Source organism: Gracilinanus agilis, chromosome 4, assembly GCF_016433145.1.
Source record: "Gracilinanus agilis isolate LMUSP501 chromosome 4, AgileGrace, whole genome shotgun sequence".
Taxonomy (NCBI): domain Eukaryota; kingdom Metazoa; phylum Chordata; class Mammalia; order Didelphimorphia; family Didelphidae; genus Gracilinanus; species Gracilinanus agilis.
The window spans coordinates 127,918,597-128,033,009 of record NC_058133.1 but is presented as its reverse complement, the minus strand read 5'-3'; the positions used below and the strand labels follow the sequence as shown (position 1 = coordinate 128,033,009).

General features: G+C 34.9%; 1 protein-coding gene across 1 annotated transcript; it reads left to right on the top strand.

The window, feature by feature from the left end:
* Nucleotides 1–2,592: 2,592 nt before the first annotated feature.
* EPRS1 (glutamyl-prolyl-tRNA synthetase 1) lies at nt 2,593–70,128 on the top strand. Its single transcript, XM_044671837.1, has 32 exons — nt 2,593–2,638; nt 8,420–8,504; nt 14,940–15,039; nt 16,152–16,308; nt 18,106–18,245; nt 18,425–18,519; nt 19,763–19,889; nt 21,458–21,650; nt 22,098–22,269; nt 23,585–23,818; nt 24,954–25,038; nt 25,263–25,322; nt 28,727–28,837; nt 31,611–31,747; nt 32,952–33,159; nt 34,199–34,311; nt 36,619–36,736; nt 37,546–37,902; nt 42,734–42,967; nt 43,795–44,057; nt 45,962–46,013; nt 46,713–46,922; nt 48,870–48,942; nt 50,723–50,802; nt 51,014–51,115; nt 51,923–52,078; nt 52,694–52,891; nt 53,281–53,454; nt 60,317–60,477; nt 61,453–61,531; nt 67,991–68,055; nt 69,770–70,128. Exons 1-32 carry the CDS (start codon nt 2,593–2,595, stop codon nt 69,918–69,920), a joined length of 4,536 nt encoding a protein of 1,511 aa, XP_044527772.1. The 3' UTR covers nt 69,921–70,128.
* Nucleotides 70,129–114,413: the final 44,285 nt, after the last annotated feature.

Genomic DNA, 114,413 nt, shown 5'->3' with positions numbered 1-114,413 from the left:
TGTCACAAACAGAAGAACCCAGCTGAACTCACTGAGCTCTCTTTTAAAGAGGCTTCTTATTCGTCACTTCCTGTGCCTTCTTCTTAGTATGTGTATACAATCACAAGAGACTCTTTTATTAGGACTGCCCAGGAGAGTCAGTAAATTTTGATTTGTCACTCACAGACCTCCCAACTTGTGAGTTAAGTGGAGATATTTTCACCTTTGGTGATTAAATCTAAAGTTGGGCAGGATAGATTTAATCTCATCATACTTGTTGAACTTATTATATGTAAGTATTCCAAATGGTTTGGTTTGATCTGATTTTTTTTTTTTTGGTAAAGTTTCTAGGATTTTAAGGACCTTTAAGGAGACCTTAATTGCCTACTATGTGCAAGATACTTTAATAGTTGTTGGGTATACAAAGACAAAAATGAAACAGTGCCAGCCCTGCTGGAGGCTACATTCTGCTTTGTGACACAACATTTGAACAATTCAGTAAATATGAGATAATGTGAGGTCAAGAATACTAAACATTTGGGGAAAAAAAAAGAATGCTAAACATTTGGGAGTGAGGGGAGAGGAAAAATATGGAGGCAGCATCTGAGTTGAGCCTTGAAAGAAGATATGAAGTCTAAGATGCCAAAATGGAGTGCCACCAGCACCAGACAGAAGAACTGTTGCAGAGAGATAGTAAGGTAGCAATAATAAAAATAATAGCTAGTATTTACAAAGTGCTTTAAGGTTTACAAGGGGTTTTATTTATATCACTTCATTTAATCATCACAACAAAACAGAGGTGGAGGTGTAGCTGCTATTACTCATATTTTTGAGATAATAGGCTAAAAAGAGGTCAAGTCAGGTCTGAGTCAGTCAATTAGCACATAAGTCCCTATGATGTGCTTGGCACTGTGCTAAGTACCAAGGATACAAAAAGAGGCAAAAGACAGTCCCTGCCCTCAAAGAGCTTATAATCTAATGAAGAAGACAACATGCAAACAAGTATATACAAACATGTTATGTACATATTAAATTGGCATACACCAGCATTAAAGAAGATTAGGAAAGGCTTCTTACTTTTATCTGAGACTCAGAAGAAACTGGGGAAAATGAAAGGTAGAGATGAGGGAGAAAGTTTGGGCATGGGGAACAGCCAATGAAAATATTCTGAGTATTGAAGAATGTCACTGGATTGCAGAGTAGGAGTGTAGAATATAATACTAATGTGAAGGTAGGAAGGACCTAGGTTATGCAGGATTTTAGAAGCCAAACAGGATGCTGTATTTGATCTTGGAGACTATAGGAGTCAGTGGAGCTCACTGAATGGGGAATGGCATAATCAGACATAGTTTGGGAAAATCAGTTTAACAGTAGATTGAGGAATGGACTAGAGTGGGGAAGAGTTGAATCAGAGAGACCCACCTACACCCGGCACGAGATGTCGAGGGTCTGCATCAGGGTGGTGGCAGTAATCCGGAGAGTATAAGAGAGTTGTTATTTAGGTAGAAGCAAACAATAGATTGGATGTGGACTAGGCTGGTAAAGAGTAAATAAAGAAGGAAGACAACTAATCACTGGGTTTGGTTGATGGGATAATCAATGGTAATAACAATGACAATGAGGGAGAAGGTAGGAATAGGGCATAAGAAGCCCTTTGGCCTTTAGCAATTAAAAGGTTATTTGTAATCTTGGAGAGTGCAGTTTCAGTGAAGTAATGGGCTGATTACTAGGAATTGAGAAGTGAGTAGGCTGTAACGCAGGGGAAGCAGCTTTTCTAGTTTGTTTTTTAAAGGCAGCAGGGATAGATAGGATAGAGGGAAGAGGAGGATCAAGAGAAAAGAGAGCTAGAACTGGACTGATAGGAAGACCAGAGTTCAAATGCGGCTTCTGACAATTACTGGTTGTGCGGGGCATTTATTAGCTGGGTAACTGGGCAAGTCCCTGAACTTTTCTGTCCCTTCGTTTGTCAAATAAGGATAATAATAGTAGTTTGTTGTGAGGATCAAACGAGTTAACACATGCAAATTGCTTTGCAAAACCCTAAAGTTATTACTTAAAACTCTGTTTGCCAGTTTCCTCAGGTGTAAAATGATTCTAATTAGAGCGACTATCTCCCAGAGTTGTGGAGCGGAATGAGATCTTTGTAAACTTTTTTTGTAAACCATAAAGCACCATAAAGAAACTATAATTATTCATAATCATAATCAACGAGCATGAGAAGGCAGCAGGGAAGAGGACAGTGACAAACGTAGACTGAAGAAACAGAGGTGAGATGATCCAGAAGACTGGTAGGGACAAGATCAAGGGCACCATCAGAGAGAAGGGAAGGAACGCTTAAACAAGGCCCGCACCCTCCGAGGTGCCTCTTTTGGAGGAGGACCTGTGAGCGCAGCAGAGGCTGTATGGGAAAAGTCCCGGAAGTGCCCGAGACTGTTTGGCCGCGGTACAGGAAGTTCCTGCGGGAGTGGGGGGAAATGGGGAGGTGAAATTGGGTGTGTCCAGCTGAGCCGGGAGGAGGAGCCTTGGCTGTGGCGGCGTGGACACGTCTCATCCTCCGGGCTCCCACGCGTCCTTTCTGAGAGGCCAGCTGTATTGAAGGACTGACTGGTAGAGATGGCGGCGCTGAGTCTGACTGTGAATCCCGGAGACCCTCCCCTCGGTAAGCCGCCCACAGGCCTTGTCCCTGGGGCTCAGCCCTCTAAGGGCGGGTGTTCTTTGGCCTGAGGACCTGAAACCCTCCGGAATGCTTTTATTCTTAGCCCCTAGCACCTTTCCCCTCACTACGCTAGGCCTGGGTCCCTGGTTTTTCCTTTGGGACCCGGTTGCGCTGGGTCAGGAGGAGTCCTGACCCAGCTCTCAGACCTTGAGAACACGTGGTTTGGCTCCTTTCTGGCTCCTCATCCCTGAAAGTAGTTTCCTTTGCTTACTGGGTTCTCTTCGCGATGCTATTTAAAATGGCTCTTAAGCGAGGATGGGAGTGACTGGACCAACTCAGCTTGTGAAATGACACGTTGTGGGGTTTAATTACTCGTGCTTTTCTTAACGCATCTCCTTTCAAGCCATGTCTCCTATGTGCTGGGCACTGTACTAAACACTGGGGATATAAAGAAAGGGAGAAAACTTAAAAAAACAAAACAATCAGAACCTGTTCTCAAGGAATTCTCACTTTAATTGTAGAGCACAAACTTTAGTACAGATAGCTATATAATAGCTAATTTGGGGTTAATCAACAAGAAAGGCCTTAGTATTAAGAATAGGAAAAGGCTTCATTTAGAAGGTGGGATTTTAATTGGCTTCTGAAGGAAGACTGGAAACAGAGCTGACAAAAGATTGGTGCCTTACATAGTAATAGGAAAGTTAGTAAAAGGAGAGATAAGGTAATAAGGAAAAAGAAATTAAACTTTGAACATGTCGAGTCTAATTTGTCTGTGGGATATACAGTTGAGATGTTCAGTAAATATTTGGGAGATTTGAGACTGAAGGTCACAAGAGATGAGAGCTGGATATATAGATCTGAGAATATTTTGCATAGAATTGACAGTTGAATCTGTCTGAACAGGTTAAATCACCAAGTGAATAGGGAGTTGAAGACTGAGAACAGAGGTTTGGGGGACAGTACAATTAGTAGAGGACACTTAGATGAAGATCCAGTAAATGAGGTTGAAGAGTAGTCAGCTGGGTGGAAGGACCAGGAGATCTTGAAAATATGCTGAGAAGAGAATATCAAGGAGAATAAGGTGATAGACTCTCTCAGAGGCTTCAGAGAGGTCAAGAAGAATGAGGTCCCAAAAAAGGCCATAGATTTGACAGTTATGAAATCACTGGTAACTTTGGAGAGAGTGGTTTCACTTAAATAATAAAGTCTAAAGCCAAATTGCAGAGTTGAGAAGAGGAAGGGAAATGGTGTCATTGACTGTTGACAGCCTTTTCAAGCTTAACCATGAGAGGGAGGAGGGTTATAAAATGATGTGATGATAGCCTGATCAAGTGAGGTTATTTTGAGGAGTCTAGGTATATTTGTAGGCAGTAGGAAAGCAACAGTAGCCAGAAAGAGATTGAAAGTTAATGAGATGAAATAATAAAAGGAGCAGACTGCTTTAGAAGATAGAATGGGGTCCTCTCCTTCCCCCCAAATAAAATACTGTATTGCCCCACATTTCTCCTACTCATATTTTAGACTCAATGCTGTACTGACCCTGGGAAATGGGATTCAGGCTGGTGATTTATGTGGCTGTTAGAATGTCAGGTGACAGATCTATTGCAATTAATGGGTACTCCAGGCATATTGCAGAAAAGAGGTGCATTTGCTTCTTTTTTTATACTGCAAAAGTAGTAAGGTTCTGATCTGATACCTCCTTGCTTTGTTTTCGGTTTGTGCCAAATTCAATATTATATTTCAAAAATGGATAATGATCTTTTAAAGATTAACAAGAATAAGAGTTATGGTTTAATGGAAATTGTATCAAAATATTGTTGTCATTTTTCTGAGTTTGCAATGGCACATCTTCCCTCCCTACTCTAAATTTTGTATTTGTTGGGCTGATGAAATATACATATTATCCAAATCAGTTTTAACAAGGTTAACTCTTACTGGGGCTAAATTTTTTCAAAATCTCAATATATTTATATTGCTAATAAATCTCATGTGGATGTAATAACAATATTTTGAATAGTAGTACCAATAAATAAAGACTTCATTTAAGTAAATTGTACTCTGGAAGAAATAGCATATTGAATAGTGAGCAAGATAAGAGCCTTATCTTCAAATCTTAATTACATTTTGGGCAGAGATTCTGAAGGATTTTTGTTGCCTGACTTTTTGGGTTTTTGATTTATAATTATTCAATTTCTTTTTCCAATTGTTTTAATTAATTTAATTGAATCAAGGAAATTTTTCCTTTCATTTATTTATTGGTTAATAAATGTTGGAAATATAGATTGGACTATTTATTTTTCCATATCATTCCAACTTTGCTCTGTGCTTAATTGTGCAAAGTGGCTGGAAATTAATTTAATATGAAGTGTTGCTAGGATTGTATGAAAAAATGCCTGAAGAGAATTACTGTCTTCAATGCAATTTAAGGAAAAATTCTCTGAAATTAAATATTTCCAGACTATTAGTGGATAGTATTAAAAATGTACTTTAATTAGTCAAACCTCTGAATACAGCCTCTTTAAATGAGTAAGTAGTTTTACAGCTTTGATGTCTGACTAATATTGCAAACTATTAAAAGTAACATGTTGGTATACATTTCAACATTTAATATACTTTGACAAATTAAATGCTTTGATCTCCCTCATAAGTGCCTTATAAGGTCCAGCCAATGTCTGTTTAGTGAATAGTAATAGAGTAACACACACACACACACACACATATATATATATATATATATATACACACACACACATATATATAGTTGTTAGCTTAAGAGGTATTTGATCAAATGCATCATATCATCAGAAAACTAGAGCTGAAAAAATCTCAGAGGCTATCTTGTGTAACTTCTTCATACAACTTAGGAAACTGAGGCCCAGGGAAGCTAAGGGAAATTATCCAAGGTCCTACATCAGAAGTCAAATAAGAGTGGAAGTCAGGTTCCACAATCTTTCGATTGTATTATGTTATACAGAAGTTTTGAATTTTTTCATCAAAGGACCAGGCTTTGCTAATTATAAGCTTTGTTGATTTTGTATAAGTAATGCCACCATTCTGATCATCTTGTTTCCTTACCTGCAAAAATACAGGATTGAACTTTTAGGTTACTTCCAGCTCTAAATCCTGTCACCCAAATCTTCCCATATTATTCTTCATGGTTGTCATTCTCCTTGTAGTTCAATATTCATTACATTCATATACCATTTTTAAGTTGTTAAACATGTTTCCAGATACATAATTTCCAGAGGGTTTTGCCATTTTAAATATCTTTGCATAGCTGCACATCTTTTTCCCCTGCCAATAATAGCTGTAAGGTATACTCCTAGTCAATCACCCAAAATAATTTTTAATATATAATTCCATATTGCTTTACAGAAATGTTGGATTTCACAGCTCTACCATTGGTAAACTAATGTTCCTTTCTCCACAAACTAGCTAGTATTAGATTTTATCATTCAGGTTCATGAGGCTAATGGATCTTTGAAAGATGGCACAGGGGACAAGAGTGGGGGTCTCAGAGTCAGGAAGACTTGAATTCATATTTGGCCACAGACCCTGTCTGTGGGTCCCTGGGCAAGTCCCTTTCTTTTCCTCCCTTAACACTCTTCTTCTGACTTGGAAGTGATACTAAGAATTGGTTCCAGGGCAGATAAGCCATAAAGACTAGGTAATTGGAGTCAAGTGACTTGACTGATAACACAGCTAAGAAGTGTCCTAGGTCAGATTTGAACCCAGGTCCTCTCTCCAGACCTTGTTCTTTATCTACTGTGTTACCTAGCTGTTCCATGAGCAAATCTCTTAACTTTTCTTTGCCTCAATTTCCTCAAATGTAAAATGGGGACAGATAATAATGACACCTTCCATGTTTGTTGTTATGTGGATAAAATGAGATAATATTTGCAAAACTCTTAGCAGAGTGCCTGGTTTGGAGTAGGTATTAAGTGTAAGCTGTTATTATTATTATTATTTTCAAAATTGGAAAGAACATTGTTCACATGTTTTAATGATCAAAAACTCCAATAAAAACTACTGAATTTTAATTAGTAGTGATTTAGGTACTTCTTTGATTATTAGGAATTTTTAATATTTTCTCATGGGATTAGTGATAATTTATGCTTGTTTTGTGTCAGTGGGAGCTCTTTGGGTTTCAGATGCCATAGTCAATTGAGGGCATGCCTGAAGAGTCAGAAATGACTTGGGTTCCTCCTTTGATACATACTAGCTACGTGACCTTAGAAACATTCATTCCCTCAAAGACTCCAGAAATTCAGAACATTTATAGATCTGCGTTAGTGGTGAGAGGTTCCCTACGCCTTTGAAATCACAAGAATAACAGCAACAAAGGAAATCACAGTTTAAAACATTTTAAAAATGTAATTAATTAATTTGGAATATTTTTTCCATGGTTACATGATTCATTCTTTCCCTACCCTTCTCCCTTCCCTTCTGGAGCCAAGGAGCAATTCCACTGGGTTTTACATGTTCAATATAGGTTCAAAACCTATTTCCATATTATTACTATTTGCAAGAGTGGTCATTTAAAGTCAACATCCCCCAATCTTATCCCCATTGAACCATGTGATCAATCATATATGTTTTTCTTCTGTGTTTCTACTCTCACAGTTCTTTCTCTGGATGTGGATATCATTCTTTCTCATAAGTCCCTTAGAATTGTCTTAGATCATTGCATTGCTGCTAGTAGAGAAATCCAATACATTCGAATGTGCCATGGTGTACACATAGTCTCTGTGTACAATGTTCTCCTGGTTCTGCTTCTTTCTCTCTGCATTATTTCCTGGAGATCTTTCCAGTTCACATGGAACTCCTCCAGTTTATTATTCCTTTTAGCACAATAGTATTCCATCACCAGCATATACCACAGTTTGTTCAGCCATTCCCCAATTGATGAACACCCCCTTGTTTTCCAGTTTTTTTGCCACCACAAAGAGCATGGCTATGAATATTTTTGTACAAGTAGGAAATCATTTTTGAAGAAAAACAAAATCTTTTGAAATGTGTTAGCTGGTTTTGATCACACACCTAATTGGGCCTCAAACCTCTTTCCTCAATGCCAACTTTAAGGCAGTCTACTAATTTATGGACCCATGAGTACACATAGGATCAATCTTTTTATCAATATTGGTTAGCTAGTGCTGATTCCACTGCCTTTTAAATTTTTTTAAATTTTTATTTGGGGTCCTAAATTTTAAAGATGAAAGGAACTTCAAGGTCATAATAGACCAGCCTCTTCATTGAACATTTGAAGTCGCTGAGGTAGTAAGTGACAAGAGTCAGGAGTTGAAACTAAATCCTCTGACTCAAAATCTAGCACTTTCCACTGTACTACATTTTTTCCTGTAGCTGTCATGTTGTAATTTTTAATAGCACTGAGATAATATACAGGTCTTCCATTTCTAAAACTATTGATTCTAGGGGAAGTTAGGTCTATGAGAATTCAAGAGATGTTTTTCTAAGGGGCAGTTGACTACATTAACCAATTTAAGAGATATAGGAGTAGGTTACAGTGTTTCATGATGTTGCATTCTAGAGGAAGAAAGTTAACTTTACTATTAAGTGCCTTCCTGGAAGCAAATGGCCCTGACTGAGCCATTGTGTGATATTTATCTTTCCTTTAAGACAAAAGACTTATAGTTCTTTTAATGAAAGAATTTCCTGTTTGCAGAATACATTTGTTTAGAGAACCTTTCAATCCAGGTCTTGTGATTCAGACAATAAATGTGATCTAATATGAAAAGACATCAAATTTTCCTCCATTGTTTTTAGGAGCTTTATTGACAGTGGAACATGTTAAAGAAAACATCAAAATTTTGGTTGAAGAAGGGAAAGAGAACATCCTTCGAGTTTCTGAGTAAGTAACTTACACTTCTGTCCTTATTACTTGAATTAGTATATTTTACATGTTAACATTTGAATTAGGTATGTGAATTAAAAATACTTCAAGTATTTTTATATGCTTGAATATCTGCTGCATGTTTGTTAGAGAAGTTATTTCTAAGTAATACAATTACAATAACAAGTGAGAATATGTTGGGATATTATTCTTCAGCTTACCCTTTTAAACCTTCTTTTACATTCATAAAACTCATTCTTCACTGCCTCATTTAATTATAGCATATGATGACGGATTCAAGTTCATGTATTCAACATAATATAATGAGATTTTTTTTCATCATCTCTCCTGTGAAAATATTTTATTCATTATCAATTTTAGGTAAGATTTGGGTGTCTTTAATTTGGAGATCACAGCATCAAAAACAATTACATATTAATATATATTGCTTTGTTTTATACAGATTCAGTAGATGTGATTCCTAACTTCTCTGAACCAAGTTATGAAAATGGAGAGATTGAGGATATAAAGACAAATATATAAACAGTATACATTTTCATTCCCATTATAATTAAGCAGGAAACTTCCCAAAGCCTCAATATAGAATTTCAGGAAATTGTGATTTGTGAGCTCCATAGTTAGTATTCTTATTTTCATATTTCTAATGAATTGCCTAGCTTTCAAAACATTTTGTACTAGTCACTTCTTTATACTCAGTATTGATTTTTGTTGCTGCTGTATAGACATTTTTAAATAATACTAAATCTTTCAGTGCTCTCAGCATGTTTATACTTCTAGAGCAGAGTCAATTTCTTTAAGGCTTATTATGTGCATCCATCCTTTTTTTTTTTAATCCTTATCTTCCATCTTTGAATCAGTATTGTGTATTGGTTCCAAGGCAGAAGAGCAAATAAGGGATATAGGTAGTGGGGTTTAAGTGGCTTACCTAGGATCTCTTGTCACTAGGCCCGGCCCTCAATCCATTAAGCCAGTGATGGGCAAACTATGACTCACGGGCCAGATTGGGGGTGGGGGAGCTGAAATGTTCTGTCTGGCCGCTGGACGATATTCCTAATCTGACAAATAAAATGAGGATGATACAGTACAATGAAACTTCGAAAGAGTTGCCTTAGAAACAGACTGACAGACGAGCATTTCCTTTCCTTTGGCCCACTCTTTAAAAAGTTTGCTCATCACTGAATTAAGCCATATAACTGCCCCCATATAGCCATACTTATAAAGTTTACTCAAAGATTCTCATCTCCTAACTTCTGGTATGCCACAAATTCACAACTACAATGTCTTTTTTTTTCCTCTCCCTCAACTGTCAGTACCATTTAATTTTAAATTTTAACATTTTAATTTTTTGATCATCATTTAAATTATTTTCTTTGTGACATTAATGACATATTGATTTAAAATTTTCAGCACATCTTGCATGTTTTATCCGATTTGAATCTAGTGAGATGTATATTGTGGACATTATTTTTTCCATTTTATTTTTTTTTTAATAATTTTTTTTTTATTTTAAACCCTTAACTTCTGTGTATTGACTTATAGGGGGAATTGTAAAACTGAAATTTGGGAAACGCCATTTAAAAGTATATATATATTTTCTATGGACACGTGGGAACTATCAAACTACATTTCCCATGGTCCAACGGGTTTCCGGTTCCGGTTCTTTGGGCGTGGGGACGTCTGTGTCACCACGCAGGGAACAGTTTAAAATGAGAGGAAATCCGAAAGTAAAGTCCTTTCAGCTTTTTAGCTCTTTAGCTACTGAGCGCATGGAGGTAACAATTTTGGCTAGGCGGCAGTTTTGAATTCTTACAAGCACGTGGTCTAATGACTTTATCTATCAGCATGGCTTTAATTAAAATACTAATTTATATTATTATAGCAGCCTTTATCATTTTTTATCTTAATAATTATAGCAACCACGAAGGGATTTTAACTAACACAGAAGAGTGGTAAGGGTGGGCAATGGGGGTCAAGTGACTTGCCCAGGGTCACACAGCTGGGAAGTGGCTGAGGCCAGGTTTGAACCTAGGACCTCCAGTCTCTAGGCCTGGCTCTCAATCCACTGAGCTACCCAGCTGCCCCTTTTTTCCATTTTAAAAGATGGAAGAAACTGAGTTCTTAAGACATCAGGTGACGTAACTAGTGACTATCTTGGGGATTTTTAATCCAGGTCTCCCTGACTCCATGTCTAGCACCCCCTTTACTGCTTTTTGACTTAACTTTTTTTTTTAAAACCCTTTCCTTCCATCCTACAGTCAATATTATGTATTGGCTCCAGGGCAGAAGAGGTTGTAAGGGCTAGGCAATGGGGGTTAAGTGACATAGCTAGGAAGTGTTTGAGGCCAGATTTGAACCTAGGACCTCCCGTCTCTAGGCCTGACTCTCATCCACTGAGCTACCCAGCTGCCCCCCTTAACTTAACTTTTTGACCTTCAGCAAACTTCCCAGTGAGAAAACTACTCTAAACCACATCATGTGAGTACAGATTACTGTTGATAATGAGTCTGTAATAGCTTTATAATGGAAAGTGAGAGCATTACTTTGACATTCAACACCATCCCATTATGTAATGGCTACATAAAATTGATTTCTTGTAACAGTAGAACATTTTAAAATGGGAAATGAAATTTAAGAAACATCAGCTAAATCTGTGTCCCTATTCATGACTTGGGGTAAATAGATTTCATAACACCAAAAAACTAAACTTATTTATTTAGATACCATCTGAAAAATCATTTGTGGTGTTTCAAATTTGATGGTGCTACAGTTATTGGTTAAAATAGTTCTTAAATTGACTTTCAAGAATCCATTTTTGCTGGGAGAGTCCCTTGTATGATTTGTTTTTAAAATCTGGCAAACTTTTCAGTTTTCTGAGAGGGTAGACATGTTTTTAAACCTTGCATTTTGGGTAGTCTGATGGAAACCACAGAACATTTATACCTTATATTTACTTGTTATTTTAAGAGTTCAAAATCCTTATGTTGGTTTGTAAATTATAACCTAATTAAGGATTTGTACTGAGTAGACTCTTGCAAAGTACTACTTGAAATAGTATAATTCATTTGTTATGTATGTGAATTATTAGTTTGCAGTAGACTTTAAAAATACTTCCCTAGAAATGAGAAGATTTAAAAAAAAATTTTAATTTTGACATAAAACATAAGTCCTAGAAAACCCCTTTACAAAGGATTTTTCTAGTAAAACAGCAAAAACAAAGTGTTGATTATTTGCAGAAAATAGGGTTGCATTCTTTAACTTAGGGAAGATGATAATAATGTTTTCCTGTTGTATTTGAGCAGTGTTCATTGCCTTTCTGTTTGTTTATTTACATTGTTGCAGTCACTCTATAATATTTGTCTGAGCTTCATTTTGCATTACATTGTATCTTGTGTTTTTCTGCAGTCTTAATATTTATTGTTCATTATGACTGAACAATATTTTATTTTATGCATGTGCCTTAATTTATCAAACCATTTCCCAGTTGCTAACACATATTTTGTTTTCAACATTTTGTGATCCCAAATAATGCTGCTGTGAATATTTTTCCCCTTCATATAAGGGTCTTTTCTTGTTAGTAATATTTTTGGGATTCAGTTCCAGTAATAAGATCATTGCATCAAAAAGAAGGAGCCATATCGTGTAAAACTAATTGTTAAACTGAGCTGCTTTTAGTTTGTTTTTGAGACACAAAGGAACCGTAGAAGATTTATGAGCTGTTGAATGACATGGTCAGAACTGGTATTAAGGCAGTGATCTTAAAATCTATTTTGAGAATTGATTGCAGAGAAGAGAGATTGTAAGCAGGAAGACATAATAGGATGCTTTGACAATAGTTTAGATGAGATATAATAAGGGCCTGAACTTATGCAGTAGCTTTGTAAACAGAGGGAAAATGTCAGGATCAGTAAGAGAGGTGTTAACCTAGAATTAATAAGACTTTGCAATTGGATTTGGAAATTGGGGGAGAGTGAAGAGTCAAGGATGTTAAACCTAAATGATTAAAAGAATGATGATAATCTCCATCAAAATAGGGAGTTTGCAGGAGGGAAGGAATTTGGGGAAGGCAAAATTCTGTTTTAAACATATTGAGTAGGGCATGACTTTAATATATCCAAATGGGGATTTTCAAGAGGCACTTGTTGATGTGGGACCAGTCCTCAGAAGCAAGACGAGAACTGAAATCATAAACTTGGGAGTCATGTGCATCGAGTGATAATTAAGGCCGGGGGAGCAAATGAGATCACTGAGAGTGCAGAGGGAAGGGAAGAAGTTCTAGGACAGAGCCCTTGGAAACACCAAATGAATCATGGATGATGATCTACAAAAGTGATTTTCCCAAAGCATAAGTCTGATCATGTCACTCTTCTAATTAATAAATCTTTGTGACTTCTTTTTAAATACTTGTTTTGGCAATTGAAGCTTTTAACAACTTGATTCCAACCCACAGTTCACCCTTTATGTTACCGTTCCTCTGTAGTTTAGCCAAACTGACTGTCTTGCTGTTTGTCTCATACAACAATTCATCTCCCATCTCTGTCCTTTGTAATAGCTATTCCCTGTGACTGAAATGTACTCCCTGCTTACTTGTATACCTTTGAGTCCCAGTTCAAGCCCTACTACTGTAGTTCTCCAACTACTAGTCTAATAACCTTGTTAGAGAAGGAAATGAGGTTATCCTGGCATTGCTTATTTTAATGTAGCTTGATTAAAAGGGGTCATCTCCTTTTTAATAGTGGTTTGTAATTTATTGCATTTCATTATGATTATTAAATAACAAATTTCAGTGTATGAAATTATATATGAAATTACAAAGTGTATTATGTACAGATTGGGACTTTTAAAAGAATATATTATTGAGGCAGACATGATTGGGGATGTAGACTTTGAAACTACCACACCAATGCAACTATCAACAATTTGGAAATAGGTTTTGATCAATGACACATGATAAAACCAGTGGAAATGTGCGTTGGCCATGCGGGGGGCGGGGGGTGAAGGGGAAAATAGGAACGTGAATCATGTAACCATGTTAAAAACGAATATTAATAAATGTTTAAAAATAAAAAAAAGAATATATTAAATTTAACAAATGAGTAACAAGACCACCCCACATTTTCTAATATTTTTCATTATATCCTTTTATTTCTTTTAACCCATTTTCTTTATTCATGTTCACAAACCTCTCCTTTAATAATATGTTTTAGAGCGAGATAGGCAAACTGTGGCCCAGAGACCAAAAACAGCCTATAATTAACAGCTAACTTCAAAAATTCTGACAGAAATTAGTGTCCTGTAGTTTGAAATTTCTACATTCTTGCCATTAAAAAAATCCAGACATCTACCCACCAACAGACCTGGAGCATTTTTCTTTCTTTTTTTTTTCCCTGTAATTTCCCAGAGATAATAAGTCTCTCTTATTCAAAACAACCAACCAACCAAACTGGAAAAAGACTGCTTCTACAATTTTACCAATATATATACTTTTACTATTATTGTCCTTGGATAAAAATACTGCCCATTATCAAGGCAGTTCAGCTAAATGGTATGTGATGGATAGAGAGAGCTCTACCTGGAGTTGGAAAGATCTGAATTTAAATTTATCCTCTGACATTTACTAGGTGTGTGATCCTGGACCAGTCACTTATCCTCAGTTTTTTCAACTGTAAAGTGGAGAGGATATTAACATTTGCTTCCCAGGGCTCTTTAGATCAAGTAAAATGTTATTTGTAAAGCTATGTAAATGCTAGATAACATCATCATTATTATTATAAGGCTAGCATCTTCTCTTCAGTTTCCAGTTTTGGAGGTTGTCTAGATCAGAAGTGTTTTAAACTCACTACAAGCTGCCTGCAAAACTGGAGCTCAACCAGATTAAAATGTAATTGGGAAATGTTGTGGTTTTCTAAATCATGTAGCCTGCAGGAATCCCTTTCTATTTGAGTTTGACATCAGTGTTCTATGGCACTGAAAAGGTAAATAACTCGCTCAGAGTCACAGCTAGTATTTGTCACGGGTGGAACTTCATCTCAGATTTCTCTGGTTTTGTGACTGTTTCCCTATTACTGTAGCACTCTGCTTCTCATAATACACACATACCTATTTTTCAACACATACTTACATAAAAATCAGTTTCCTAGATTTAAGAAACTGTTAGCTGAGAGATTGGGTTAAATACCTGGAGCCACCCAAATAGATACAGATATGATCATTAGAGTTATGAGTTTGTGTTGGCCCACTAATGCACATTACAAAGACTTTATTCATTTAGTTGAGCATTTCAGAACTAAATAGCTACAGGATGACTGAGGTTGAAGATGAGCAAAACAATTCTGCTAATTCAGTTTTTACCTTACTAATTGTTCACATAACAAGTTTTCTAGTTGACCATAGCCAAATAACTGGAACGACATTGTTTTCCTCCTTGTATTTTAGCAATGTTACGTTCACTGATGTGAATTCCATAATTCGCTACTTGGCTAGAGTTGCAACTTCAGCTGGGTTATATGGCTGTAACCTGATGGAGCGCACTGAAGTAAGTCATCAACTATCTTTTCTAGTTTTTTTCATTGTCTTGCATTTCCACTATTTGAAGATTTCATTTTTCCTGCCCTTTGCTTATGTAGCATTTTTATGGTTAGGATCTTAACTCCTAGAATGCTGAATTTGTGACTGCTTTCTTATTTCCTTTTCTTCCCACCCCTGCCCTCTCAGTGGATTTTCTCTTGCTTTCTTTCCCTATTATTTCCTATTTCTCTAAAAAATTCATTTTGTTGATGACTTTTGTCTTTGCATTATATTCATTCATCACCCTTCTTTATAGATTTAACTTTTTGTTATAAAGAAGAATTACAAACATCTCATCTGAGATACAGTATTCTGTTCTAATAGTAGAGAGTTCAAGAAGAGAAGATTTGGAAGATCTTTAGAGAATAGGATAGAGTTCAAATAGGGAGGAATAAAAGAATTGTCTTGTTTCAGTGACAGTCCAGTTTAGATAACAGATTTGTAGTGGACTATGTCCAAATGGTTATTTGATATTTAATACCTTTAAAAAGTTTCTAAGTGGAAAATTAGTTTTAAAGTAACAAGAATATTCTATATTGTAAGAAAGCATTTGGTATAAATTCAGCATAAAAACTTTTTGAATTCTGTAGGTATTCAGAAAGTTACTGAACTTGATGCCCCAGTTATTGATAAAAGATTTTATGACTTTTGGATTTAACTATTCCTTGCTCTTCTCTTTCCACCTTCCTCTCCCCATTTACTATTGTGGTGAACTTTTAAGATCAGATCATTTTAAAGTTCTATGGATTTTCCATACCTTTATACAGTAAGGATTTTGTTAAGTTTCTGTAAGTTTTTTTATGTAGAATTGTTTTGTATAAAATTGTTTTGCAATGACAACTTAATTATTATGCCATTTAAAGCAAGAAGAGGGAGTTGATCTTTTTGTGATCCTTCTTGTAATAAGTCTGATATTTAGTAAGCAACACTATTGTGATTTCTTTAGATAAAGAGACTTTAGCTCAAAATCCTTAGTGTCCTGCCTTTCTTAGCTGGACTTTATCTGTGATGGTTTAGGTGAATTATAAATGTTGGAATGTCACTCAACCTCATTTCTTCTTTTTTTTTTCTTTCCCCCAGATTGACCATTGGTTGGAATTTAGTGCTACAAAATTATCTTCTTGTACACTGTTTACTACCGCAATCAGTGAGCTCAATCACTGTCTGTCGCTGAGAACATACTTAGTTGGAAACTCATTGAGCTTAGCAGACCTGTGTGTTTGGGCCACACTAAAAGGTATTTCTGGCCTTTTTTTTTTAAAAAGCACTTTTAATTTGCAGATACTAATAGCAATGCTATTAGTTAATTATTTCTTCCCAGATTTTAAATTCATTGTTACAGGGAAATTTAATGTAGGAGAATTTTGAGTCATATAATTTCCACTTTAGTGACAAGAATCCTACTCTCTAAAATGTTTTTGTAGATTAGATTGCTTTGAAAATGAAGACTGCATTAATACTCATTATAAAAAATATTATGCTGTTTTTCTATGTAATCATTCCAAGTTTTTCTAGACCACTTGCTTAATGAGTCTCAAGCTATAATTTCATCAGACAAAATTTTGTTTGAAGAAGTGACTTACAGAGTGACTTTATTATTATTGCACTATTAACACAGCATATACAATCCTCAGCTTATTAATGCCTGACTTTTATACACATGCGTGCACCCCAGAGGGAGACCACCACAATATCACACCAAAACAGCTCTAATCAGAAGAGTCTTAATTCCAGTCAGCTTGCAGTCTAATTAGAGTACTATTTTGTGTGTGTGAGAGACATATAAATAGCTTCTCCAATGGGGTCCTCACTTTTCCAGGTGGTTTTATATATGTACTCTCATTTCTTCCCTCCTGCTTTTCTCTTTACTCCCCACTTTCAGATCAATAAATAGATGAAAAACAAAGTGGTAAATAACTAACTCCTGTTGATTGAGGTGTTAATTGTGCTATCTCCCTGATTCAGATAAGTCTTAAAGTTTTTAATGTTCTTGACTATTCAGATGTACAATGAAATCTCCACATGCTTTCTATCTACCATGGAATAAATACACAGAAGAGAATGAGCCAGTACATAAAGAAAAATATGAGTAAAAGGAAAGTGACTTTGAGGTGACCTAGATTATTCTGGTGGAACCCTGACTTTTACAAAGTCCTACCAAGAAGGAAGGCCCTTCAACATGGAATCAAAGACCAGTTTAGGAATGAGTGGAGACACTTAAGAACAAGTTGGTCAATGAAAGCCAGACCAACTCATAGATGACTAACTCCTAAATCATAAAAAGTTGACAGTCTGCATAGAGAGAGCACCTGCATTGACAGCATCACAGACCCTCAAAGTCTTGAAAAACCTATTTGCCTTTACTTTTACTGAATGTGCGTTAGTATTGCCATGCTGGCTGGGGAGTGGGAGGAGTACATGCAGAATGACTCTTCTTTTGGCATGATGGAAACTTTGAATAAAGTTATTCATATCTGAGAAAAAGATTTGAGATTATTAGTAAGTTGTTTAGAAGACATTAAAGAAAAGATATGTTTAATACAATCTTTTGGTATTTAATTTTTGCATCAATATTGATGAAATTTGATAGCCTTCAAATTATTTATAGTCATTTCAGCAAGTTTTCATTAAGTGCCTACTCTGTGCTGGGTGATAGGGAATACAAATACAAAGAATAAGGTAGCCTGTTCTTGCAAAGAACTTGTAATTTGATGAGGGAGAGAGGCAGAAACTCTCTTACCCCGTTCTCAGAACTCTGGTGTGTTGGCATGGTTTCATGCTGTGAGGACCTTACAGGATGAAGAAAGAATTAAACTGGACTAATATACATGTTGCTAGACTTTTAACTTTCCTGAGTTATACATATTTTATAGAGATAGGAAAATATCACAGTATCTTAAGAGTCTAGAGTTTACAATCCATTAGAGAAGTATCATTTCATTGATTTAGCTTCCTTGAACTGAACCATTTTAGAAACTTCAGCTTTTGAAGTTGCAAGGCTAGTAAATTGTTGAAAATGTTTGTTTGTTGACAGGAAATAATAAATGGCAGGAGCAGTTGAAAGACAATGTGACCCCACTTCATGTAAAGCGCTGGTTTGGCTTTCTTGAAGCCCAACATGCCTTTCAGTCAGTTGGTACAAAGTGGAATATTACTACACCAAAAATCAGAGTGGTAAGCAGAATTGTAAAAGAAGGCATTGTAAGGAAGATTTTAAGTGATGTTAAGCATGATTATTTTGTATTTGTTGCATATAATCTTTACTTAGAGAATTTTATGCTTCTCAGATTTTGGCAGCTTTATTAGTTGAGTGGACAAAACTTCTAACTCCGTTAGTGTTGATTTGTTTTAAGGCAACTGAGAAGAAACAAGATATTGGAAAATTTGTTGAGCTTCCGGGTGCAGAGATGGGCAAAGTTGTGGTCAGATTCCCTCCTGAGGCCAGTGGGTAAGATAATGTCTTTAAGAATTATTTGAATGATTAAGATTGAATAAGCTTAGTTAGCATAGTTTAAAAAAAATTATCCACTATAGTTTAGTGTATGTAAAAATTATATTAATTAATATTTGTTAAATTAAGATAGCCTAGAGCAGTGATTCCCAAAGAGGGTGCTACTGTCCCCTGGTGGGTGCTGCAGCGATCCAGGGGGGCAGTGATTGCCACTGGTGCATTTATCTTTCCTATTAATTGCTATTAAAATTAAAAAAAATTAATTTCTGGGGGGCTAAGTAATATATTTTCTGGAAAGGGGGTGGTAGGCCAAATAAGTTTGGGAACCACTGGCCTAAAGGTATTAATAGATAAGTAGTTCATTTTAAAAATTTGCACATTTTCACTTGGATAAAGAAAAAAGAGAGGGGGACATTATTCAGGAGACTTAAAAAACACTAGTGTTGGAAAGCTGGAAATAAAAAACTGTCTTCATTTTGAACTTTGATTGCAAAACTTTTCTAGTATAAATAAAGGTTTTGTCCATTTGATACTTTGTCTTCCATGATTCATTCTCTCTCTGCTGCCCATCAAAATGTCATTTCTAGTATAATGTTGTTAGTCATGCTTACCTGTACTCAGATATAGCCACATTATCAAGATGAATGAGAGAAATGAATAAATGACTAAGACTATGTTGTCCATTTGTAACTAAAATTCCTAGTAGGAAAAATATTTTTTCATTTACATTACTTCTTTGTTCCATGTTTCCTTGTTATGGTCAGTTTCCAAGAAGTAAAGAACAGATCAAATAATGCTTTTTTGCTTTCCAAGACAAGACAGGGAAGATAAGCAGCAAAATAGGCAGCCTTTGCCATTACCACCAAATTATATTTGCATGCAATATTAGGTAGTAGGGAGAGTTAATATGTTAGCACTATTCTTCCAACTTTAAAAAAATTACTGTTTCTTATTAATTTATAATTCCATCAATTCCATACTATTTACATTCCAGTCACCTCTTAATAAGAAAATACATGTGGAATTTAAAAGTTGCATGTATTTAATTTACTGTTATAATCTTTAATCCTGTTGATGTTAGTTTTGTGTGTGTATAAAACAGCAGCATTACCTTTTATTAAAATGAGTACAATATAAATAGACCATCTTTTAGAAAAAAATTATTTCAAAGGGAAATGCAGATTTGAAGTAATTTTAAAAAGCATGTTAATGAAGTTTCTTTGTGAAATATTTGTTTTAGTTACTTACATATTGGACATGCAAAAGCTGCTCTTCTAAATCAGCACTACCAGGTTAACTTTAAAGGGAAACTAATCATGAGATTTGATGACACAAATCCAGAAAAAGAAAAGGAAGATTTTGAAAAGGTAACTTAAGAATATAGATAACTTGTTATTGTTTATTAAAATTAGACATGCCTTGGTGCTTCATTCATGTTTTTTTTTTTTAAACCCTGCTTGTAGAAGAGTGGTAAGGTCTAGGCAATGGGGGTTAAGTGACTTGCCCAGGGTCACACAGCTAGGAAGTGTGTGAAGTCACATTTGAACCTAGGACCTTCTGTTTGTAGGCCTGGCTCTCCATCCACTGAGCTACCCAGCTGCCCCCTTCATTCGTGTTTTTTAATGATAAGTGCACCCTTTTATCATTTTATTTCCTGCATAATACATATCTCAAGTCCAGATGAAAGAATAATGAATTTCAGTACAGATAGCTTATTTTTTCTATTTCTCTATAAGCTTCTTGTATTTTATGCTAAGAACTTGTAAAAATAGAATTTGTGCTATTTTTATATCATATACACTTTTTTGCTTTTATTGGCAAGTTGCATTAAACAACAAAACCCTAAAGAACGAGGTGATATCAGTGTGGAAGTTTCTCAATATCCTTATGTCATCTTCATTTAGAAGTATCATATCATCATGGAGGAGAGAGGTGAACTCATCTGTGTCAGTTGTTCAGAGTAATTAGTAATTTCTATTCTGAGATCATCTCTTTGTCAAAAGGAAATGGGGATTGAGTGCCAGGCCTAGAGACGGGAGGTCGTAGGTTCAAATCTGACCTCAGACACTTCCCAGATGTGTGGCCCTGGGCAAGTCACTTGACCCCCATTGCCTACCCTTACCACTCTTCTGCCTTGGAGCCAATACTCAGTATTGACTCCAAGATGGAAGGTAAAGGTTTAAAAACAAAAAAAAAGGAAATGGGTTGGGTAATACAACAAAAATCTACCTTTTTTTTTTCTCACAATCTTTGTTTTCTCCTTTCTCTTCTCTCACACATTGGGAATTAAGAGAATGGAATTTATCTTATAACTTGATTTTCTGCCAAGTCCTTCTATTTCTGGAGTCTGGAGACCTGAGTTCAAATCTTGCCTTATTTACCTGTGTGACCTTGGTGAAATTACTTTTCTGCACTGGGACTCAATTTTCTCATATCTAAATTGATAATAGAGTTAGACTAGGGCAGCTAGGTGGATCAGTGGTTTGAGAACCAGGCCAAGAGTTGGAAGGTTGTAGGTTCAAATTTGACCTCAGTCACTTCCTTGCTGTGTGTGTCCCTGGGCAAGTAACTTAATCCCTATTGCCTAGCCCTTTACTGCTTTTTTGCCTTAGAACCAGTACATAATATTGATTCTAATATGGAAGGTAAGGGTTTAAAAAAAAAAAGAGTTAAACTAAATGACCTTCTAGTGCAATGATCTTTTGGAATAGTATATATTACTGCACTCTGATTTATTCAGGTTATGGAACAGAACTCAAAACATATCTCTTATGGCTTCTGTCCTCTTTTTGGATAGTTTTTATATTTGTGGAAAAGTTGTATCAATGCTTGACAAGTCCAGGGAATTCATTTAAAAGTGATAGTATCCATGCTTCTGTTTGTTTTGCTGGACTAATAATATTAAACTGATGTTTGTTGGGGTTTCACATTTCAGGTTATCTTGGAGGATGTTGCCATGCTTCATATCAAGCCAGATCAGTTTACTTACACATCTGATCATTTTGAAACAATAATGAAATATGCTGAGAAACTTATTCATGAAGGAAAGGCCTATGTAGATGATACCCCTGCAGAAGAAATGAAAGCAGAACGTGAACAGAGGACAGAATCTAAACATAGGAAAAATTGTAAGATATATTTTGGCCTTTGGATTTCTAGTTGATTTTATATTAGTGAAATGTACCAGTCTTCTCTTTTGTTAAAAATGGTTATGCTACCAGGAATGTATTCAGTTTATTCAAATGTATTCATTTCCTCATCATGCCTGAATAGCTTACTGCCTGTGTGACCCTAGGGAAGCCTCTTTCCCTTCTTGAGCCTCAAAATGATTTCTGAGGTCTCTCAGCTCTGTGTGTATGGTCCCCTGGTGCTAAAAAGAAAAAACAAAAACAAAAACATTTCTTAGTGTCAGAGATATTGAAACAGTTTATTTTCATATTGATGTGATTTATATAAGGTTTATGGACTCTTTCCTTTTTAAAAAAACCATGAAATATACTGTATAGTATATAAATAGAAATTTAAACCATATTAATAATGCTTTGGCTGAACTGTAGTGCATTTTTATTCACTAGCTATTGAGAAGAATTTACAAATGTGGGAAGAAATGAAAAAAGGAACCCCATTTGGTCAGACCTGCTGTTTAAGAGCAAAAATTGACATGAGTAGTAATAATGGATGCATGAGGGACCCAACTCTCTACCGTTGCAAAATTCAACCACACCCACGAACTGGAAGTACTTACAAGTAAGTTCATTCTTTTCATTCTCAGAGAATTTCCTTATGCCTTTGTCCCTTTCCTATAAAGTACCACCCAGATACCTGTAATGAATTATTTTTATGTATCGTTTAGTTTGTATTTCCTGGTGGAAAAACCCCAAATTTCTCCACTTATTACTGAATGAAATTAAGACTCTTCACTAAAAATCTTGATTTTTCTGATTTTCTGTTTGATTTACAAAAGTAAAGTTGAGGAATAAAAGATTAAAAAATGAATAATATATATAGACTGGTTAATTTTCCATTTCTCTTTACTTTTAAGTAAGGAAATTTCTAAGATGCTTAATATGGATCCCTTGGCTATGAAAATTGTAAAAAGTTGAATTGAAATTAAACTGGACTGAATTTGATTTTTAGAAATCCAAAAGGGAGTTAATTTTAATTTTTCCCTCTCCCTCATTCCCTCTGTCTAGTCATTTAAGTCTTACCAAGTCTTCTTGAATCCTATTTTAGGTCCTTATAATCTCTTGCCTGGAGTATTGCAATAACAATATTTGTCTTAAATGGGTTAGTTTATTATAGAAGAATGATGTGTAAATGTCCGTTTTATTGTCACAAATGGTTGTTGGGTAGAGTTATTTGCTTTATTTTAGTTTTGTAGAAGTACTTTTAGAAAACTTATAAAATTATGTTCATATTCTATTTTGGTTATAATAGTCTGTGATTGGTTACTATGAAACAGTATTTTAAAAGTTTTAATAGAGTACAAATTAAAACCATTTGGGAAGGGATTTTATTTTAAAAGAATTTTCCAAAAAAGTATATAGATACAATTTTTAAAGGATCTAATTACTGATTTTATCTGTCCTATTTTTTAATCATTTTGTGTCAGGATGAAACATTTGAACATTCTATATATATATATGCTAATGAAATCACTTAATATCTTTAATCATAACAAAGATGAATTGCTTGGGATAGCAGTTACTAGATGACTTCAATGACTAAATTTCCTTAAATGATTATAACTTGACACCCCTGGTCATTGCATATTTCAGTCCTACATATTACATCAAGGAGCAAAAGTACTAACTAATTACTATATAGACTTTCCTAAGTGAGAAGAAATCCTCAAGTTCATTTTCCTGCTGAATATTTTGAATAAGTTGAATTTGTTTACTTAAAAATAGATCAGTTTTGAGCAAAGTTGGCCTGGGTTCCTGGGAAATCAGTAAATTAAGTTTGTTTGCTCATTTAATTACTATTATTATTGTTCCATCTTGAATAAACATGTCAAGGATGTCTTTCAATGACTGAAAAAACATTCTTTTTTTTTCCCTAGCATTTATCCTACATATGATTTTGCCTGCCCCATAGTTGATAGCATTGAAGGTGTTACACATGCTCTGAGGACAACAGAATACCATGACAGAGATGAACAATTTTATTGGATTATTGAAGCATTGGGCATAAGGAGACCATATATTTGGGAATATAGCCGTCTAAATTTAAATAATACCGTGTTGTCTAAAAGAAAACTCACGTGGTTTGTCAATGAAGGACTAGTTGATGGATGGTATGTTTTATGTTATCCAGAAATGTTGCATGTGAAATCATATAGTTTATCAGTCATATACATTTATGATTTCTATATCAAAGAAGTCTTTTTTAAAAGTATTTTTATTGTCATATTTTGTTTTTACAGTACTTATTTTCTACTCCAAAGAACTATTTATGACAAAAAATAATTAAAAAGAAGGAAAAAAAATTTTTACAGAGAAACTTTGCATTTGTAAGCAAATAGAAGTGAAAATTACTATACAAAGTATATATGTCACTTAAGCTTTTTAAATCAAACTTATCTGTAAAATAAGAGATAATACTTTATACTCTCATAAGGTTATGAGGAAGACACTTTTTCTTCTAAATACTAAGCTATTGCAATTATTAAAGGCAATAATAAATGCAGTTGCCTTAAATTTGATCTGTTCAAGATGATTGCTGTGTATGTCATCTTAGAGTGATGATTCATTCTTGGTGTGTTGTTAATATAGATAGTATATCATAAATTAGTTAGGACAGACTGGTAGATATTCATATATTGTGAGAAGCACATATCCATGTACGTTAATGAAACTGCTGTTAACTCTTCTGTGGAAAATATTGAGTACCCACTAAACTCCCTCTGCCCCCAGTCCAAGGTGGTTTAGTTATTCTTACTCTGAGGTCTATATTAGAACAAGTCTTGAATGTTTTTCATTACTCAGTATAATGATGCTTATTCTTTATTAAAGCACAGTCCTTCCAACTAATACTATTCATTCTAGAAGTGATGACAATACAGCTAATTTAATTTGCTAGAATTTATAGAAATAGTGTAATATAGTAAAAGGAACAGTAGATTGGGAATTAAAAGACCTAAGTTCTAATCTCAGGTCTGCCACTTAATAATTATATGACCACTAGTGATTAACCTTTCTGGACTGTTTTCCTTATCTGAAATGAAGTTGAACTAGATAATCTCAGAGTCCTCTTTAATTTAAATTCCATGATTCTGCTGCTTCGGCCTCATGAGTACCATACTCCACTCTAATATGGTAACTGGCCCAGACTTAAAGTATAATGCAAGATGTGTGACTCCATGCCCATGTATGTTCTGTCTCTTTATATACAGAAGTTCCTGAACAATTGATACTTTATTCATTTTCCAGGGATGACCCAAGGTTTCCCACAGTTCGTGGTGTCCTGAGAAGAGGGATGACAGTTGAGGGTCTCAAACAGTTTATTGCTGCCCAAGTGAGTTGCATTAGTTTCTTTTTCTTCTGTACCGAAGTAAGGCTATTAAGCTACAGATATATTTTACTAATATGTATTTACTTTTTGATCTTGTCTTTTCCCTGTATAATGCAAAGTTAGGATTAAAACATGAAAATTAGCGAGTTAGAGTTTTAATTCATTGCCAGTTGGCTTTTGAAGAACATTTCCATTTCGTTCAAATGTTTTAATTTTTGTTTTCCTAGGGCTCTTCACGGTCAGTTGTTAACATGGAATGGGATAAAATTTGGTCATTTAACAAAAAGGTGTGTGTTCATTTCAATTCTGTTTTTCATTTCTTTGTACCTTATTCTTGAATAATGTAATAAATATGAAATTCACTGGATGGCTTGTAAAAAGAAGTCATAAAAGTTGATTGCATCATTTTGCACACCTTCAGGAAAATGGAATATTTCCCTTTTTCTAACATACTAGCACTAAACATATTAACTTATAAAAAACACCGTAAGGTAATTGTTCTTGCTGTGATTCTTATGAACATTCTGCATTTCATTTTTCTGCTTTCAAGCTGCGAGCTATCTGTAAGAAGGTATTACTTAATGCTTTTGTTTGCCTTAGCACATAGCTTTCAGCACCATAAACATGTAATCTGAGATGCCATTATGCTGCTTTGTAGCACAATCACATTTATATAGAAAGGAAAACAGGTGCATTATGTATATCCAGTGAAAATGCATTATTCCTTTTTTTTAAGTTTTGTCCTCCAGTATTTTTAGTTTCAAAGGGAAGATCTAATAATTACATTAACTACTTTTCCCTTTTGTGGTGAGAGGACATAGGATTTTTCAATTTGCATATTTCATTATATTTCATTGATTTTAGTCATTCTTTAATTTCATTTCTTGTGCCTTACTATATACTGTATTCATTTTGATGTTTCTCAGCCGAATGTCTAATAAGGAATATTGCATCTTGACATGGTTCATTATTAATTGGCAGCAGATTGCTTGGACACTATAATAAGGCGAATCCTTGTAGAATGCCAATTTAAGCTATGGTTTCTGTGATTGTGCGTGTTCTGTAAACATTTTTTCTTTTTTTTGGATTGCTGCTTGATTTTGCTGATGCCTTGCCCCATTTGAAAAGTAGTTGCTTGTCTCGCATGTGTTGTATTTTTTTCCTTTTGTATTTGGTCAGTAGAGCACATCAAGGAATTATCAATTGGTTCTTTCTGTTGCTGCAGTTATGAATAATAGAAAAAAATTTAAATCAAGATAAATGTTAGCATATTTTTATTAAAAAATTAATAGTTATTTGGACTCAGTAATCCACAAGTATCATTCTTATGTATCATTCATGATTTCAAGTTTAGAATGGTGGTGAAGCCAGAATCATTCTGAACATCTTGTGTGCAAGGCAACAGCTTTATACTGCCCTCATTGGTGTCTTTCTTCTCTGTATCTTCTTATGATGAAACTCTCAGAAACCTCCTTCCATAGTCTTTGTTTTCATAGAACATGTTAGAATTCATAAGTAAAGAAACTTGCTCTCAAACTAAAACTTAATGAAGGAACTGTGGGCTAAATTTAACTATAGGGGATTACAGTAAGCATTATATGTGGATGACAGTTCACCAGCCAGCTGCCTTAGTGACTTCAGATAAAACTAAACCAATTAAGTTACAGGCATATTTGGAGAGAGACAGCTAAAACTAGGTTGTAACAAAAAAGAAAAAGTACACCATTATTGAATCTAAAATGAAAATAATTTTTTTTATAAATCTGAATTTTTATCTTCACCTAACTATTATAGTAACAACAATATGAATAATTAGTAATATTAATGGACAATTTACTTTAAAGTTTTATGTATAGTATCTCCTTTGACTTCCTTGTGAAGTACCTTACTGCAGGTATATTTTACAGTTCCCAATTTACAGATAAGAAATCTGAGTTTCATAGATGTTCAGTGATTTGCTTATGATTACACAACTTGTACATACTAGGTTTTCTTAACTCCAGATCTAGTACTGCATCTCCTCTTCTCTTCTAGTATGCAGTTCTTTCCCAGTCATGTAGAGAAGCTTGAATTATGTAAAATATATTGCTCTTGACATTGAAAAAACATTTAAGAAAGACCTATTTTTTATGTTATTCTTGAGAAAGTTTTAAATTATTTAACATTGAGTTCTGAGTTCTTTCAAAATAGAAAGTGTCACAACTCTGAAATAATTCTAAAATACTAATATTTTATCAGTTCATCAATCCCTAAAATTTTATGTACTATTTTATTAAAATAGAACAGCTTTTCCCCTTTTCACATATTAAGTCTTTAATAAATGGGTTTTCTTTTTATTATTAGCCCACAAAGATATAAAGATTTTGTTATCTAGAGACAGGTTATTTTCTTTCACATTATTATTGATATATTGCCTACTGTTTAATTAGTCAACAAAAACTAATTTTCTTTTTTACTCTGACATTTTTTTTTACAATGAGGTTATACTTTTTCTTCCCTAGAAAAGGTATAAATTATATGTAAAGAGGGATCATACTGTCTGTTTCTGTCATGGAGTTGTGAGCAAGAAAATGAAGAGTGAAGCTGTAAACTTTCTGAACTATGTTTTCTTATAAATGTTTAAAATCCCAGACCCACTTATATTCAAAAGTAAATTAAAATGTACCTACAAAAATATGGATACATTTCTTGAATTTCCCATTATTTTGGGTTACCTGTACCATTCCATTATATATATTCTCCATCCATAGAATTGGATTTGATTAATGTAGATAGTCATAAATAAACCCTACCATAATACCTGTTGTAACATTGTTACATGTATATAACATTTCTAAGGAACTGATTGACTTGTGTGATGTTTCATATTACCTGTTTTTGAGCAACCCTTTTAACAATAAGCAGGATATGTCTATATCCTCAAGTTGTTTTCCCTCTGTGTTTTTTGTATCCCTCAAATGCTGTTGTGTTTTTCCTGGAAAATTTTTAACAGATCTGTGAAGTAAGAAAAAAATACTGTCCCTAAAATGTAGAAAACCCATGAAGTAGTTTAAAGATGGAGTAGGTTTAGAGCATACCTAGTATGTCTGCTAAAAGTAATCTGCAATTTATTGGTTTTTAGTGTTATTGAGATTGCCTTATTATAGTGACCTAATGCTGTTCTGCTTTTAAATATTATATATTGCCTAATGATTTGTTTAAAATGAGAAAAAAAATCACAAAATATGTATATTTCTTTAAAATGGACTTTACTCGGTCACCCACTTTCTACTATCACCCTCACCACTCCCCTGTAGTCTACTGACAGATTAAGGATAGTTACATATAGGGTAAAAATGTAAACTTATAAGCAACATTCATTTTCTGGTGCCTAATAGGAAGACTCATATATTGATATTTGAAGTGTACTGTTTCAGATCCTATCTACTCTTTTTTTTTTTTGCCTGCCAAGTAGTTTTTCCTTAAAAGAGAATTTAAACTTTTGTGACCTTAACTTAGATTTTCCTCATTTGTTTGGCATTTACCTGTCAGAGAAGAGTTAGCAGGTAAATAACAGTATATAAGTGCAGTAACAAAGAAAACCAGTTAATATTCCTGTGTTATAACTTTTGATTTGTGTCACATTTTGTTTTTGACTAGAGGATTTTTAGCATAAATTGTTTATTCATTACTCTTTTATTAATTTTTGAAGGTTATAGACCCTGTGGCTCCTCGATATATTGCTTTACTACAGAAGGAAGTAATCACTGTGAATATACCTGAAGCTCAGGAAGAAATGAAAGAAGTGGCTAAACATCCAAAGGTCCCACTATGATTTTATCAGTGTTTTTTTTCTTAGGAAAATGGTTACAGTTTAGAAAGAAGGCATTGTGCTTACCATACCGATAATAACTGGTGGGAAATACTTTGTGGCCAGCATAATTTCTTTGGTTTGATGATAAACTAATCAGTAATTTTTTGTATATATTCCACTAATCTTAATGCGAGGGGAACAAATCCTTCTGAGGAAACATTGAATGTTTTGACCATAAATGAATACTATTAAACCACTTCCTAAAAATAAACCTGTTAGAAAAAATTTATTTCTTCATTTGCAAACAGATGTGGGCCAGACTTTATGACTTCTAAGATTTCTTCCCCCTCTTAAAATTTTATAATTCTCAGACCTAATACTAGTTAGTACCTCTTTCTTCCATTTCTAAACCTTTCATCTTAAAACCTTTGCCTTTTTTCTAAAGCTATAAAATAGGAGTTCTTAACTTGGGATCCATTAAAAAAGTTTTTTTTCATTTCCATAATACTGGTTTTCTTTGGAATATTAAGTATTTTATTTTATGTATTTAGAAACATTCTAAAAAGGGATCAGTAGGTTTCACCAAATTGTCAAAGTTGAGTCCATGACAAAAGAAGGTTAAAAAAAACCCTTGTTACCAAAAAAAAAAAAAAATCCTTATTCATAGAACATCCTCATTCCTAAGCAGTTCGATAATTTTATCTATGTACCTCCTATGCTAGGAGTCATTCTGATAGTTCACAGAATTTAGAGCTGGAAGTGACCTCAGCAATCATTACTCCTACTCTCATTTTACAGATGAGAAAAAGCCCAAAGGGATCACATAGATATAGGAAGAAGCAGAGTTGGCAAATCATTAAGATTTAGGTCCTCAGAAGGGATACCTTACTAATTAGGTGATACCCTTGTTCTTTTTAAATCATAAAATTGAAATGTTCCACCATCTAGACCAACACTTGTATTGAATGATATTAAAGATCCCTTTCTACTCTAAATCTCCTATCCTGTGGCTTTTGCCTTTTAGTGTTCCAAAGAAGGAAACTTATGGATACAGATCCACAAGGCATCTGTAGAATAATGTATTGTCATCATGATTTGACTCTATTTAGGTAGCTCTTAATGATCTGTTCTACTTCAAGAGTAAGATTTGATGCCTTAACTGAAATTGGAAGCATCCTTAATTGTGGTTGTGACTATTCTCGATAGCAGGCTCCTTGCCAGCCACCCAGGCCATACCCCTATTTCTGGCTACCCAACCAGGCACCATGATAGTTTTGTTCAGTGGTATTTCTGTGGCCACACAGTGACTTAGAAAACCACAAATTGATGTTATCCATGTTATATTTTAACATTTCGCAATTACATTTTAATCTGCTCTGGGCTACACTCTGGGGGTTTTGCAAGCAGCAAGTGTGACTTGGTTTATTAGCACATAACCATAGCCTCTTGAGTAGTATCATTGGACCATTATTCTTAAAGCAAGAGTAGTTCTCAGCTTGAAATACCAAGTATCCAAACTTTACTTGTCAGAACTTAATAAAAATAATAACAGTAAAATTAAGTTAACGTGGAGCAAAAGACTGTCAGAAAATGTAAGAGCATCATATATTTGACTTTACATGGCTTTTTTATCATTACTTAAAAAAATGTTTTTGTCTTCTGCTTTTATATCTCTTTCTTCTCCAAATGTATCCCATATTTCCTTCTTCCCAGAGAGCCAATCCCTGTAACAAATACATAAAGAGAAAAAAAGGAAAAAGAAAAAATTGGTGTTCAGCCAATCCTTCACCTGGGTCTGAGTCTATGCAATGTTCTGTAACCATGACCTCTCAAACCCTTTAAATAAGGGAACAGGGTACATTTCCTCATAAGCTAAGCTTGGTCATTATAATTACATAACATTCATTTTTGTTTTCTTTTTTTGTCCCTTTCATTTGTAATATCATTACTTTTTTAAAGTGTAGATTTTCAGGCAAAAAGTGAATTTTATTTACTTGGTTTTTTGCCCCTCCTGAGGATGCTACTATGGAGTGTGTGTTGCTGGATATTAGTAACACTTGTCTTGTTGTGATTGCAGCAACCTAATTGACTTTCTCCACATTTGCCAATTTTTTTTGTTCTTTTTTTTTTTTAAACCCTTAACTTCTGTGTATTGGCTCCTTGGTGGAAGAGTGGTAAGGGTGGGCAATGGGGGTCAAGTGACTTGCCCAGGGTCACACAGCTGGGAAGTGTCTGAGGCTGGATTTGAACCTAGGACCTCCTGTCTCTAGGCCTGACTCTCAATCCACTGAGCTACCCAGCTGCCCCCCATTTGCCAAGTTTTTAAGATTATATTATGATGTCCTAATGTAAAATCTTGATCTGAAAATGCAGAATTTTCTTAGATCACTGTGTTCCTATTATCCTTGAAAATTGTGTTGAAAGGCATGCCACACTTTTCTAGTAAGATTATCTTACCTTTAAGTACTGCTCTCACTGTCACACACTTATGGCCTCAACTTTTTCTCTTCTGTGACAGCAACAGTAAAGCTTATGTGGAAGAGGGAAGGAAGCACTTGGTTGACCCTGGTAATGAGGGATTGATTACTTTTAACATGTTTATTTAAACCACTCAAAAAATAGTATGTAGAGAACAAATTTTATTTCATAAGCATATGAGATATCATGTTATTACTTCATAAACAGATACATATATGTACATAATGTATGTAGTATATAGATTCAGATTTTTATCAGTATAATCTGTTATAGAGATGCTTTTTTTTTTTTTCTCATGCCATAGAATGTTGATGTAGGCCTGAAGCCTGTGTGGTATGGCCCCAGAGTGCTCATTGAAGGTGCTGATGCAGAGACTTTATCAGAGGGTGAAATCGTAACATTTATAAACTGGGGCAACATTATCATCACTAAAATACACAAGTAAGCAGTTGGGTTTTGTTCTTGTAATTTTTTTTTAAATTTATTTATTTATTTTGAAACCCTTGTACTTCGGTGTATTGTCTCATAGATGGAAGATTGGTAAGGGTGGGCAATGGGGGTCAAGTGACTTGCCCACGGTCACACAGCTAGAAAGTGTCTGAGGCTGGATTTGAACCTAGGACCTCCTGTCTCTAGGCCTGACACTCACTCCACGGAGCTACCTAGCTGCCCCCTGTTCTTGTAATTTTAAGACATTTCTGAACAGTTACTGCTTGCATGTCCAGCCAGTACAGTTTATCTGTTACTTCTTCCCAGATATGTGGATTGTTAAATGTAGGAGTTAGTTTGTTTTTTGTTCATGTGCCAGTTTCACACCTGGTATCATAGTTGTATTTAAATGGAATTATTAATTGTTCAAAATCAACGAAGATGTCCTAATGACTTAGTGCCCTTTTTTATGACCCAGCTCTAATTCTTTTTTTTTTTTTTAACCCTTAACTTCTGTGTATTGGCTCCTAGGTGGAAGAGTGGTAAGGGTGGGCAATGGGGGTCAAGTGACTCGCCCAGGGTCATGCAGCTGGGAAGTGTCTGAGGCCAGATTTGAACATAGGACCTCCCGTCTCTAGGCCTGACTCTCAATTCACTGACCTGCCCAGCTGCTCCCCAGCTCTAATTCTTGAATGCAGTTACAAATTTGATCTTTCCAATATTTTGAAGAGGTGACATTTTTTATACTAAGTGCTAGTTTCTTTGCTTTAAAATGGTTTATGACCATATTGCTTCCTGTAGTAAGTACTCTATGTAAGTTTGGCTTTAGATTTATTAAATGTAAGGAAGAATTCCCACCCAGGATAACTAGGACCATTGGAAGGAAGATTTCAGCAGATAGGCCCCTCTTAATAGATTGTAGAGAATACTCAGGCTTCTGAAAAGGGTTGGATCAAATCCAAGAGTTCTTTTTCTGAGAGTCCATTCTTCTATATACTTATCTATAAATTGAGTTTTGTTTATAATCTTAAATCTGCGTTTGTGCTTATAATTACATGCAAATTTCAGGTAATCCTGATGTATTTTTGTGGGCAGCTTATTAATAATTCATATGTTAAACTTTGTAATTCGAAATGTCTGAAACTTTTTAATTCACTGAGTTTAAGATAAACATTACGGAGTTTCGATTCAAAATTTTTTTCTAATTTATGTTTAGGAATTCAAATGGAAAAATTGAATCCCTAGATGGAAAATTGAACTTGGAGAATAAGGACTACAAGAAGACCACCAAGATCACCTGGCTTGCAGAAACTACAAATTCTCCTCTTATTCCAACAGTGTGTGTCACTTATGAGCATCTGATTACTAAGCCAGTTCTTGGAAAAGATGAAGATTTCAAACAATACATCAACAAGAATAGCAAGGTCATTTAGAGTAAAACAATTTTGATTTGGGAATTGCTGCTACTTACACTTTTCTTTGGATGGGTTTATTTTTTAAAATGCTATCAGTTGTACTTCAGCCATTAGTACAAATGTCACGTTAAAGTGTAGATTTGATAGTTGATAGATTTTTAGCAATTGATTTCAGTGATTCCAGTCTGTAATTAGGACTCCAGAAAAGGCTGTATTTCTTTGCCAGTGTTCCATTAGCTGGAAATTAAAAATCATCACCACCTATTCATCATAAACCACTATTAAACTTTTTCTTGTTAGAAGTGTAAAAGTAAAAATTGGTCTGTAATTCTTCTCAGTTATCACAGTGAAGAAAATATTGCTCTGTCCTCTCACATTAATGAAATAACCTTTTTGGAAGCAGAAGCTTTATATGTCTTGAAGGAATTTCATTCTCTCCTATTATTAAGAAATATTATATAGTAAATATTCTCATTGATTTTGTATTCCAAAAAATGCCATAAGAATTAGGTCATACAGTTACTTGAAAGGTTTTTAAACTTTTTGTTTTATATTCACTTTCTAGAGGAGGTGATTCATTTTTTTTCTAAGAAAATCAGTGCCTATGTTTAAATTCTGTTAAGGCTAATCACTATTTTTTTTAAACCCTTGCTTTCCATCTTAGAATCATTACTCTGTATGAGTAAGGTAGAAGCGCAGTAAGGGCTAGGTAATGGAGGTTAAAGGACTTAGTCACACAGCTGGGAAGTATCTAAGGACAAATTTGAACCCAAGACCTCCTGTTTCTAGGCCTGGCTCTTAATCCACTGAGTCACCTAGCTGCCTCTGTCTCTTTAGAAATGCCAAGTGCTTAAAGATGGGAGGGGGGCAGTGGTATCATAAACTTTAAACGTTTTATTTTTCAGGTTATGTTAAAGCCATAGGAATTTTATGAGATAACAAAAGTTTCTCAGATGCTGTAATCATTTATTATATTTAAATGTATTCTTGTAACCTTTCACATGCTCAGATTTTGAGAAAATATTTTTCCTTTAAATCATCTTTATAGCAAGAAGAAGTTATGTTAGGGGATCCCTGCCTTAAGGATTTAAAGAAAGGAGATATAATACAACTTCAGAGAAGAGGATTTTTTATTTGTGATCAACCCTATGAACCTTTTAGGTAAGCAAATATCCTTGATTATTAGAATGAAGAATGTACATTTTCTTTTTTCCTTAAGGTAATATCTTGAATATCTTTCAATTTGGTAATCATCTAGTAAGTAACAACTGACTTCAAAATTCTAAACTTGCATTTTAGAAAAGCACATTTTAAATCTAATATTAACTTTAAATGAGCTTTATATAGTGTTCAGATTTTTGAAATGTCTTTATTTTGAATGAAAATTACGGTCCTCTTGTGAAGTTCCCTCTTAAGTTTTTACTTAAGTTCTTGTAGAGAAATGTTTGCAGGTTAGTACTAAATGTGTATTTAGAAGAACATTAAAAAATGAATAGCAGTTACATTTCATTGTGTGAGTATTAGAATTTATGTATGATATGCAGCATTTTTCTAAAATTCTTAATGATTTTCTTTGTTCTTATTTATCAGGAAGTCAAAGTTGTTCCTTAAAGTACATTTAATCATTTTCAGTGACTGATATGGAACATTTTAAAGACATAATATACTATTGGGCAAAAAAAAAAAATCAGTTTTTATTATCATAATAGTTGGAATACAATGCCTCCTTTTATGCATCTTTTGTCCTTTTAATCCTTGCCTTTATTTTAAAGTCTTATTTATCAGCTGATAAAGCACCAATAATTTAAAATTTGGTGATGATCCAGAGAATAGAAATGATATGCTGCTCAAAATTTTTAACATTCGTTTTTTTTCCCTGGCTCCCCTTTCCTTATACTTTGTTTTTGTTTTTGTTTTTTAAAAATTTATAATTATTTATTAAATGATTTAAAAAACAGGTTAGTAAAAGAAAAGGCCTCTAGCCACATGAGGCAGGCAAATACTTATGCATGCCCACACATCCATCTCATTCTCAGTTCCCAGCAAAAAAAAAAAAAAAAGCTTTCCTTATAATTTCACAGCTCTTAAGGTGGAGTTCTCACTCTGCCTCTAAGCCCCCATCCTGTGTGAACACCTACCATTTCTCCTGATGAAGAAGGTTTGGCTATTTCAGTCATAGTCTTATGTCACTGATAACTATCTATCAAGGGTAATTGAACTAGCAGTACTATCATTACAGGCCAAAGGTTTATTGGGAGAAACAAGTCCTTCAGATGAGATGAATAATTAAGAAGGGTTTAAATGGTGACAGACAAAGAAGATGGTGTTAAAATTATTTGATGTTGGTGAAAAATAATGAATGGCTTAAGATTTGGGGATCAGCACTTGGTACTGATCAGAACTGTTGTGGGAAAATTATGTGGCAAAATGAGGGTCACAGGTGTGCTGCTAGAATTTCTGATGGAATATATTTAGACTGTAAACATTTTTATTCTGTCCCTGTATAGCATAGTACTGCTAGTGTCATAACAAAGTTTAAATAAATATTTTAGCAGTTTTGTATTATTATTAAAGTTTTTTTTCAATAATAATGAAAAATTGAATATAAACAAAAAAGTAGATGTGAATGTACTTATGAATTGGTCTTTTTTTACCTTTAAAATTTTTTTTTCAAGTAACAGATTTTTCTTTTTATTAATCTGTCCATCTGTTTCAGTTCTGTTAAGCAAAAAAAAAAAAACAAAAATAAAATTTTGATACATATATTATTTAAAAAACAGATTCTCATGAGAACTTTATCTGAAAATGATCTCTTGCAAAATTTGAAATTTTATCTGTCAGGAGATGAGTAGCATATTTAATCATCATTCTTTTAGTCTCATATTTTATTATTATGTACTGAGTTCTAAAGTCTCTCAAAATTGATTCTTTATATAGAAATTGTTCTCATTACTTACTTCACCCTGTATCATTTTATAAAATTCTTTGTTTCTTTTTAAATTGTTCAAGCATATATGGCACAAAATAATATTCAGTCACATTTATATACTACAGTTTGGTTAGCCATTCTCCACTAGATGTACCTTTAGTTTATAATTTTTGGCTAATAACAAAAAATAGCTATGAGAAATATTTTTGTGCATGGGTTCTTTTTTCTTTAGTTTCTTTGAGGATGAACACTCAATACTGGTGTAATTGGGCCAAACAAACATAAGCAATTTAGTAACTGTAGATCCTTTAAAGTTGAAAAATTGTGAATACAGTAATAAAGTAATCTGCATATTTGGGGAGACCTTTGGGAGACTTCAGAAATCACGAATGTATTCAAATGAACTATTGTAGACTGAATTAAAAAAAAAAGATTACTTTTTTGTCTCTTTTAAAAATATATATTTAGATTTTTCTTTCTAATTTGTATTCAAGTAATTTCATTATGTTTTCCCCCTAACTGTCCACTCTTTATTTTAGCCCATATAGTTGCAGAGAAGCCCCATGCATTTTGATATACATTCCTGATGGCCATACAAAAGAAATGCCAACATCTGGCTCAAAGGAAAAGACTAAATCAGAAACAACAAAAAATGAGGTAAATATATTGTTTTTTATGCATATGTTTGTAATTAGCAAGGATTGTTTAGTTCTTTAAATTTCCTTAATTAGACAACTAATTTAACTATCATGAGCTTTATGAGCTTTAGATTTCCATTCTTAAATATAGTTAAGTTAAAGTTTACAATAGAAAATATTTTTACTAGTTTAAAAAATTAAATTTAATATAGAAATGTAGAAATAAATGTGTTTTTAAAAGAACTAAATAGAAAAAAAAGCATTTCTTGTTGCTATATACCAAAATTTATGACATAAAGCCCTGTGATTTCCTTTCTAGGAGACATATTTTTAAATGAAAAGTGCTATTGATATTTTTCTTCTTCAGGATATGTTTGCTGAAAATTGATAAATAATTCTCTCATGGTAGTCTTTTTATTCCCACTATTCCCCGTGTATGTAATTTAAAACATTTTAAATGAGGGTACCATATTATTTCCTTGCAAATGCCCAACCTACAAAACAAAAACAAAACCCTCAAAACCATTTTTGGATGGAAAATTTGCATTTATATGTGATAAAGATGTGTTTTTGTATTTTAAACCCTTACTTTGTCTTAGTAATAACTAAGATAAAAGGACAAGAGCTAAGCAAATAGGGGTTAAGTAACTTGCTCTAGGCCACAACTAAGAAGTATCTGAAGCCAGATTTGAACCCAGGTTCTCCCAACTCCAGGCCTAACTCTCCATCCACTGTGCCACCCTACTTGCCCCCAATAAGGATGAAAATTCATCATCTATATTCCACATGTACTTCATTTTTAATTTTTGTTTTCTGTTTTTTTTTAAGATAACTACTTCAAAAGAAAAGCCTGCAACCCCTATACATAAGGACCTTGCCACCCCAGAGAATGCTTTGACCCTTTACAATAGAGTGTCTGCTCAGGGAGATGTGGTGCGAGAATTAAAAGCAAAGAAAGCGGCGAAGGAAGATGTAGATGTAGCTGTAAAGCAACTTCTGGCTTTGAAAGCTGAATATAAAGAGCTCACTGGCCTGGAATACAAACCTGGGAATCCTCCAACTTCAGTACAAAAGGATTCCTCCATGTTAGAAAATTCCACTATTTTAGACAGTAAATCACTTTATGATCAAGTTGCCACACAAGGAGAAATAGTTCGTCAACTCAAAACTGAAAAGGCCTCAAAGGTAAGCTTAAAATAAGGTGAATTAAGACATTAATCTCTTTAACCATCACATAATTTAAGGCTGTCTAGCTTAATGTTTAGAAATTTCTTTTCTTGCAATTTGTTGCACATTATTATAAAGACTTTTAAAAAATTGCTTTGGCTTGGGGGTATGTAGGTCTTAAACTCTAAAATTACCACATTTCTGACAGCAGCCAATAAATATCTAGACATCATTGTTTATAAACTATATTTCAAGGAATGATACTTCTTGGGAATCCTAGTCCTTTGGCATCAGGCCAGCTTTTCCAAATATTCAGGATACGTTTTGAAGGCATATTTAACCTTTCCAAATATGGTCATAGATTTTCATTCATATGGTTTTATTAGCTATTTTGTTTTCTGAAAATCTTGTATTTTGTATGATTTTCTTAAGGATAAAATAGGTTCTGTTGGGCTGATCAAAGTTCAACATAAGGAGGTTGTTTCAGGATATAACTTTCCTTATGTGTACTTTGTTTTTCTTCTTTTTCCTCCCTCCCTTTTCTGCTTTGGGATCATATAAGTGATGCTATAGAAGAGTTTTTAACTATAAAAATAGAGTATAAAGATAAGACAGGTCAAGTATACAAACTCCAGATATCCACCTTCAGTTTCTTCTTTTAGTCAGCCTTCTTTTGCTCCAGCTTTCTCCTCTTATTCCATGCAGAACTATTTATAATAAATTAGTATAACAAGGTGAGGTAGTAGGCAGAAAAGATTACAAAAGTGTAATAAATGGTATTGAGCCCCAAGATACTACTCCTTTAAGCAAAAATTGCAGTTAAATTTTACATGCTAAGTTTTTATGTTATGGTTTGATTGGAAGAAAAAGTAAATTTCACTTTAAGTAGACATTTTCATTAGTTTAAATTCTAATTAGTGTTATGAAAAAATAATAGTGCTTAAAGTTTAAGTGAATTTTTTTTAAAATTTTTTATTTTATAGGCAATGGGGGTCAAGTGACTTGCCCAAGGTCACATAGCTGGGAAGTGTCTGAGGTCAGATTTGAACGTAGGACCTCCCGTCTCTAGGCCTGGCTCTCAATCCACTGAACCACCCAACTGCCCTTAAGTGAAATTTTAAAAGATAGATTATTTATATGCAAAGAATTAAGAAGCCCATTGACATTTCAGAGATATTTTTTAGGTCTTGTGAAATCAGTAATTTTTATTCATTATTTTTGTAAATATCAATTTTGCTGCTATTTAAATAACTAAATTAAAAAATTTAGTTGCGGGGGCAGCTGGGTAGCTCAGTGGATTGAGAGCCAGGCCTAGAGACGGGAGGTCCTAGGTTCAAATCTGGCCTCAGACACTTCCCAGCTGTGTGACCCTGGGCAAGTCACTTGACCCCCATTGCCTACCCTTACCACTCTTCCACCTATAAGTCAATACACAGAAGTTAAGGGTTTAAAATAAAATTAAAAAAAAAAAATTTAGTTGCTTTGTGTATAAAGTCCATTTTCTTTTCCTTTTCAACCCCAAATGAGCCTGGTCCTTTGCCTTCTCTGTTACATCATTTTAATTTACAAATTCTTCCTTTTTTATCTATTGTCTAAATGTTTCCTCCAAAATTTCATTTGAACAAAACGTAAAAACTTTACCACATGACTAATATTACCTTTCTAGAAAACTGCAGTGTTCTAGCTGATTAACATGGGCGAAGCTTTTTCTTTTTTAGTGGTTAAAAATATTTTTTGTTCCAAAGGAAATTTGGAGTGTGCAAAATTTTTTAATTTTTAAATGCTTTTTATTTTCAATCCAAGAAAACCCCTTTTTTCAGTTTTGGAAATTAGACACAATTATGTTTGGTTTTTGTCCAAGACAGTCTTCTTTTACTATGAAATACTGCCTTCTTTTGGTAGTTTATAATATAGTTGTGATAATTGTTATGAACTTGAGTAAGTATTTTGTGCCTTAGTCAGAGGAAATATATTGGCTTCTGTTTCCTTCTTGATTATGAACTGCTTAGTGTTTTCTACAAATTTTCTATATCAGTTGCATCAGTTTTATTTACATTCCCTTATTTACTGTCCATATTTACTAAGGATGATATCTGAAGTTCCTTCCAAGGTTTACTTTATCTGTCTCATATTTACACACTCACATAGATTTATACTTGTTGAGAATTTTGTGTGTACAGTACTGTGCTATATAATGTTTAAGCTTAAAGTCCCTTTAAGGATATATAATCACCAAATTATCTAAAACTTAGGTTTACAAAGTATTTCTTATTTTGAAGTAGATAATGTAATTATCACTTTCAACTTATAAGTGTTTGAATCAGTATCTGACTATGTTTCCAAGCTTTAAACCCAGAACTAGTTCATGTACCATATTCCCTCTCATTTATTATGTGCACTGTCCTGGATGGTTCAGGGAAGATTTGCAGTTAATAAGGACTACCATTTGATAAAGGAGCTCTTATTAGCATCAATATTTATTGTATTCCAGTAGATTCCTGTTTACCTAGATTCCAAACAACTAGAAAGCTAAACTTGCCAGTCCTCATTCTTCCTGTCTCTTCTTCCTTCCTCTCTATCAGCCTACACACTTTACTTTTAGCAGTCATTTGTGTCTTATAAAAATCAGGAATTTTTTTAAAAAAATGGGTGAGTATGTAATAGAATATTGGCAAGGATAGATTTCATTCATTTACCTATGTCAGACACAATAGCAGTCAGTTACCATTTTATCAAAAATTTTAAATAGTGATTGGTATGAATAGGGTGTTGTGGTTGAAATTAATCATAGTTTGAGCAGGCATGGGTGGGTTTTTTTTTGGAGATGGGATTGCCATCTTAGGGATTTATCTACACTGAAACTATAGAATTATTGAAATAGCAACATATTTAAATAATAAATTTTGTCTTGTAATGATATTTTCATTATATAGTATATTTCTTTGAAAATTGATAACCTTTTTAGGATAAGCATTCCAGTTAATCAGAATATTTCCTAATCATTATAAAATAAATAGGATATTACTATGTTCTGTAAGTTTTCACTTTTTCTTAACTATTTATCTTTCATGTTTTCTACTTATTCAAGGTTCACTCAGATTTTTGTAAGCTCACCTCTCCAAAGAATGTTGTCTGAATAATGTCTTATCTATTTCTTTACCATTCGATATTTGCTTTTACTATAAAATAAAGCCTAATTTAAAAGTACTTTTCTCTGCAAATCTAAGAAAATGACTAGATTTTTCTTAACATTTCCCCATTTTTATTTAGCTAATTTTAAAATGTGTATGTTTTCATTTTTTATGATTTATGTTTATAGTGGGCAGCTGGGTGGCTTAGTGGATTGAGAGCCAGGCCTAGAGATGAGAAGTCTTAGGTTCTAATCTGGCCTCAAGACACTTCCTAGCTGTGGGACCCTGGGCAAGTCACTTAACTCCTATTGCCCAGCCCTTACTATTCTTCCTTAGAACCAATATACAACATTGATTCTAAAACAGAAGGTAAACGTTTAAAAACATTTTATTTTCATAGATCTGATTAACATTTCTCCCTTTTTCTTTCTCAGGATCAGATAGATTCTGCAGTGAAAATGCTTCTGTCTTTAAAGGCAGAATACAAACAAAAGACGGGCCAGGAATACAAACCGGGTAGTCTCCCTTCATCTTCTCTTTCCACTCCATCTACTCTTACCCCGTCTGTCTCCCCCAATACATGCTCAAGTTCAGTAGACAGCAAAGCATTTTATAATAAAGTGGCTGAACAAGGAGAAGTAGTCCGGAGGCTGAAATCTGAAAAAGCTTCAAAGGTATGTTCATGCTTTGGGCCTTTAGCATGTAAGTCAGAAGCCACCTTTTAATTTTATAGATCAGAAACAGTTTTTTTTTCCCCTTTAGATTAACATCTTGCATTGCAAAAACAACAGGCACATTAATAAATACAATTCCTATCTTTTACCATTGTGACTATCCTTTACTAGCATTAGGAATGATGAAACTAAATAAAAGAATCTTTGCCACTTGGACCAAGTTCTGATATAAAAAGATAGGGCATACATTTATACAGGAATATAATTAAAGCTACCAGAATGAACATATCTTATAGTTCACACAATGCTTTATACATAGGCCTTTTAAAAATGCTTGATGGGCTATGAATTTCATTTCTAACATTGAAAGTAGAATTTCATGCTTTTAAATTTGTAATTGGGCTACAGTGCACCCTGAAATTTTTTCCCCATTTTTCCCTTTCCCTAGATTTGTAGACCTTGTATGTGTTACATCTCCAGTTTGACTTTCAAGATATAATAAGATTTATTAAAGTTCAATTTCCTTCTTGAATAAATTTGTTTTTGTGAACTGAATATGGTGCCATGCATATAAATCCTATTGTTAACTTTGCCTTTGAGTATTTTTTTCTATATCTTTAGGCCAAGGTTTTAACTTTACCTTGCTTTTAATCTATCTATGACAACAAGGTGGTAACATGGATTTGGAGTCCAGAACAACTGAATTTGAATCCAGCCTGAGATACTTACTGTGTGATCCTCAACAAATTATCTAAATTACCGTAACCTCTTTCAGCCTCAGTTTCCTTATTTGCTAAGTAGGTATAATAAAGAATACCTCCCTCAATGAGTTGTTGTAAGGATTAAAAGAGATAACATAAATCATTTTGCAAACCTTAAAGAACTAGTTAGCTATTAAAAGTAGAGAGTACACAATTTATAGGAATATTTTCCTGATTATTTAAGGATTGAGAAAGACAAAGTTTTTCTTCTTGGTTAAGTCTCAGTGACTTGTATTATTTAATCTTCCTGTTTGTATGTGTATTTATTTTTCTTTTATCATAGGATAAAGTTGATGAAGCTGTAAAACTATTGCTCTCTTTAAAAGCTGAGTATAAAGAAAAAACTGGGCAAGAATACAAGCCTGGTCAGCCTCCATTATTTCAGAGTTCAGTTTCAAGTCCAGGCAGAATAATGGAAACCAGTGGTGCTGATGCACCTGAAGCCAAAGCTCTATTTGACCAAGTGGCTGCCCAAGGAGACGAAGTTCGGAAGCTAAAAGCTGAAAAAGCTTCCAAGGTCTGTGTTTATATTCTTATAAACCACGATTATGTCATAATTCTAGAAGTTAAGAAGGTTTTTTATTCTATTTATTATAATAATAAAGTATGCCATAGTGACTCATGAATGAAATTAAGCTATAGACCCTGTGGAGTGATGTGTAGAATAAAAGAAATTTCAAAAATATATTATACAGTATGAGAGTAGTGTCATGGTATCACTCAGCTGATCTGGGAGTCAGAAAGAAATGACTTTATGAACTGCCCCTGCTACATATTGAACCTCAAAATTTTTTCACTTCATTAGTCTCCCAAGCAGCTCTCTCAAATTGTAAGTTGTAGAGCAAGTGCTTCACCAGAACTTCCTGTGCTGGTGAAATTACAAATCTGGTCCAACATACACATGTGCATGTATGTGGCTATGTATATGTATATACATACATACATACATCAACAAACACATAAATAAACAAACAAACAAGTAAATATATAATTGGTTAGTGTTGTGGGTATGTTAGTGAAAGAATTTCTAACCTCATTTGTTACACTTTACAGTTTTAGTTTTACTTTGGATTTCCATCTGTCAAAGACTTTTTTATTCTTTCTTTTTCTGCTTTGTGCTTCAAGTATTGTATTAAGTAGACATAATAGTCTATTTCATTCCGTCAAAAGTTGGGGGGGTGTTGTTTGTTTTTTGCCTCTCTTTCCTTTTGAGACTGGTTTTGTTTAGAAATCTTCAAGGGAAGGCACAAGCATTATTTGTCATAATGATTATTGTTTAATGTATATAAATTAATTTGTCATTTATATTATTGCCTTGTATTTTATTTTTCTGTTGTCTTGAAGGATAAAGTTGATGCAGCTGTACAGGAACTCCTAAAGTTGAAGGCACAGTACAAGTCTCTGACAGGAGTGGATTATAAACCAGTTTCTGCCACTGGGACTGAAGAAAAAGATAAAAAGAAGAAAGAAAAGGAAAATAAATCTGAAAAACAAAATAAATCACAGAAACAAAATGATAGTCAAAAGAAAGAGTTTTCTAAGGAACAAGGTAGTGGGATGTCTTCAAGTGGAGCAGGAGAAGGTCAAGGACCTAAAAAACAAACCAGGTAATGTATACTCTTAGTAATTTAATCTCCACAAAATCCAAGCAAGAAATTTTAGTTGAATTGAGCTAGTCTGAAATATATATAGCTTATTTTTCTCAGTGTGAGCTCTTAGATAAAAAGGTAATGCAAAGATTTAGTGTAAGCAAGAATTATTATTATTTTTTTAATGAGGAAGTGTGACAATTAAAAATTCCCAAGGGACTGATTTTTGGGTAAGAATATTAGCTTAATTGCATAGCCTAGTATTAACCAAAATATTAATCAGAGACCTTGAAGTTCCCTCACACATGTCCATAAATACAGTTTGGGAGCTCATTATTCAACTGTTCCCTTGGACATCCCAAAACATCTCTAATTGGTGAATATCCAGTGCAGAGGTAGTTTGGCAAGGCTCTCAACTCCTCCTCATCCCCTGGTGATGGTGGATCTGTCACACAAGAATTTCATGTTCCCCAGCTAAGGGGAAGTGGGGGGAAGGAAGAAATCTGGTTCTTCCCAGTGATAAAGTGTCTTTCTCCAAAGATTTTTAATGAGAGGTCCAAGGATCCACTGAGGATATGTGTGGGTACTTCCAGCATAAATTGGTTCTGTTTAATGAGTAAGGCAAATCTCATATCTCTCCCATAATCTCTCTTTCCTATCTTATGATGGGAGAGATTCTTTGGTTGGGGCAAAAAGGAATGAGTACAGAGACTTAGAAACTATTAAGCTTCTAATTCTAAATCCAGATATTGAAATAATTTAGTATATATTAAAAATAAATCTTTTCAGAAGGGTAGAAGGATTTAGAATTCTTTCTTTTGAGAACTTTGAAATATATGATTTTAAGTTTAAAACTAAGATTATTTAAAGATGAAAATAGTGAAGAATCACATATTACCTTTTAGAGTCAAACATATTTCATGTATTAACTTAGTCCTTATTTATTATATTCAGTTAGAATACACTTTGTGAAGAGATTTTTTAAAACAGTTTTGAAAGTTGAGAAGACTTTTATTAGCCACATATTATATTTTGTATTTGGGGACAATATGTGAAATAAACTGATTATTGTCAAGAACTTATCTGAACTCTTGAAATAATAGCAATTTTTAGTTTTACTTTTCCTATTTTTTTTTTAATTAAACCCTTACCTTCTGTCTTGGAGCCAATACTAAGTATTACTAAGTATTGGCTCCAAGGCAGAAGAGTGGTAAGGGCTAGGCAATGGGGGTCAAGTGACTTACCCAGGGTCACACAGCTGGGAAGTGTCTGAGGCCAGATTTGAACCTAGGACCTCCCATCTCTAGGCTTGACTCTCAATCCACTGAGCTACCCAGCTCTGCCCCCTGCCACCCCACCACCCCACCCCCCATTTTCCTATTTGGAGAGGATCTACTTTAGTGAACTTTTTTCTCTTCCAACTAGAATTTATGATATATTGTTATAGTTTCCTTTTTATTTTCCTTAAGTAAGATCTAAAAATGTAGAAATAGATGACATGAATGAATGAATGCAATATATTTTAGTCATAATAAAAGGCATAAAGTTGCCTGATGGAAAGAAGTTGCCATTGAGTTTATCGGAATCCACCTGGTTCATGAAAGTTTAAAAGAGGTAGGGTACATGTCCTCAGTTGAATTTGGGGTGTGCAATGAAATGTGTAGCTATTGCAAGAATCCAAGAAATCATATGTTCCAAAATGCTTAATCCTAACTTGCCTAACATATTGCTGGCCCAGTTGTCAAATCTCTGTTAGGTTTCTCTGTCATAGGACCTTCCTTGAGGAATTGTACTTGTCCCCTTGGTCCCACTTATAACAAAGATCCCTTCTGCTTCTTTGAGGTCATTTTTTAGAATTTTCCTTAAATATTAACAGTAGTAATTTCAAATGGGGATTTAATTTTATTTTCCAATTTCTATAGATTGGGTTTAGAAGCAAAAAAAGAAGAAAACCTTGCTGACTGGTTTTCTCAAGTGAGTATATTCCATTTGACTTTTCATATTTATTAATTGAGTTGAACATATAATTATGTGCTAAACGTTGTATATAATTATAGAGAAAGAAACTTGGCTATATGTAATTTAATTTCCATTCTAACATTGTTTAGATTTTATTTTTTAGGGTATTGGTCACATCTTTTGAATGAATTGTATGTTCTCACTAGTTCTTTTAGATTGTACCTACTATAGGACTGACATTTTAAGTAGTCGTATTTTTTTTTCTTGTGGTTTTTCATCCTCATTAAAATCCTAATTCTGATATCCAGTGATGTAGAGGTAATTTTCAAAGGCTGAACAAGCAAAATGCAAATTCTATTGGTAGATCCTGTGAAGTTGTCAAGGCTATGGATTTGTGTTCCAGAAATCACCTTAACTAGTTTCTGAGAGACTTTTATTACTAGAAAATTTGCCTTCAGATTTTTGGCCATAACTGCTGATAAAAAACATTTGCTAAAACATGGAGGAGGGATTATAATCTAGGTGGAAGATAATTCATGCTGATGAATTACCTGTTTTTTGAAGATTGGAATTCAATATAGAGCCTTTCATGTAAATTTGAGATTTAGAGTTTGTGGGTCCTGCTCATGACTTTTTTTTTTTTTTTTGTACTTCATTGATCATTTAGTTATTAGCTTCAAAGCTTTTGTAATAATAAATTTATATTTTATAAAGGTAATCACAAAAGCAGAAATGATTGAGTACTATGATGTGAGTGGTTGCTATATCCTCCGTCCCTGGGCCTATTCCATTTGGGAAGCCATCAAAGACTTTTTCGATGCTGAGATAAAAAAATTGGGTGTGGAAAACTGCTACTTCCCCATGTTTGTGTCTCAAGGTGCTTTGGAGAAAGAAAAAACTCATGTTGCTGATTTTGCCCCTGAGGTAAGCTTGCTTATTTGCTTTATTTATAGAGTTGTTAGTTGAAGAACTCAAAAGATTTATTTTCACTTGTAGATAATTGAGGTTAATTTTTAAAAAAACCGTTAGAAAGAAAATATGAAAAATGTACTTTTTAATAAATGATATAGGAATTGTTTTATAGTAATGTCCTCATGAATAAATGGAAGTTCTACTTTGGTCAAGTTTGTCAATTTAAAAAACTAGGCAATGAGTGACACCTAGGTAGCATAATATATAGAGTGCCAGGCCTGGACTCTGGAGGACCTGGATTCAAATCTGGCCTCAGATATTTTTTAGATAGGTGACACTGAACAAGTTACTTAATCTCAATTGCCTAGCTCTTGTCTCTCTTCCCTATTAGAATTGATACTAAAATAGAGGAAAAGAGTTTAAAGAAAACAAAACTCTATACAATGGAAATTACTCTTACTATTTACAGAAAGGTAAAGATAGTTCTATAGCTGTTTAGATATTAGGTTGAACTATCCTAACTTAATACTGTGGTGACAGTTTTATATAATTTGTACATAATTTTTCCTGTTATTACTATAAGGTCTGTTAATCAGACGTAAAATTGGGTACAGCTACTTCAGTCTCTTTTGCTGTCTCATTTGTAACATACCTCCTAACTATAGGTTTGCCTCAAGATTTTATCCTGGCCTCTCTTTTATATGCTCTTCACATTTTCTCACTGCCCAAATTCCATCTGCCTCCATAGTGTTCATTGTCACCTCTATGCAGATGATTCTTAGATCTATATCAGCAAGTATTTAGTAAGCACTCACTCTGTGCCACGCTAAGTAGTGGAGATAAAAGGAAGACAAATACCATTCTTGTCTTCAAGGAGTTCACATAATTGATTCCTTGTATCCCCCAACACCAAATAGAAATACTTCTCTTTGACATTTAGAGCTTTTCAAAACCTGACTCCAGTTTACCTTGGTAACCTAACACACCTAATTTCTCTTTAGGCCTTTTATAATCAAGCCGCACTAGCCTGCTGATAGTAGTCATCCTGTCGTCATCATCATCATGCCTTTGTACTGATTCTACTCCATGTTCAAAATGTCTCTCTCTTTCCCCTTAAAGTTGCTAATTTCCTTCAAGAAAGCTTGAGCACCACTGAATACATGAGGCTTTTTCTTTTTAAATTTAGTTTTATCTTTTTAGTTAACAAGTCCTACTTCTCTTCTTTCCTCCTCCTTTGAAAAAGAAAGAAAAAATAAAACCTTTGTCACAAATCTGTATTGTTGAATAAAACACTTCTACTTTGACTCTATCCAAAAATATATTCAGTGTCCCAAAAAGCTTTTGTATATGTCTCATTTTACTCCCCAGATCCATTCATTTTTCTGTCAAGGGGTGGGTAGCAGGCTTTATCAGGAGTCAAGAGGCCTTTTCTGATCTTTCCAACTGTTAATGCATCAACCCTCTCCCCAAAAAATTACTTCGTATGTATTTTGTAGACTATGAGCTCCTTGAGAGCAATATATATTTTCCCTTTTTTATCTCCAGTACATAGCATGACACCTGGCACATAGTCGCTGCTTAATAAATGCTGCCTGACTGACATATCTATACAGATGTTTCTTTGTCTTGATCAAATGTTAGTTTTTTGAGGGTAGGAACTGTTTTACTTATAAGTCTTTTTGTACTTAGTGTCTAGAACAGTGATTCCCAAAGTGGGCACTACCGCTCCCTTGTGGGTGCTGCAGCGATCCAGGGAGGTGGTGATGGCCACAGGTGCATTTATCTTTCTTATTAATTGCTATTAAAATTAAAAAAAATTAATTTCCAGGGGCGCTAAGTAATATTTTTTTCTGGAAAGGGGGAGGTAGGCCAAAAAAGTTTGGGAACTACTGGTCTAGAACATAGTGGGAACATGTTAATTAATTGCTAGTTTTCATAGCACAAATTTTGTCTTTCTAGGTTGCTTGGGTTACAAGGTCTGGCAAAACAGAATTGGCAGAACCAATAGCTGTTCGCCCGACTAGTGAAACAGGTAAGAAAAAGCCTTGTTTACTGGAGAATGCCACCTTATTAGTTCTTGGTCTTTTTTCCTTAGACATTATATTTCTGATATTTGTCAGAGATATAAAGTTTTAGGAAGTTTAATAAAGATGGATTGGAGAAGATCAACAGTCATGCTCTTCTCTCTTGAGCTCAGAACTCCTTAAAAAGCCTTTTCTCTCACCTACCATTGAGAGAGAAATAGTATTTTATAACACTTTGTAGTAAAGAAAATTAAGTTAATTTTTAGGATTTTAAAACTCTAAGGGCATTATTAAGAGGGTAAAAAGTGTGTGTTTTTTTAACTTTTTAAATTTCTTTTTTTTGTACCAAGTACCTAAAAATTCTGTGCCAATTCTAGTTTTTATTAGTCGTCTTGGTTATTTTGGATTTTTAAGTGATTGTGATTAATGATTATGATTAATGAAGTGATCATAATTTGCTTTATAGGAATGTAAAAGGTAATATTTACTGTAATTATTTTCATACTTAATGGGGTTTTAGTAAAATATGTCATATAAAACTTCTGTCAGAATAATTGAGAGAATAGATTAATCTGACTTTCAGGAGGAGTCTTGCTATTTTTGTATTGAACTTAGTAATTGCAAACACAAATTTTAGAAACATATACTTTGTTTCATATCAATATACCATAAAGTCATTCTGTGATTTTGATCTGCAAGGGGCCTTATACAATATCTCGCACAATCCCTTCATTTTACAGATGAGGAAATAGTTCTCCCTGAGGTTGTGACCTATTCACTTGGTAAATAACAGAACTGAGAGTCAGACCAAGGTCCTCTGACAACAAATCTAGTTCTTTTTCCATTATACCATTTTTAAAAAGCACTTTTTTTCATGCCATGGAAGTGAACTTTCCATTTTGAAATGGTTTTGTAGTAATAGCTTTTGTAATGCAGTTTATGTAACTTAGTATTTTTATTTTTAACATCAATTAATAGTTTTCCTAAAATAGTTTTATTTAGTTCATTTTCTAAAATTTTACTTCAATGAGATCTTCTTGTTGAAGATTTCCTTGGTACTCAGACTTGATATTCTTCCTCTTCTGTACCCCATGGTACTTTGTTCATCTTTTTAGAACTTTTAATATTTTGTATCTTCATAGCACACGGGTCAATTATTTTACTTATGGGAAAATAGTATTGAGCAACTATATTGAGCAAAAGCAAAAGCACTTAAAATAGGAATTTACATTAAAATTTCTAAATAATGTCAATAATTACTAAACATTTATATAATAGATGGCAGAAAGTTTAGATGTGTTTACATCCTTTATCTACCATATATGATGTGATACTTTAGTAAACTTTTTGCCTGAATTATTACAACAGCCTTCTCTTAATTCTCCCTACTTTATTAGCTCTGTTTATTATAGCTGCCAGTGATATTCCTAAAGGATGTTTGACCATGTCACTCTTTTGCCTAGAAAACTCCATTGTTTCCCTGTTACCTCTAGGATAAAATACAAACTCTTACACTTTACTTTCCTTCTGTTTCACATAAACCACATTCCATCTCCTGTCTCAATGCCTTTGCATGGTCAGGCCCTTGTGCCTGTAATTCACTCTCTCCATCTCTTAAAAACCCGTAATTTACTTCAGAACCCAGCTCAAGTGCCCCCTTTTCGAGGAACCCTATCCTGAATCCCTCTATCAGCTAGTCCCACCCACCCCCTGGAACTGAATTTGTATGTTTGTTTTGTGACCAGTATATTGTTAGACTGTTAAATTTTCTTTCCCCCCCCTTTTTAGTAATGTATCCCGCTTATGCAAAATGGGTCCAATCACATAGGGATCTGCCAATCAGACTTAATCAGTGGTGCAATGTAGTGGTAAGTACATATCATTCACTGATTTGTATTGTTCTTTACAGGAATAAAAAAACCTAGTTATTGTTTATTATATTGAATAGTTTTTTTTAGAGATGGGACTGTTTTGGATCTTGACATTTGTGATACATATGCCAAGTAAAATAGTAGTTGCTGCAAACTAAAAAATTTTCACCAACTGCCTGAATTGTAAACATATTACCTTCTTTTTCAGCGTTGGGAGTTCAAACATCCTCAGCCTTTTCTACGTACCCGAGAGTTCCTTTGGCAGGAAGGACACAGTGCTTTTGCTACATATGAGGAAGCAGCAGAGGAGGTATAGGTTTTTTGCATCTATTGATGTGTGTGTGTGTGTGTGTGTGTGTGTGTGTGTGTGTGTGTGTGTGTCTTAGCACAATAATGTACATGTAATGGATATTTAGTAAGCCCTTGGAATTAAAAATTTAATATACCACTGACTGGTACAAAAGAATGGAATAGTCTAACCTTTGATTTATATACTACATGCCATACTGTACTCTGATGCCTCATTGAAGCATGATGTCATTACTAGGTTGTTGGAGATTTTGCTAGCAAAGGGCATGCCCCAGCAGATCATCTGAAACTGAAAAAGCTAATGAGGGTTTGCCAACTTAATTAAATATGGAAAGACTCATTTCCAGAAGGATGGGGAACTTTTTTTTTATCACAGAAACTAATTAAGACTATTCTAAGAAGTTAAGTGATCTCTTTTAGTGGAAGGAGAGTGCCCAGTCTCATGAAATGACAAGATATTTTGAAGTATCAAGGTCACCAGGATTTAAATAACTTATTAATTAGAATCTCTCATTATTTGTTGTTTATAGTTGAAAATTCCAACTTTGGTGTATTAAAGAATCCAGAATGATAGAGAAAAGCTAGTTATTGTTAATTTTTAATGACTTTTTATTTTAGATTTTGTTTAACTGAATGCCAAATTGAAACCTTCCTTTTAAGTTCAAACCATTCACTTTTATAAACCTTTTCAGAAAAACAATGATTATTTTACAATTTGGAAGAAATTTCTGCCCATTTAAAAAAACTGTTCTCTTCTAGTGGACAAATGTCATACATGTGAAAATACTTCTATTCGTAATATGTATAGGTCCTGCAGATACTTGACCTATATGCTCGAGTGTATGAAGAACTGTTGGCAATCCCTGTTGTAAAGGGAAGGAAAACTGAGAAGGAGAAGTTTGCAGGAGGAGACTATACCACTACAGTAGAAGCATTTATTTCTGCCAGTGGAAGAGCAATCCAGGTATCAATTTAGGGTATAGACTTTTATCTTACTTTATTTAAGGGTGACCACCAAAGAAGTAAAGACGAGAAAGTCCCTGAAGATGATTCTTAGAACTGAAATATTTTAAAATCCTTTCACTGCCCTTGTCTTCACTTAGGACTATATTTTTAGCAGATCAAATAGACTTACTTAGAACTTAAAGAAGTTCAAAATTAAACAGATTTCCCCTGGAATCCTTTCCAGTATTAAATGGCCTTTTCCATTTTATTGTCATGTTTTAATCTGACCACCTAGAAATCCATTTCCTTTTTTAGCAGTGGTTAGATTAAAATATGACAATAAAATGGAAAAGGCCATTTAGGGCATCCCTGAATAGTGTATATTTTTAATCAACTGGGTTTTTTTTTAAATTGCTCTTAAACATATATATTATGTAACAAATTTTTAAAAGATTTCTAAAATAATGATGGTTGGGTAGAATAGTTAACTTTTATAGTTTAGAAGAAAATTTATTGAGAACTCTAGCACTTATTCGTAAAGGCTTGGTTAATTCTCTTAAGTCTACTAAGTTGCTGTGTTTTTTTTTTTGTTTTTTTTTTAATTTTATGCTTGTACTATTTGCCTTTATTTTAGGGAGGAACATCACATCATCTTGGGCAGAATTTTTCTAAAATGTTTGAGATTATTTTTGAAGACCCAAAGACACCAGGAGAGAAACAGTTTGCCTATCAAAACTCTTGGGGGCTTACAACTCGAACTATTGGTGTAATGACGATGGTTCATGGGGACAATATGGGTTTGGTCCTGCCACCCCGAGTAGCCTGTGTTCAGGTAAGGAAGGTGTATCCTTTTATGTAACAATACTTTCTAATTGGATTTTCTGGAATTTTTAAAAAAAGTATTGTAAATAAGATAATGTAAAATGTTAACCAAATTCTTGTGCCATTTTTAACTATTTTGTATATATTTAGGTTTTCCCCTTCTAATTTCTATACTTTCAGCTCTTCAGATATGTTAGAATAATTTATGAAGCCAAATGTTTTATATTTCACAGAAGATGCAATTTATGGAGATATGATGAATAATTTTGTACAATTTCTTGTAATTAAGAGATCATGCATATTGAGTTGCACGAAACTGTTACTGATTTTATGTGACAAAATTACTTGAGTTGAACTTATTTTTGAATTCTAAATTTGGTACATTTTACTGGTTTATAGGTTGTTGTTATTCCTTGTGGAATTACAAACGCACTCTCTGAAGAAGATAGAGAAGCATTAATCAGGAAATGCAATGATTATCGAAAACGACTGCTTGCAGTTAACATTCGAGTCCGAGTAGATTTAAGAGACAATTATTCACCAGGTTGGAAGTTTAATCATTGGGAACTCAAGGTAAATTACTCTGAACTGTTTCCTAATTACTGAATTTTATTTCAGATTTTGTTCTTTATAACTACATTTTCTTATTGAGTCAGAGTATGGGCATTTTAATCACATTGTTTGCATATTACCAAATAACTTTCCAAATGTTTGTGCTGATTGACAGCTCCAATAGCAGTGCATTAGTGTGCCTGTCTTCCTATAATCTCTAAACATTGACTATTTCCATCTTTTATTAACTTTGCCAATTTGCTGAGTGTTCAGTGAAACCTCAGTGTTGCCTTGATTTGAATTCCTCTTCTTAGTGATTTGGACTATTTTCTCACATTATTTTGCACTTCTTTTGAGAACTATTCTTTTTTTTTTAAACCTTTAACTTCCATCTTAGAATCAGCACTATGTATTGGTTCCAAGGCAGAAAAGTGGTAAGGGCTAGGCAATTGGGGTTAAGGGTCACACAGCTGGGAAGTGCCTGAGGTCAGATTTGAACCTAGGACCTCCTGTTCCTAGACCTGGTTCTCAATTCACTAAGTTATCCAGCTAACCCCTTGAACTATTCTTATTCTTTGCCAATAGCTATTAGGGAATGGCATTTGGACTCTACACACTTGTGTGCGCGCACACACACACACATATGTGCACACATATATAAAATCTGTTATTTGTTTATATATCTTGAATACTAAATCCTATTCAGAGAAATTTGATACAGAGATTTTTTTCTTTCGTTCAGACACTTGCCTTTTTATCCTAGGTATATTAAATTTATTTGTCCAGAACTTTTAAGTTTCATGTTATCAAACATATATTTTATCTTTTGGAATTGCCTCTATCTCTTTTGATTAAGAATATAGCTACAAATAGCTGTTGAAGGATCTACTTCTAATTTTTTATGGTGTAATCTTCAAAATTGAGGTCATATCGAATTAGAATATATTATGGAATGTTGCATGAAGTATTGGTCTATGCCTAATTTCTGTCAGTCTGCTTTCCAATTTTCCCAGCAATCTTTATCAATACGGATTTCTTTCCTAAGTAATTTATCTTTTCCAGTTTGTTGAGCAATGGGTTATGGAGATTCATTGTTTCTGATTCTCCCTTGTCTTCTCTGTTCCACTGATGATTTTTTAATAATACCAGATGTTTTGGTGACTCTTACTTTATAATTAAAGACCTAAAAACAGGGAAAGAGTAACTAAAACTATCCCTATTTACTGATGACATGATGATTTACATAGAAAATCATAGGGAACCAACAAAGATACTATTTGAAACAATAGCTTCGTCAAAGTTTTAAGCTACAGAATAAACCCTCAAAAATCAACAGATGGAATAATTTCTATGGAATAATAGCAGCAAAATACAGGAGGCAGTAATAGGAATGGAAATCCCATTCCATATAATTACAAAGTACATAAAGCATTTAGAGATCAATATACAAAAGCACATGACATACTTGTATAGATTCAATGACAAAGTATTTCTTAAATGAAGAGGAACTTAAATAGTTGGAGGAATACTGAGTGATCATGGCTAGACTATGCCAGTGTAATAAGATGACAACACAGCCACAGTCTTTTTACAGCTTTAATATTACTGTACCAATCAAATTATCAAAGGGATATTTTATAGAACTCAAGAAAATAATAACAAAATTCACTGGAGAAAAGTGAAAGCTCTATAATATCAAGAGAAATGTTAAAGACATAAAGATGAAAGACTTCTAATTATTTTATTAAACAACCATCATGAGCTTACATTCTAAAAGGAGATGACACATGAAAGAGGTAGGGATGGAAAGTGGAGTGAGAGAGTTCTTGCCCAGAGGCTTATCTTGGGGATGATCAGGGAGTCTGGAAGTATATGATAAGCTGGAGACTGCAAAATAAGTTGAAAGCTCACCAGACAGAGAACATAAGGCCCCCCAGGGGCAGGAGTGCAGTTTTAGTGTGGAAAAAAAAAAAAAAGGCCAAAGAAGGGGTCCTGGCTTAGTTATGTCCAGAGAGGAGTGTATTAGAGACCTGGCTAGATAAGGTGAAGACTCACATGAAACTGGAAAGCATAGCTTATGCAGTAGATGACAGATTCATAATACCCAAATACTAGTAAGCTGAAATAATACAATATACCAAATCTAACATTGAAATGTAGATGAATATAAAATCTTGCACATAAGTTAAAAAAATCAGCCGCACTGAGAGATGTGGTTAGCAATCTGTGTTGGAAAAAATTTAAGGCTTTTAGTTGACTACAGATTATAAACAACGTGCTTTGCCAAAAAGCCATTATGAATTTAGACTACATTTCAATTCATTTCAACAAACATTAAGCATTAACAATACATTAGGCTCTAGACACAGAGAGATGAAATAAGTATTGTCTTTACTTCTATGTTGCTTACAATCTGATAGGTAACATATCCAGATAACTCTAAGGCAAGGCCAAATGTTTTAATTCGACAGACCCAGACAGATTATTATGAGAGTTATAGGGAGTGAGAGATCACTTTTAGCTAGAAGGATGAGGAAGGTTTCAAAGAAGAGGCAGCATATGGATTGGGCATCCAAAAAGGGATTTTGAGTTGGAAAATGGGTATAAGGGTGCCTGGATTCTAGGCATGTTGTGAATTGAGCATGTAAACAGAAGAGGGCAGTACAAGTTAATGGAAAATGAGGACAGTGAGTATTCCAACTGGAATGGACAGGAATCCTGAGAGGTAAGTCTGGAAAGGTAGTTTGAAACGAGTCCTTGGAAGACATCCTTAGGAGTTTATATTTTGCCTGCCATTAGGATAGGCAATAATAACCACTGGAGATTTCTGAATAGGAATTTATGCAATCAGATGAGATATGAGGCTATACATGGCATAGATATGGATATAAAATATAAATTGGGACAAGGAAGAATCATAGTTTCACTCTTCTAAGGTAGTCATGTTATATCTGGGCTTTTGTATTTGATTCTGGTCCACATTTGAAGAGAACTAATGTAGACCCTTAGAAAACTGGGTCCAAAATGTGGAGAGGAATTCCAACTTTATCATACTTTTTCACTAAAAACTTGTTATGAAGACTGTTTTGAAATACTTAAAGAGCTGTCTTAGTACTGAGCATGAATATATGACTAAGTTTGCTGAGTAGCTATTTACATTTAAATTAATTTCAAGGAGGCAGCTGGGTGGCTCAATGGATTGAGAGTCAGACCCAGAGGCAGGAGGTCCTGGGTTCAAATTTGGCCTCAGACACTTCCTAGTTGTGTGACCCTCGGCAAGTCATTTAACCCCCATTGCCTCACCCTTACCTCTCTTCTTACCCAGTATTGATTCTAAGACAGAAGGAAAGGGTTTAAAAAAATTAATTTTAGTACATAAAGTATCATTACAGTTTCTCAGTCACTTCTAAATCTTTTCGGGATTAAGATGTCTATTCATTCTTATTCAGTTTTCCATCTAGTTATCCTTTTTTTTTTTTTTTTTTTTTGGTTCTTTTCCTTTGCCTTGTTTTTATAGAGAGCTTACCAAATGTTTTGGCATTCATCAACCTTTTTGGTCTTAGTTACACTGATATTCCATTGCATTAACTTAACAGTTTAATAATTAATTCCCCATTTCTTGAACATTTATTTCCAGTTTTGTTTTTTTATTTGTTCTGAGTAACATTTCTGCTGTGTAAATCCTAATGTATATCGTAGCTCCCTTCCCTTTTTTAAATAACACTTTCAGGAAATTTTCCTGACAGTGAAATTGTTAGGTCAAAAGGCATGATTTAAAGAAAAAATTGCCTCTAAAAGGTATTGGGTAATAGTCTACCATTCTCTATGTTTACGAATAATACATGTATGTAAAGATTATATTTTATTGGTAATTTAAAGAGATTTTTATGGTGAATCCATCCAACCCCCATTTTTGAGGTAGTTTTTTCTTTTTCTTTTTTTTTTAAACCCTTAACTTCTGTGCATTGGCTCATAGGTGGAAGAGTGGTAAGGGTGGGCAGTAGGGGTCAAGTGACTTGCCCAGGGTCACACAGCTGGGAAGTGTCTGAGGTCAGATTTGAACCTAGGACCTCCCATCTCTAGGCCTGGCTCTTAATCCCCTGAGCTACCCAGCTGCCCCCAGTTTTTTCTTTTGAAGGGAAAAACATCAGTATATTCTTTGAAGACTTTGCTTATTTCTTTCTCTGAGATTAGTCTGTCTAAATTGTCAGAATCTTATGGTAGAAATTTATTAGTTTTTAGATTATAGTTCTGTGTTGGAACATTCCTTTATAATATTTTTTATTTCTTTTGTGTTTGATTGTTTATTATATTTTTATGACTTCAAAAGACCAGAACTATTGGACCATTGGGTAGAAATCAGTGGAGAATTCAGTGAAACAGATTAGAGAAGGGGCAGATAGATGATTTTATTAGTTAAAGAGCCAGGCCTGAAACTGCAAGGTACTGGGTTCAAATGTGGCTTTAGACATTTCTTATCTGTGTGACCCTGGGCAAGTCATTTAACTCTAATTGCCTAGCCCTTAGCACTCTGATATTTTGAAACTGGTATTAGTATTGATTTTAAGACAGGAAGTAAGCTTTAAAAAAAAAAAAGATTACAGAAAGTAGATTTTGTCTCTGTGTGAAACTTTATAACAGTTGGCTCTATTTAATGTAGGAATGGTCTGCCTGTTAATGGAGGCATTTGAGTGCTTACTATTAGCAATTTGCAGAGAGTCTTTAGAAGGGAATTAAACATTAGATTGGGGGCTAAATAACTTTTGAAATCCCTTCTGTTTCCATTCTCTGGTTTTCTGTTTCATCATACAACAGCCCTTTAATTTGAACTAGAATGTTTTTTCTCCTTTATAACTCTCATTATTTGGGGGGTGGGGGGTCACATTCCCTTTCTTCCAAAGCAACCATATTTAATATAGTATAATAGTGTCATTTGTGTGCTTTGTTGGAATTCTACAGGTATAATTTCTATCTCTTCTAATTATTTACTTTGTTGATTATTTATATAATAGAAACATAATATATCACTTCAGTAGTAGTCTGGTGTATTTTCCCTTACAAAGTCAGACCAATTTCTAGGGGATAATTTTTTAATTATGTAAATATTTAAAGTAATATCTGTTGACTTATTGTTCCTGTTTTATTTATTTAACTTCTTGCTTTTTTGCCCTAATAACAACTCTGGGACAGATAGGTAAGGACTAGGCAAATGGGCTTAAGTGATTCACCCAGAGTCACCCAGGGAGGAAGTGTCTGAGGCCAGATTTGAGCATAGGTCCTCCCTACTCCAGGCCTAATGCTCTATCCATAGTACCACCTAATTTTCCCTATTGTACCTATTTTATTAGGGAGGCTAATATTAATAAACCAAATGTTGTATTTTTAGGGTTAGTACAGATAGATTCACATAGGGGATTTTTAGGTTAAAGCTATCTTTTTATGTAGTATTATTTGTTTGTTTTATCTGTGGTAGACATGGGGCAGAACTTTGCAACTAGAGACAAAAAAAAAGAGTGACACACTAAAAGAGAAGCTTATTACTATCTATTTGACTTGGATAGGAATATAAAACTATTAATATATACTCCTTTATACCCCCATCTATCTGTGTCTCCTCCATTTTCTATTACCTTCATTTCTTTGAGCCTGTATATATAGGGCTTTTGCATCACCTAGTGTTCAAACTTGAAGAAATATTTTCAGTGGTGAGGCTGCATCAGTTATGTGGTCCTTCCTCCTTGGGAGTCAAAAGGCTTAATAGAATTATGAATAAAGGTAGTATTTCTGGATCATAATAATCATTCTTTTTTCATTGTTCAGTGATGCTGAACTGTACCTTTTATTAGGGAATGAATGCATGCATGCTTGAAAAAGCAGTTAAGGGTTTAGAGTGTGCCAGTCACCATGCTCAGTGATACAAGTAGAAAAGCCTAGACAGTTCCTGTTCTTAAGAGAGCTCTTATTCCAATTTGGGCAGACACCACATAAAGGAAAGTTTAGTTCCAGGCCAAATAGAAAAAGAAAAAAAAAGAAAAGGCCATATTCATATGTCTGTTATTTGTAAACAAAACCAGTACACTATCCTAAAATGTTATTTAGTAGACAGATTGTTTGTTGTTGTTTTAGTGTCCTATTGAATTTTGCAAAGAAACCAAGGTTTCTTTTGATTAATATTCTACTATGGTTTTAAAGATTATTGGGAGGATGAGATCAGAAGCTCCAAGGTTGGGGAAACGTGAACCTGTTGCTCTACTGACTGTTAGCAGTTATTTATGCTTCAGTTTAGTTTTGTAAGGAGCCCATGGAGACTGTAAAGTATTGAGCTCATAGGGCTTAAGTATTATACCCATCATATAGTCTTTACCAATTAATAATCAATAAACCTTTATTTTTACATATTTGCTACATCTTGAACTACCCAGGCCTATATAACATAATAAGCCTGCTGCTTATTGGTAGTTTGTTTGCCTATATTTTTCTTTATTGAAAGGATCTGTGGTTTGGGATAAGTTTGATAAAATTTTTTCAAAACTAATGGTACAGTTGGTTGAACCTCAAGATCTCTATTTTTCTACATTGCCACACAGAGTGTGAGCTTCTTGAAGACTTAGAAATTACCTAATAAAGGGGTATTCATCACACAGTGATTGTTATGACAGTCACATATTTTCTTTAGTAACTTAATAGCTCCTTCATATGCTTTTGTAATTTTGCTCAAGTTAGAGAAGAGGAGGTTGGTGGGGGAGAGAGAGAGAGAATATGAATGTATGTTTATGTGCACATACACTTGTATTTTCTTATGATTTTTGACATTCATGTAATTGCAGGTATTTGTGCATGTGTATGGTGTGTATTTATGTTACAGTTGTCTTAAATTTTCTAGGGGGTTCCAATTAGACTTGAAGTGGGACCACGTGATATGAAGAACTGTCAGTTTGTGGCAGTTAGACGAGACACTGGTGAAAAGCTGACAATTGTTGAAAAGGAGGCTGAAACGAAGCTTCGTGATATTTTGGAGGAGATCCAGGTTAACCTTTTCAAAAGGTTTGATCCTTAGAAACTTTATTTAAGATGTATGATAATAAGTTCTTAGAGAAGAAATTTTTATAGGCTTTCCTAACTGTTCTCCTCATCCCTCTCCCAAGTAACATTTTTCATTGTTTTCTTTATGTTCTTATGTAACTGTTTATAAACAGTATTTGGATTTCAGTAAATACTGACCAAAGACTAATTAGATGGTACTCCATAGAGAAAAATATTAATTCCAAAACATTCTTGTTTACATTGAAACCCAGGTTTTATAGTACATAATGAAGCAAATTTTATGTTCTATCAAATTTGTTGTGACCAGGATGTCAATTTGGACTCTAGTATTTGTACTATCTCCAGGAGTCCAAGATATTTAACCTGCCACAGTCATTAAGTGGATATAATTATATAGGTAAAAAAAGGAGTTGCCAAACAAAAGCTTTCACTTTAAGCATTTACATGGTCTTAGGTAGCTCCAAAATGCAAAAGAGAGAGAATATATGTTGAGGGGAAGAGATGTTTTATTACCTTATATTTTGTGCCATTCATTTGATTGGAGGGGGATGAGGTATATAATTGACATGTGAACATGAAAAAAAGAAGCAGCATGTATAAATTCTTAAAGACTTCCTATTTAACCAACTAAATTCCTAAAATTTAAAAACTTTTAAGTTCTTAGTGAAGAGACTGACATATAAAATCAAGTTAGTAAGACTAGTATGCATTCAAAAAGCATTTTCAGCTTCATTTGGTTCTTATAACCCACCATGTCAGGTGGTATCATCCTTTTTTTCAGATGAGGATATTAAAAGCTCAGAGAGGTTGTGACTTGTACAAGGTCACTTAATAGCAGAGCCTGAGCTAGAATAAATGTCTTATGGTTCTAAGCCCACTGATATATTCCAACTTGTTTACTTCCTGTTGTTATAACAAATTTGTTATAAATATTGATGAATAGAGGGAAATATGTATGAATTTTTTTCTTTTTAGAGCATCTGAAGACCTCAAAACTCACATGGTTGTAGCCAATACAATGGAAGAATTTCAGAAAGTTTTGGACTCTGGAAAGGTAAGAGACTTGTGGAAAGCTTTAAAACCTTGATTTAGGTGAATTTAAAAATTTTAATTGATCTCTTTAATTACTATGATTGTGCCTTTTTGTAATTAGATGAAGTGTGGTATATGTTATGGTAATATTCTTATCTGAGGATTGCTGTAAAGTTTTTTTCTATATGAGGTTACTTAAAGTATGTGCCTTTGTAATGAATAGTTAATAAATGTCTTACCACATTTAGGTAGTTGATAATCCATAATGTCTAATATATGGACAGAATCCTTTTGTGAATTTGATTATGTCATTTTATGAGTGAAGAAACCTGAAACCTAAAGATGTGACAGTTTGTCCAGACTCAGACTGCCAATAGTGTCTGATTGGTGTCCTTTCTACCATATCATCCTACCAAAACATACATCAAATATTAGCTGATGTTTGACTATTATATGTCTGTTTTTCTATAGAGAGATTGATAAGTCCTTTATCAAGCACTTAATATGTACTAGGTATTATTCTAAGCGCTAGGGATAGAAATACAAACAGACAAAATACTTAATACTGTATATAGTTTTGAGGTAGGCCCAAAGAATTGGCTGCCTTGTAAAAAGAGTGAATTTCTCAGAACTGAGAGTTATAAAAGCAGACACCAAACCATCTAATAAAAAAATGCAAGGGAGATTAGATTCCTTCATTGTGTGAGACATTGGAAAAGATGACTCTTTCCATCCATAATATTGCAGATCAGTGTTCCTTTGGGACTGTGTCCTCATCCATAAAATTAGATAAGGTCCCTTACCAGTCTTACCAGAAACCTATTTTTCAAAATTTCCCATTCTTTTTGTGTATGGGGGTTTTCTTGGATAGTTCTATCCTTGTTCAAGCCCTCTCACTTCACTTCCATTATATGATCATATAATGAATATATCACCTGTTTCAGTGGAAGGGTGTTTTTCTGTTATAAGAATATACATCCTACTTTTTTCTTTTTATTTAAAGTTTATCTCTTATGGCATTTTCATTTCTTTTATTGTAGAAATAATATCTCTAGTTTACTTTAAAAAAATACAATCTTTTAAAAATGTTTTTTGTTGTTCAGTCATTTGTGTCATGTCTTACTCTTCATGACCCCATTTGTGGTTTTCTTTTTCTTTTTCTTTTTTTTTTTTTTAAACCCTTACCTTCCATCTTGGAGTCAATACTGAGTATTGGCTCCAAGGCAGAAGAGTGGTAAGGGTAGGCAATGGGGGTCAAGTGACTTGCCCAGGGTCACACAGCTGGGAAGTGTCTGAGGCCAGATTTGAACCTAGGACCTCCCATCTCTAGATCTGGCTCTCAATCCACTGAGCTACCCAGGTGCTCCCTCATTTGTGGTTTTCTTGACAAAGATACTAGAGTGGTTTGCTATTCCCTTCTCCAGCTCATTTAATCCAACTAATTAATCAGTCAATTAATTAATTTTTGATTGTTTTATTTTTTATTTAGAATATTTTCCCATGGTTACATGATTCATGTTCTTTCCCTCTCCCCAAAACCTTCTCCACCCCCCCTATCCCCCCCCCCCCATAGCCAACACACAATTCCACTAGGTTTTACATGTATCATTGATCAAGACCTATTTCCATATTATTGATAGTTGCACTGGGGTGATTGTTTAGCATCTCCATCCCCAATAATATCCCCATCAACCCATGTGTTTAAGCAGTTGTTTTTCTCTTCTGTGTTTCTACTCCCACAGTTCTTTCTCTGAATGTGGATAGGATTCTTTCTCATAAGTCCCTCAGAATTGTTCTAGATCCTTGCATTGCTGCTGGTACAGAAGTCCATTACTTTCGATTTTACCACAGTATATCAGTCTCTGTGTACAATGTTCTCCTGGTTCTGCTCCTTCTACTCTGCATCAATTCCTGGAGGTCTTTCCAGTTCACATGGAATTCCTCCATTTCATTATTTCTTTGAGCACAATAGTATTCCATCACCAGCAGATACCACAATTTGTTCAGCCATTCTCCAATTGAAGGACATACCCTCCTTTTCCAATTCCAGCTCATTTTAGAAATGAGGACTTGAGGCAAATGGGGTTAAGTGACTTTCCCAGGGTCACACAGCTATTATGTTTCTGAGGCCACATTTGAACTGAGAAAGATGAATCTTTCTGACTCCAGGCCTGACATTCTGTCTACTATACCACATTTAAACATGAGTTAATAAATTAGCCTGTAGCACAACTTTAGTTGTCATAACAATGACTTTCACAGAAACTAATAGTATACATGATAATTAAGCTATCTTTTAAGACTAATAGAAATAAGCCATTGTAAGTATTTCAACTCCTGGTTTAAGCTAGATTGTGACTGAATTTCAGAAAGTAAGTCCAAAGAGCATGTTTTAGGCACTAAAAAATTTTCTGTGCTTTGGGGCTGCTTACTTGTTGCATCCTCATAGTTTAAAGGGTAATAACCACTAAAAATTTTTCAAGACTGGTTTAAATATAGCTATTGTACTTCTTTATGAGTGGGAAAAAAAAGAACTTTTATAGGTAAAGCATAATTTGGTAATTTTTAGGCACTCTGCTATTCTGGTTATTGATTTTATCCAACCCCCCCCCCCCTCCACCCCTGCCCCCTCCACCTCCCTAAATTTCTTTAAATATAATTAATTTACTTTTGGGAGTTACTCCAATGTAGAAGGCCAAATTAACTGAACTATTATGCATTTTAACTCAGATGTCAAGAGTGAATATTTCCACTAAAATCATTCAAACATGTTTCATTGTATGTTTATTTAAATAAACTCACATTGATAGAATATGAATGTGCTTTTCTCTTTCTACTTTTAGCTATAATACACACTATTATTATAATTTAATGTTGCTCATTATGTATTTATGTAATATATAAATATAATATTTACCTGTGTTACACTGTTATTTGTTTTTGGTGTATGGTTTTAAATTTCTTCTTTAAGAACTTAGTATGATGACATTCATATCTTTGTAACATTTCCCATTAAAATAGTTTTCAATAAACTAGCAATTTCTTTTTTATTTATTTATGGTTTATTTTTATTTATAATTTATTTTATTTTAATTTTAATTTTTTTTAGACCAAACAATTTCTAATGAAAAATTTTCTGATTTAATGTTGAATTAAGCTTTTGTGCTAACTAAACATCTTTCAATGACTGAACTAAAGTTAAAATTATAATAATGATAAAGTTTTGTTGTAGCTTTTTAGCCTTAAAAACCACTTCTGGACAATCCTGTAATCTGTAGGCAGTATTAAGAATTGCTCCATTTTATTATGTATCTTATTATTATTATTTATTATCTAGGAAACTGAGATTTAGACAGGTTGTCATTTGTCCTTGATCTCATAAGTAGTAAATGTTGGGATTGAATTTAACCTGAAAATTTTGATCATCTCAAAAAATTAGAACATGCATAATCTCTTAATGGTTTTAGATGAATTTTTACTCTTTTTTTTCAACCCAAACTTAGGGTGTAGTGAATCTTTGCTTAAAATTAAGGAAGTTTAACTGTCAACCAAAGCTACACCATTAATATATTGTTTAAAATAGTTATCAAATAAAAAATATTAAGCTAGTTGCTGAATTGACAATTTAAAATAAAATACAAGTGAATATATTTCTAATAGGAAGAGATTATTTGTAACCAAAATGAACATTTTTCTTGTCACTGCATAATTAAATATGATTGGCCCTTTTCCGATCTTCCCACTTTTCTAACTCATTGTAAACAATACCTTTTGTAAATGTTAGAGTTTTTAATCCTTTTTGTTTGAGTTAGTGCTAATGATTTACCAAATATCAACAAAAAGGGGGCAAGTTTCACAATTATTTTAGCCCAAATACTCCCATAGTTTATTTGAGCTTTGATTTTTTTCACTTTAAAAAATCATTTTACAAATAAGAGCCATTCTGTTTTAAAATTCAAGGGAAAAATGTTTTTGCCTTGAAGAGGCAAAATGAAATTGTTATAATTAAATTACATTTATCATTAGTAGTTAACCCAGATTATTCTATATCATTTTATTCAGGTAGAATTTGATAGTAAATTATTTCCATTTCAAATCCTGACAAAATGTATTGACTGTAACTATAGTTAATACTATTTATTCCTTTTGTTTAAATTTTTCTTGAGGTGGAATCTATACCAAGTTTATTCCTACTAGCTTAATAATTAATATGCCTTCTTGATAATCTATAGCTTTAATTTACTTCTTTTTTCTCAATAAAGAAGCAATTTTGTAGTAGGGAGTATATTGTTATCCAAGTTAGATGACTGCAATGTGGGGTTTGCTGCACTTGTTAACAGTGTGTGCACTGGGACAAATCATTCAACTTAGAGCTTCATTTTCTTCTTTGATAAAAATTTAATAAAACTTCTCAAAGGGTCTTTGTGAGCAATTCCATTGATTGGTCTTAAAAATGCTAATAAGTATGAGTGTTCTAAAACAGTGTGTATATATTCTTTTTCAACCAAAATATATTTGGTATAGGATGTATGGCTAAGTATTTATCATTTAAGAATGAAGTAAAGAAGTCACTCAAATACTATATGAATCATCTTTCCCCAAAATAAGAAACAATATGCATATAAAACATATATGCAGTCGTCTCTTGCTATATCGCAGTTCACTTGTTGCGGCTTCACTATATTGCGGGTTTAAAAACAAAATCTAATTCCGTATTGCAGAATTTTCATTATATCATGGGATTTTGTGAATGAATACCGTACTGTACACAATGGAAATGCAGTACACCACTACCACTTGCACAAAGGCGACCAACCACAGCACTGTGTTCAGTATTCTGGGTGCTGATTGGCTCAGAAACTGTAGCATTGGTCTGTTCGCTCTCCCGCTACTTTGCAGATTTTCATCTATTGTGGGAGTCTCTGGAATGTAACTCCTGTGATAGGTGAGGGATCACTGTATGTATGTATATACATGTGTGTATATATACATGTGTGTATATAAATAAAAAAAATTTGTAACAAGTTCCTGATACCCACTTTCTAGTGGAGAGAGCTTATATCCTACAAGTATGTAGGCCCAGGTGAAACAATATTGCAGTGACCCACCATCTACCATGACTAAAAAAAGTTGCCATATTAAAGAAGAGGACAGAATTATGACAAAAAGAAGAATGTGATCCCTTAGTCTGATTTCTATTCCATATAAGAGTAATAGGGATAGCAAGCTGGAGTCATATCTATGAGAATATTCTTTGCAAAAGGAGATGTCCTACCAAGTAAAAGATCAGAAAAATCCTACCTCAGAGTCAGCTGAATACTTGCTCTTCAGACCCTTCTCTGAGAGAGTTCTTCCCACCTTGGCACTAACATATATCACCCCTGCTGTTGACATCCATGATCAGCTGCTTATTAGCACTCCCTTTGTAGTTTATCTGGAATCAGACTCAAACATCAGTTACAATCCCATATGATTTATTCACAAAAGGCAGGTTTCAGTAGTCTAAGCTTTGGGGTGTGCAATGTTTTCAGGACTGTTAGACATTGTAAACTGATTCTCCAGGACTAAATATCAGGTGTAATTCCATAAACTCAAATCAGAAGTTATACTTAAAACTAACAAAAACAAAGAAATGAAAAATTTATGTCCTAAGCCCCATTCAACTATGTAACAATTAAACATAAATATTTTTTAAAGAAACAGATTGGTTATTTAAAACTCAAATCCTCTAAACCTCTTAACGTGGCTCTGATTCCCAGTACGCATGTATATCTATATTTCCCAGTTTGAAGTTAGAACATCTGGGTTCAAAATCTGGCTCTAGTCTTTGTGCCTTTGGCAAGTCACTTCATCAGATCATCATTAAAATGAGGCAGTTAGACCACTTGATCTCTAAAGTCCCTTCTAAATCCAACTTAAAAAATGCTTTCTATGTTTTCTTTCATTTCTCTCTTTAAACTTCTAGTGGAGCTAGAATCTTATGGCATAATAAAGTTAAGGCCCAGAAAGTTCAAAATGACAGTTTTGTGATAGTTACTAGCTTAGGGCTACTTAGGGCCACATTGTTCTTCTATTAGATCATTGTTTTCCAAACATGATTTTCGGATTTTTTAACTATCCCAATCTTTAGTGTGTTGTTTTATTGTTGATTTCTTTGTTCTCCTTTTTCAGTTTTTAACCTGGAATGGTGTAAATCATAGTTAGCTATAGAGAAGAATGTGAGAATGGCAACTATTCATGTAGATGTGAACATACATGTTTATATAGATGATAGGGAAAACAGAAGAGGCACTTTCCCTTCCTCATATCTTTCCTTCTATGCTCTAGCAAATTTATCATACAGATGACAAGTATAAGAATTGAAATGAAGTTGAGAAATATTACTTTATAGATGAAAGTAATTTGGTTCCAAACTTAAATACAATTTTTCATGGAATACAGTAAATTAAAATTTCTTTTTCTTCATTATGCCCCACCTCAGATGGCTCAGATTCCTTTCTGTGGGGAAATTGACTGTGAAGACTGGATCAAAAAAACTACAGCCAGGTAAATTTTATTCTTAAATATAAATTAAAAGTACAAATATTTAGAAATTATTTTAAATATTCATTCTCTTTCAGTTTAAATTCATGCAGATTTAGTACTTGTTGGGGTTAGATATTTCTGTGTGGTTGGGATCCATTTTTAAGTTTTGTTATGTTAATTCACTTCCACAAAATATGTAAAGCACCTTCTCTGTGTATAACATTGTTTGGCAGAGACACTAAACTAGCTTTCATGGAACTTATATGTAATGAGTACTTTGGATGAACGAGACCATACCCTCATGTTTTTTAATAGAGGTTTAAATAAATTTCAACATTATAAATTAATATTTAAATCTATAAGGTATAACATAGTAATCCACTAATAAAGATTTATTAAGCTCTTACTAAATTCCAGATACTGATAGGCACGGAGAATACAAACACAAAAATAAAGCAATCCCTGCCCTCAAGGTGGATTCATTTTATCTGGGAAACAGAACATCCATAAATAAATGCAAAATATAGATAAAATAAATAATACAAGATGATTTCAGGTGGGTTGGGAAAGCACTAATAGCTTGGGGAAATTAGGAATGGCCTCATAGGAGCTAGCACTTGAGTTTTGAAGAAAGCTAGGGATTCTGAGGGGCAAAGATGAGGAGGGAGTGGGATTCAGGCTTATGAGCCAACCTATATAAAGGTAGGAAGACAGAAGTTAGAATATTATGTGGGAGGAATGGTAAATGGGTTGGTTTGAGGTGGATTAGAGTGCCTAGAAAGATGATCCAGTTTATGAAGAATTTTAATACTAGAGGATTATAGCTAGATCAATCCTAAGGATGTAGACATTTTGTTGCTTCATTGCCTTTGCTGCATTTGCAGTATGGTAGCACCTACCAGGCTTTAAAATCTACTTGCATATCCTTTAATGCAATGACATCCTTTAATGATGTAAAATTTGCTTGATTCTTCAAGGTAGACTTAAGTTTTGGTCCTTCTCTTAAGATGCAAACAGTAGTGTTTGCATGTGATCCTAGGGCCAATAGGAAGCATGAATCTTCATGAACAAGACCAAGACCTGGGTTTCATAGTATAGTATCACTTGACACCTACCTCTATAGATTGATGAAGGAAGAAACTTGAGTCAGGAGACCAATTTAGAAACTTTTGCAATAGTCCAAGCAATGACAAATCAATCAACACCTTTAAGTGCCTTCTGTGTTTCCTAATTTTAATAAGTGTTTTGATCATTAATTTCAAGAGTTGCTTTTTAAAAAAAAAAAGATTCAGTAACATAGATTACTAGAACTTGTTAAAGTATTTTTGAATGTCTATCTCAAATGCTACCTCCTCCATAAAGCATTTCCTGTACCTTTTCAAGCATATGTGACCCCCTGCATCCCTATGGCACTCTATTTGTACCTTTTATATCATATCCTACTTTGTAGTATAGTTATGGGTAACTTGTATTTTCTTTGTCACCAGGCTCTGTTTCTTGTGGACAGAGTCTTTGTCTTATTCATCCTGTGCCTCACTTAACAGTTCTCAAAATTTTTTTCATAATCCTTTGCTTATTAGTCACCTAGTCAATATTTTTTTAATGAAGTTGAGCTCTATATGGTCATTATCGCATTACCTATACAGAACATTTAATGTGAAAAACTTTTGGTACTCTAATTCAGTGTAATAAAGTTGTAAGGCAAAAATAAACAAAATTCTTTTTGTTATTTCAGAGATCAAGATCTTGAACCTGGTGCCCCTTCAATGGGAGCAAAAAGCCTTTGTATACCCTTCACACCTCTCTGTGAGCTGCAGCCTGGAGCCAAGTGCATCTGTGGCAAGAAATCTGCCAAGTTCTACACCTTGTTTGGCCGCAGTTACTAGGGAAGATGACTATTGCTGAGCTTCTTAAACTTTTTTTTTAAAATAAGATTGATATCTTCTCAAAAATAACCTGTTTTGTGACTTTTTAAATAAAAATTCCAAAAGCAGAGCCATAAGAGACAGTTAAAAAAAAATCATACTCTTAAAATAGCAGTAATAAAGATTTTTCTGTAAACAGTTCTAACAATAAATATGTACTGTGATTATACATTACTTCATATTTGCATTTATTTGAAGTTTACATGTTATTTTTTATGAAAAAATTATTAATGAAAAATAATAAATTTAAACAGTAGTATTTTAGTGGACATTTAATAGATCTTTCAAAAATCCCTGGCTCATCTAAGGAAATGGCTTTTATAACTGGTTCTCTGGTGAGAAATAGCAATATTAGGGGCTTGGATTATTGCTCCCATATCTCAGGTTGGAATTGTTAGCATGGAGTGTGGGATAAATTCTTCTTTCTATAGAATTAACATTCAACTCCTACCATGGTGTTTCAGTTGAACCCATCTACATAAGAATCTTCATAGGCCTTCAGAAATTGTTAAAAATAATTCCACTGAGAAAGAATTAAGAGTAATGACAGCAATTCAGACTGACAGTGATTATCTCCTGCTCTCATCCATCTTCCCTGCTTAATCCCTTAAAGATATATATATATATATATATATATATGAAGAAATGAGTGAAGTGATTCACATGAATGTGAATTAACCTGAACAAATCCAGGTAATGATACATAAAATTTCATGCCAAGCAGGAGAAATGCTGTATCAGGGGAAAAGATTGTATCAATAATCTGTTTTATAAATGGAGATGGCAGGGTAGGAATGATTTGTGTGCTTTAATTAAAAAGGTTGCTATAAGGAGCAGAATGCATTCATTTGTAAGCATCAGAAAACAGCTGGAAAAATGCCATCTTTTGAAGATTCATTAGTATCTATAGTATAGTACCTGTGTATTTAGTCAAATGACCATAAGTATGATGAAGATTTATTATGTGGTATAGATTATCCTATTTTTCTTATTCCTTCAAGTTACTCTTGGTGCCATCTTCTATTCCCCCCCCCCACACACTTTTCCCCCCATATCATCTTAGACCATTTAGTACTCCAACCTCTCCTTATTACTAATTCTAATTACTATAATAGTGAGTACAGTTTTTTAGAATTACACATAATATTTCTCCATGTAGAAATACAAATAATTTGATCTTATCGAAGCCCTTGAAGAAAGGCAATTTAAAGATAAAGAGTTTTTTTTTCTTTCCTCTCTCTTATTTACCTTTTCATGTTTCTCTTGGTTTTTGTGGTTGGATATCAAACTTTCCATTTATTCCTGGTCTTTTCTGTGCAAATACTTGGAAATTTTCTATCTTGTTGAATGCCCATACTTTCCCCTGGAAGTATATAGTCAGTTTTGATGGGTAAGTGATCCTTGGTTGTAGACCCAATTCTCTTGCCTTTCTGAATATCATGTTCCAAGCCTTGTGGTCTTATAGTGTGGAGGCTGCCAGATCCTGTGTAATCCTGATTGGAGTTCCTTGATATCTGAATTGTTTCTTTCTGGCTTGTAAGATTTTCTCCTTAACTTGGAAGCTTTTGAATTTGGCTATTACATTCCTGGGGGTTGTCTTTTGAGGATTTAGTGTAGAGGATGGTCTGTGGGCTCTTTCAATGTCTATTTTGCCCTCTTGTTCGAGGACATTGGGGCAGTTTTGTTGGATAATTTCTTGTAGTATGATATCTAGATTTATATTTGTCTCTGATTTTTCCGGAAGACCAATAAGTCTCAAGTTGTCTCTTCTAGACCTGTTTTCTTGATCTATTATCTTCTCATTGAGATATGTTTCCTTCTATTTTGTCAGTCTTTTGACTTTGCTTTATTAATTCTTGCTGTCTTGTGAGATCATTGGCTTCTACTTGCCCAATTCTAGCCTTTAGAGACTGGTTTTTAGCTATAATCTTTTGGTTTTCCTTTTCTATCAGGTCTATCTGGCTCTTCAAGGCTTCCAGCTGGTCATTTCTGGTCTTCAATTTGCTTATCATTTCATTTGATTTCTGAGCCTCACTTTCCAATTGTGAAATTCTGCCTTTTAAACTTTTCTTGCCAGATTTCTTCCATCTTTCTCACGATCTCAGATTTGAACTCTTAAAGAGCTTGTGACCAATTTTCATTTTTTTGGGAAGGTTTGGATGTCTTTAATTGTTTGTCCTCTGTTTTCTGGGTTTTTTCTGTGTAGAAGTTATCAAGTGTTAGCTTTTTTCTTGGTCTTCTTGTTTATTTCTTGGGCCTTGCTTGGCATCATTATGCTTTCTTAGCTAGAAGTCTGAGTAAGGCAAGCCAACTCTCTTTGTATGGAGTTAGGGAGCAGTTTTTGCCTGAGGCTACTTTGTGAGTCCCCTGGCTTCAGCTGTCTGCAGCCCCACTTAGCCTTACTCCTGCGCCCAAGGTCTGAGCTCCCTAGCCTCCTGGGGTCTCTGGTCTAGCTGTTTTCAGGGTCAAGCCCCCATGGTCCTAGCCAGTTGCCAGAGCCCGGAAATTGACCCATGCTTGCTCCTCCACCTGAGGCTCTCTCCCCTCCCCCCCCCCTCCACCCCCAGGCTCAGCTTGCTGCTGCTGCCTAAGCCCCACTCCCTGTCCAAGGTCTGTGTTCTCCAGCCTCCTGGGGTCTCAAGTCTTGCTGCTCTCAGGGGCAAGCTCCTAGTGGTGCCAGTTAGCTGCCAAGGAGCTAGATTTTGTGCCCCCCCCCCTCACTCTAACTCTGGTGTGCAGCCTCTGAGTCTGGTACTGTGGGTGGGGTGGGGGAGGGTTGATCAGCTCGTGTTTTGATGTGAACTATTCCCCCCCCCCCCCTTATAGCGTTGGAAGTGCCCAAATCCCATGTACCTTTGATACTGCACCCTATCATGGAGTCCCTTCTTTCATCTGGATTTGGCTTTTTGTCCTTTGGAGGTATGCTGGTGGTTGGTAGTAAGGAGAGTTATAGCGCCCTGCTTCTTCTTTGCAGCCATATTAACCCTGAAGATTTATTATGTAAAATTTTTATTCATTATACTCTCTATGGGCTGCTATGGCTAGAGTTCGTCAAGTTGTTAACTGGTGTCAAGGTTTTCTATACTTAGGTAAATTGATTCTCAGAATGTAGACAGTCTGTTGTTTCATTACATAGTCAAATCCTTTGTAGTATGGCAACACCGACAGATCCTAAAATCTACCCTAAATTTTTGGGAACTAGCACTACTAGTGAAAAGTTCTCTTCTAAAGAGGCATTGGAGTATAGGAATTTGTGGAGTTTCAGCTGTTTTCAATCCTTGAAACTGACAAATAGAAAATGATGTCAGTTCCATGCAGCTCTCCCACTTCTGCAGTGACAATGGCAGAAAATAGAGCAGAGGGTACTGAGACAGTTTTTAGATTATAAACTTTAATTTGGATTTTTCCAAATGTGAGACCACCAAATAGACATACTACTCAAGAAGATAAATCATATAAAACTTGGTATTCCTGTGATGCTCAGTTGTTTTAGTTATGTCTGACTCTTCATGACTCCATCTGGAGTGTTTTTGGAATAGATATTGGAGTGATTTGCCATTTCCTTCTCCAGCTCATTTGACAGATGAAGAAACTGAGGCAGAGTTAAGTAACTTGCCTTAGGTCACACAACTAGGAAATGTCAGGTCAGATTTGAACTTGGGGTCTTCCTTACTCTGTTCATTGTGACACCAAGCTGCCTTGTTTCTTGTGATAAGTAAAATTGAAAGAATAGGGCAGAAATATTCCTTGGAGAGGCAAAGAAAAATGCTGGCAGAGGTGGTGATTAGAAGGTATTTTTTTTTTATCACTAGTAGCTAGTACATAGGAGGTGCTTAATGAATGATTTTTTTTTTAAGATTTAAATATTTTATTTTTTTAGAAAAATTTTCCATGGTTTCATGATTCTTGCTTTTACTTTCCCCTTCACCTCCCCTTTAATCCCTCCCCCATATCCAACACACATTCCCACTGGTTATAACATGTATGATCAATCAAGACTTATTTACAAATTATTGATAGTTGCATTGGTGTGGTTGTTTCGGGTCTACATCCCCAACCATGTCCGCATCAATCCATGTGTTCAAGTGGTTGTTTTTCTTCTGTGTTTCCACTCCTGCAGTTCTTCCTCTGAATGTGGGTAGCGTTCTTTACCATAAATCCCTCAGAATTGTCCTGGGTCATTGCATTGCTGCTAGTACAGAAGTCCATTACATTCTATTTTACCACAGTATATAAGTCTCTGTATACAATGTTCTTCTGGCTCTGCTCCTTTCACTCTGCATCAATTCCCTGAGGTCATTCCAGTTCACATGGAATTCCTCCAGTTTATTATTCCTTTGAGCACAATAGAATTCCATCACCAGCATATACCACAATTTATTTAGCTATTCCCCAATTGAAGGGTATACCCTCATTTTCCAGTTTTTTGCCACCACAAAAAGCACAGCTATAAATATTTTTGTACAAGTCTGTTTATCTTTGATCTCTTTGGGGTACAAACCCAACAATGCTATGACTGTATCGAAGGGCAGGTAGTCTTTTAGAGCTCTTTGGGCATTGTTCCAAATTGCCATCCAGAATGGGTGGATCAATTCACAGCTCCACCAGCAATGCATTAATGTCCCAATTTTGCCACATCCCCTCCAACATTCATTATTCTCCCCTGCTATCATTTTAGTCAATCTGCTAGGTGTGAGGTGCTACCTCAGAGTTGTTTAATGAATGATTCTTAATTTATTTTATCCTACATTTGAAGAGAACAAAAATATTTTGTAGGACATTTGACTCATAATTGCAGTGCTCAACATAAGTATTTGCAAAAAGCTTCTTGTAAAAGTAATTGCAACTTAGATGTCAACATAGTTGCAGAGAATGAAAAGGTAGAAAAATTCTATAATTCTTTCCAATTTGAACCAACATTCACTTTAATGTTTGGTGACTACAATGAAAATATGATTCAGGAAATAGAAATGAAAGAGTCCAAAGACTTGTAGACTCCAGAATTCTCATGTTTTTACATCATGAATATTTTACTTGAGAAAAAAGAGACATGGAGATAGCATAGAGTAATGTCCCCAAAATGAAATGGATTATATAGCAAAAGATTTGTGTAGTGTAGTGTGGCATTGCTGACTTCGCAGATCTTCATGAGGACAGCAAACCTGAGAACTACAAAGACATCCATGACCAAATACATCAATCGTAAGAAGGACATTCACACTGTGAAGAGGAACATCAGATCAGCGCTGGACACATGTATTTGGAAGGAGATTACTTACACCCAACAGAATTCTCACTGCACACAACTCTAGATTCCATCCAAGCAGTACATGCACATTGCAAAAGAATTCCGGTAGAGTAAGTATGTAACACATCAATACACGGATAAGTCACTAGACGACACATAATACATTTTCCTGACTTCACATTTACATGTGAAACACAAAACTTACACTTTAGAGAGAAGAGTATGTCTGCCTTAGTACAGAATTTCTCTTACTCTGGTTCAGACACCTACTCAAATCACCTGACACGTCAGGTAAATATGTATTTTGCTTACTAACCCTTAGCAATAAGTTTTATTAACACACAGGGACAGTTTAGTTAGTTTAGTAAGTTAGTACAGGTACAGATTTTCCTAAATTTTCTTTGTAAATATTGTGCATAGCAAAAGTCTATGGTTTAATCAATAGACTTACAAATAATATAGTCTTACTTATTATTACTAACATTTCTAACATAGGCATAAATGTACTAATCTATTCATACACTAACTTTAGCAAGTGAACTAGAATTTAGAAGCTTATTTTCAAAATTTTTCTAAGTTACTATTTTCTGATTAGTTCATAAAATTAGATGCATAGATAGAATTCATTACTTTGTTCTAGTTAGCAAATATTAGCCTTAAGAATGTTTGTGAATGTTTGGATTTAATTTATTTTCCTTTCTGTTCAAAATTTTTTGCACAACTTAAATCCCCATTCCTTTCCTATGCTTTTACCTTAACCCGTCTTAGTTTACCTTAGTTTAATTTAGCATAGTTTAGGAGATAGCAACCTTTTCTTATTTTGCAAACTTAGGGATAAGAGCTTAGTTAGAATTTAGCTTAGTATAAGAGTAACATTCCCTTAGACTTTAGTAACTATTAAAATGGTGCTAGATGCACATTTTAAAAAGAAAAGGGGCATATTGTAGTGTAGAGTAGGGGTATAACTTTTTTTGCAGAATTTCTATTGTCAGTTAAGGGTTTAGAATCTTGGGGAAAAAGTTTCAGTTGGACCTGGGAACTCGTGGAGGGAACCAGGGTCCAGCTGAGCTCCTTCTTGAGATTGAAACCTAGCTTAGATTTGCAGTTTTTTGAGATTTGTTAATTTAGATAAATCCTTTGAATCTCCCTACCCTACCTTATTTCCTACCTTCATTTCCCTTATCTGAATGTCTGAGAAGAGTGAATAGGAGAGTGAAACAAAGAGTTAGTTTAAACAAATAATTTATTGAGTCTTTGTATCCAACTTCCTAAACCCTTTTGATTTCAAAATCACCTTGAGAGCTGAGTAAAGGCAGGTCCTTTCTCAGTCTCACATTCCTGCTTCCCTTCCCCCACCTGAGGTTTCTCTAAGCGGCTATTAGGGCTACCTTGATCCTCTACCCTGTCAATCTATCCCAAAAGGCAATAAACCTCTTTTGTGTTTAAACAAGTCCTTTGGCTACTTCATTAGTTAATTAGTAAGAGAGGGAGGAAGGGGAAGAGAAACAACATACTCTCTGGGATTGAGGAAGCTGAGGGTATCCATTTTGAAAGAAGTGTAACTTTAATTCAAGTCCCTTCCTGTGAAATTGACTAAACTCTGTAGTCAATTTCAATCTGTCTTGGCTGACTCTAACTTGTCTGTATAGTGTCCTTTACTTGAAGGGATCAGTCTATTTCCTTTCAGTATTTTGTCTCTAGCGTAAGTCCCAGTGTGTATTTGCCCTGCTGCTGTTTGCCTGCCTAGATTATTTCGTCCTCTCCCTTGAAACCCTTGTTACCTCAGTGTTATACTCCCTGAACTCAGACATTCCCTTATTTCTCCTACCTCCTCAACTACCATCCTTTATCATTGAACCTTCCTCATCCACTATATTGCCTTAACTTCCCTACTACCTAGTCTGTTCCCTTGATTACCTCCAGCCTTGGGTCCCTTGCCTTGTCTTATTCCCTGATCCTACCAGTTATTACCCCTAGCTTCAGCCTCATATTATATCTTTCCATTTCCCTTATTACATCCTTCAAAATTCCCCTATTACATCTGTTATTGATGCAAAAATCATCCTTGAATCAATTTTCTGTGTACAGTCAGCCCTCTTACTTGTTAGACCAGTGATGGGCAAACTTTTTAAAGAGGGGGCCAAAGGAAAGGAAATGCTCATCTGTCAATCTGTTTCTAAGGCAGCTCTTTCAAAGTTTCATTGTATTGTATCCTATTCATAGTATTCGTCAGATTAGGAATAATGTCAGGCAGCAGGATAGAATATTTCAAGGGGCTGCTTCTGGCCTGCCAGGCTGTAGTTTGCCCATCACTGTGTTAGAGCAAAGATCAGACAGTAAAAAGTTATAAGATGAAGAATAAAAAAAAAGATGGTTTGCAGTTGAGACAGTTCAATCCTGAGCTATTTAAATAAATAATAATGATAAATGCATAATGTAATGCAGAAATCAAATTATAGCATTTGTTTTTTCTTACAGAAGTTTAACTGATTAATCAATTGTTATAAGAAGGAGATTTTTAAGAGCCTTAAAACACTTGATCAGCAAGCATGACAGATTTGCCTAGCATAAAGTTGGTATCCAAAGGCAACAACAGTTAAGAAAGAAGTCACCTGTAAGTTCTTACAAAGAAAGATAAGTGAATGATGAGAGTATCACCTTAAAAATAGAATCAGTGGAAAATCAGTTTCAAGAAAGCTTGGCAAGAAATCATCCTGAGGATAAAAATTAAATGATAAAAATATAATGCAAAGGTCAAGAAAAATGAAAAAGATCTGCAAATCTTTGATGGTTTTTAAAAACTATTTATTTATTTAGAGTATTTTCCCATGGTTATGTGATTCATGTTCTCTCCTTCTCTTACCTCCTCCCTCCCAGAGCTGACAAGTAATTCCACTGGGTTATACTCATTGCTCAAAAACTATTTCCATATTATTCCTATTTGTAATAGAGTAATCTTTTAAGGCCAACCCCCCCGCCCCAATCATATACCCTTTGAGCCACGTGATAAATCATATGTTTTTCTTCTGAGTTTCTATTTCCACAGTTCTTTCTCTGGATGTGGATAGCATTCTTTCTCACAAGTCTTTCAGTATTGTTCTTGATCATTGCATTGTTATTAGTAGCAAACTCTATTACATTTGGTTGTGCCACAGTATTTCAGTTTCTGTGTACAATGATCTGGTTTTGCTATGATGGTTTTAAACAAATAGCAAGGTCCATCAAACCATTACATTTGGACTCAATGTTACATTCCTGCATATGTTTATAGGAAAGACAGAAATGTTATTTAAGGATAAAGACAGGAAGGGGGCAGCTAGGTACCTCAGTAGATAAAGAACCAGGTCTGGAGACAAGATCCTGGGCTCAAATTTAGCTACAGACACTTTCTAGCTATGGGACCTTTGGCAAGTCACTTAACTCTTAACATAATATTGATTCTAAGACAGAGAGTAAGGGTTAAAAAAAAAGAATGAAGACAGGGAAAGCAGCCAGATTGAACCAAGTACACACACAAGATCAATGTTGGAAGCAATGAAGGATCAATTCATAAAATATCTAAGAGAAGAGAAATTCCTAAAGGCAGTAGAAAAAATTTCAGATCTCATTCCTTAAAACAACAACAATGAAGTCCCACAGCATCACAAAGGTTCCTGGAAGAGATCTAAAATCTCTGAACAGAGTTGGATCTTACTATCCATTTAAGAAATATCAAGTGGATGAATGATATAGCTGTTTAATGCTATGACCAGTCCCAATTACAGAGGACCAATGATGAAGCATGATAACTGATGAGAGAGGACTGATGAACTCAAGGTATAAGATGACACATATTTTTTTTTTTAAACCCTTACCTTCCATCTTAGAGTCAATACTGTGTATTGGCTCCAAGGCAGAAGAGTGGTAAGGGTAGGCAGTGGGAGTCAAGTGACTTGCCCAGGGTCACACAGCTGGGAAGTGTCTGAGGCCAGATTTGAACCTAGGACCTCCCATCTCTAGGCCTGGCTCTTAATCCACTGAGCCACCCAGCTGCCCCCGACACATATTTTTTAATATGGTGAATGTGTGGATTTATTTTTGCTTGACTATGATTATTTGTTCTTTATTTTTTCTTCCAACTTGATATTTATTTTGTAATTTTTGTTCTCATTAGTTAATGGTCTGAAAATACAAAAACAGGTTAATCTGGAAATTAATTTCACATTAGTACCCAGGCATTTAGACAATTTTGTTTTGTGGTGATCTTTCTTGCAAACACCATTCAACCCTTTTTCATGAAACTTTTGTTTTCCCTCATTTCTTAATTCTGAAACGTATTTTCATCATTTGGGACAGATTGCTGTCATCCTCTACACCCATTGAGGTTGCTATGAACATGTATGTTGAATTAGTTTTTAAGTTTTTCTTAAGTTCCTCAAAGAATTTGTCTTCTTCTTCATCTTCTGTAGCAGACATTGGTACATAAAGTGCTTCTGTGTTCATGGCAGTCATTTTGTTTTGAATCATACAAAGGAAGATGATTAGATGTCCCACAAAATGAAGCCTTCAAATGAACAATGAAATCCGTTCCTTTGGCTTGTGTGTGTGTGTGTGTGTGTGAAGGATAACATTTTATTTTATTTTATTTTATTTTATTTTTTTAAGAATGAAGAGGGCAGTTTATTTATGTATGTATTTATTTTTAAAACCTTTACCTTCTGTCTTACAATCAATGCTGGGTATTTGTTCTAAGGGAGAAGAGTGGTAAGGGCTAGGCAGTGGGGGTTAAGTGACTTGCCCAGGGTCACACAGCTAGGAAGTGTCTGAGGTCAGATTTGAACCTAGGACCTCTCATCTCTGGGTCTTACTGAGCCACCTAGCTGCCCCCAAGGATGACTTTTTAACTTAAATTTAACCTCAACTTCCTTATCCTGTTGGCTTAATTTATAATGAGAATTTCATTATGGGTTATTTATTCTTTAAAAAATGAAAGTTGCCCAAATCATATTGTATAGTTGGATGGACAGCCTTAGGGTTTGTTAATCATAATATACATCTGGAACACATAGTACAAATGGACAAAAAGTTCAGCTCAGAATTGGACAGGAAAAGAGTGGTCTTGGTTATCTTTCAGAAATTTCTAAAGCTCTTTTAAATGACCCCATTCTTCTTTTGAAGATGGAGGCTCCAATTTTTTAAAACCAATACCCCACCAGTTTTATATAGCTATAAGACATGAAACATAATAGTCTCAAGAGCTAAAAATACACAGAGGACAATGAAATAGCCTATAGTGAGTGTGATCTGTGACATATAACCAATGAGTAATTTAGGAGAAGAGAAGTAAACAATAGACTGGGGGGTAATGTGGTACAGTGGAAAGGGAGGGTGCTGGCTGTGAAGTCAGACTTTGGGTTCAAATCTTCCTCTGATTTTTGATATTGGGCAACTGACTTAACCTTGTTGGATTAACTTCAGTATCCTTGTCTATAAAAGGAGACAATTGAATTGTTCAACCTATGAGGTCCTCTAAAGTCTCTTCTAGCTTTATACATAATCCTATTATGATCCTTTATCATCAGTGCAATGTAGGTTAGGAAAGGAAAATGGACTAGTCACATGGCAAGTGCAAGGGATGATAGAGTGACAATTCAATACGCACTAGTGTCTTTGCAATGTCAGGCTATATTTTAGCATTCATTCACACATACATTCTTTAATTCGTTCATTCATGAAAAATCAAGAAAATCTGCTAGCCTCTTTGATGAAGTCCTCTTAGCAAATTGACGAGAGGACATGAACATGAAGTACACAGGTAGTCAGGCATGGAGGAGTTGTGATCCGCATCAGTGGAGAGAATATCCAAATTGATGATATTACAGATTCATTTGGGAATTTTGGTCTATTTAATATACTTGATCTAGTTCATTAAGCAATAGTTTGATTCGTTCTAGATGTTTTCTAAAAACATCTGCAAATAAGTTTTTTTTTTGTAAATTAAATCAGTTTCCTATGAATTATATGAAAAATTTAGAGATGATCTATCCTTATGAACCATCTTTAATTTGACCTTGGTATCTAATAAATTATCTTTAAGTTTCTCACCTTCCCTATGTAATGATGGCTGATGACCTGTCTTTATATTAACAAAAGTACTATTAGAGCAGAGTTCCTAAATTGTTGATTAATAAGCCAAACCTAGTAGCTACCATCACATCCTGTCTCTGTTTTATCATTCTTTCAAGTGGCAGGCGATATGTCAACACTGGTGTCTTCCAAGAATGCTGCTCCATTTCCAGACTTCAGATAAAGGGCATATTTAAGTGCTGCTCCCCCAAAGCACTTTAGGACCTCCCCCACAGTAAATTCACCACTTAAATAATTTTGTAATAAGTCATTTTGTTAGAGGTATAGTGGCATAGATTTATTTAAAAATTGTAATTATCTTATGATAAAAGTACTAATTACATAATAAAGTAGAGTGGTAGTACTTTTCAAGGCAGTGTATGACTTGGAAACAAATAATCTCTGAAAGAAATGGAATTATATTGTATTTGACAGTTGTGAAATATCAACTATTCAAAAAAGTACTTTCATGGTTTATGGGAAGTGTGGAGGCAGTGTGAAACAAGATCAATTTATGGATAGTTAATACCCAGAAAGACAAGTACAGTTTCTGCTTTATATCCTATTTTAAGCTAAAACAACTTTTAGTTCAGCTAAGAGGGTTTAAAACTATTTTATTTTTTAACTCCAACAAACCACAATAATTGTTTAAAATTGAAACAGAGAAAAAAGATAATGAATTATTGACCTATTGGTAGAGGAAGATACAAAGATGTCCGTGATAATCTCTGAAAGTCATAGTGAGAGCAGTTGGTAAACAGGCAAGTATTTTGGGTGTGGAAAGTCTGGGAGATCACATTGTTTATCTTTGACCCTGGCTGTTAATATTTCTCTTCTGCCATATAACTATATTGTTCTTACCTTGATGTTTTTAATTGTTGCCAGCATCAAGGGATTGATGCCAGCAGCTTCCTGTCTGGAAGAGGGAGCCAGTGGCTCCTTATTCACAAATTCACCTTTGGCCTTGTGCTCATCACTTTAGCCATGCAAAAGAAAGTGTTCACTATTGGTTGAGCTGTTCTCTACAGATGAGTCTGCCCAAGGCAATTCAGCTTAAGATTTCTAGTCATGTGATAAGGGATCTGAATGGGGAAGCCAGGAGAGAAATAGGATCTGAGTATTCTTACAAACTGATCAGGAGACAGCTCATTATCCCAAAGTCTGCTTGAAGTTTCCCACTATTAAGAGCAGCCTGGGAGGAGGCATTGCTAAAATGTGGTTAAAGTGATGCCATCTGATACCATCGATTTGGGATGCTATAAAAACTCCATTTACACCAGTGGTTCCCAAACTTTTTTGGCCTACTGCCCCCTTTCCAGAAGAAATATTATTTAGCGCCCTGGAAATTAATTTAAAAAAAATTTTAATAGCAATTAATGGGAAAGATATATGTATTAATGTTTCTACCTTTTTCGTAAAATATAGTAAAGAAAGGTGTAAATTAGAAATATTGAAATTTGAAATTATGAAACTATTCATTGAACTCAGAATAGAATATAATACAAAAAAAGTTAAAACATTTGAAATCATCTTAATGAGAAGGATGAACCTGGTGTGCTGCTACCAATTTAGTAATCCTCAGCTCTATTTTCGTCAGCAGTAATCTTAAATCACTGCGATTGACTATTTGCAATTGGTTTCTTTTTTTTTTTGTTAATAAATTGGTTACCGCACTGAATCCACGTTCCACTAAATATGTTGAAGGAAATGCAATTAAGAACTTTTGAATTACAGCCCATATTTCAGGATAAGCCATAGGGATCTCCTTTTGCAGCCAGAATTGTTGGTATGTACCAAATGCACCTGTGACCATCACCGCCTCCCTGGATCGCTGTATCACTCACCAGGGGGTGGTGGCACCCACTTTGGGAATCACTGATTTACACTATCAGACTTAGAATAACTAAGGTGTATCCATAAGCATAGTGTGTGTGTATTTGTTCCTCAACAGGCAGAGTCAAAGCATTCAATGTAATTGTTTACATTTGCTTCATATAATTAAATGTAATATTGATAAGTAATAAACTTATTCAAATTGTTTTGTGCAAGAAAATTATTCTTAAAATTAATTTAATGTGACTTCTATCCACCCCAAACCCTACCTTTCTTAAACATATTGCCATGAATTTCAATAAATAATGAGTCCATCAACAGTTTGGGGAGTGGGAAGTCGATAGATCACATTGACTTATGTTTTGTTTGTGGGTGGGCTTATGCAATGTTTTCTATATTGAAGCTATTAAAGGATCCCAGATTTAGAGTTGGAAGGGAACTTGAAGTCATTTAGTCCAAACTCCCTTACTTTAAAGATGAGGAAATGGATTCCTAAAGTGATGAAGGGACTTTCCCCAAGGTGACAGATGGAAAGTAGCAAAATTAGGTTTTAAACCAAAGTCCCTCGATTCTGTAGCTGGCATTCATTTTCCTGCACCCTGTTTTAGGTCAAACTTAGAATATTGATCAAACATGGAATAAAAATTAATGAAGTGCTAAAATAAATGATTAGGGCTCCTATCCAAATGTTAGATTGTTGGTCAAATTCTCAAAAACAGAAATAAAAGATTAGAAATCATATTAAGCTAATTTCCATAAGACAGACAACAGCCTGTCAGGTTCTCTTTAAGGCAAGCTTACATTTTTAGAAAGTGGCATTTAATTGTTAAAACGCATTTTGAGCATAGACAAGATAAAAATAATTCCTATCTTCAGGTAGCTGAATCACAGAATGTTAAGATTTACAGCATACCTAGAGATCATCTAGCTCAACCCCTTAATCTCACTGGTGAAAAAATAGGACCAGAGCAATAAAATGACAAACTCACAGTTCAGCAGCAAATTTGGGACTAGAAACCCAGATCTTCTAACTCTTAACCTTGCAATTCTCCACACTCCTGCCTGCCTGGCATTTGCCTTTCTCACTAATGTTAGCAAGTATTTGTTCCTTCAGCAAATATTTACTCCGCACCTATTGCAAAAGCTGTAAGGTGCTACACTTTGTAGTATATTAAAGACTGAGGGGAGATAATAAAATAATCCCTGCCCTATTGTAAATCCTAGTGTCATGCAATTGCAGTTGCTACAAACCAGGAAGAATAAATGCCTATCCTTATAAATCACAGGAATATAATAAAGAGAAAATAAAAAACAGCAAAGCTTAGTCAGAGACGTGTTATGTAAGTCCAATTCATTTTGTTCCAAATCCATCTTTTATGGGATACGGAATAGTCTTAAAAGAAACATCTCATCTTGAAATAGCAGAGGAAGAAGAGTCTTCAGTTTATTACTATACTAAAGGGATTCCTAAACTTTTTTCCTTGCGCCACAAATTTTAACAATTTTATTTTATATTTTATAAACTCCATCACCGCCTCCCTGGATCGCTGCAGGTTTATGTTTGATAAACTCCACCCATGGAATGCATTAGAATGATTAAGGAAAAAGGTTTTTGTGAATATACAAAATGGGAAAAACCATTAAAAGTATTAACAATTATCAAAGTTGCCATTACTCACTCTAGAAAGTTATCCTCTCCCAAAATATTGGGGAGTAACTTCTTGGTTGTATGGGGCCAGAGAATTTGAGGTAATTGAATTTAAATATCTTATTTTTATTTGAAAGTTTTTTGTTTTTTTTAACCCTTGTACTTCGGTGTATTGTCTCATAGGTGGAAGAGTGGTAAGGGTGGGCAATGGGGGTCACATAGCTGGGAAGTGGCTGAGGCCAGGTTTGAACCTAGGACCTCCTGTCTCTAGGCCTGACTCTCACTCCACTGAGCTACCCAGCTGCCCCTGAGGTAATTGAATTTAGAAGAGAAAATGCTCTATTTCTTGCCCTTACCTCTCCAAAAATGGAAAGAAAGCATGTCTTTTCTTACCCAGGGGGTATGTGTAATGTAATATTTATCTTTGAACTTAAGGCGAGTATTTTAGAATAGACCTGTTGAAAGTCAACAGGAAGCACACCATTCACTTAGAAGACTCCTCTTTCAGCTGTCCCTCAATTCAGTGCTGATTTCCTCCAGAAATTCCTCATTCTTTGCAGCAAGTGGCATTGACAAAACAGGATATAAAAGATAGCCTTTTGCTATTAGGTGAATCTTGTTTTGCCACTAATAGCCTTGTGTTCCATATCATGGCTTCAAAAATGGGAAGGCAGAAAGTGTTGATAAACTTTTCCGTAGTAATTTTATGGCATGGGGTTTTCTCTATCTCGATAGATATTTTTCAATAACAGAACTATAACTGAAGCCAGGGGTTCCCCATGTTGTCCATTTCTCCATTGAGGCTCACGTGATGTCCCTTGCTTTAATTGCCCTTTAAACTATTTTATTGCTTTAGTAGGGCCTATAAAAAGTGCTTTCCAAATATGACAAGCCCTGAAAGACTAAAGGAGAGAGTTATCCCAGGAGCTGTAATCGAGAAATCTGTAGCTGCTCTTATTTGGGGCCCAAACCTTCCTGAGTATTAAGAGAAGCAGCCGAGTGGGAGAATCAAGACAATATGGGGCGTTACACAGGGAGAAGCTGTCGCCTGATTCTCATGTGCGTGGTGAGCCTGATTCTCTTCGTGATGGAACTAGTGATTGCGTACATCGGTAATTCCCTCTCCTTAGCCTCCGATGCCTTTGCGGTTCTCTCGCATTTCATTTCCATGGTCATAGGTTTGTATGGCGTCCGGGCTAGCCTGATCAAACAGAACTGGAAGAGCACTTATGGCTTTCCTCGGGCCGATGTGTTGGGAGCATTTGGCAATTCCATTTTTGCTGTGGCTCTAATGTTTAGCATCCTGGTTGAAGCTGTCAAGAGATATGTCAACCCGCAGAAGACAGAACAAGCCCTGCTGGTCCTCATTGCCGGGATTATTGGACTCTTTTTCAATGTGCTCAACTACATTGTCTTTCTAGACTGCTGTTACTGCACTGCCCACAGGGTCCAGGGAGACATCGAAACAGGTAAATAAGCCCAAGTAGCATTTCTTCATTTTGTTGCTGTGTTTCCTACCTTGCTTCTTAACAGTTATCTTCTCTGGAAACCTGTGCCCTCTGGATATGTTAGTCTTTTTTTTTCTTTTAATTTTTCAATTAAAAAAGAAATTTAAATAAGGGTCTTATTCAGGAAGAAGAATTTTCATTTTCAGTTTCCTAGGGAATGGAATGAATTCAGGATATTTCCCAGGATCAAGTACCTCTTCATTTTGCAGTTTTTATAGGAACTGAGCCCTAGAGAGGTTGTGACGGGCCCAAGATCGTAAAGACTGAATTTGGGACAGGATTCAAATTCAAGTCCTTTAATTAATTTCAAATCCAGGATGCATAGATCCATATATATATGTACATATATGCATATATACAAGAGCTGCACTGTACTTTTAGTCAGTACCTACAAGGTTCTTCTTTGATCCTGAAGATCATAGAATTTAGAGCTGGAGTTGTTATCTAGTCCAACCCCTTCAGACATAAGTCAGAAGCTTTGGAGGGTAGCTTAGGAATGGAGGATAACCTCATAAGTGATGTCAGCCATTTGAAAAAAAGAAAAATGGTCATGGATCAAAACCTTCTTAAATTTCTTTTTTTCTGTCTAATTAGGAAATGGCAATAGCTGAATTTTAGAGAGTAACAATTGCTGGAAGTTGGCTTAAAAGGTATGAGATCAAAAGTATACATATATTATATATATGCATATATATACATATACACAAACCTATATATGCATATGTATATGTATATATCACCCTCCTCTAAACATCTGTAACTAGGTAGAAAAAAATTATTAAGATTGGCAGCTATTTAGGAATATTTTGTATAAATGAAGAGGTCTTTTATTTAGTAAGACCTCTGTTCTTGAGCAGAAAACTTCACAACTATTTAGATGTTTATTCTTCATCTTGGGTCTGTTCTGTTCAAGAAAAACAAAAATATTATTTGTATGTAAATTTTTTGAAAAGATTCAAGTAGGGAAGAGTGTCCTATGAACGTCATTCATTAGGTCATCTGTAAAAAGAAGATTGTACTAAATCTTGGGACAAAGCAACAGATTTAAGAGACTCTTCATTCATTCATATTATTCAGATGATTAATATGTCCTGTTTTTATTACTATGGGAGAGTTTTTATTAAAAATGTTTGTAAAAGAGAAAATTATATGCAAAAAAATATCTACCTTTGAGTAGAATGGTGATCCATCCTGGGTTCTTTCCAAAGTACTTAACTGGATGTTGAGCACTATAAGTTTGGGGTTTTTTGCTTTGTACTATTCAGTCCTTTCTTTCTTAGGGTCTTACATACCACTACTGATATGGTAGATATATATATATATATATATATTTATTTTTTAAACCTCTTATTTTCTGTCTTGGAGTCAATACTTGTGTATTGGCTCCAAGGCAGAAGAGTGGTAAGGGTAGGCAATGGGGGTCAAGTGACTTGCCCAGGGTCACACAGCTGAGAAGTATCTGAGGCTAGATTTGATCCTAGGACCTCCCATCTCTAGGCCTGGTTCTCAATCCATTGAGCTACCCAGCTGCCCCCTTGGTAGATATATTTTACAGGACTTGTGAACAGGAATAGATGCTGATGGATCATGTAAATATAGGGGGCTAGTGCCTTAGTCAATCTCTCTCTCTCAATTTGCCTACCAATAAATTGAAATCAGTCAATAAGGACTTAATAAATATGACTATGTGCGAGGCACTGTACTAAATGCTACAAAGAAAGGCAAAAACAATCCCTGACACCAAGGAGCTCACATTTTAATAGGGGAGACAAAATGTAAACATACAAAGTATATGTAGGATAAACTAGAGGTACTCTATGAGAGAACATCAGTTTTTATTGTGTACCCTACCTCTATGGTGTGTAATCCTAAAGCTACATTAACAATACATCTCTTTTAATAGTATTTGAAATGGAATGAGAGAGTTGCAAAACAGTAAAAAAAGAAGTTAGAAGGATCAATTTGATTGGAACGGGGGGAGAAACTATAGAGATAATGGACTGGATTTTCTTTGGGAGAGCTTTGCAACCATGAATGTTAGGTTAAAGTAGAACTGAAGTATATCTAAATTAGACTGTAAACTTTGAGAGCAGAAACTTTTTCTTATGTGTCTTTGTATCTTTATGTACTAGATGCTCAGTACATTTTTAAGTGACTAAATCAACATACTAATAAAGACATGGCTTATTATAACTATTTTGTGAATTAGCTGAAGATATTCTATCTTATTATGTAGGTCATTATGTGAAAATATAACATGACTATAGTCCTATGCTAGAATTAAAGCAACACAAGAACAGTTAACCAAGACATAAAAAGAGTCAATGACAAAAGTGTCAATAGGTTTCTAATGAACTCATTTCCAATTTATTCCACTGTTTTACATTGGTCCCAGCTTAACTTTATATATGATAAACATCTACGTACCTATCAATAGCAGAAGAAAGGTACCAAAATGCTCATGCCAGAGAAGGTAAAACAGACATGGACAAATAGAGAAAATAATATGGTGATAGTTAAGACACCTGTAACCCATTTATTTGAAAAGGCCAAAGTATTTGATTTGTTTTTATCAAAGTGCTCATTTTTGAAGGCTTGTTTTTCCATTTTTATTCCCATGTTAAGATAATAATAAAAGACACATGGCTCATTTTTTTATCCAAGCTTTTGACCTGTTCATGCTGGGCAGACCCTATGGGTCCCCCTGGTTTTAGTTCTCCTGGAGCAGCCTAGGGTATAAGGCAAAAGAAAATATTATTCATCTTCCTTTGATCCATTCCATGCTAAGTTAGTCTTTTTGTCAAAACAATTAAGTACTATGGTAACAGGGACTATCAATCTAGAGGACTAATTTTCCATAATTTATATTCTCTGTTTATATTCTTGCCACTGGTTTTATTAAATTAAATGATTGGTATACAGATAATCCAGTGTCTGGTGAAATTCTTCAAAAGTATAACACTTTTTTTTAAAGAAGTGGATAGTGTTATTTTTATTAGAAATACCACTTTTAGATTCTTGTTATTCTTCTCTCTAGTCTCATGTTTGTTATGTTTTTAGTTATCTGCTTTACCATCCATCTCTTCCCCTCTCCTCACCCCACAAAACAAGTTTCAAGTGAAAACATTTAGATCAGATGAATCTCTTAAACTATAGAGACCTCCATTTTACTTTTCTCATAAAAATAAAGGAATAAAATCCATTCTATCTTTGATATTAATATTGATTGATACCCACTATTAGACATGATTCTTTAAATCAGAGACCTCACACTCTGTGGGGGGGGAGACATGTAGAAGAAGAATTTCTACATTGATAGAGTTGTAGTATAGTAGACTGATTTTTTTTTAACCCTTAACTTCTGTGTATTGACTTATAGGTGGAAGAGTGGTAAGGGTAGGCAATGGGGATCAAGTGACTTGCCCAGGGTCACACAGCTGGGAAGTGTCTGAGGCCGGATTTGAACCTAGGACCTCCCGTCTCTAGGCCTGACTCTCAATCCACTGAGCTACCCAGCTGCCCCTAGTAGACTGATTTTTAAAATTTTATTTTGGGGTACATTTCATTTTGATTCAGCAGACACATCCAATAAACACAGGCAGCTCCTCTCTATATACTCTGGTCCTCCAGTCTGCTTGAAAACCACAACCATGATGAATATATTCCCCTAAAACAGCTCGGCAAAACTGACACAAAGAATGATTACAATTGATAATATATATTTCTTACCACTTCTGTAACTTGTGGTTTATTAACATGATGTCAGGTTGTGCATTTTAACTTTAATATTTTGAAAACAATTATTGTCCATTACATTTGACTTAAAATGATAAAATCCTATAGATTTTTTAATATTTAAAAATTTGGTTATCTCCAGTAGTTCTCATTCTACACCTTTGGGTCTTTTCTCATTCTACTACACACATCTAGCAAAGGGAGCTGAAATTAATTAAATTTGGGTGGCTATGATGAGAGAAAAACCAAGAAGTGATTAAGCTCCCCAAAGTTCCAAAAAAGCTGGAAACAAAGAGATTGAACTTTCTGTTCAGATAGACATCCCATGGGAATTGATAGGGAGAAATGGAATAGCTAGAGCCAGGCAACATGAAAATGGATCCATGAGAGACTAGGAAGTTTGGATGATACTTAGCTGAAGTGGACCTTCTGATTACTTAGTTTTAAATGAAGTTTTAAATGTTTTAAATTGTTTTAAATGAAGAAAAGATGGAAATGAATACGTTTTAAATAGCTCACCTGGGTTTCATTACAGTTTGGACAAAAGTGAAAGGTAAAGTTAAAAAAGAAAAAAGAGTGGGAGGGCGAGCAGAATACACAACAGGCTCAAAGTCCAAAAACAGAGACCGGGAACATTATCTAGGAGAGGTCCACCACCACGAACAGTTGCCTAGTTTTCATTTTGTTGGTTTTCAACATTTGTCTTTTCTTCTTTCTTTGTAACTTTTGAGCCCTGGACTTGCTTCCCCTAAATTGACAGGTGTGTTTTCTTGTTTTGGGGTGATATAGACACCCTAATACAAATTGGCTTTTCTTTGCAATCTGAGGATTTTATACTATCTTAATATACTATATATTTTATATGATGTATACTATACTGCTTAAACTCCCCATTTTGAGTGAGTCCTTTTGCCTCATGTTCAATGTGATTGAGAGAGATAGAACAGGTTCAGAGAGGAGACACCCTATAAATGGACTTGGAAATGTTCTTCAGTGGAAAAAGCCCTTTCTTTTAAACTTTAAGGATTTACATTTAAAAAATTTAATTTCCTTTTGTTCCCAAATTGCCTTTTTCTTCTCCAAGGGTTTACCCTCCCACCTAGTGTGAAAGTACTTCCACAGACCAGGCCAGGCTGTCAGATGTAGTAATAGGAGAATGATCTACAATCTCAACAATGCAGACGTTTTTTTCAACACTGTTGACTTATTGCTTTGGCAAACTCTAAATGTGACACTTATCACATAAAAAAAGAGAATTTCAGAGCTAGAAGGGACCTCAAAGGCCTTTTGATCCAATCCAGATTTAGACCAAAATTCCCCTCTACAACATTTCTAACAAGTGGTCCTCTAGTCTGCTTGAAAATCTCCATTGAGAGGGAACCCACTACTTTTGAATACAGCCCATTCCCCTTCTGGACAGCTATAATTGTTAGAAAGGGGAGCTGGGTGGCTCAGTAGAAAGAGCTCTGGTAGTTAGGAAGACCTGAGTTCAAATCTGACCTCAGATACTTGCTGTGTGACCCTGGGCAAAGTCACTTACCTTCTATTTGCCTTAATTCAATGGAGAAGGAAAAGTCAAACCATTCTAGTATCTTTGCCAAGAAAACCACATACTGTGTCATCAAGAGTTGGGCGCGACTGAACAAAAACAACAACAAATTGTTAAGAAACCTAAATTGGCCTCATTGCAACTTTCAACATGCTTTACTGGGGTCAATAGAATCAAACACAGAATGATGCCTATTTTTTAAAAAATTCCCTCCTGGGATGTGCAATGCTGTAGACCCTGTCTAAAAAATGTGACTGTCTTTTTTGGTTTATTTCCCACAGGAAATTTTGTTGAAAGTTAGTTAAGATAGGCAAGGTTCAAAAAGCTGGGAAGTAAACCTTTTTGAATAAAAAGAGGAGCATAAATGTAAACTAGCTTACTTCCTCTGATTGTTGTTCAACAATTTAATTCAACATATTTATTAAAGGCCCACCTCTACTATGCCTAACACACTATCTTAGGCACTGGGTTAGATATAATGCCATTGAAATCAAGGAAATTAAAATTTTGATTTTTAAGAATTTTGTTGATCTTTTTGATTTTATATTACCTTCATTTCTGAAAATGCTCATTCTTTCCCTAGTCAGTAAGCTATTGCTTGTAAAAAAAAAATGAAAGGAAGGGAAAGAGAGCAATTTAGTGAAACCACTGAGAAAGATAGTATGGTATAATGAACAGACAGTTACTCTGGGAGTCATAGTATCTCTGATACATATTGATTATGTTTCTCTTTCTCTGTCTCTCTCTCAGTCTCTCAATGGGTTTAGGATCAAATTCTGCTTTTGTTGTTTACTACCAGTGTGATTTCGGGCAAGAAACTTAACCTATATTGTCCTCAGTTTCTTCATCTTTAAAATGATGACATTGGACAAGGGGACCTTCAAAGGTTCTTTCCAGCTTTGGATCTATTGTTGTCCAGTCATTTCAGTTGTTTCTGACTCTTTATGACTCCATTTGGAGTTTTCTTGGCAAAGATACTGGAGTGATTTGCCATTTCCTTCTTCAGCTCATTTTTTAGATGAAGAAACTGAAGCAAATAGGGTTAAATGACTTGCCTACAGTTACACAGCTAGTAAATGTCTGAGGCCAGATTGCCTAGCACTTTATCCATGCACAGTGCCATTTAGGTGCTAGTTGAATCTATAATCTATGAATTAATTATTTCCACCCCCTCTTCTCTTTAGTGTTTCTTTAGCATTGGCTTATATGAGTTTAATTCTCCCTTGCTTTAGAAAAGCATCAAAAACACTTTCCTTCATTCTTTTAACTTCCCTGAGCCAATTTCCATCACCAACTCCCTTTTACCATCAGATTTCTCTGAATAAAATTTATACTTGGTACCTATACTTCTCTATCATCCTTTTACTCTTCAATCCCTTGCAATTTGGCTTTCATTCCCCCGATAAGATTAACATTGACTTCCTTTTGATGAGAACCACTTTTTGTTCTCAATACAGAATCTCCAACTGCTTATTAGACGTCTTCATCTAAATTTTCAGTTGTTATTAAATCTAAATATCTTTTCCCAAGATTCAGTTCCCATTATAGTTTCTTATTTCTGTTGTTGGTACTGTCATTCTCCCAGGAACAAAAGCTTCACACCTCACAGTCATTCTTAACTATTCCTTAACATTTTTTTATACTTGCATCTAACTCCCAAATCCTATCAGTTACTCTGTTGTAATGCCTCTTGTATCTATTTCTTTCTCTTTCACTATTACCACCCTATTCTAAGCCCTTATCACTTCACTTCAAAACTACCATAATAACCTTAAAATATCTCCCTCTACTCCACTCTTTTCTTTATGTTTCAAACAATTTCCAGAATGAACTTCCTAAACCGTTAATTTGAAAATATTATCTCCCTGTTCAAAAAATTTTAATGGTTTCCCAATCACCTAAGGAAAAAAAGTCAAAACTCTTGGCATCCATGTCTTTAATGATAATAATAAAAAAAACCCTTACCTTCTACCTTAGAATCAACACTATATTTTGGTTCCAAGGCAGAAAAGTGGTAAAGGCTAATGGGAGTTAGCCCATTGTCACACAGCTAGGAAGTTTCTGAGGGCAGACTTGAACTCAAGACTTTCAGAACCTAAGGCCTGGCTCTCAATCTACCCATCTACTTAGCTGCTTTCCCCCCACTATGTCTTTCCATTGTCTGCCCTCTACACACTTTTCCAAAATTACACTTGACTACTCTATTACACCATATTTCTACTCCAATAAATCTGAAGAGCAGTTCAGTTCCCCCTTCCTGTTAGGGGATCCTCCCCACAACAAACACATTCTTGATGTTATTTAAATTAGAAAACATTTATTAATTCTTGGAAATTAATTACTCTTTCTTCGAAAAACCTTGTAGATAACAGCAAAGGACAATTACTATTTATGTGGGTGCCAGGAATATGTCAATTGTAGGTCAAAGGCAAGTAAGTTCCAGATAAGACAGGAGGAAAACCCAAGAAAATATGCACCCTGTATAAAAGATTCCCTTAAGAGCTACCTAACACAGAAAATATGCTTGGTCAGTCAATAAGAGTGATAAAGAACTGAAGGTACATTTCAGCAAACATGGAGGAGAGAACAATATTTTAATGACCTGACATGTTTCTGTCAGTGCCAAGTAACAAGTACATGCCAGTTGGACTCCTGGCCAGTGGAAAAGATAAAAGTGGCTGGAAGAACATCATTAGGTTTTAAGAGCCTTCCTTTCAAGTAAGCAAGGAATGATTTGAGGAGAAATTAGGTCTGGGGAGATTGTGAAGGAGTAGAGGAGAATTCATATATGAGTCTTAAGTCTGAAGAGTGGAAGAAAAGAAAAACATACCACTGATCCCCTGGAGCCTAGTCGGTTCTAGGTTCTCTCAAAGAGAATGGAATCGTATCTTCTGAAGAGAATAAACTTCTGGGCAACTAGGTGTCTCAGTGGAAAGAGAGCTATACCTGGTCCTGGGTTCAAATTTGGCCTCAGATACTTCCTAGCTATGTGACCTGCACAAGTCTCTTAGCCTCAGTTGCCTAGCTCTTCTACTCTTCTACCTTGGAATCATTACTTAATACTGATTCTAAGATAAGGTAAGAGTTTTAAGAAAAAAACAACAGCTACTTTTATACTCTTTTGTTCAAAGGTTCTGTATTTGAGTTCCAGATCAATCCATGTAGGGGTGGATTCAACTGAAACTGTCCCTACGTCCACACTATAACTTCCTTATTTGCAGTAATACTGGCTAGTGTGGTGGGGAGTTAACTGACACCTCCTCAGTTCCACCAGTATCCTGACCCACAAGATGGCAATTCTTGTGGGGACAAATAATAGTTATGAGTACTGGCACCTTCAGTATGGGTAGTCTTGCCCTTTAGAAAGTGAGCTACTTGAGAGCAGTAGCCATCTTACCTTTTGATTTGTATTACCATTTTTTGACTTGTATTACCATCAGTAAGTATGGCATTTTGCATTATTTGCTTAATAAATAACTATTCATTCATTCATTTTTCTTTCATTCATTCTTTCATTCAGAAATTTGAAGACCTTAGAGCAGAGGTCGGCGACCTTTTTGGCCGTGAGAGCCATAAACGCCACATTTTTAAAAATGTAATTTCGTGAGAACCATACAGTGCTCACAGTGTGGCTCCTGTAACAGCGCCTGAAAAGAAAATGACTTCATGGCTCCTGCAGAAAGAGCCATATCTGGCCTCCAAAGAGCCAGATATGGCTCAAGAGCCATACGTTGCTGACCCCTGCCTTAGAGGTTTCAGTGATTTAAAAAAATGACCATGCCTATATTAAGGAATTAAGGAAATCAGAAAAGAGTGGCAGTTTTGAGAAGCAAAAGCTGGTTAAGAAGATGAGCCTAGTTTGGCTCTCTCGACCAGGGTTGGTTTCAGACATAAAAATCATAGACTCAGTCAGGAGATGTCCAAAACAGAAATCACCTTTCCCTCAAAACTCACCCCTCTTCCAGATTGCCTTATTTCTGTTAAAGGAACCACGATTCTTCCTTTCTCTGAGGCTAGTATTCTTGGCATCACTTTCAGCGTTTCACTTTCACCCAACACATACCTCACCATTGCTGGACCTCACCATTCCTATCTTACAGTGTCTTTCACCTTCTACCCTTTTTAGCTCAATCCTAACTTACCTATTACCTAGATCATTGCAATGACTCCTTAACTTGGTCTCCCTGGTTCAAGTCTCTCCTCTAGTCGAAAGCATCCTATGCACTGCTGCTAAAGTGATTTTCTGTAAGCACAGATATGACTGTGTCATTCCCCTACTGAATAAATTCCAGTTGTTCCCCATCACCTCTAGAATCAAATACAAAATCCTCTGTTTAGTTCTTAAAGTCCTTCACTATCTGCCCTCAAACAATCTTTCTAGATTCATTGCACATTATTCTCCCTTCTATAGTGCAGCCAGCTTGAGATTGTTTTCTGTTCCTCACATGCCTTTCTTTGCACTGGAGAAGCCCATTGCCTGGAATTCAGTCTGCCTTCACTTAAGCCTCACTCTACTGACCAACAGCCACCCGTTGGCAGGGAAATTCAAGAACTCAGAAGTGGCAGTGCTCTCCAGCCCCAGACAACCAGTCCTGGCAGGCAGCCATCATCCCAGGCAAAAACCCTTGCAGAGATACAGACTAGTAACCACTTCTGTAAGTGTTGCAGCTTCAACCTCCTCAGACTTCAAAGTTGCAGACAACCCAGAAAAGATACATATATAGAATCAATACTGTGTATTGTTTCCAAGGCAGAAGAGTGATAAAGGCTAGGCAATGGGGGTTAAGTGATTTGCCCAGGCTCACTTAGCTGGAAGGTGTCTGAAGCCAAATTTGAACCCAGGACCCCCCAACTCCAGGTCTGGCTCTCTATCCACTGAGCCACCTAGCTACTCCAAAAACAGAATTCTTATCACCTGGTTCAATGTCAGAAATAGATAATGTCTTAGTAATGGAAATTATATCAAGGAAGATAATTAGCATCTACTTTGCTGCTGTACACTAGTACCTCTCCCTCTGACTTCTATATAAAATCTCCTGTTTATGTGCTATATCTCCCAATAGAATGTGAGTTTCTTAAAAATAAGGGCATTTCTACGGTATCCCTAGAACTTAACATAGTTATTCATACATAACAAATATGTAATAAAAGCTTTTCATATATTGGTTCAATCATTCATTCATAGAATCCCTTTTCTTTCAAATCTTTTTTTCAAGCTTTTTCCTGATCTACTCAACTGCTAATGCCTTCCTTCTCAGACTCCCTTGTGTTTACTTACATTTATTCTCTATATTTCTTTCTGGATATTCTTATATATACACTTGTTTTCTTCTTTGTTGGAATTCTGTTCCTTGAAGGTAAAAATTGTCTCATTCTTCATATTTGTATCCTCAGTATCTAGCACAATGTATATAGCATATAGCACATATTTAATAAATATTGATTGATTGAGTATAGGAACCAGGAAGAATTATATTTTTCTAGGGACTTAGAGATCTGTTTTTTTTTTTTAACCCTTTTCTTCTCTCTTAGAATTGATACTAAATATTGGTTCCAAGATAGGAGAATAATAAGGGTTAGCCATTTGGAGCTAAGTGATTTGCCCAGGTTTACACAGCTATGAAGTGTTTGAGGTCAAATTTGAACCCAGATTTTCTATCCATTGAGCCACCCAAGTTGCCTCTCAGATATATTAAAAAATTATTTTTATCTGAAAATGTAAGAGGAAGGATAAAAATTCCTAGGGAGAATTAATAAGACACATGACAGAGAGTATCAGTAATGTTAAAGGATGAAGCCTATTAACACATAAACTCATATATACAAATACATAGAATATAAATAATAAAACACAAGATCAATGACTTTCTATGAGTAGAGTGTAGAAATATAGATTAGTTAAGAGGGGCAATGAGGAGACATAAAAATAGTTAAAAAGTATGGAATTTAAGCATTACCATTGCTCCCTTTACTGATACATATTATTCCATAGCTAAAATAAATGGCTTCATCTATCAATCAGTTAACAAATAGTAATTCAGCACTATGTGGTAGGCTCTGGGAATACAAACCAATCAATCACCAAAATTTATTAAGGATTTACCTTGTGCTAAATACTATTCTAGGGGGCAGCTGGGTAGCTCAGTGGATTGAGAGCCAGGCCTAGAGACAGGAGGTCCTGGGTTCAAATCCGGCCTCAGACACTTCCCAGCTGTGTGACCCTGGGCAAAGTCACTTGACCCCCATTGCCCACCCTTACCACTCTTCCACCTAGGAGCCAATACACAGAAATTAAGGGTTTAATAAAATACTATTCTAGGTGCTGAGGATACAAAAAACCCGACAACAACTAGACAGTCCATATCCTTAAGGAATCTGCACATCGGAGTTGCAGTGACTCCAAAAATTCATTACTTGCCAACTGATTTTTCCCTTGAGAAACCTCCCAGACATAGCCAGGCTGGTTTGATGTTGAGCCAATGTTTGAAGATTTTCCAACTATATAGGATCTTCCAGAGCTTGTATTCCACTTTAAGAACCCAGTGTCACACCTGTACCATGATGAGGCATCATAGTCAGAATTTATTTAAGGAGCTTTATCTGTTAAGAAGACCTGCTGACTTATTGTTTGATAAATGGCTAAGTAAGTTGTGGGACACTAATAAAATGTATTAGTGTTCCATAAAAAGTAATAACTATACACCACAAAGCTTTATACTGTGTGACAAAACAGAATCTATACCAGGAATGCAGGGATGATTTACTATAAGGAACACCATCAACATAATTGATTATATTAATAACAAAAGTAATAAAAAGCATATGATTATATCAATAGATGCAGAAAAGGCTTTGGTAAAATACAACATTCATTCCTATTAAAAACATGGAAAAGCATAGGTATAAATGGAATTTTTCTTAAAATGATACAAAGCATCTACCTAAAACCATCAGCAAATATTACTTGTATTGGGGATAAGCTAGAAGCCTTCTTAGTAAGATCAAGTAAAACAAGGATGCTCATTATCGCCAATATTATTTAACATAGAAACGCTAGCAGTAGCAAAAAGAGAAGAAAAAAAGAAATGGAAAGAATCAGAAGGGACAAAGAGGTAATAAAACTATCTCTTTTTGCAGACAATATATAATGGTCTATGTGGAAAATCCTAGAGCATTAACTAAAAAATTTGTTGAAAATATTGATAATTTTAGTAAAGTAGGAGGACATAAAATAAGCCCATATAAATCATAAACATTAAAGCCCTGCAAAAAGTGATAGAAAGAGATATTCCATTTAAAATAATCACACATAGAATAAAACACTTTGTAGAAAACCTGCCACAACAAATTCAGGAACTGCTCAAATGTAATCATAAAACACTTTTTGCACAAATAAAATCAGATATAAATAATTAGAGAAATATTAATTATTTATGGATGGGCAGAATGTAATTAACAATATAATTAAAATGACAAACCTACCTAAACTAATTTACTTATTCAATGTCATCCAATCAAGTTACCAAAAAATTATCTTATTGAACTAGAAAAAATAATAACAAAATTCATTTAGAAGAACAAAAGATCAATATAAAGAGAATTAATGAAAAAAAAAAAGTAAAGGCAAGAGGTCTAACAGCACCAGATTTCAAACTATATTATAAAGCAGTAATTATCAAAACTATCTTGCCACTGGCTAAGAAATCTTAATAATTAATTAATAAAAAATTTTTGAAGTAGTGGATAAAAAGAAATAATGAATATGAAAAATTCAGAGAAGCTTAATACATATAAACCCATGTAACCAGGAAATAATAGCTACAATGATTGTAACAATGTAAATAATAGAACCAAAACTGAACAACATGTAATTACAGTTATCTCTTCCACATCACTGTTAGGTGTACAGAATCCCTGCATTATGGAAAATCTGCATAACTTTTGTTGGTCTTCATGCCAGAGAAGGTCTGATTTTTTTTCTTTTTCTTTTATGGGTTTTTTTCAGTATCTTCCTGTAAATTTTGGGTTAAATATGCATTTCTGAATTTCAACTTTTTCTGTGTAGTCTGCTGGTCTTCATGTATCATGTATGGCTTCCACAAAACTCCACCCAAATTCCCATTTAATTCATGATATATTAAAACCAATGGAGAATGATGTAGAAGGGATAACTATATTATGTCCAAGCATGGCCCTAAAGAGGAGATGAAGGAAATGCATCTGCTTTCCTTCTTTGCAAAGGTGGGAAATTATGGAAATAGATTTCTTTGTCTAGTTATAGGGTCAAAGTAGTTCTGTCAAAGTACACACAGTTTAGTAGCTTTAGAATAGACTGAGTCCAATCTTGAAGTCTTCTAAAAAAAAAAACAAAGTGCCCCAAAACTCATACCTCCAACTAGAATTTCTCCTGAGAATATCACAAAATTTGCTCATATCTAAAAGAGTTCTTGTAGAAACAGGCAGGACAACAAAACACTGAATATAGAACAAGTTTTATTGAATCAGACAGCAAACACAAAAGATTGTTACCTGAGCTAATAGTGAGGAAAACTCTTTTCTCTGGTGAGCATCCAACTGCCCCAGGAACTTTATAACCCTCCAGACTTCTATATTGGGTGATATACTCAAGTGGAAAAGAGGAGTTAGGTTTAAGGGGCAGTCCAATAATTTTTTTCTCCTTCTAAGTCTCCCATTCCCTTGATAGTGTTTCTGTTTTGGTCTGTGTCTCTATCTGACTCCCCATTGTTAGAATCCTAGACTAATTTTTTACTTGTATGCAAACTTATACATGACATGCCACTGAACATATCTCTGTGCCTTGGAATGTTGCCTTTCTGTCCTATAGCATTCAAATCAAATTCTTCTGCTTGGCTATCTACCTTTCCAACCTTATTTGCCACTGCTTTAAAAAATATTACTTTCAGTTTTTCAACTTTGAAAGTTCTAATTTTAGGTGGATTCTAGAATTAATGACTCATATACACTAGCTCATATTGCTTTTGTGCTTGTTTCCTCCTTAATACCTATTTCTAAAAACCACCATATTTACCCTGTAATTCCATTAGTTTTCTAAGTTCAAACTTGGGCTTCTTGAGCATCTTTTTTCTTTTCAAACAAATACATCATAGAAAGAGTAAATGGACTGACAAATCTTTTCTATCTCTTTTCCATTGTGGTCTGGAATCAATTTATTGAAAAATCCTTTCAAGTCATTTGTCTGTATATTCCCTGACTTGATTTTCATCATCTTCATGCAAATTTGATGGACCTCTTGGTACTGTTCAAGAAAGGACTTATGGACCTCTTTGTTGAGCTTCTTAGTAAAACTAATAAAGAAAAAGCATATCAAGTAAGCATTAGTACTTTTTACATAAATATGGATTTCAGTTGTAGTTTGCCATTTTTTGACCATGGGTCAATCCTTATCCGAGGTAAGTTCCATTCCATAGAAATTGTCAAATAAATTTTACCCTGAAAATATGAAGAAATCAACTTGAACTTATTTTAAGCATACTTATCATTCTATGCATAAGCAAGGTCTTGTGATCAAGATCTTGTCAATATTGCATTTATTGAATATCAATAGTGCCTTGACATCATATTAATCCTTCTTCAAAAATAGATTAATGCTTCTGTTTTTGGCTTTTTAAAAACTGTTTTTAGCCAGATGTTTATTATTGTGCTATCTACCATGTTCCTTGCAGAAAGGCCAAAACATTTACCAGTATTTTTTATATCAACTCTATTTGGTGTGGACTAGAATAGTCAGAGTTCATTTCATAGAGGAATCAGTAAATAAGCTAGATCTTGAAGGATGAATGGAATTTGGATAGGCTTGAAGAAGTCAGATGTTGTAGTATGAGAGATCAGCATGAGCAAAGACAGAAACAGAAACAATCATGACATGTGTAGGAGACAGTAATTAAATATCCATATTTTTTTTCACTTATGGTTAGACTCAGATTTTCTAGGAACATATCCTTGAGTTGAGTCTTGAACTCTTTTATTCTTTGAAACATATTATTCCAGTACCTCCTATGGTTTTTGGTGGGTATAGAATAGTCTTGTGTTATTTGAATTTCCTTTCCTTAATATCTGAAGGTCTTTCCCTTGGTCACTTGTGGAATCTTTTGTTTATCAATGGAATTCTTCAATTTAACCACTAGGGTGTTTTGTGGTTTATAGCATATGGTTTCTTTTTAGAGATAATTTGTGAATTCTTTCAATTGGCCCATTGTTTTTCTATGTTCAGAAGTTCTGGGAAGTTTAAAAAAATTTTTTTATTTCTTGCATTATAGTTGAGGTTTTTTTTGACTTGGCACTTCTTTTGGGATACCTGTAATCCTTAATTTCACTCTACACATCCTATCTTTGAGATCAATATGTTTTGTTCATGTAGAACATGCTTTCTTTTAACATTTTGCTTTTTTATTTTGCTCCTTTTCTTGCAAAACATCTTTCACTTTCACTTTCTATTTACTTTCTATTTTCATTCCTATTCTTTTGGCTTTTTTTTCACTTCCACATATTTGCATTCCCGATTGATTATCTTCTCTTTTGTTTCTTTGGTGGGACTTGCCACAATTCTATCAATTATTTCTGCCATGCAGGCTATATATTATGCATTCACAATTCTTAATTCTCTTTCAAACCATTCAGGCACAACCTGCTATGGTTCTATGTTCTTTTGGCAGAATCCGTAGGGTCCTCTGCCTCATCAAGTATTTATTTTTCTTTATCTTGAAATACTTATTCACAGATGCCTGAACTCTCTTACATGATATGGAGAACATGCTTCCTTATGTTATTATTATCCTTACTGTTGGTTTACCTAATTATACTCTAGATCTTAAAGTTTTCTTCATCCTAAGATTTGCAATTTTCATTTTTCTTTGACACTGTTTTCCCTAATTGCTCACTTTCTGACTCCTTCCCTTTTGATGATGCTTTCTCTGAAAGATGGCTCTCTAAGTGTCTTAGCCTCCTCCTAGGGAGGGCAATTCACCAGCCCTAATCCCTAACCTAAATGATTTCCTTACCTGGACACTAGGTACTTTTCCATAGGTTTTAGTGAGATGCCACACAACTACATGTGGATCATACCTCTGTTTTCTCTATTCTGTTTCCTAACAGAAGACTGGCATACTGCTATCACATCCTAAATAAAGTTCTGCCATTTGGAATTTGGATCTTCATGACACTTGGGCACTGGGAGGAATGGTTAGAGTTTAGTGTGTAGGGTTGAGTTTTGTTGCAAAGTTAAAGAAGTTTGGCTTGTGCACACCTGATGCCAGGAACAAGGTAGGTGGTGGAGTGCTCCTGAATTTGAAGTTAGAGATTATATACTTTCCCTGATATTATTTCAGAACATTTACCTTGTTTGAGTTCTTAGTGCTCTAGATTATAGGAATAGTTGAAATTATTTCACATCTGGCTTATAATTCCTATTTTGGAGAAGTTGGAGAGGTCATGAGGATCAAAGAAAATAGCTAGTTTGCCATCTTGTTGGTCACATGACCCAGAAGTAAAGTAAAATTGATTTGACTATAGAACTAGTGAGTAATGGTAAATAATGTCTATGGAGTACTTTAAGAATCAGAGAACAGTCTTAAACATATCTAAAACCATATTTTTTACCTCTAACATTGTTTTTCCCTATTTTTATTGTTATTGCTACTTATCTCCTATTTAGTGAGGCTTGAAATAGTGTATTAAATAATCCACCCAATAGTTTACTTCCAAACATATTTTCCTAAAACATACATCTTTTGTCATGTAATTTCTCTGTTTAGAAGTCTCTTTCAGATCTAAACACCTTTGCCTGGCATTCAAGCACCCAAGATAACTTCATTCCATCATTCCAAGCCAACATTATTTCCCTCTACTCCCTCAAAGGCACCCCTCTGCCTATACCATGATCATTTTTAGCTTCATGCTTTTGCTCATGTTGTATCCCCTCTCTGTCTATAGGCCTTTTTCATCCTTTTCTATGTTTTATCCACATCCTCCCTTAAATCCTACCTTCTTTAGTAAGAATCCCCCACTACTGTGGTTTTCATTGATCTACATTCATTGAATACGAACTATCAGTGCTATAAAATGCATATTAGTATATTTTGTTTTGATGCAACACCATGCAGCAAATACCCAAAGACTGCCCCTAACCTTCTCAACCCCCACATACAGATGTGTATCTATCTAATAGATTGATTGAGACTTAGTATATTTCAGAGATTCTCAGAATTTATGATCTTAGGACCACTTCCTATTTTTAAAAATTATGAAGTATTCCTTTATATTCTTAAAAATCATACCTTAATGAGCTTTTATTTATAGGTTATATTTATCCATATTTACCTATTAGATATTAAAACTAATTAGATATAAAAATATAATTTGTCAAATAGCAATTATTGAAAATAACAATAATAAGCCTATTATATATTAACATAAATAAAAATCCTGTTTTTTTTTTTTAAACCCCTACCTTCCATTTTGGAATCAATACTGTGTATTGATTCCAAGGCAGAAGAGTGGCAAGGGCTTAGCAATGGGGGTTAAGTGATTTGCCCAGGGTCACACAGCTGGGAAGTGTCTGAGGATAGATTTGAACCTAGGACCTCCCATCTCTAGGCCTGGCTCTCAATCCATTGAGCTACCCAGTTGTTCCTATAAATCCCATTTTTAATAAAAATGAACTATATTTTCCAAAATTAAAAGAAATTGTCAGAAGAGAGGTTTTGCTACTCTTTTTAAAAGCCATTGTTTTATATATTTTTGCAATTTTTTTGATGTCAGGCTTAATAGAGGACAGTTAAGTTCTCATATCTGCTTCTTCATTTTATTTGATGTACATGAAGAAAATACTGATTCACAGATATGTAGCTGGGAAAGGAAAGAATATTTTAATAGACAAATTATACCTTAGAATTATTATGAAAATAGTTCTTATCTCAGATTTAGGGTTAGTTAACCCCAAAAAGGGTCTTGGAGAACTCCAACAGTCCTCACACAACACTTTGAAAACTGCTTAATGCCCAGCAACGTGTATGTCCAACCTGCATGTCTTTTTTTAATTAAAGCCCATGCTTTATGCATTTTTTCTTTCTCTCTTTCATTTTATTTTTTTCTCCCATTTTTCCTCTTTTCCTCTGTTCTCTCTCACCTTAGTCTTCTCCCTTCTTTCTCATAGTGATATACAACAGAAAACCAGTTTTTTTCTTCAACTCACTCCCTCTTTTCTTCTGTGTCTCTCTACCTTTTCTTTTCCATTTCTCTTCCTAACCATGTTCACACATCTCCTTAACCAAAGAAATGCAGAATAATTGAAAACCATACTCCATATCACTGCAGCTCGTCAGAATATAGGAATACGGCAAAGCTGTTCCTCGCTCTGGGAGCTTTTCCTTGCTGAGGAAGTTCAGTCATTTTAGTTCCTTGATCATCTTCATGCTTCTTTGGCCAACCTTCTATGTGCAGATGAGGTGGGGAGTACAACTCTCCAGAGCTCACAACAGGCATGGAGATCTTGTTAATCACATTGTCATTGTTTTCCATTCTAAATAAATAACTAAAACTAAACTAAACTCTCCCTCTGGGTCCCATTCTAAATCGGAATCTGTTGCATTGTTAGTAGCAAAGGAAATCCCTGACATTTTTCTAAGTAGCATTTTTTTATCTTTCCTTTTTTATGTGTGAAAGAAATTTCATTTTACCAATTACATGTAATAACAATTTTCTACATATTGACATGTAATAACAATCTTCTACATAATTACATGTAAAAAGCCAGATCTTTTTAATAGTACAGAAGAAAAGGTTTCAGTTACAGAAGTTTATTCCAGCACCTCCAGCTATGGACCGGACAGTCTCCCCCAGGTGACCCTCTGGGGACTTCCAAATCAACATGACCAAAAATGAACTTATTATTTCTAAATATTCTTTGCAATTGGCTATTTGTATCAGCAGCACAACCATTCAAGCTGTCTCTCATGTTTAAAACCTTGGGATTATCTTAGTCTTCCACTTCCAGCATTTATCAGATCTAATCAGTTACCATGCCCTATTAATCCTACCTCAGAGGTCTTACACTATTTCCACTGCCACCACTCTAGTATGGGATCTGTGTGTCATATCTTCCCTAATAATCTATGAGTTGCATGAGAACAGAGACTCCCAGTACCTGGTTTAGTAAGTACTTCCTGTTTGTTTTTTGATTGAATTGAAATTTTTCCTCTCCTTTGAGAAAACTGTTTTTAAAAGTCTACATTTTGAAAGAGTTAAAAACTATGGTGGAGAAAGTGGATAATTTTTCCCTTTAATGAAGAATTGGCCAAGTTTTTTTTAAAACCAGAATTCCCATAGTGATTCTAGATGAACCTTGTTCAAGCCCTGTACATCTTTAACACTAATTATGGTCCTCCTAATGGTCCTTCCTCCCACATCCTTCTCATAGATGCCAAAATAATCTTCTTATGGAAAAGGTCTGATAACAGGTTTTGTCTTCCAGCTATTGCTCCCTTGCTCAAAAATATGCCTTGGCTCCACATTTCCTCTAGGAAAAAAAAAACACCAAACTACTTAGCATATAAGGCTCTCTGTAGGCTGGCTCCAAGATACCATTCCATATCTATTTAACATTATTTCCCTTTACAAACTCCACATTCCCACCAAATTGGGTGACTAGTTATTCCCCAAACCTGACATATTTGGCAGATACTGTTATATTCATAATCTGGGATAAGATGGATGCCACCTTGACTGACAGGGATGGCAGTTGGGAGTTTGGAATGTTCCCAAGTGCCTTGAGCCAGGGGCAAACATCAGTTAGCCCCACCCTATATATACCCCCTGACAGCAACATTGGGGAAGTCTCTGGACTCAGAGACTCAGAACTGGAGATCACAGATCTCTGAATTAAGACTGGAAGACCTCTGTGGTTCAATCTGGGCAGTGGGTGGCTGAAGGGTAGTTGAAGGGTGGCTGGGAGGTTGAAGAAAAGGAGGGTAGGAAAACCTTAATCTATTTCCTTGCTGGACTGTGAGAGCTAGTGAACCATCAACACTATTGGTGAGAGAGCTGAGAGAATAAAGACCATCAGTATTTATCTGCAGCAATAGCCTTCCATATTCTTTGGCTTGGCTGTGGCCAGGTCTGGCCAGAGATAGCTAGAGGGTGAAAATCTCAAGCCTCCACCAGCTTAGTAGCCTCCAGTTCTGATTATTAATTAGTTTAATAGATAATAGAACAATAGGGTTTCCAATCCCCAATCCTTGACCTAGTTATCCTTTCCCTACCTATAGATAAAACAGTGTTCAATAACAAGTACCTTCCTGAGTGGTCTTTCTATCACAGCCCTAGGGAAGGGAGTTCAAATACGAAGTCAGATCCTGATTGTTATCCAAAGCTGATCAATAGCCCATTACCAATCTATCCAACCCCAGGTTGGGCCTAGAGAGGTTAACCATTCACCTAACCTCTCAACGGTCCTTACTTAGGCAGTGGTTAAAGGAATTACTGACAGGTTATCAACCAAACCTGTCAGGGAGAAGGGATTATTTACAGCAGCAGCCAGGGTGAGAGGAGTAGGTGTTCCTCCCCACCAACTGCAGCTGAGGAGATCATAGACAAATACACATCTTCACCATCATTATACATATATATCTCCATCTCTACCCATATTTCTTTAACAATACTCCTTCCTAATCTTGGCCTTTCAAAATCCTTCTCTTCCTCAATTCAAATGACAACTCCTCCGTTTACCTTGCCCTTATTCTCACAATTGAAAGTGCTATCTCCCAACTATATCTGGATTGTTCCTTTACCTTCTACTTTCATAGCTTTTGTTATATGTATTGGTGTACATGCTGCATCCTTTCTAGTAAGATGTAAGTCCTTTGAAGGAAGGGACCATTATACTTACTTAATCTGTATATTCCCAGCATTTGTACAGTGTCTTATAGGTCAAATCAAGTCAAAAAACATTTGTTAGTGCGGAATAGATGTCAAGGAATCCAGTAAGGGCAGCTAAGTAACATAGTGGATAAAGTGATGGATCTGGTGTCAGGAAGACTTATCTTTATGAGTTCAAATCTGGCTTTAGACACTTGCTAGCCGTGTGACATTGGGCAAATCACTCAACCCCGTTTGCCTCGGTTTCCTCCTCTATAAAATGAGTTTGAGAAGGAAATAGCAAACCACTCTAGTAACTTTGCCAGAAAAACAATCCAACAACAACAAAAATGGAGTCATGAAGAGTAAGACACAACTAAACAACAATACTAGATTGTCATGCACTATGCTAAGTTCTGGGGATAAAAAAAGAGAAGGGGAAAGATACTCCCTGCCCATCAAGGAGCTTACATTCTAATGGGGAAGAAAATATGTAAATAACCAAGTACATCCAAGATATATTCAAAGCTGTTGAAAGGCATTCTGAGAAGGGAAGTCATTGGCAGAAAGAGACTGGGAAAGGCTTCTTAGAGAAGGTAAGATTTTAAGTGAATCTGGAAGAAAGTTATGGAAATTAAGAAGTAGAATATTGTAAGAATGGAGGAGAAGCATAGGGACAAGTAATGTCATGTCATGTTCAAGGAACTACAAAAAGGCCAATGTTGCTGAAACAGATGTATAAAAGAGAGGAATGTGTTAAGAAAAGAAAAAAGGGATCATGTTATGAGGACCAAACAAAGTAGTCTACATTTGATCCTGGAGATAAGAGGGAACCACAAAAGCTCATTAGGCAAAAGAGTAACATGATTCAATCTACATTTTAGAAAAATTAACTTGGGGCAGGTAGGTATGGCTCAATGGACTGAACGCCAGGCCTAGAGACAGGAGGCCCTGGATTCAAAATCTGGCCTCAGACACTTCCTAGCTGGGTGACACTGGCCAAGTCAGTTAACCCCTTGCCTAACCCTTCTTGCTCTTCTGCCTTGGAACCAATACAGAGTATTGATTCTAAGATGGAAGGTAAGAGATCTTAGTGACAAGGATGAGAATGGTGTCCTGGATAATAATGAGAAATTGAAAAAAAAGTATTGGGGGAATAATGTTTTCTGCTTTATACATATTTTTGGCATATCTACACAATATCCAAATTGAGATATCCACTAAGTAGTCACAAGAAATGTTTGCTTAACAAATGGAAAAGTACATGGATAAGCAGGATATAAGAAGGACTCAAGGGAGAAGGAGCATAACAGATGCCACTCAATTCATTAACAATGGAACTATGCTCAAAGGGCTATAAAAGATTGCCTGCCCTTTGATCCAGCCATACCATTGTTGGGTTTGTACTCCAAAGAGATCATAGACAAACAGACTTATACAAAAATATTTATAGCTGCGCTTTTTGTGGTGGCAAAAAACTGGAAAATGAGGGTATGCCGTTCAATCGGGGAATGACTTAACAAATTGTGGTATATGCTGGTGATGGAATACTATTGTGCTCAAAGGAATAATAAACTGGAGGAATTCCATGTGAACTGGAAGGACCTCCAGGAATTGATGCAGAGTGAAAGGAGCAGAACCAGAAGAACATTGTACACAGAGACCAATACACTGTGGTAAAATAGAATGTAATGGACTTCTGTATTAGTAGCAATGCAATGACCCAGGACAATTCTGAGGGATTTATGGAAAAGAACACTACCCCCATTCAGAGGAAGAACTACAGGAATGGAAGCACAGAAGAAAAGCAACTGCTTGAACACATGTGTTGAGGTGGACATGATTGGGGATGTAGATTTGAAACTACCACACCAGTGCAACTATCAATAATTTGGAAATAGGTCTTGATCAATGACACGTTAAAACCAGTGGAAATGCGCATCGGCTATGGGGGGGAGGAAGGGGTGGGGAGGTTGAAGGGGAAAGTAAGAACATGAATCATGTAACCATGATAACTTTTCTAAAAAATAAAAATTATTATTAAATGTCAAAAAAATAATATTAGTAAAAAAAAATTCATTAACAAGCACTTAATAGATGCCTACTGGGTGCCAGGCACTGTGTGAAGCATTCAGATTACAAAGATAAAATGTCATGATCCCTCATTCTGAAAGAGTTCACATTCTACTGGGAAGGATACAACATGTACACATTTGAGTCCATTCGAAATAGATACAAAGTGCATATAAGATAATTTGGGAGAGCATGGAGGGTATCAGGAAAAGGATCATGCAGGAGGTGATACAATACCTGAACCCTGAAGAGAATGAGGCATTCTTAAAGGTGGGGTGGGAACACATTCCAAGTGGGGAGGGGAGTGGCAGAGTGGGGAAGTGCAGCAGAAGGGACAGGCTGTGTTCCCCATTTTCTGGATGTGGAATTTAAACTCAAGTTGGCTTTAATGAGTAATGACTAATTCCCGTTCATTATCCCATGAAGTTAAAATCTTATTAACTACTGCAAATGAAAGGCATACTAGTGTAATAGATAGAATGCTGAGCATGAAGACCTTAGTTCAAATACTACCTCAAATACTTAGTAGCTGGACAAAGCTGTGTAATTTAATTAACTTCTCTGGGTCTTTGATTCTTCGTGGAATCAATGATATTGATGACCTCTATGGACCTTTGCAGCCCTAAATCTATGATCCTAAAATCCTATGAAATTGTATAATCCAGGAAGAACAGAATAAAATATATCCAGAATTCTCATGCAACTAAATGGAAGAATATTAAACTTCAAAAATGGAACATTGAAGGAACGTATTTTCTAAAGTGATATAGCCCAGTTGCCACTGAAAAGTGTTATGAATTTTTGCTAAGATAATGAAAGGGATGGAATATTGGATGTTTGGGGAAAAGGAGGGATCGTTATTCAAGAGCACTTGGCCATTTTGGTTGTAGTACCACCTTATGCTAACATATTGCAAAAATACAGTTAAGCCAATGCCATCATTTGGCAATGTGTGTAGTGGAAGGAAGGTAATTATAATTATTAGCATACATTTGTAGAGAGTTTCTTTACAAAGTATTTCCCTCAAAATTCTGTGAGAAAGATAGAACCAGTATCATTATACCCATTTAACAGATGAGCAAATAGAGGATCAGATATATATGTATATGTGTGTATATAAAAATATATTTGCACACATATAGATGTATACATATATACATAGAGATATAGACATATATCATATGTGTACATACACATACATTTACATACATGTTAAACAACTTTCTGAAGGCTACGCAGGTAATAAATGGCAAAGTTGGGCTCAAACCCGAATCTTCTTATTCTAGTCTATTATGCCTCAGCTGTCAAGCTCCTCAGAAAGAGAAAGGACAAAGAGTAGTTGATAAAAAGCTGTTGAAAGGAAATAAAGAGAAGGACTAGTGAGGAGGGGAGAGATGGAGACTAAAACTGATACTTCCCTAAAGCATTCTCCATCTACATTTGTTCAAATGGGTTAATATATGTAATGGATTGTGTAATCCTTAACAATGTCATTTGTTGTTCACCTCTTTTCAATCATGTCTGACTCTTTGTGACCCCATTTAGAGTTTTCTTGGCAGAGATAGAGTGATTTGCCATTCCCTTCTCCAGTTCCTTCTATAGATAAGGTAACTGAGGCAAACAGGGTTAAGTGACTTGCCCAGAGTCACACAGCTAGTTTAAGTGTCTGAAGGCAGATTTGAACTCAGGAAGATGAGTATTCCTGACTGCAGGCCCAGAACTCTATCCCCTGCAACATACAGCTGCCCTAAAAATGCCATTTAATGAAAGTTAAAACATAACCATAGGCTCATAAATTTCAAGCTGTAAGGGATCAACACCATTATAATTTGGGAATTGGTTCCTCATAGGAGCTAAAGAGAAAAGTCCACTTTCCTAAAGTCAGGTTTTGAAATATTTCCAGTTCATATAAAAGCAACATGTGTCAGAAGCTGTGCAAGAAAAACAATCTTCCCATTGAGGATGTGGTTCCAAAAACAATAACACTGATTCCAACAGAAATAGCCCTCATTTGCACAGAATCTTTCATCCCTGGGAGATCAAAGTCCTTTACATTCCCTTTTTTCCTGCCTTCATAGCATCCTAGCAAAGGAGAGAAGTATTAGCCCAAGAAATGGTGCAATGAGGACACACAAGGATGTGGACAGGAAATGGACCTGTGATTCTATGGGTATAGGGATCTTCCAGATAAAGAAACTCCCTCTACCATTGAAGGTTGGCACCTTCTTTGCAATTTAAGTCTTAAAAAGCTATTTAGAGTACTGAGAGCACTAGAGTATAGGAAAGGGGGACAGGGAGGGGACAAATGTAAATTCAGTTAATAAATACAACTTTCCCTCACCTAATAGCAACTTAGGAATGATTTTCCTGCCAAATGTACAGAGTAAATGCACAGTCCACATAATGTTAGTTAACTTCTGATCTTCTCTGCTGTGGGATATTCTCTACCACCAGAAGCCACAGAGGAGTATACTATCTTTCTTTTAAAATCATCTTTAATGTCCCTTTTCTATCAGTGCAGATGATCAGGAGTTCACTTATCTTAATGCCAATGTTGTTATTCATTTGTTTCAATCAAATTTAATTCTTTGGGGCCCTATTTGGGTTTTTCTTGGCAAAAATACTAGAAGAGTTTTCCTTTTCCTTCTTCAACAAGATAGGGGAACTGAGGAACAAAGAGTTACGTGACTTGTCCAGAATCACAAAACTAATAAGTATTTGAGATCAGATTTGAACTAAGGTCCTCCTGATTCCAGACCCAGCATTCTATTCTGCTATGTCACCTAGTTGCCCCTTAATGCCAGTAAAGTACATTAATAACCAGGAACCAGCCATAGAACCTTGAAAAATTTATCTCTATTCTTTGAAACCCAATAATGTTCTAATAATATTTTGTCTATATGACAGTGGAAATTGACCCTGATTTAGATTATGGCTGGCATTTCTATAAGTCCTCTACAGGTTTACAAAGCACTTCACATATCATTTGATACTCACAACAATCTATGAGGTTAAATAATGTGTTTTTTATCACCTTTTCATAAAGGTACTAAAGCTCTTGGGGTTTTGTGACAACATTCTCTCCTGACTCTCCTCCTACCTGTCTGACCACTCCTTTTTAGTCTCTTTTGCTGGATCTTCATCTAAGTCTTTCCTGTTAACCATAACTGTCTCCCAAGTCACTGTCCTCAGCCTTCTTCTCTTCTCTCTTATGAGAAAATTATAGAGTGAATTAGGACAAGCAATTAATTGTGCAAATTGACTCCATCTTGTGACATATTTCTGGAGTTATCTTAGCTCCCTTTCTATGCAATCATGGCCCTGGTCCAAATTCTGTCTTGTGAGAAAACTTTATTCAATTTGGGGGATTGAGAGAAATTATTGCATTATTTTAATCTGGTCATGCATGGCTGGAAAACTGGATTATCTGTACCTGCTGCTTAGAGATCCTTAACCATGGACCTAGGTTACATTAAACAGAAACAGCCAGCTCCTAAGACTGATGTACAAAATTTTCTCATAATTTTACATCTTAAGAAACCCACATGTCTTATCTGAGAACTGGCCTCATAATGATCAATCAATCAGTTATTGTTTCCATGTTCCTTTGATTGTCTATAGATAATTGAGGAGGAGGAATGGGACACCTCTTTTCCTGAATTCAGGTAATTGTACCTGGTCATTTTCCACCATTCCAACTTGGGAAGTCACCAATCTTCTATCCAATTAGAAATCAGATTACCTAATGTTGTATTGTTTCCTTTTAGTTAATTGGTCTTATTTGATTAATTATTTTTCTCTATAAAATTCTTTCACCTTGTATTCAGGGTTTATCCTTAAACTGAGGAACGGACTTGGTCCAGATTTGTTAGGCAGATGGCATGCGTTGTTTAATAAGCTGATATGCTCAGAAGATCAAATCTTTGTTTCCTCAATCATTTCATCTTTTGCTCATAACACCCTCTATTCAATTTGACATGATGGCTCCTGTGGATTCAATGATTATTTCCATGCTAAATATTATCATATATTTGTCCAGCCCTACCTTTTCTCCTGACCTCCATTTTCACATCTACAGATGCTTATTGGACATTTTGGAACTTAACATGTTCAAAACTGAGCTCATCTTTCTGCCCAAATCCTTCTCCATTTCTAATTTCTGTATTACTATTGAGGATACCAGCAGCCTTCCCAGAATTAAGGCTCACCCATGTCTCCTCACTGTCTCTCATCCCCCATTTCCAATCACCTGCCCAGAGCTGTTATTTCTATCTGCTAGCATATGCCTCTTATTCTTCTGATCCTGCCACCAAACTGATGAAAGACCTTATCACCTCATACCTGGATTATTGCAATTGTCTAACAGTTGGTCTTCCTACATCAAGTATCTTCCCTCACTCTGATCCACCCTCAATTCAGCAGTCATTGATTTTCCTAAAGTACAGATCTGACCATGTCACATACCCTGATTCTATTCAATAACCTGTTATTGCTGTGGGGGACTTGAGGTGAAACCCTGGGGTTCGGGAAGGGTACCTTTTGCAAGAATGCAAGACTTCAAAACTTAGCTTAAAAATAAAAAGAGAAATTATTAATTTAGAAAGTAATGTTGAGAATGGCCAGGAAGATAGCATAGGTAGATCAGCAAGATGAAAGGTTGCTCCCAGAATCTATAAATTCTGGGAGTTATATACTTTTTATAACAGTGGGGACATGATTTTGTGTCATGGCGTGGGCATGATTCTAGAGTGGTAAACACTCAGACATTTGGTGTGAGGGTTTGGTCATCTGACTGGGGTCTGCCTGAAGACCCTCATAGTTTAGGAGACTGATGGATGCCTGAGATATAGCCTAATGGTATCGA

Excerpts from the sequence above, each read along its gene's own strand:
- EPRS1 (XM_044671837.1), top strand. The coding sequence starts at position 2,593 with ATGGCGGCGCTGAGTCTGACTGTGAATCCCGGAGACCCTCCCCTCG. Across the intron at positions 25,323-28,726 it reads TTTGGTCATTTAACAAAAAG|GTTATAGACCCTGTGGCTCC; the intron begins GTGTGTGTTCAT and ends TAATTTTTGAAG. Across the intron at positions 42,968-43,794 it reads AAGCTGAAAAAGCTTCCAAG|GATAAAGTTGATGCAGCTGT; the intron begins GTCTGTGTTTAT and ends GTTGTCTTGAAG.